The sequence below is a fragment of the Salmo salar genome, chromosome 20 (assembly GCF_965601325.2).
Source record: "Salmo salar chromosome 20, fSalSal1, whole genome shotgun sequence".
In the NCBI taxonomy this organism is placed as follows: Eukaryota; Metazoa; Chordata; class Actinopteri; order Salmoniformes; family Salmonidae; genus Salmo; species Salmo salar.
In genome coordinates, this window is record NC_138310.1 from 20,958,896 (window position 1) to 21,103,074 (window position 144,179).

Below are 144,179 nucleotides of genomic sequence, written 5' to 3' on the forward strand. Positions count from 1 at the left end.
AATTAACTGTTGTGGGAGAATACAAAATATACAGTGCATTCGGAAAGTTTTCAGACCCCTTGACTTGTTCCACATTTTGTTACGTTACATCCTTATTCTAAAATGGATTAAAAAAGAATAATATTCAACAATCTACACACAATACCCCATAATGACAAAAGCAAAAACAGGTTTTTAAAAATGTATGCAAATGTATTAAAAATAAAAAACAGAAATACCTTGCTATGAGACTCGAAATTGAGCTCAGGTGCATCCTGTTTCCATTGATCATCCTTGAGATGTTTATACAACTTGATTGGAATGCACCTGTGGTAAATTCAATTGATTGGACATGATTTGGATAGGCACACAGCTGTCTATATAAGGTCCCTCAGTTGACAGTGCATGTCAGAGCAAAAATCAAGCTATGAGGTTGAAGGAATTGTCCGTAGAGGTCAGGATTGTGTCAAGGCACAGATCTGGAGATGGGTACCAAAACATTTCTGCAGCATTGAAGGTCCCCAAGAACACAGTGGCCTCCATCATTCTTAAATGGAAGAAGTTTGGAACCACCAACACTCTTCCTAGAGCTGGCCGCCTGGCCAAACTGAGCAATCGGTGGAGAAGGGCCTTGTTCAGGGAGGTGACCAAGAACCCAATGGTCACTCTGACAGAGCTCTAGAGTTCCTCTGTGGAGATGCGAGAACCTTCCAGAAGGACAACCATCTCTGCAGCACATCACCAATCAGGCATGTATGGTAGAGTGGCCAGACGGAAGCCACTATCAGTAAAAGGCACATGACCGCACGCTTGGTGTCCAAAAAGGCACCTAAAAACTCTCTCAAACATGAGAAATAAGATTCTCTTGTCTGATGAAACCAAGATTGAACTCTTTGCTTTGAATGCCAAGCGTCACTTCTGGAGGAAACCTGGCTCCATCCCTATGGTGAAGTATGGTGGTGGCAGCATCATGCTGTGGGTGTGTTTTTCAGCGGCATGGACTGGAAGACCAGTCAGGATCGAGGCAAAGATGAACGGAGCAAAGTATAGAGATCCTTGATGAAAACCTTCTCTGGACCTCAGACTGGGGTGAATGTTCACCTTCCAACAGGACAACGACCCTAAGCACACATCCAAGACAACACAGGTGTGGCTTCGGGACAAGTCTCTGAATGTCTTTGAGTGGCCAAGCCAGAGCCCGAACTTGAAACCGATCGAACATCTCTGGAGAGACCTGAAAATAGCTGTGCAGCAACGCTCCCCATTCAACCTGACAAAGCTTGAGAGGATCTGCAGAGAAGAATGGGAGCGTCATACCCAAGAAGACTCGCGACTGTAATCGATGCCAAAGGTGCTTCAACAAAGTACTGAGTAAAGGGTCTGAATACTTATGTAAATGTTATTTTTATACTTTTATGTAATAAATGAGCAAAAATGTCTAATCCTGTTTTTGCTTTGTCGTTATTGTGTGGGGGGGGACAACAATTTAATCAATTTTAGATTAAGGCTGTAACCAAAATGTGGAAAAGGTCAAGCAGTGTATATACTTTCCAAAGGCACTGTACAACCATCCATTATAGATCTTGTGCTGTTGGTAGATGGGTTTGTTGTTCAGCTGTGATATTTTTCTCTTTAAACACTTCGCCCTTCAAGAAGAGGAACAAGGATTCCCACTGCTCTGAATCAGAACTAGTACAGACCACTGCTGAAGATGGCATGTGTAAGTCCACACAGGACATTTTCAATTTGCAAAATAACCCAACAAAAGCTTTATCTATAGTCATCTTATGTAAAAGTATTTATAATTTCAAAACCTCATCAGTGTAAGCTATTTTGAGTTGAGACTGATAGGTGTTAGCGTACATTACAACATATCATTTCTAAATCAAAGTGCATGTCAACTCCCTCTTCTGTAGTGCCCAGCATAGTACCATATGCACTGCCAGAGGATCTCCCCTCCATTTTTCAACAGAAGTCTTGCCAACATCCACTCAAAAGACCTGTGCAAGCCCTTCAAATAGTTCTCAAATACCAAGTAACTCAAGACAATTTATTGGCCAACTTATTAAACATCATTCATTGCATTAAATTGATGGCTTTTCTGCCTTGTGCTCCCCCGTTAACAAATCAGATTTCAAAATAACTGGCTTTTTAATGTTCGCAGTGATCGCCACATTAACTATAGTGGTGTTTGTATAGCTAGCTCTTCTAAACAAGGTCTGATCCAGATGGAATCCTGACACTGGCGTGCCCTCTGAACTGAGTGGCTGTAGGCCTGCAGGGCTGAGGCTCAGCTCTCTCTGCCCTCCTGTCCCAATACATTTTCTCTCTTCTGAAATATCTGCCACTGTCAGCAGGCAGCCAGCAGGGGAAAACTGTTGAGAGCTTTGTCTCCCTCACTGCTAAAACACTGAATTCTTATCTATTGCAGCATATTCAACCTTTTGTTTTAACCTATTATACATGTAGTCCCCGTTAATAATTTCAAACAGTTATAACATGAAAGGTAATATAAAAAGTCAACCTATGACACACTAAAAGACATCAGCTGGTTGCCGCTATAGATAGCTAGGTTATGCCGGTTTTTTAATGGTATCACCGCCTGCCTTGGGTAATGATGTAAGATGCCTGCTTACCATCACTTATCCAGGTGCCAGAGACAATCAAGACAATATGCTTATAAGAGTCTGAACTACATAATCACTCACATACAAAGATGATTATCATTCACTAAGGTCAGCGCAGATAGTGTATAAAAACAAAACACTTTATTACAATTAGGCTGAAAAAAATCAAATAAACTACTTTACAAGTACAAATGTTTTCCATTGTTATTTACATTTTTTTTTTTTTTTTACATCAATACAAAATGACATTTGAGAAAACAAGATACTTCATGTTTACAGTGTTTGGAACGTGCATTATTTTCCATAGAATATCTGAAAAAGCCACATCCAGATTGTATTTCATTTGTGTATTGAGTGGTTTGTTTAACTGTGATACAATCACTATTGGGGCAGTTTGACATGGCAAGCTCAAATGAGCTAACTTTTAAGGACACCTCTTTCAATGTTAAATTGGTACACTGAAAAAGGTTATGTGAATGTGTTTGTATGGATACAACTCTGCAATCACTAATGGCTCAGGGCTTTGTGTGATTTACATGTTTCACAATAAGCATGAGGACTGAAATCCTCACTTATCCTTCTGGTAGGCAATGCACCTGTAGTACTGATATTTAGCTACATTACTTGATCATGATATGATTGGTATGTTCTATATCTATAAACAACTAGGAAATTGCAGACATAAAAGGTAAGCATTAGGACACCAAGGAGGGCAGGAACAATGTATGAATATACAAAACATTCAAATGAACATTCCCCCAAATTAGTGATGCACCAGCCCATAGGCTCCAGCCACATAGTAACATTAATATATTCATCAATATAAAATGCATGAATATGCTTTTCAGATCTTTATTAAATGTTGGTGCAGGGGGAGGTTGCCTCCAGGGGAGACCTTCTGAAACAGTGGACAGTTACAGAACTGATGTAGAAAATTAACACTCTTGAAGACATGCCATTCCTTTAGCCAGGTTAGATTCAACACAGCCACCTCAGTCAGGACTTCACCGCTCTGCCAAAGTGAAAGGATCTCTTCATGTCATTGTAAGTGCATTTACACTGATGATATGGGCTCTTTGGCCTAGCTGAAAGGGGAGCACTAACTATTTCTGTGGGCTACTAGCTGCTGCCCCCGCTGGGCTTGGCCTGGTTCTTTCCTCTCATGGCCCCTCCGCGAGCCTGGCCCTTGGCTGGCTGCTGCAGCACAGGGGACTCGGCTGCAGCAGGCGCTTGGGCCTGCTGGGCCGGGCTGTGAGGAGAGGTGGTCTGGATCTGAGGCGAGGCGACTGCAGTCACCACCTGCTGCTGGAGAAGCTTCTGCTGAACCACCTGGGATGTGCCTGATGGAATCATCTGGACCTGGGGCTGGGCTGAGGACGCAGGCTGGGTCAAGGGCACCGTCTGGGGGTGGATCTGGTACAACACAACAAGAGGGTGACATTAGACAGACGACAACGTTACCAGAATATACTGCCCTCTTGGTAGCTTTATTCACCATCATAACATTTCACAAGAGTTTAAAGGGAATGACCGAAATGCCAAAACGCATGAAAGCATTGTGCAATTTAAGCAAGCTGACTTGTATTTGAGTCACATGCAAGGAAGACGTGAAAGGTCATGACGCACAGTAAGCAAAACCTGTTACTTCTCATTCTTTATGCCTCATAAGAATCCTGTATAATTCTGCCCTTCTGTTGGGGCATAGTGCTCTTACCTGCTGTGGAGATGATACGATCTGCTGGATGTTGGCCACAGTGGATTGCCCCTGCACTATCTGGGGGAGCTTAGCCACCTAATATGCAAGGGAAAACAGTTAGCATTCCTCCCACCTCTGGATAATAGCCCTCTATACATGCATGACCCAGAACCTAAAGGCTAGTGGGTTGAAGTATCTGAGTAGTAGATGAGTGCATACCTGCATTTGCTGGGCCCCAGTGGGTTTTCCAGCCTGGGCGATGGAGGTAGTGAAGAACTGGGTCTTGATGCCAGGTTGGAGCTGGGTGGTGGCAGCATAGGTGACCTTCTGCTGCTGCTGGGCGGCCTGGGGACCCTGCACTGTCACCTGCTGGGTGCCCAACTGAGGGAGAGGACATAGAGCAGAACAAGGTTCACAACAAGATCCTTCTGACAAAAATGCATGGCAACTATTGACAGACTGGGTTGTAGTTTCATAAGTGTCACTTTCAGTTCAGATTAGAAGCGCACCTCTGACCAACCCATACCCTTATGGTAACAACAAGAGAACACTTAAATATGTGTGTGGCTGTGTAGACTGCGGTGGTTCTGTTTGTCCCTTGAGCCGCACCTTCTGCTGCACAGTGGCCGGTCCTTGCTGTGGCTCCACTGCTTTCTGCACGGCTGCCTGCTGCTTCTTCATCTGGTGCAGCTGCTGCACCTGCATCTGGGGGAACGGGGGCGGCAACACCGGCCCACCTACAGGAGCAGAAGAGAGACATAGTGACTCAGGGACAGGACAACAACCAACAGAGGGAGTGTGGGGGTATGTGTTTTTGTCCTAAGAGAAAAAGATTGAGTGCTTCAGTCTAATCAGTTGCTGAGAATAGGAGGGCTTCCCCACCTGTTTTCTGGGCCTGGCCAATGGCCACACTGATACCAGCCACAGAGACGGGCAGTGTGGTGACGCCAGCGGAGGAGACCACAGCTGGCACAGAGACTACGGGGGGCTTGGTGAGGGTCACCTGGGCCATCTGCCCTGGCTGGGCCTGGATCTGACCCTGGGTGGGCACCCGCGTCTGGGGTGGCAAAGACTGTTCTAAACACTGTTTCAATGGATCATTAATTCATCACGGTTACTTCTGGTAGATCATTATTCAAAATGGACACGTCTCAGCAGTGACATTGTGTGGCATTTACCAGTCTGAAAATAATAAAGATCAGCACAACAGTGGTACTAATCCCCTAGACCAGGCTACATACTGTAGAAAACAAACAAGAGCAGGGGATAAAGTTGGTCCTCACCAGTCTGGCCAGCTGCAGGTTGGCTACAGTAGAACCAGCCAGCACGGCCCCGGCTCTGGGAGCAGCAGCTACAGCAGCTAGCTGTGGGTTGGCCTGGGCTGCCTGGGGGTTAGCCAGCTGGACCTGGGAGGCCTGCTGGCCTGCCTGCTGCTGGCCCTGGGCTGCTGCCACTGCCACCTGCTGCTGGGACATCTGCATCTTCTGCTTGTGCATCTTCAGCAGCTCCTACAGTCAGAGAAAGAGTTAAAGTCAAGTTATATCTCAAGTGCTTTAACATCTTAGTATCTGGAATATAGTGCAGTGTGGTTCGCTGACTGTGATGCATTTTGCAATCGTGAATCCAATTTATGTGCATTCACATAGACTTGCAAAGTGTTAAACTTGCACTGCTTTGAGAAGGGGACTGAGCATCAGTAGCAGCTAATGCCAGGAGGCCATGCAGTGAATGAAGGGCTTCTTTATAGAGCACAGTACCTGGGGTTTTCCCACAGCCTTGATGCCTTGTGGAGAGGAAGCCTGCTGTTGTTGCTGCTGGAGCTGCTGCTGGCGGAGCATGTGGAGGTGGGCCTGAGTGATGGGCTTCCCCTGGGGCAGCTGCATGCCTGTGGCTGGGGACAAAGAGAGGGAGAGGAGTCGGATCACAAAACCAGGGGACAGGGCACTTTAATGATGTTGTTTTGTTGGATGTTTCCCTATGTTCTTTGAAGGGTTACTTTAAAGTTGGTGATAAAGGGCTATGAATTGATTGTTTGTATGTGTTCAGTGTGAATAATGTGTCCAGTACCTGGTGTGACCTGAGTGACCAGGGAGCGGGTCTGAGACTGCACTGGGGTCAGAGTGGTGGACACCACCGCAGAGGCGGTCACTGGGGTAATGGCCCTGACACCCTGCTGACCCGTAGCTATGGCGATCACCTCACCAGGGGTGGCAGCGGCAGGTACGGCTCTCTGCTGGGAGTGGACCACCTGGGCTCCTGCTGCACCGGCAGGCTGGAGGGGGGACAAGAGCACAGGGCCTCATGTCGGACCATTCACTCTGTCAGCAAGACTGAATATTTCTCAAACAATGGTGATTGTGTGTTATAATACAGACACTTGAAAGATTCCCTAGGAGTTGAGGGAAACAATAACAGGGTTAATACATAGTGACTTACAGACAGGGTGCCTGGTATGACTTGACCTGGTGATGCCAGCCGTTTGTTGGCCTGGAACGGACTTGGAGGAACTCCAGCCACTGTGTTCACAATCACGTTCCCCGCTACGGTGCCTGAAAGGGACAAAAAGGAAAGTATTTAAGAAATGACTATTTCATTACAGACCAAATGTTTTGTAATGATCAATGACAGTGCCATGAAAACCCACCAGTTTGAATGGTCGTCCCCCCAGCAGCATTCTTAATGGATCCAGCCTGAAAAACACAAGCAACGTTCTCGTAAAAACTAAATAAATCTATATAGACAGCTCTTGGTCTGACATTGAAAATTGTCTGGTTTTCCCCATTCTCACCAGGACAGCGGTGTTGGGTACAGCGGTAGCTCCAGTCACTGCAGGGGCCTGGGGGACTCCCGGGGCCTGGGCTTGGCCTACAGCGGGAGCCCCAGCCTGGGGTTGGGCAGCACCGGCCACGGCCTGGGGGACTCCAGCCTGCTGAGCTAGCTGCTGAGTCCTCTGCTGCTCTGCTAGGGCCTGGCAGGACAGACAGACAGATAGGAATGTTGAAAATCAGAGTGCGAGCACTGTCACACTGCATACTGCAAACTTAGCCATTAATCCAAAACCAGAGAGAACATACAGTAACAGTACACACCTTCTTCTCCTTGGCAATCCTCTCAGCACGTTGTGATGCCACCTGAATGGGAGGGAGGGGCTTGTCGTAGCCAATCCCACTTTCTGCCAGGACGGAGGCATGTTTGGGGTTCTTCTGGAATGGGTTCATCCCCAGACTTTGAAGACGAAGCAAACATTCCATAGAGTTAATTGATAGTTGCACACTAAGCATGTTTATCAAGAGGCTGATAAAACATACATTACATCATGCTACAGAGGAATGGTCATGTTGAGTGCTTACAGGGGTTTGATGGGGGGACTCCTCTTGCTGGCGATGATCTTCATGAGCTCAAAGCGGCTGTTGTAGAGCTGGATGTGTGTAGCGTTGTCATCCTGGGTGTAGATCTGACAGGTCCGCAGCGGCCGGCTGTTCTTAGACTGGTGAAGGAGAAAGGAGGGAAACTGGCCAATCAAGAGAGCTCTGTGAATCCAACAATATGACCACTGTAAAACACAAGAGTAGGGCAATGTACCTTGTATATGCTCTTAGTTTTCTTCTTGGGGTTCGCCTCATACACCAACTAAAACGAGTAACAAAAACGGTATGGGTTAATTATCTGAATACTCAAAACAACATAATGTCCAGCTGCCATTCAGGACTTTCGTAGTCATGGCTGCTCACCTTGCCCTCCTCCCGGGGGATGATGACGTTCTCGTAGCGGTTGCGACACTGCTTGGGCGAGCGGTAGATCCGGCTGCAGGAGTTGACCACGTCGCTGACCAGGTCCCAGTTGGGCGTGTGGGCCGGAGACATGATGGTTAGGTTCAGAGGGAGCTCCAGGAGCTGCTTCAAAGCCTGCCGCGGACAGAGAGAGAGGGGACACTTACTTCACTAACGGAACACATCATACTAATTTAACTACAACACATTTCACCACAATTACAAATATCTTAGCTTCTCAGTATATTTTAGTTCACCTCATCTGAGAGTACCTAGCAAACATACATTATGACAGACATTTCCACCAGGGGTAAAACAAGCCATTTCAGTAGCAGCCTGCTCAGTACCTGTAGCAGGGCCCAGTCTTCACTGATGAGCCACTCTGGGTTGTCCTGTCCGGCCTCCATGGCAGGTTTGACCAGCGAGGGCAGAGGCTTGGCGAAGGGCGCCTGCTGCTTCAGGGAGAAGTTCTTCTTTTGGTCCTTGCCCTCGCGGCGGACCTTGAGCATGCTGGCCTTCTCAAAGAGGGAGCGAGGAGGAATCACCGTCTCCCCATGAGCCTTCTTCTTCTTCCTGCCTGCTGCGGAGCACAAGCACATGGCTTAGGACAGAGCTCACAAGTGCATCACTACACACACAATGTACCATACTGTTATAGAAATACAAAGCCTTACCCGAGGGGTCCATCTTGAGTCTCTTGTGCTCCTTGCGGATGTAGACAGGAGGCAGTTTGGACTCCGGCATGGGAGCAGAGTCGTACATCAGACAGATGACAGAGTCGATATAGATGTCGTTGTCATCCTGCGGTGGGGTAGGTGGAGTCCACAGCTGCAACCAGAACCACAGGTTAACATACAGCTGACAGGCTCATTGGTCATATGAGGCTTCACTATGACATAGCTCAGGTACTGTCATGTCTTGCTCGTTCTGAAAAGTCTGTTTTTTTAAATTATGTGTGTATTGTTATTGTATTGCTAGATATTGCTGCGTTGTTAGAGCTAGAAACATACACATTTCAATGCACCTGCGATAACATCTGCAAAACTGTGAACGTGACCGATACACTTTGATTTGATGTAGACATTATGCGACTGACTTACCGGCATGATTTCCGTTTGGCCATCTTCTCCATCAAACACATACTCCTGTTGAAACAGAGACAAGAGCTAAGCTCCCATTACCACGTAGTTACAATGGAAACTTACTACAGGCTCTGTTCTCTTATCTCAACACCGTGACCACCAGATGAGAGAGTGAAAACCTACCATGTTGTAAGCATCCTCTCTGGTGTAGGTGAACAGGTTCTCCTCGTCCTCAATGATCATCCTCTCTGAGTCTTCAGCCTTCAGTTTCTGGAGGTGCTGCATCTCCCAGCCTCTCTTTGCACACAACAGTCGCTCCTGAAATTCACATTAGTCATGAAATAATTATCAAAGTTGTTTTTAATTGTGGTCTGGTGCTACTTTGAGAATGCAAGGTCTTACGAGCTAGTAGTACCTCTGGATGTCTGAGAGAACTGTTTAAAGTCTTACCTTGGCAACATGTTCGTCTTCACTGACATGAAGATACTCCAGGTATTGCAGGGCATATTTTTCTATCGGCGTTAGCTGATGGAGTATAAGATTAAGACCATCCAGCTGTAGTTAAAACTGATGTGCTAGCTCCCTGGTATGTAGTCTACAACATACTGTAAGAAGGCACTTAATGACAGTTTATCACCTGGTCCATGACAGCACTGAGCTCCTCCAGCTGAGAGGGCTCTTCTTTGATCTGTGCCTCTTTCTCCAGGTCCTCCTCCTGACCCCCCTCCTCCTGCATCTCTGGTGGTGCGGCGTCCAGGCTGATGCTGTGGAGGGCCTGGATGTAGGGCCTGGCCACGCGGGGAGAGATTGCCTCAGAGGGAGACGGCTCCTGGTGCAGAACCACAAACTCCTCAACCTTCTCTCCAGAGCCGGCCTCCACCTCAAACAGGTCCTGGATGGTCCGCTGGACAGAGACACAGCGTATGAAATAATACAGTATGGGTTTTAGTCAGAGTGGGGCTGGGGTCTGGTTGGTGTGAGGGTAAAATATCCTACCTGTGTGAGTGGGGCTGGGGTCTGGTTGGTGTGAGGGTAAAAGATCCTACACGTGTGAGTGGGGCTGGGGTCTGGTTGGTGTGAGGGTAAAAGATCCTACCTGTGTGAGTGGGGCTGGGGTCTGGTTGGTGTGAGGGTAAAAGATTCTACCTGTGTGGGGCTGGGGTCTGGTTGGTGTGAGGGTAAAAGATCCTACCTGTGTGAGTGGGGCTGGGGTCTGGTTGGTGTGAGGGTAAAAGATTCTACCTGTGTGGGGCTGGGGTCTGGTTGGTGTGAGGGTAAAAGATCCTACCTGTGTGAGGAATGCCAGGGTGTAGTCAGTCCCCTGAGCAGCCACCTCTCTAATCAGATCCTTGGTGCCGTTCTTCAGCAGCTTCTCTTCAATGGAGTTCCCACTCTCCAGTCTGGGATACAAAACACCAAATGACCAACCTCAAACTGACTAACATTCCAGTTAGTCATCCTGATATGGTATGTAGAGTTACAGTTGAAGTCGGAAGTTTACACTTAGGTGAGTCATTAAAACTAGCTTTTCAACCACTCCACACATTTCTTGTTAACAAACAGTTTTGGCAAATCGGTTAGGACATCTACTTTGTGCATGACACAAGTAATTTTTCAAACAATTGTTTACAGACAGATTATTTCACTTATAATTCAATGCATCACAATTCCAGTGGGTCAGAAGTTTACAAACACTTAGCTGACTGTGCCTTTAAAAAGCTTGGAAAATTCCAGAAAATTATGTCATGGCTTTAGAAGCTTCTGATAGGCTAATTGACATCATTTGAGTCTATTGGAGGTGTACCTGTGGATGTATTTCAAGGCCTACCTTCAAACACGGTGCCTCTTTGCTTGACATCATGGGAAAATCAAAAGAAATCAGCCCAGACCTCAGAAAGAAAATTGTAGACCTCCACAAGTCTGGCTCATCCTTGGGAGCAATTTCCAAACGCCTGAAGAGGTACCACGTTCATCTGTACAAACAATAGTACACAAGTATAAACACCATGGGACCACGCAGCTGTCATACCGCTCAGGAAGGAGACGCGTTCTGTCTCTTAGAGATAAACGTACTTTGGTACGAAAAAATGCAAATCAATCCCAGAACAACAGCAAAAGGACCTTGTGAAGATGCTGGAGGAAACAGGTACAAAAGTATCTATATCCACAGTAAAACGAGTCCTATATTGTCATAACCTGAAAGGCCGCTCAGCAAGGAAGAAGCCACTGCTCCAAAACCGCCATAAAAAATCCAGACTACGGTTTGCAACTGCACATGGGGACAATGATCGTACTTTCTGGAGAAATGTCCTCTGGTCTGATGAAACAAAAATAGAACTGTTTGGCCATAATGACCATCGTTAAGTTTGGAGTAAAAAGGGGGAGGCTTGCAAGCCGAAGAACACCATCCCAACCGTGAAGCACGGGGGTGGCAGCATCATGTTGTGGGGGTGCTTTGCTGCAGGAGGGACTGGTGCACTTCATAAAATAGATGTCATCATGAGAAAGGAAAATTATGTGGATATATTGAAGCAACATCTCAAGGCATCAGTCAGGAAGTTAAAGCTTGGTCGCAAATGGGTCTTCCAAATGGACAATGACCCCAAGCATACTTCCAAAGTTGTGGCAAAATGGCTTAAGGACAACAAAGTCAAGGTATTGGAGTGGCCATCACAAAGCCCTGACCGCAATCCTATATAAAAGTTGTGGGCAGAACTGAAAAGGCGTGTGCGAGCAAGGAGGCCTACAAACCTGACTCAGTTACACCAGCTCTGTCAGGAGGAATGGGACAAAATTCACCCAACTTATTGTGGGAAGCTTGTGGAAGGCTACCCTAAACGTTTGACCCAAGTTAAACAATTTAAAGGCAATGTTACACTCAATTAGTATTTGGTTATGTAAACTTCTGACCCACTGGGAATGTGATGAAAGAAATAAAAGGTGAAAAGGATTATAATCTCTACTATTATTCTGACATTTTATATTCTTAAAATAAAGTGGTTATCCTAACTGACCTAAGACAGGGAATTTTTACTAGGATTAAATGTCAGCATTTGTAAAAAACTGAGTTTAAATGTATTTGGCTAAGGTGTATGTGAACTTCTGACTTCAACTGTGTGTTACCTATAGATGTGGATGTCCTTGAAGCGTCCGATCTTTTCGCACCACTCCTGGGTGCGGGCGTCCATGCTGGGGTTGAGGTCTGTGTCGTAGAATATAATGGTGTCTGCGTCGAACACGGTCCCCACGGCCGAGCAGCAGCGGTTGGTCAGGATGCTGCAGAACACCTGTCTGTTCCTGTTGAAGGTCTTCATATGCTCCTGATGGGAGGGAGATATCGTGAGAAACCGAGAGAGAGACAGATTAGTCCTAAGGAGAGGACTTCAGAGTTGTATCCTATTCCAATACTCCAATTAAGATAATGGTATAGGTAGCATTACCTCGTGACCCTGACCAATACTTGTCTAACATCTACAAAACACATGGTATAGATGGTTGGAGAGGTCTAAATCCTACAAATTATTGTATGGTTTATGATAAGAGTATATCCTGCATCAGTGACTGGTGCGCTGAAACTGAGCATTTCTCCACAACTATACTTTGTCTTTTAGACAAATGAAGACACGCTTCCTCTGCTTCAAATGTTACAAACCAAACACCTCCGGTATAGTTCACTCAGCTAACCGACAGAGAGACGAAGGAGAATTAAACAAGAGGTCGGTTAGACAAGAGGCAGACACGTCTGATTGGACAGCCAGAAAATAAAAATAGCAAGTGTAGCAGAAACAGGTTTTTCAGACGGAAAATGAAACGGCAAGTGTAGCAGAAAAGTAAAAAGTACAGCACTAAAAAAGCCCAATAGCCCCATAGGTTCTCTAGAGTTGCCACTGTGTGCTTCTCTTAAGGCCCTAGGAGGAACAGCATCCAGTAGGGAGGGAAGAGAGCGTAGTACTCTGTCCCCTTATAGTGCCAGAACACTGCACTGAATCAAGAGGTCCCAGTGTTAGACAGGGAGCAACAGAGAGAGAGGCAGGGCTGTCACTGAGTGAGTGTACTACAATTAACCCTAGTCATGCAACACAATAGAAGTCTCTGTGTGTGAACTCACTATAACACAGGCACCATAACTGGTGCAGCGGATGACTTCCTTGGTACAAAGGTGTTTTACCTGGCGTTCCTCTGTGGTCAGGCTCTCGTCCACGCGGATGTATGTGAGCTGCCGGTGGTCCAGGAAGGCCTCCAGGATGTCCAGCATCTTCACCATCTGTGTGAAGATGAGGACTCGATGATTCTCCGACCTCAGCTTCTGGAGCAGAATGGCCAGGGCCTCAAGTTTACCTTCGGTGGAGAAAAAAAATATGCACATTTTTGCGTAATTCGAACAATGTGTGCAGCCCGCACACCAAATGGACTACCTATGTTGAGCCAGGCTTATAGGAGAGCCTAGAGCCCTGGCACACAAAGCTAAATATAGTCTTCTGCTGAGCTCACCTGAGTCCATCTGCATGAGCTGCAGGTCAGGGAACTGGAGCTGGTGTCCAGAGGCCAGGCGGTGGATCTCTGTGCTGTGGGGAGCGGCAGCCTCCTGGAGCCTGCGACTGATCGACTTCTGCTCCAGGCTGTAGGGAGCTGGGGGATTGGCTGCATACAGGTGAGGGGGAGGAGCTACTGCGACAGGGACAACACATGATAACCTACAGAGAGGAGAGAGTTTTTTAATGACTTTAAGAAATACAAAAGGCTATATGAACTCAAGTAGGCTTTAACTCAATTCACTATACGCAAACTTAACTATATTTTGAACCAGGGTGATCACGTCCATCCTGAAATAAAAGTTTAATCTGACAGTGATGGGAGGTGATTGACCATCGTGGGAAGTTGGGTACCTGCTGACTAGGTGGCTGCCAGCGTCCTGGCGGTGTGCGGAGGAGAGCAGGGCAGACTGGAGGTGTGTGGTGGTGGCCACAGGGGTCCTCTGGGCCCTGAGGCAGCTGTCCCTACCCACCCACCTCCAGCCCCTGGGGCTCAGGGCAGAGTGAGGAGCCCCTGGGGTCACAGAGCAGGCTTGGAGCAGGTCAGCCCCGTACAGGACACTGCGGCCACAGCGCCGCTCGTTGGAACTGAACAGGCGGCTCAGAAGCTCCTTCAGCAGACGACTCCTCTCCTCTGACGACTCCTTGTACATGACACACAAGAACGGCATCATAGTAACATTTCATCGCTTTGGTGAGAATATGGATCATGGGACTACAGAAATATAGGTATGTGTTTTCGTTTCATTTTCTACTGTGTTCTACCAGTGCCAGTTCTACCTACCTGAGGGGCAATAGGAGCAGCAGGGGCTGGCTTGACACTCACCCCTGAGGCTGAGACTTTACAAGTAAAGGGAGAAAGACCATTACAGCACAACCACTGTCAGAATAGTGACTATAGAGTTGTAAAGCCATGACAGCAGAGACAGTGATGTAATTATTCAGGCCCTATCTGCACTATTCACAGTTGAAGGTGGATGGCTTACCTTGGTGGGTTGGGGTGGCTGGGGATGGGGTGCCAGGTGTGGAGGAGGAGTTGGAGACGGGTACAGCCTGAGGTACCGTCTGCATGAGCATGGAGCCCTGAGGCCGGAGGATCTGCTGACCCGGGGCCGACACTATCTGCAGGATGTTACCTGTACCACCACACAACCAGGCACACAGACAACACGGAAACCTTCAAACAGCTATTTAGGGTAATCACCATTTAATTTCATCACTCTCTAAGTAAAAATGTCAATACATGTAACATTGGTTATCCAACTCTAAATATTTATATGATGGGGACTTGGAATAAATTACATGGTAGAGAGAAAAGTAGCATCTTTGTTGCAAGTGATTGGAAATAAGGAGAGTATGAAATGTTGGGTGTACATTACCGAGTGTACCTTGGAGCTGCAAGGGCTGCCCCGTGGTGAGCTGTCGGAGCTGGCTGGGGGACAGGGTGAACTTGTTGCCCTGGAACTGCAGCGTGACAGGGGTCTCAGGCTGGGAGATCCGGTTCTGATTGCCTGCTATGGACGCCAGCTGAGCTATTTTCACCACATCTCCACCTTCAGGAGGGAAGACACACACACACACACACACACACACACACACACACACACACACACACACACACACACCTCTAGTCAAATAACACCACAGACCAAAAGAGGACTGCTGTCAGAAACAGTCTAGCAGTGCATCATCAAAAAGACAAAATAAAGACACGTTTGATATTTCAGTTAGTTGAAGGGTGAGGGAGACTAGACATGCAGAACCAGGGTGGGTTAATGAGTGGGACGAGCGTATGTAGCTGCACTCCACAACACCAGAACCATTGTGGTTGCTAATCTCTACCAAAACCCGAGGGGGAAAATAAAAAAAAGAACAAGTCATCTTCAGGTGCTTTTTTTAGTTAAAGCAGTGGCTTGCACTTAACTGCTTTTTCAACAACACCTACTGCAGGCATGCAATTAGACGATGCACCTTTATCCAAATGATTGCCCAAAAAGACCTGTATGCTCTTTTAAAGATACATTTTCTGGCTAGAATAGTTTTAAATGCTATAATTTCTGGAGTTGTGTGTCGAGTTCCTATTGAAAAGGTAACCGTGTGTGTTCACACTGGGTGTAGGGACTGGCCTGAGGTTAGCAGTGTGTGCGACCATTTACACATGCTTAGCAGTGCACACCTTCAGAGTCAAAATAAACCAGAAAACAACATCAACAAACAGAGGATCCAAAGATTTGGGAACCCTTCCTGCAGCTGAGCTGATAAGAGGCAAAAATATTAGTAAAATGGGAGAACCAATATTTAGGGGTGGAGGGAATATCATTTTCAAATGGTTAAAACAGTCTTGTGTGGTCTATCATGGCAGCAGACGTTGGGTTGTGGACATGCAGGTTTCAGAAGAGACTGAGGAGGCTGTTGGGGATGCTGCTGACGTGGCTGTAGTTCTCATTTTTAAAGTGCTTTTTATCTTCACTCAGTGATACGCTGCAGTAAAATAGGACAATGGAAATGCCGTAGCTGTAAACCTGAATATGTTTTCTACCTTTAAAAATATATCAAACAATACTGTTAACATGATAAAATATTGTAATACTATAATTCCACCATGACAGACTTTTTTCAATATATTTACACAGAAAGAAGTGCTATTTCTTTAAAAACCAAGACCCAAACACACATCAGCAGTGTCCCAGAGAGAGAGAGGCCTGTTGTCAGAGCAGCCCTATCTGTTGAGCTGAAAGTGGAGGGAAACGTTGGAGGGAGGGGAGGGGGCCACTTACTAGGCAACCTTGCCTGGGCCTGGGACGTTAGAACCAGCCTCTGGGGAACCAGGCTGGGCTGGATGGCATGGGTGGGGCCTAGGGATGGCCTGTGGACCTGGACAATGCCAGGCAGAGTGGGCTGGGCTGCGCCACACAGAGCCTGGCCCAGGGCCACAGTCCCCACCACATACTGGCCAGTGGCAGCGCTCCCAGAGGAGGCTACAGCAGACCCAGTGGTGCCGGTGGCAGGAGAGGTAGTCTGGGCTTTCTGAATAGCTGTCCCAACCACTGTGAAGTACAAGGGGGTTTGGAATGGGCTAACTGTTAGGAAGGGACTGAAACAACGTGTCAGTTAATTCAACAGCACAACTCGAGGGTGGTGGTCCATCAGATAGCTTTGGTTTATACCAGTCTGGGATAGATAGGTTTAGAGCAGGGATGGGCAACTGGCAGACCCACTTTTGTAAGCCCGCAGATCAATTTCCAATGATTATAATTTTTTGGTTATGGAACTCAGTCGGGTGTCTCAACTTACTGTGGAGAGTTAGAATAGTATAATACACAAAGTGCAAGTTGGAAATGGGGTTGTGAATCAGCAGTTTTTCTCTTGTTATGTCAGTCAAATAAGTAGCCCATGTCAGTAAAATGTGTAGACTTGCAGGAAATTAGCTATAAAACTACACATTTTTCTCTCCGCCACCATGGCAAAATGAGCAGAATTGCATGAAATGAGTTATAAAATTGCTTAATCTTCTCTCCGCTCCATAGCGAAATATGTAGAATTGCAGCAAACTTGTTTAAAAATGTGTAGATGTGCAGGAAATTGACTATCTCACCTTACTTTTTCTTCCTCTTCACTGTCAAGAAGGGGGCACCTAAAATATGTTGGTTGCAAAATTTCACTTTGGGTCCCCAAACAGTTAGGGCCGGCTCTAACCTCATGTGTGCACACCCGCGAGCCACGGCAGCCCCTCATGATGAGTTCCCATTTTTGATGGCCCCCACCCCCATCAAAGTTGCCCATCCCTGGAGTCAAAAGAGGATGTCAATATAATAACATATTCACCTTCGACTTCTTCAGAATACATTTGGAGTAGTAAAATCTTTTGTAGATTTTTTTCCCGAAATTACATTGATGACCCATCTTTTAAAGTTACACGTGCATAAACCAGACAATTTCAAAATGTAATGGCGGTAATGACACAATATGCAGTTAGTTTAATTAACTTCACTAAAATGCCGTTTTTAGTGTCATGACAGACTAAAATAACACATGCTTCACAAAACATTATATGGTAGCATCATGCGATTATCTGTGTGATACACACTGCAAAAATACTGTAAATAATCAATTGCAGTTATCAAAACACATTAAGATAAATGTTTGATTTACTTCATCAAGTTATTCAACTTGAAAATAGCATGAAACTTGAAAACAGTGTGAACCCATGTGCATACCAAGGTGCACCCTTGTTATAGGGGTCTATAGTGAGGTCTTACTCTGTGTGGTGGTAGTGGTGGTGACAGGGGACTTGCCCCTGGTCTGGGCTGACTGAGGGGTAGTGGTGGCTGGAGGACGCTGCTGACCCACAGTACTAGTCATGGGCACTAGACCACCCTCTGGCTTGGTACCATACTGCACTGGCTGGAACAACCTGTCAATGAAATCATAGATTCAATGAAAAGGTCAAAAGTCAAGCAACACAGCCTAGCGCTGTGAGAATTCGAAAATATACTTCATTTAGCATTTTCGTCGGAAACAGAATGTAATCATCCATGTCATGTGGTGTGTATTAGGGTTTCCATGTGATGTGAAAGGTAGCGCACAGACCTCATGGGTTTGATCTTGCAGGGCTTGGGCCTGGCCGGTGGGTCCGGGGCACTCTGGATCTCCTCGATCAGCTGACGGGTGACTTTGAGTTTGGGTAGAACCTCCTCCGTCTCGTAGCGCGTCAGTCTGTTCTCATTACTGATCAGGTCAAACAGGGACAGGTCCAGGCTCTAGAAAAAGACAAAAGGAAAGCGTGTTCTGAATCTCCTATGTAGGTGGGGACTAAGTTATCAGATAAAGACCTAGATTTAAATCAAAACCAATCTAATCAATTTCATTGTACGTCATTCAGGTGAGCAGTACTAATGAAATAGAATAATCGGAATAAAAACCCTCAGGAGTTTTTAGCTGTGTGGTACTGGCACCCTCCTAGTCCTACCGTGCGCTGGTCCTCCTGTAGGGCTCCCAGCACCAGCGAAGGGGTGTTGTACTGCAGAGAGGAACACACGTAGGAGCTGCTGGTCTCCCTGATGTTTACCAGGTCTGGGTGGTTACAGATCCTCTGCAGCTGCAGCAGCACCTGCAGCACACTTACAAAATGACCCGGCTTCAACGCCTCCTGGGCTCTAGGGGTGGACAGAGGACAAGACATTCAGAAACAGGGCAAGTGAATTTAACATCTGCGCAACCATGCTCTGTTAATAACCAAAGAATCATGCATTTCTACCGTTGAACCTGTGCTCAAATATTCAGTCTACGAGAATAGGACCAAATGCAATCAGGTTTTCCAGACATTAGGCTGAGGAACTGTGGTGTCTGGAGGCCCGACTCACCCTGGCTGAGTGAGGATATCGTCATACATGCTCCTCTGTCTGCTAGAAAGGCGACACTTGAGGATGTGTTCATACTTCTTAGGGAGCTGCTTCTCCACGTCCCTCTTACAGCGCCTCAGAATGAAGGGTTGGATCATCTGTGTGTGTGTGTGTGTGTGTGTGTGTGAGTGAGTGAGTGAGGGAGTGAGTGAGTGAGTGAGTGAGTGAGTGAGTGAGTGAGTGAGTGAGTGAGTGAGTGAGTGAGAGAGAGAGAGAGAGAGATGTCGGATCAATTGGTAACTAGGTATGAACAGCTATGCCCTGGAAAATGGGACTCATACTGACCACCGATGTTAAGCAAGATGTCTTCTTTAATGATGAAACACACACATTAGGAATGAAAGAACCCTCAGATAAACAACTTCACACCAGAACTAAACTGCCATCGATATTCATGATAACAGGGACTACTGACAACCTCCAAACACACAAGGATGAGAAAGATGAGCGTTTGGTTGTACCCCTACTGACCCTGTGTAGGCGAATGACCAGTTTGTGGCAGTAGTCCTGGTTCTGGTCTGTGCCTGGCTTGACTGGGAAGTCTGTGTAGGGTCTGGTGATGCCTGGCAGGAGGAAGTGGATCATGGTCCACAGCTCCTTCAGTGTGTTGTGTAGTGGAGTGTTGATCAGGAGGATCCTCTGCTGACTGGAACACAAACCACAATAACACATCATTAGCTTTTGTTGTTTCTTAGTCGCAAATAATTTCAAACGCATGGAAAACCACAAGGTCAAACCACATTTCAGAGTTTAGCCTTCATTTCATGCTAACTAAGCTGTCACCAAAAAGCCCTCGGCAGACCAGTCTGTGTGTGGGTGTAATCACAGAGCTAACCTAAAATAAGAGTTGCTCACCTCTTGAGAGCAAAGATGGTTTCCCAGTGTTTCTCTGACATATTCTTAATGAGCTGCACCTCATCCAGGACCAGGTGTTTCCACCTCCTTCTCAGGAAGTGGCTCTGGTCCTTCAGCAGCAGCTTGTAGGACGTCACACACACATGGAAGCTATTGGCCTCCGCCCACCACTGGAGACACAACAACACTACAAGTTATGGACAGACAAATACAAACTGGTATACAAGAGCATTTGAAATAAGCCAAAAAGAGAAGAAAATGTACATCTTTATGGCACTGTATTCATGAGAAGTGTCCATGATTTACTGTGTCACATTTGGTGCTGCTGTCCTGCCCAAAGTCTCTCTGCTGGAATGGACTCAATCTCATGGGTCTGTCTATTGAAAAAGGTCCTATTGAAACAGATCATTACTAGTTACCCTTCTCTTTGCTCTGCGTTCCTGTCTGTTGCCAAGGTAGAGGAGGATCTTGAGGCCAGGACACCAGCGTTTAAACTCCATCTCCCAGCTCAGCATCTTACACGTCCTCACCACAACTAGGTGGGGGCCCCAGATACCTACATTTAAAAAAAATGAATTAAGTCTTTATGAATGTCTACATACATGTTTACATACAGAAACATATGAGAAGCATTGAATAACCTATTTCAGCATTACGTTAGATTACCCTCTTGACAGGCCAGATGGGCCAGGTAGGCCACAATCTGCACGGTCTTGCCCAGTGCAGTCTCGTCTGCTAGGATACCGTTGAGGTGTTTCTTGTGGAGGCTGGCTAGCCAGTCCACTCCGATCTGCTGGTACTCACGCAGTGATCCGTGCAGCAGGAAAGGAGCCTGGTTGCGGACCTGAGATATATAGCAAAGGGTCATAATGATTCCCTGTTTGTACATAGTAACCCACTAACTGTCATCTTAACTGTAGATTTCAATTCTAAGCAATTTTGCCATTTCATTAATCTTGCCAAATTCCACTCATTCTCAAACTGGTTACATGACACCCAACAGTAAACCACTGGGTCAGTGTGAGGCTGAGATGTGAGGACTCACAGAAGAGGTGGTCCTGGCACTGCCCTTGGGTAGGATGAGTTCTGTGGCAGCTGCCACCTCTGCTATGTCCTTCTTAGGCTTCCCGTCAGCACCAGGGGGGCAGGCCTTGTCAGAACCTCGATACTGGTCCACACTGAGCAGAGAGTCTATCACTACAGCCTCATGGGGGCTGTCCAGAGAGGACTCCATATCTGAGATAGAACAATAACCACATCAGCACTACAGAGAGAACACCACCAGCCCACAAATCCTTTTGCTTTGAAACTAATCATCTTGGCATATCAACAATCACACGGCACCGAGCAAGACGGGTACACAGAGATGGAGTTTACATGTAGAGTTTAAGTGTACCTTCAGTCTCATCCCGGTCCTCCTCATCACTCGGTGGGGCAGGCTGGGGCCAGTCAAAGTTGTCAGCGTATGCACCAGCATACTGCTTCACCAACGCATCCAGAGGCATCTCAGCTGAGAACAGTACAAGACAGAGAGGAAAGGCTCAGCATAGACAAAACCAAAGGGGCACTTATAAACATGACATGTTTTAAAGAAAACACCATTAAATAAAGGTCATCGGGCTAAATCCATCACTGGTTCTGGTGAGAAAAAGGTGCGTCATGCTGACCATCTTTAGCCAGATCTGCCAACTCTGCCCTCTGATCAGCTGCCACCTCCATGGCTTCCTGCTCCTCTATGGTGCTCTCCTCATCCTGAACTGTAAGAGAGAACATAGCCATAGACAAGTTACAGGATAACTTGTGTTCAAACAACTGTTCAATGCAAGAGGGCACCTGTTGGCACCCACCTGCTCAAAGCCTAAATAAAATGACATCTATACTGAACACAAAAATAAATGCAACAATTTCAACAATCTGAGTTACAGTTCGTATAAGGAAATCAGCCAATGGAAATAAATTCATTAGGCCCTAATCTATGAATTTCACATGACTGGGCAGGCCGACCCACTTGGGAGCCAGGCTCACCCACTGGGAGCCAGGCCCAGCCAATCAGAATGAGTTTTTCCCCACAAAGGGGCTTTATTACAGACATAAATACTCTTCAGTTTCATCAACTGTCTGGGTGGCTGGTCTCAGACGATCCCGCGGGTGAAGAAGCCGGATGCGGAGGTCCTAGGCTGGCGTGGTTACACGTGGTCTGTGGTTGTGAAGCCGGTTGGACATACTGCCAAATTCTCTAAAACAACGTTGGAGGCGGCTTATGGTAGAGAAATTAACATTCTATTCTCTGGTAACAGCTATGTTGGATATTCCTGCAGTCAGCATGCCAATTGCACACTCCCTCAAAACTAGACACATCTGTTGCATTGTGTTGTGTGACAAAACTGCATATTTTAGAGTGCCCTTTTATTGTCCCCAGCACAAGGTGCACCTGTGTAATGATCATGCTGTTTAATCAGCTCCTTGATATGCCACACCTGTCAGGTGGAAGGATATCTTGGCAATGGAGAATTGCTCACAAACAGGGATGTAAACAAATTTGAGAGAATAAGCTTTTTGTGCGTATGGACAATTTCTGGGAACTTTTATTTCAGCTCATGAAACACTCTACATGTTGCGTTTATATTTTTGTTCAGTATATTTTGGACACATACCTTCTTCAGCCAATGAAGTGCTGGACTTTCGCTTCCTTGATGACATAGTGGGTTCCTGTGAATAAGATACATTTTAAATAAGCGTCATACCACCACCAAAAAATATTAGGTTATGTCTGGACAATTTTGATAACAAGAGCCAGTAAGTCAATGCAGCACCTACATCTTTTTCAGCTTTATCTGCTGTCGACTGAGTAGGTTTAACATCTTGTCCTGTGACACAAGGAATAACCAATATATTCAATAGACGTTATATGAAAGTTAGCTTGTAGTAAAACCATTTCAAAAGGCTCTTAAATAAACTCTCACCCTTACTCGATGCTCTCTGCAGGCTGAGCATTTTCAGTCTCTTCTCATAAATCTCAAACTGTAGTTTTATTTCCACAACCTGAGAGAAACCAAATGGAACAAATTAATTAGGATGGACAGAGTGGATCGCACTCTTGAAAATAATAAGGACAACAATGGAACAGTTTTCACATCAAGAGAAACTTACCTGCTCAATGTTGGACCAGAAGAACTCCACCTCTCTGGCAATGGTGCTAGCAATGTGACGAAGTCGCAGTTCTTCCTCTTTCTTGAACTTCGCTTCCATTTTCTTCTGCTCGTCATGGTAACGGGAACAGGTGCGAACCAGCTGGGAAATGGGGAATATGTCATATGCAGTTATGATCGTGTACTGAAATCTTAACAATGACAGTACTGGAGTAACAGTACCGCAAGAGGACTACGGCATCATACCTTCTTGGCAGCAGCCATCTTCCACCTCCTCTCCTGGGCAAAGTCAGCTGCCATCCACTGCATCTCCTCCAGTAGGTAGTCCCAGTGGGACTTGGGCCGAGAGGACTCCATGAGCTTGGGCAGCCTGCTAGCTGACCACTGGCCCTCTTTCCTCAGCTCAGAGATACGCTGGTGCACCTGGCTCTCCTGGGAGGTCAGAGGTCACATCATGAGCAGTCTGAACACTGAAGCACCTGATCAGTCTGAACACAAAAGCACCTGAAAGACTATGAAATACAGTCTGAACACAAAAGTTCTTGCACAGTCATAGGTTTTTCTGAACCAACTCCTCACCAGTTTGGTCTGCTCAGCTTGTTTGTCCTGTGAGCTCCCTTCTGATGACTGCATACCTGAGCCCTGACCAAAGCCACCCATTTTGATAGTGGAGGTGCTGTTGGGCCCGGCCAGTTTGGACTGTGTGGCAGGGGTGATGTTGGACCCAGGATGGCGGAGGGGGCCAATGGTGTGGGGGGAGGGGAGTGAGTTGGGGACATTGAGGGGGGCAGGAGATATGGAGGGGTTAGACAGGGAGTTGATCATCATTCTTTGGCCAGGTTGGTTGGACTCTGCTCCAGGACGAGCAAGAGCCACAGTCTGATCAAGGGAGGAGAGAGAGAAGGCAAACCGTTGATCTACAAACCGATGAACACAACCAAAAACATGCAATGTTTGGAAGTTATCCTTTGGACTCACCGCCTGTCCTGGCTGCAGCATGGGCTGAGGCTGCTGTAGCTGCTGAGCCTGCATCTGGAGGTGAAGGCCAGACTGCATCTGCTGCTGGAGCTGTGTGTGGGAGTTTACTGGAGCCATGATGGGGCCGGCCCCCTGCACCTTCACCTGTAGCAGGTTGGCGGCCTGGGCTGAGCTCTCCACCAGCTGTGACTGCTGAGAGAGAGCCATGGGCAGGCCTGCCATGGAGAGGGCGCCCTGTGGGAGGCGACCTGGCAGCTGGGGGGGAGGGGTGTGCAGGCTGGCAGCGTTCTGCACCGGAGGCCCTTTAGACGGGTCATAGAGCGGCTGGTTCTGCTTCTGCCCGGGGATCTGAACCGACTGTGGGTTGGGGGGCATCCCGCCTGGAGCACAGTAACCAAGTCATAGGGAAAACAAGGAAAGGAGCAGAGAGAGGGAAAGAATAACAAGGTGTGGCTGTGAGTTACTGTTAATCTGTCCATACCAATCCTGCTCTCTGTAAAATAACGGCCTGTTAAAAACACTACACTCTGCACCGGACTGAGATTCAGGTGAGCACTGAAGGGTGACAGAGGGGGACTGAGCAGTACTCAGGCCAGAGGGCATTTTGTGCCTCATTCTTAAGCCAATACATTTCAGTACTGACTGAACGTGATCATCAGATTCTAAAATGATAGTGTTTACTGCTCCATCTATGGTACCAGCGACCCAGAACGTCTCAATTGGATGTACTATGAGTCAACAGCAGTGTATTTCTTACTGTTGACGAAGGGAGAACATTCATGAAAATTATAAAGAACAATGGTTACAGAAGAAACAAATCCATGTGATCATCTACATGTCCTTCAAATAAAATACTACTTTTGTTAATGCAAAAATAAAAAAAACATTACCTTTAAAATGTTAAGAGAAGAGAATGTGATTAAAACAGCAGAACTAATCATGCATAAAGAGTTTCAGCAGAGGGACTGAGAAGAAAGGGTTCAAAATCAAATGAAAACAGAAAATATTGAAAATAAAAAACAGAGGGGAAGAAAAAAGGAACTAATGTGAGCAATCACCATCACAAAAACACCATATGTTCAGCATGCATGAAGCAAGGTCATGCCTAGCTGGAATGCTGGCATATACTTGCCTCTAGTTTTGGGGTGCACAGACCATAGCAAAGCAAAGCAAAGGAGTGAGCAGGAGGACACACATGGGATCTTGCAGACAGCAGGGCTGAGCGGAGCTGTGCACACAGACTAAGCAGCACCTGTCTCTTACCTCCCTGACCATCACTCACATCATCCCCTAGATCACATCAACACCTGGCCCTGACATACATCACGCCAACCTGTGACATGACATGACTGCACCAAGCTTCCTCCACACGGCTCCCCTCCTTCCTACTACAACTGGGGGGAAAGAGGCCAAGTCAGAACGGTATGCCATGGAAACAGATGGGGGAAACCAACAAAGGATGAGCATGATGGAACAAGAAAAGGAAACAATGGATGCTCTTGATGACTGATAACTGAATTTAGTATTGAAATGCATTGTGAATCCATGTTGACAATGCAATCACGGACAACGGAGAGGGAGGGGGGTGCAGGAGACAGAGGGATGAGAATGATGAGTAGAAAAAAGGAAGAACAAAAAAGCAATCATCGAATGAGCAAACATGCCTCACTGGAAAGATACATTTTGTTTTTTCCCAGGGTTCCTCCTTTCTCACTTTCCGTGATCCGCTTGCGAATTAGCCAAAGCTCCAACGGCACAGGAAAGTCCGTCCAAACAGACGCTCGAGAAGAACACATTTGACAATAGAAACGGATGGAGACGGATGATCAATAAAACATAAAAGTCAAATCATAAGACATGGCATCTTCCCAGAGAGGCTACTCCTTTCTTCAGACTTTTTTTCTTCTTCCCCATTTTATCCCTTGTTCTAGAGAGAGAGCGTGCTGGGAGAGCTATGCCTGAACTTCCTGAGGCCTGCTGGGGTGTCTGTCCAGCGGATGGATGAAGATCGCTTTGTTGATGCTGCTTTGAGGTTTCGTTGGAGACAATGGGACGCTGTTGGAATTCAGTTTGTCTCATAGGATTGAGGACACGTCCAGCAGCATTGAACAGAACACATAACGGCCTGGTAGTAGCACCCCTACCTTGCGCTGTCGGCATAAGCTGCTGGAGTGGAACGCCAGGTGATCCTAAAACACCAGGATGCTGGAAAATCATTCCATGGCGACCAACTTCAATCCGGGACCTCTTAGCCTGATCTGGGATTTAAAACACACAATACCCTCATAACGGGAAAAAGACACTCGGCAAACAGCAATTACTTTCTGTACGCCATACAGACCACCTCTCCTTCCTCGGGTTAAGACTTCTACACACAGCGCTAGAAGATGCCAAATATCTAAAAGCAGAAGCAATTTGAGGTAAGAAAACAAAACAAGAAAAACTAACAAAAAGAACGAAAAGGGGGAGGAAACAAACCAACAAAAAGGCCACGGGAGTGTGCTGTCCTTGCCCTACCTGCGTGTGCCATTGCCTGTTGCCTCTTAAAGGCATCCATGTCCCCTGGGTTTGTCATGCTGCCAGATGCTCCCAGGTGCACCTGAGGAGACATATCCAAGGGTTAACAAGAGCTTGGATACAAGAGATCAAAAAGGGTCTTCCAAGAGATAAAAAAGGAAACATTTAAAAGAGACAACAATAAATCCGTTCCATCCGCTCTGTTTAGAGGTTGCAGTCATTTGGTGCCCCATCACCGTTCTTCACCTGGAACTGCTGCTGGGAAGAGAATGCTGCTGAAACATTGGGTGGAAGCTGTGTAGCTATGGCAACTGGTGTCCCCGCCTGTCCATCCTTTCCAGTGACAACCTTGACCTGGGAGTAGCACAGAGATTTGAACTAGATTCATGTAGCCTAAACACAGGATAACAAGTCGAGGGGTTCTGAATATAGGACTTTAAGACACAATACAACAAGATATCAATCAATTCTGTAACAGTACCTCGTCATTGATGACCTCAGACTGCTCCTCCTCTTCCGATTCCTCCTCAAGGTCCAGGTCGTTCTGCCTCAGGTAAGTGAAAAGCGGGACGCAGGGCTTCTTCTTGAAAGCCAAATAGTCCATCATGTTCCCCTGGAGGTGCTGGAGGAAGAACAGTTCAATCAGGTAGTCTTTGAAGACCTCCTTCAGACCCTCCATCTTCTTAGTGTGTTGCTCCAGACACTGCTTCCTCAGCTGAGCCACTTCTGGGTTGGAGGGTGCAATCTCCTCCAGCTTTTTGGGTATCTGTTTCTTGATGGAGCCCATGCTCATGCCGGTAGGCGTGAGGGGGAGATTGGGGATGCCTTGGGGAGGGTTAGTGAGGGAAGGGCTGGAAGGAGGAATGGTGGAAGGCATACTGAAAGACGCTGTGGCAGCTGTCCCCACTCCAGCTACCACACCCAGAGTCTTCTCAAATATCATGGGCCGCGCCAGCTGCCCCTGGATAATACTGCTGATTTGAGGTGGCAAGTTGGAAGTGGTGATGTGGCCTGGGCTCCCCAGTATGGGCAGAGCAGTGCCACTGACCACAGGACTCTGAGGTCCGAGGTGGTGGATGGTGCCTCCAGTCTGTGAATGGGGCTGTGACAGCCTGCGTTCCCGCACAGAGCCTGGTGCCCCTGGGGAGGACAGCTGCAACTGCACCTGCCCAGTTGTGGTTGGAGCCAGCTGTGTCAACCCTGTCCCCTCTTGGTAAACAAAGTGCCCACTTCCAGATGGACTGATTTGTCTCACAAGCATGCCAGTATCAACAAAACGTGTTGGGCTCTGTCCACACACACTCAGTCCTGTTCCGGGTGCCCCAGGTCGCTGGAGGGGTACTGGGTTGTGCTGGGTGGGACTTTGGGGCTGCATGGATTGGGGCAGGGGTGAGGTGACTTGGATATAGGAGGACGGGGCATGCTCAAACCTCCATTGCGGAGCTGTGTGTTGGAAGCCGGGAGAGCCTGGGTTCTGGAGGGGGAGCGGGGTGAGGGTGATCTGTTGGTTGCCCGTCACCATTTGACTGACATTTTGTAAGGTGATGTTCATGTTCTGGCCTGTGACAGGGCTGCGGCTCATGATTATCTGGTAGTTGGGTGACTGGGGGGCTGAAGGGCTGGCTGCAGATGCAAACGTGGTCACAGGTGATTGTGGGTGGTTGGCTGTTGCCTGCTGTTGAGTAACTGCCATGGTCTGCTGCTGCTGGTCTTCTGCTTCAGATCCAGTGATGGACTTGGATCTCTGAAGTTGCCGTTGCATATGCTGTTGTCCACTCCCATGGTGCATTGCGTAACACTTGCTTTATGGGAAACAATACCTGCAGCGGGTAGACATTATCATCAAATCATTTAGCCAATATTGGTTTCATATTTTAATGGTCAAAACTATGCAAATATGTATCATTCAATCAAACATTGACATATTCTTGTATCAATGTCAACCATTAATCATTCTGTACATAATAACTGTAGCTATTTGACGCTGTAACATTACTTTTCATTTTGACAGCTGTCACAAAGATCAGTGAATGGCTTGGCAAAGGTAGCCTTTCATGAATGAGTTCCATCATGCAAGCTAGCTAGCTATATTTGACGTGTTTTATTTGGTAAAGAAATAAAGGAAGACATCCTCTGACAGACGCAGATGAGCATCTAGTTAGCTTACTAACCATGTTGTTTGCAGAATTTAAGACAATGTAACAATACTATTTGAGTTTGCTAACGTTAGCTAGCTAGGTAATAATAGCTGCCGAGCTATTTCATGTTATGTAGCTAACTAGTTCACGCCACCTTCATAGCCAACAGCATAATAAACAACTAGGCTGCCTGTCTTTTCAAATGAGCTGTAGCTACAGTAGTTAGCTAAACTATGCTTATGTTGTTGCACGGCCTTGTCCTAACTCATATGTGATAGCGCTAACTATAATACTACAGTCGAGCATTATATTAGCCAAATATGCAACGTTGACCATGCATTAATGAAATGTGTATTTACGTTGTTTACAAAAAGCTTTTGAGTCAACTAGCTAAATGTCCAAATACTTGGCACGCGTAAGGCCGATATTCCGCTCCTTCCCTCGGATAGCGTGCTACTAGCTCGCGCTAGCTAATACGTTAGTCGATGGGTAAATAGACGGAACTAGCTACTTACAGCAAATACAACTCACGCTGTAGTGTCATCAACCAAAAAGTATTATTTCAAAATAAAGAAAAAATGTATGAAATGTAAATACTGCTATACGGAAATATTACATTTAATGTTTTGGACATATTTCATTCTGAAACATGGCGGTGGCCACCTTACATTTTCAAGGATCGCGCTATCGAGGATCCTTGGGCCGTCGCCACCCTAAACCTTAACCCCTAACCTCAGACTAACATTTACCATAATCCTTAACCCTAACTCTTACCTTAACCCAGGGATCATCAACTCGATTCAAGAAAGGGACGATATTTTCTTGAGCGGCTGGTCGGGGCGGAACATAATTACAATTTTGTAGATTGCAATTGACCGCAAGGAGCACAAACATACATCATATTTAAAGCCGTGCTTGCATGTGTATATCATCATCTGTCTCTCTATTATGTGTGGGAATACTTGGGAACAGATTTGCACAATTAAAATCACATGGGGGGGGGGGGGGGGGGGGGGGCAAATAAAACCGCATTTGTTGGGGTACCCTGCCTTGGTGTGCCCTGCCACTTCAATGGAGTGACGTCAGGTTGACTGTCCCGAGGATCCCTTATAGAAGTTTTAATCTATTCTTTGAAGAACCGGAAGCAGTTCCGTTTCAAAGGAACTGACCGACCCTACCGAGGCTGATTGACAAGAATTTAAACCAATCAACAGTTTTAAATAAAATACGACCCTCTTTGCACATCAGAGAATACAGGCACAGAGTTTCTTAGTACAGGCGCTTTCTAGTACCTCTATGGGTGCTTATTCTAAGGTTATTCAAAAAAACCTAGCTATAGCCAATTGAGTATCTGTAATGCTACTTTAAAATATTGAGTGTTTATATTCTTTATTCCTTAAAACCAAGTGTGAAACCCTTCTATGAGTCACACAATAATACTTAGTCATGAGCTAGGACTAGTCAAAATATAGTATATTTTGTCTATCAAAACATGCCTCCTCTATACTGTAGATCTGCATTTGGTCAAATGTTCTGTGGAGCAGCTGGCGTGTGTAGGCTCGAGGACAACAGAAACATCCCACATAATGTAACATATATTTTAATCACACTTACACAATATTCTCATATGAAACTGATTTTGGCAGCTTGGTTTTGGTGAACAAGAATAACACAGTCAAATAATTAGTCAATATATTTACAAGGACATTTAATATTCAAAAGGTGCCTAGTCAAAAAGTAATTCTGAAAGCTGATACCATTTTCACTGAATATAAAAACAGAAATAGGTCAATTCAAATGTATAGCCACAAGGCAGTCATAAAAAACTAAATATTAAAACCAACCACTCCACACAAATCCCCCAGATTTATACAAAATCTTACTAAAAATATAAAATACAGGACAGCTTTTCTGTACTGAACTTTAACCTATTTCAGCCATTTATTTTCCTCATCCACAAGCCTATACATTACTGATCATTCACTAATATTTGTGCAAAAACAGACAAAAGCATGCAGCTCGATTTGGTGCTCGCTGAGTAAAATGACCATCTTGCTGGGCACACTGGGAAAGAGTGGCTTGAAGATTTGACACTCTTAACAGAAGATTAAGATCTCTACAATACTGTAATGACATTCTCGGACAAGTTCATAACAGTTTATGAATAAGTCTATCATAAATGTATTTGTGCTCCAGTGGCTTGTCAAAAACACACATTGCTAAAAGCAGTAAAAAAAAAAGACTAATCCTTTTTAAAAATAATCTGCTACAAATTGGCAATACTTGGTCTTCACTTTCTCTTACACAACTTTCCAACTCCCGAAAATGATGCATATTTTTGCCTCCAGTTTAAAGTGGCATTTTGTAACTTTTTGGGCGAAGACCAAATTCATTCTATGTGCTATAGAGCTGTCTGACGTTGTCATTGAAAGCAAGTCTAATACGCCGTAGATCTGTTCTATGTGTGCTATTTCTATGCATCCCGTTCTTAATTGTTGGTTTTGTACACCAGCCTCAAACAGCTGAAAATACAATATTTTGGGTTATGGAAAATATATTTCACAGTGGTTTAAATGGTACAATGATTCTCTACACTATACTTGCTTGTTTTATCACATAAACTGAAATGGTGGAGCGATTTCTGCATAGTGCATCTTTAAATATAACACCGGCTGGTACCAAAGATCTTTACCGAATGCACTTCTATTATTGAGTGCCACCTGCTGTACATTAAATTACACTCTCAAACATCTATTACTCTCAAACAACTATTTCAAGTAAAACCAGCTAATTTGAGATGAAAAGAATAACTTTGTCCAGTGAGGCCTGATAAATCCAGTAGATTAACAGTAACATACTACTGGCATAACATACTGTAGCATGAAACACAACCACAACACACACTGCTCTCAGAGTGGAGTCAGAGAGAACCAACCCCACTCTTCTGGTACTAAAAATGTTTCGTGCTAGGCTGTGGGTTGAGAGCAGCTATATCAGTGGTCTTGTTACTGAGCATGTTCAGTTCAAAGTGCTTTTGTGTGTCAACAGTCCAAGGAGCTCCATCTTCACTGAGGACAGAGGGACATCAGAGGGACATCAGAGGGACATCAGAGGTCTGGAGGTGCTATAACCAAGCTCAGAGGTTCAGCTAATATTGTAGCTATAGTCCAAAAGCCTTAAGCTCAATCACACTGTACAGTCTGCAGAGCAGAGAGGAGGCGTCTCTCAATACACTGTTTACCTGACACCAAAACAAAGGGAGAAACACAGTGAGAGACATTCCTAATTTATATCTTCAAATAGATGTGTGTGTGTGTGTGTGTGTATCTATAAGCTACTTACATTTACTTATGTTGTCAATGTCTGCCTGCTCTGTGATGGTAAGGGACAGGCCCTCCATGAGCAGAAGGGCTTTATGGTATCTCTGGATGGGCGCCTGGCCACGGTGGAACATCTCATCTAAGGCTGCTGACTGCACCTGGAAAATAGCAACACACACACAGCTACTAGCATTGCTCTTACAATATTATAACCACATCATAAATACTGCAGTAAAAGTAATGTCGTAAAATGATATTTACTCTATCTACTATCCATCGCATATCATACAATATGCATGTCCAATGATTATGTTACACAATACTGAAGACCACTAGACAGTGAAAGAATGGGAGCACATAGAGAGCACAGAAATGTACAGTACTGTGCAGTGAGAGAGAGGAGGCCTTACCATGGTCACGGTGTGACTGTAGATGAGTTTCTCTGCAGTGATGTTGCTCATGTGGTCCATCAGTCTCTGCTTGTTGAGGAGGAAGCTCTGCAGGCGGGCGTTGAGGGACCGACAGGACGTCACACTGCTCTTATACAGCTCATTCATCTTCTTCATCACTATATACAGGAGAAATTACTTTAATTTAATACACTTTATAAAGCATGATCATTAACCTCCTACAGTCTAAACTCTGTCTAAGCCGGGGATTCAAAAGGAAGTTTGTTCTGAGGTGTCTGTCCTATATCTGAGAATTCTAGGACACTATACATTTTTTGGGGGACATGTATTTATTAACCCTTTATTTTTGGCACTAAACTATTTCCATATATACTTCCATATTTTTTTTAAACTGGTACCAAGGGACCTTCAGACGAGTCTTGTGAGCGTCCTAGGGCAAAACAACTGACGTACGTGTTCGGGAGAGACTCACCATTCCAGAGGGGTCATATTAGTGTGTAGCCCAAATTGTTCGGACACTACAGACAGAAGTTGAAAGATCGGCAGTACCGATTTCAGAAGAATCCCAAGATGCTTGTGGGGGTCGTAGAGCAAAACACCATCGTGTTCGTGAGAGTCTCATCTTTCCAATAGTCTGTAGGCCAAACTGTTTGAATGCTACAGACGTTTTCGTGAGAAGACCGATTTTCGGGATGTCTCATGATCTGACAAACACCGTTCTAGCTCTGCAGATGTGGAAGTGCAACATCTGCGGATTCAGTGGATTGAGACGCATCCAATGCAAAAAACCAGATATCTCTTGCTTAAACTGACCGATTTTGATGGGGATTTTTTATTATTATGCTAATTAGATTTCGACAGGGCCACGGGGAAATCGACTCTAGGGATTAAGAGGATTTAATGGCCATTTTTTCTGCACACATCAATTAGAAGAGGAAAATGTGGTGCCATGTCTCACCTTGCTTGACTGTAGAGGAGGGGAAGAGTCTGCCTTCTCTGATGTCCTCCATAGCAGTGTGTAATGCAGACGAAAGATATTCTGCAGCCTTCATGTACAGCACCAACTGCTCTGCATAGCTGCGATAAACACATTGAGAATACCAACGTTAACTTACACAAAAAGATTATTCCACAAAATTAAATAAATACATCTTCAAGTACTAAAAATACATCATTACGCTGTGATTTAAAAAAAAAAATAGGTCAAATTTAAAGCTCAGGGTATCAATAACAGAGATGCATCCCCTCACCCCCACTCCCGACTTAGAAGACTGATCTGATCAGCCACCAGGCTTTGCTGCAGGAAGGACACATCAAGAGCGTCCTCGCTGGTCTCACTCTCAAGTCCAGTGTCTTTAGAACTGGCTATCTCCATGACACAGTGGACAAAGGCAAGAGTGAAGCGCAGGTTTCTCAGGCCATCCGTATGCCACTGCTGTGAAGGAGAGACACAAAGGATAGCATTTTGTCAACAGTCTAGTTTCTGGCAATGTGAAAACTGTGCATCTATGAACAATAACTCAGTGATGAATCCATTCATGTACAGAGATCTAATATATTATGAAGGAGTGTTTATGTGTTTACCCCCATCAGTGTCTCCTCTGGGAGCTCTGGAGGGTCAAAATCTATGGCCCTGTCTGGGCTGGCTGTCATGGGGTGGGTTAAATGCTGGTAGTTAGGTACATCTCTATGGGTTCCTCTGCTGATTGACCAGGATGGGCTGACATAGCTGGGGGAACCCACTGCTAAGAAGAAATATTAAATATGAAAAAGTTATTTAATAGCATTTCTCCCTCTCTGCACATCCCATTACATAGACCCTGATACCATGCTGGGATTCTGAATGTCTAATCAGACTCTACTGATCTAGTATGAGAACCAAATAAGAAACCCTTCTAAGGTAGTTGTAGATCCCTATATACCTGAGAACGTCCTGGTGGGATTTGGTGGGGTCCCGGCGTTTCCTCTGGATGGAGATCCCCCAGTGAACACGACTGAGGTGGGACTGCCTGAGGCTGAGGTTCCTGCAACCCTCAGAGCACCACTAGTTGGAGCTGTAGGAACACATCAGGGGGGAAATGGTGTCTACTGGCTGAACTGGCATGGACATTGATCATGAACCTCCAATGCAAATGTATGGTCATACACCCACTGATTTGCAGTCAGGAACATTATCAAACATTTACTTTTCTTTTCAAGCCTCACATGGGTTATAGATAAGGCTTGTCCTGGATAGATTAAGACCGTACCTAATATATGAAAAGAGTGGGCAGTAGCACAATTACATAAAGCCTAACCCATGGCCAATAACAGGCTTTCATAATTAGAAACAAACAATACATTTTTCCACAGCTCAAAATCCAATCCCCTTGGCTGTCCTGGTACCTGTGGTGTCCATGGACCTCTCAGTGTAAAGGCTCTCGTTACTTCCTCCATCCAGCAGCTGAGCTCCAAAAGCAGCCTTCAGCAGCATGTCAGACAGACGGCCTGCACTCAGAGACCTGGAGATAGGACACACACACACACAGATACCTTCAGAGGGCCTCAGCAGACACGTTTAATCATTAATCAATCATACCTTAAGATAGAGCCCACTACCACACTTATGGATATCAGATAACCAGTATCTGCAGAGCTGGTTTTAACCTTTTGAAGGGACCCTTCCTCTTCCCTGTGGCCCTGCTGATGTGGCTCAGGTCTGATACTGTCCGTGTGCGGGTGGGAATGATGGGCAAATCCTCAAAGCTGTTGGGCCGGGGGAATTCATGTGGAGGCGTGGCCTAAGTAGGAATCAGGAAAATAACAACATGAGAATGTTGTATTATAGAGTAACTACTTCACTCATGAGCTTGCAGAAGAGACCACTAAATGTGACATTGTTTAGTGGATGACCTGAGGGCTCTGTTGTCCTGTCCAGGTGCTGAAGAGACCAGTCTGCTCTGGGGTCTCTGGGATAGTGCCCACTGGGGGAAGAGAAATGAAGAAGGACATGTTACGGCGAAAATTGTAGTAATGGAGGTCTGAGGGGGATTCCTACTGTACCTTGTGGAGAAGGCTGGTAGGGTCTGGCCCCTCCAGCTGACAGCCTGCGGTGGCTGAGCACTGCCCCCCCGGGGCCTGACGGGAGAAGAAGGGAGGCTCCAGTCTTCCTACTCCCTGGGGAACTGCCACTACTACTATCAACACAGCACAGGGTGGCCCTGAAACAGATGTGTAACATGTCATCAACAATTTCCAGAATACACCCCCATGGTAGAAATGCCCCACAGAGAGAAGAGAGAGATAGAAAGAGAGCGAGAGACAGAGAGTGAGAGAGATTGACAGAGACAAGAGAAAGTGATAGAGATATGTACCTGGTTGAGCCATGCAGGCCAGCAGGGTGTAGGTTTTGTTCTATGCGCTGGTAGTTGTGGATCTGTGTTGGGACAGGAATGGGCACAGACTGACTGTAGTTACTCCCATTGAACTCTGCAGGCCTGCTGCACAGACAAAAAGGGAGGGGAGAGAGGAAAAGGATGAGTACACCTCAGTGATTTTGAGGGATTGAACACAGCGGGGGTTTGAAGGGAAACAAACACATTAAATGCCTGTAAAAGCACTACTTGTTCCCTCATAGATTTTTATCTCTATTAAGTTAGGACAGGTCCATTCTCCCTTTCTCTCACGATGTTTGTAGTATGACAAACACTAAAGGATGTTATAATTTGATACCTATCAGTTAAACAGGAATGTGCTTTATACTAAATGAGGGTGAGATGGACAAATGCTGTGAAACTTCTAATAGACCAGGTTTACTCCCCATCTGTCCCCCTCAGTCAGCCCTGCTCTTACCTAACAGGATTAGGGGGACAGAGGGGTGAAGAGGGGGGTGGTGTCCTGCCTAGACTCCCAAGTACCCCAGCAGCCAGCAGAGAGCTCCTTAATCATCAAGACAAAGGTACAGGAATCAGTCAGTGTTACCCACTATCTACCTGCTGCTACAAGGACCTCTCATAACCATCTCCATTGTACAGGTTTCTACAGTAGGACTATACATTTCCTGATATTAAATACAACAGAGATATATCATTCTCCTGTACTCAACTTACCCACTGTACAACATGCTGCCCTGGATAGGTGACCCATCTCCCATGTCACATGTGATCTCACCTAGAGGTAACAAAACAGGATCTAGGGACATATCAGTCACATGCATTTACCGCATTAATCAAACCCATATCAAGAACACAATGCTGGTAAAGTCAGAGCTAGAGAGATAAAGACAGACAGATAGAGAGAAAGAGAGAGATACAGTGAGATACGGTGTCTTACTGGGGAACTGGGCAGGCACCATGACAAAGTCGTCCGTCTCAGAGGAGGTGTTCCTGCTGTAGTGGAGGACTGTGTCCCGGGAAGGGGTGGGCTCGGCCTTGGGCTGGAGTCTCTGCAGCACCGCATCGGAATGCTGAAGGGGAAAATATCTAATATTAGACCCTAGGTGACTGGTATTGGTAGCAGATCATTTCCCCTTCACATTATAAAGCATTGGGCTGAGCACTTGGAAAAGTGCTATATAAATCCTATTCATCATCGTTATCACTCCCCAGAGAGGAGGGGGGACTCACTTGAGGGGAGGAGGCCAGGTGGAAGGTGGAGGAGCTGCTAGAGGAGCTGGCAGACCCAGAGCTGGGGTAGGAGGGCATGGGCACCGGAGAGGCTGGAATGATGAAGGACACGGACACTGTGGTACTAATCCCAACTACACACTGGGGGTCATGCCATGGCTTTGGTACTCTTTATTTAGGTACTAAATAACTTGAGTTGTACATTAGAATTCATTAATAATTCACAGCTGTCTAAAATGCAGTTCTAATCCACACAGCAATTTGCCTGTATGGCCTATAGGGATACTCACATTTCTTTGTGGATGAACTTGACTCCAGGAAAGAGTGATGGAAAAACTCATCTGTGTGGGTAAACAATGCCAAATAAATTGAAATAAGACTGACGTTGCATGGACTGATTGCAGTTCCATTCCAGTGAAAAAGGCATCACATCAGACAGGGCCACAGTGTCTCCCGACCCCTCCTGTCTCAGCCTCCAGTATTTATGCTGCAATAGTTTGTGTCGGGGGGCTAGGGTCAGTCTGTTATATCTGGAGTACATCTCCTGTCTTATCCGGTGTCCTGTGTGAATTTAAGTATGCTCCCTCTAATTTTCTCTCCCTTTCTCTCTCTGTCTTTCTCTCTCTGTCTTTCTCTCTCTGTCTGTTCTCTCGGAGGACCTGAGCCCTAGGACCATGCCTCAGGACTACCTGGCCTGATGAATCCTTGCTGTCCCCAGTCCACCTGGTCATGCTGCTGCTCCAGTTTCAACTGTTCTGCCTGCGGCTGTGGAACCCTGACCTGTTCACCTGACGTGCTCCTCTCTCTCTCTACCGCACCTGCTGTCTCTAACTCTGAATGATCGGCTATGAAAAGCCAACTGACATTTACTCCTGAGGTGCTGACCTGTTGCACCCTCTACAACCACTGTGATTATTATTATCTGACCCTGCTGGTCATCTATGAACGTTTGAACATCTTGGCCATGTTCTGTTATAATCTCCACCCGGCACAGCCAGAAGAGGACTGGCCACCCCTCAGAGCCTGGTTCCTCTCTAGGCTTCTTCCTAGGTTCTGGCCTTTCTAGGGAGTTTTTCCTAGCCACCGTGCTTCTACATCTGCATTGCTCGCTGTTTGGGGTTTTAGGCTGGGTTTCTGTACAGCACTTTGTGATATCGGCTGACAAAAAGGGCTTTATAAATACATTTGATGTGCAAATGTTAGTGAGTGAGAGAGTGAGTGAGTCTAACCAAAGTCCATGCGCTCCTTATGGTTCCTTTGCAGCAGGCCCAGGAGCAGGTGTCTCAGGTGGACTGACGTCTCCCGTGGAATGCTGGGAGAAACACAGGTTTACAGGTTTCACTTTGAAAACATTTCTTTAATGACCTTAAGACAAAACAAGCTGCGTGTTCAACAAGGACAGAGTAATATCACACATTGGACTGTTTTGTGTTTGTATGTATTGACTATTTAGAAGATTATGTTTTGAGTGAGTTGATTTAAGCAATAAGGCCCGAGGGGTGTGGTATATGGCCATATACCACAAACCCCTGACATGCCTTATTGCTATTATAAACGGGTTACCAATGTAATCAAAGCAGTAAAAATAAATGTTTTGTCGTACCCATGGTATACGGTCTAGTATATTAACGCAGTCAGCCAATCAGCATTCAGGGCTCGAACCACCCAGTTTCTAACGCATAGTGGAACACACCTTCCATGTCATGCATTATTTTCCAGAGAACGCATAGCCCTCATTGATTATCCCTTACTAAGTAATGTATCGGGTTGTTATGACACCCTGAGCTGTAATGTGGTGTGTGGTTGTGTTTTCCTAGCACTAAGAGCAAGACTGTGAGGTATGATACTGTCTGAGTGTGGCCGTGTGCCTGTGTTTATGTTTGAGTGACTCAGGGCATTTTGACACCCTGACCCTTACAAAAAAAGATTGCAGTTTTTAAACTGCAGTAAAAGTGCAGTAACTGCAGTCGACTGTGGTATTTTGGACGCAGTATTTGCCGCATACTGCAGTTAGACTGCATTCTGACAGCAATCTTTTTTTTGTAAGGGGAGCCATGGTGTGTGTGTGTGTGTGTGATATATCTGGGTCATGTGGAAAGTGATAGCGGTGCAGTAGCAGGCAGCTAACAGCTGTTATAAATAGTGAAAAGCAAATACTAAACCCTGTAACCCACACAAACATCCCCATCTTTATCAGAGACAGAGTTCTACTAAACTGGTATTCCCCTGAGTAACACAAATACACAAGCTCAAAGTAAAAGATTAAAATATAACAAATGCCTATGGCTGTTTTGTACTTCAAAGGGGATGGATAGGGGGATAATATTTGTGACCCTGAATAAGAGATACACAATTCTACTGCTGCACCATTCAGACCATCTTGACCGGTTGCATCACTGCTTAGTATGGCAACTACACAGACCTCAATCGCATGGCACTACAGAGGATGGTGCGGACAGCCCAGTAAATTACTAGGGCCGAGCTCCCTGCCATCCAGGACCTCTATATCAGGCAGTGTGAAAGGAAGGCCCGGAAAACCATTAGACTCCAGCCACCCAAACCATAGACTGTTCTCTCTGCTTCCACATGGCAAGCGGTACCGGACTGACTCTATGCACACTCTACACACACTTAATTTTCCCACACACACAACACCCACACACATTCATACTGACTCTACACACACTCACATAAAATCATCATATACGCTGCTGTTACTCTGTTTATCATATATCCTGATGCATAGTCAGTCACCTTACCCCTATACATTTCTACCTCTCTCTTCCGTATCCCTGCACATTGTAAATATGGTTTTGGCACCAACCCTGGATCTTATCCTGTATGTAGCTTACTTTGTTGTGTTCTTCTTCTTTCTATCTCTCGTGTGTTTTTGTTCTACTTGACTTTTTAAAAATAGAACTACTGATACTGATAACTGCATTGTTTGGAAAGAGCATGCAAGAAATGCATTTCACTGTACTTGTGTATGTGCCAATAAAACGTGAAACTTGAGTGTATAAGAATCTGTAGGGGTGGCAATAATTTTGACATCTATAAAAGAAACACCAAAAAAACAGGTGTTAAATAAAATCTCTTTCTCTGAGAAATTGTATTAAGCGCCTATCAGAGTCCAAAACATGTACATGTACGTACAACAGTGTTCTAGCATATTGAACCATTGGCTTTCATACGTTACGGATTCTCAGCGTGGCTCAAGCAATTTCTCCAACTGTCAACACTTTCAAATGAATAGAGGACATGTACGCGGAGCCGTGTTGGTTGGGAATTTTGGCGAGGTGTGTGTTTGGACTGTGCATCCCCCGCGGATGGTGGTCTGAGAGCCGAGTAGCTATGTGTCACAATGGGATGCTGGACTATGGACTCTACGTCGGTGGACTCTGAATTACACTTTAGTATGAAATAATATAATTGTCCTATTTTTTGGAGCATACAATATAGCTCGTTGTTTGAATTATTTATTTTATACAGTCTTTTTTGCTCATCTTTATCAAGGGGTCTAATCATTTTGGAGGTGACTGTACATTATAGGGTTACCTAAAGTAAGCTGTCAGTAAGCTGATTAGACACATCTGCCTGTTTATGCTATCCTCACACCTAATCCTGTGTGTGTGTGTGTGTGTGTGTGTGTGTGTGTGTGTGTGTGTGTGTGTGTGTGTGTGTCTCGATTCTCAGAGCAGAGGCCTGCAGGTCTCACTACTAACCTGGGCTGGAGGTCCCTGTTTCTCTCATAGAAGAGACGCAGCTCCTGGGGGCTACTGGCCTGCATGACGAACACACAACACAGGGCACACACACACATCCTGTCTGTAACTGTCTGTTACAGCTGGAATACACACCAACCTGTTCACTTACAATCACTTTTTTTATGAAACTTTTAATGCTTTTCCGCAAAATGAAATGAATGAAAAACAATTAGCAATAAAGAAAATTGCCTTTAAGAAATCAACTGTGATTTTACACTTCAGATCAGAGGACATACAAGTTGTCATTTCTTTAGTTATCTTTTGTAGTTGGTTGTACACCGGATGTTTAGGACTTGTCAACTAAAACCAGGTTACATGGACAGTCTAAGTGAACACTACACCATTACATGATCACCCTGCCACTGACCCTGTCTGCTCTGAACTCACTGGCCTGTCCTGGCATGCTTCTCTCTGGGTAATTGCTATTCAAATAATTTAATGCAGGAATAGCCCTATACCAAGTACAAAGGTTCAAATCTTCGAATTTCAGACAGCTTCAACCTAAAGCTAAATCATTACTGACTTCCTAATAAACAGGCAGATCACTTAGCCTTTCAAGGAAACATGAACATAAGTCAAACTATTTTCGCTTGGCAAACTTGCTGACAGCTCTCTAGAACTCTCTCAAAACATGATTCAGCACAGCATCAATCAACCCTAACCACGTATGCCACAGTCCACTGCATAGAGTGGCCTCCTAGATGGTAGGATGATAAACCCCCTGCCTGCCTGGCTGTTGTGAAACAATGTTTACCCTGGTCTCAGCCATTTCCTCATCCACCTGGCAGCTTGGCTGTTTGTAAACAGGGATCTTTCGGAACAAGTGGACACACTGTTCAGACCCCCAGGAGTAACATAACAGCAGGGAACACATAGAGAAGCACTCAGTGTGCGTGTGAACATGCTGTTTATTACAGGCTCGTGATGTGTTGTCGTACTTTATACGAACAGCTGTCTTTCATATGATCTATGGTCAGTTCTTTCATAATATAACATGAACCACGGTAGTCAGCCTGTTTCGAAAGGCATTAGAAATCGTAAAAGACCTATTAGAAGTTTCTTATGCAAGAGCATTGAGGTTTTAGAAAACATTTTAGATTAGCATGAGTAAGTCGTGTAACTAAAAAAAGAAATGATACGTTTCCTAACATTCTTGTTTCCTAAAATTGTGAGTGTGTGTGTTTATCACTCACCTGAAACGGAGCTTTCCCAGTTAAACACTGGTATACTATGGTTCCTATGCTCCACAGATCGGCCTTGGCATCATAGTTCTGGGACATGATCACCTCCGGGGCCTGAGCACAGACAGACACAGCACAGTGGGTTAGGGTCACATGTACAGTATTTGACCATAAGGTGGGTTAGGATGTATACGTGTATGGGCAATAGGAGTTTCTCACCATATACATTGGGGAGCCACACAGGGTGGCTGCCATAGTGTTACACTGGAGGTGACGTGCAAAGCCAAAATCAGCTGGAGAGAGGGCAAAATCATCAGCCAAAAACACATCTCAAAACACATGTTTTCACTTATTTTCATTCTCTAAAGCCACGATGAGAAATGTTTTTCTTTCAGAAGGGAAATTTGGAGGCTAAATGCTGGACTCTTTCCAAGTGAATGATTTAAGAGAGCTGTATCCTTTACGTAGCTGTATCCTTTAAGTGGCAATATGACAACTAACCGTCATTGATCAACAAACAAATCACTTCCCAACCTCCCATCCACACCCTGCAGCAAAAACTGTTCAGCTTCTCTTTTGTGTACTTAATGTACAGTATATTACCCAAAACACAAACCTATCTTGATGCAGGTGTTGTTGGGGCTGGACTTGCGTCCCTCGGGGTGACAGAGAAGGATGTTCTGAGGTTTGAGGTCTCTGTGGAGGATGCCCTTTTCTTTCAGCACCTTCATGGCCCCAGCTATCTGCTGGAGGAAGATCCGGATGGTGTCCTCACTCAGAGTAGCCTTAGCTGCAGTCACGTGAGAGGCCAAACAGGAGAACATACATGGGAAATAAAGTTAATAGGACAAGGGTCATGGGATTTGACAGTCGTACGGCTACTAATATATAGCTAGCTATAGGAACTTCTTCCAAAATGTGTAAGGGACAGGAATAACTAACTGACACCCTAATCCCTCAAACACCTCGGCTGTATTTTTAGCGTCTGTGTTTTTCCACCCTAGGAGAGGAGATAAGTCAGCGACAGATGGATGAGGTCATGTTGGTACTACAGGAGCCTTGCAAGGCGTGTCTGATGTGCCAACCTAATGACAAGGGCGAGCAGGCACAGGAGATGCTGGCAAATGTCTTGTCTACAAAACAGGACACGCTTGCATGATAGCAAAATCAGGCCAAAACAGGCCTTCGATCTTTAAATAGACTTATCGACACATGGTAAATTTAGTCAATGAGACATCTGTATGCCCTCGATCTAGTCACTGTTTCTAAAGGGGAGAGAGTGTAATAGGAGGAGATTGGCTGTTGATATTCTGCTAAGAGTATGAGAGGAGAGAATGTTTTATTCTGTGGATTTATGATGGTGTCAGTGGGAGGATTATTGTCAATTTTGGCTGTGAGAGAGCAGGCAAAATAGGGAGGTATTTTCATTGCTCAATATTGTTATGTTACTCTAGGTCTGTGTGTGAAGGAGAGATATTTTCAGTGGCCTTGTGTTTCTTTAGTGGGTGTAGGGAAACATTCATTTTGGTGTTAATCACAAAAAATCCTGTTCTGTATGTTGGGCTTAATTTGGGCCAAGCTCTTTAAGTATTTGTTGTACAGGCCTAGGCATTGTGTCAGCATGTAACCCACATCTAAATCATATGTCACATTGTTTTGCCGAAAGATGATTATGGTTCTACTTTTCATGATCTTTCAAAATAAAAGGATTACAAGTACTCAACAAAGTCCACAATGAAGTCCTCAACAAAGTCTCTGGCAGATTTTATTACTATAACAACAATAGCTTATCACAATAACCTGCAACCAAATCTTTGTTTGTTTGGTCTTTGTTTGACCCTGTTTCACACTAGCCAATGGTGTTTGGTTCTTCACTCTAAGCAATACACATGGGTATCAATAGAGGCATCTGAAACACCTACAGTACAATCACAATGAAGGTGTTAGAATGCTTAAGATGTTAAGATGCACCAATTCCTTTTGAAGTTCAAACATGAGTTAAGAGGAGAGACATATTTGTCAAAGCGCTGTTTGTGAGGTGACAGTATACTCACAGTGGAGGTATTCTGCCAAGTCTCCTCCATTGCAGTACTGGGAGCAGAAAATAATGGAAAATGTCATTAGATATAATTGAATTGCTTCTTTCTACAACCACTATTAATCCACATATACAGTAGCCTATTCATAAAGCAAACCAGACTTCATCTTACCTCCATGACCAGATACACACACCCAGCCATTTCCTGTTAGAGAAAACATAAAAATCACTGATTGTGGTGACATAATATATCCATATAGATTTTTAAGATAGCAAACGTTGACTAAAACTGTGTATGTTCAAAATACATTTACCCGGCAACAATGGAAATAACCCCTACAGCCTTTGCAATATATAATTATAAATTTTGTTCTGTTCGTTTCCCCCCCCCAAGGCAAATTAATTCCATCCATGGTTGTTTTAAATTAGACATGTACTGCAGTCCCAAGTGGGTTTGAATAATGCATAAATGTAGAGACTATCCCATAAGAATCAAACGACACCACTTCATAATTTAGAGTGGGCTGGTTCCCATTTGGCGGATCATGCAGGGTTGAGCTGGCAGCAAAGAAGGTGAGAGGGTTAGGCTGTCAGTCCAAGCTGACTGCTATTGAATGGATTATAAGGGTGTGACTGGGAGGGGAATGAAGAAGTGGATTCAGGTTTCACTAGAATTTATAAGGTTTTAGTAGATACCAGTATCCTTTATCCCCACTGAGTACAGACATCAATTCAACATCTATTCCATGTTGGTTCAACATAATTTCATTGAAATGACATGGAAACAACGTTGGTTCAACCAGTGTGTGCCCAGTGGGTCTTTTAATAATTAAACAAATATTGCTCAGTTACTCAAAGCAAATTGTCACATTTAGAGATACTATTACATTGTATCAAATGTCACCCAAACAAAATGGAACTGAGATAAAATGGGCTTGAGTAAAAGTTAGATACATGACAGCTAGCGACATTACAGTAGGACAAAAGCCCTTCCTTTCATGTCTCCATATCACCTAGCAGGTGTCAGGTCTCTAATCATTAGTCATTAAGTTGCTGAAGACTGTTCCTGGGGAGATTTCTGCTGACTGAGCTCCTTGTCTGTTGTCTTAAGCCATTATTTAGCTTGCAGGCCGGCTGCACCCTGCCATCTGTTTAAGACCAGTGAACCCAAACACATCAGCAAACCATCTAATGTCTGTCTGGTGACGGGATCATTTTACAACCACATAGGGCCTTTAAGGGAGGACTGCCAAATACAGCTGCAGCTGGTGCCCCATACAATACCTGAGATGGGAACATTGAGATACTCACCTACACGCAAATTTGATAAGTTCATTCATTAACCAGGATGCCAACTGACAGCAATGGATATGTTATAACAATGTATCAGATTAGATGTCTCACCTTTACTGGGATTGGATTGGCTAGTAAAGAAATCTATAGATTGATTGTTCTGGTCCAACAGCTTCAGCAACGGCTCTTCTTCTAAGGCCAGCTGCCACTTGGGAAAAGAAAGTCTCACCTACTGTAGGGTACTGTAGCACTCAGCCATAAACCATAAACTGGTCTACACGTGAAAGTTTGGAAAGTTGTTCTTCTGCTTCACATGAGAATATTCTTACAGAAACCTCTAGGCCCCTCAAACTCAACTCTGGACCTCAAAGCCAGTCCTGTGTTTTTTTCATTGTTCCCCTCTAATCAGGGACTGATTTAGACCTGGGAAACCAGGTGTGTGCAATTAATTATCAGGTAGAACAGAAAACCATCAGGCTCTGGATCTCGTAGGGCAGGGATCATCAACTAGATTCAGCCGCGGGACGATTCTTTCTTGAGTGGATGGTCGGGGGTGGAATATAATTACAAATAATTTGTAGATTGCAAATTGACCGCATGAAGCGCAAACAGATACAATATTTCAAACCTTGCTTACATTTGTATACGATCCTTTCTCTCTATTATGCATGGGAATACGTGGGAATAGATGATTTCCTGGTGTTTTTACAATCTTTTATGTCCAAGAATAAATATATTATATATAATAATACTAATTTGTAGACTGCAAATTGACTGCAAAAAGTCTAAACATATATAATATTTGACTAAAACAATAATTTCAAACCTTGTTTACATTTGTATATGATCACATGCATCTCTCTATTATGAGTGGGAATACTTGGGAACAGATTTCCAAAATTAAAATCACTTGGAGCTGATTTCCTGATGTTTTTATAGTCTTTTATATCCAACAATGAATTATTATTATTATTTTTGCTCAGGGAACATGGGAGGACAAATTGGCCCACTGGCCTCCAGTTGGGGAACCATGTTGCAGGGTAAGAGTTGAATAGCCCTGCTCTAGGCCAAAAGTACTCTCTGGATCTTGTAGTTTATGTGGATGTAGGGTATAAGGGGGTAAGGAGCCCCCCTAAGAACAATTTCTAATTGCTGACACAAAAAGCAACGTTTTCAAAAAAATGGTATGTGGATCAAGGTCATGCTAAGGCGAATAAACTATAAAGGGAAATAAATGGCTACAGTTGAGACATTTTTTTGTTATTTCATGAAATGTTGTTTTTAGAAAAGGGGCATATTTTTTAAGTCCCGGGGTAACTCGGGGTGCCAGTTACCCGAGTAGAAGATTATGGCATAGGGTTTCACACAAGTGTGTTAAAATCCATTTAATCAGTTTTATTTAGAAATGTCTTTAATAAGTAATACTTAAAAGCTAAGTCTAGTTGTGTAATTGTAATTATTAAAATAAAATATGGCGGGGGGGGGGGGGGGGGGGTGTTGTTGTACATGTCACCATTAATATCTGCACTATGAGGAGATTTGATGTACCGTAATTTCCAGACCAGTAAGCGCACCTGAATATAAGCCGTACCCACTGAATTAAAAAAATATATATTATTTTGAACATAAATAAGCCGCACATGTCTATAAGCCGCAGGTGCCTACCGGTACATTGAAACAAATTAACTTTACACAGGCTTTAACGAAACATGGCTTGTAACAAAAATAAATAGGCTTTAACGAAACACGGCTTGTAACAACAACAAAAAATTAGCAGTAAGCATTAGTTGTCTTTTTGCACTTCCTCACGCTGCTGTTTCCAACGTCTTATCATCGACTCATTAAGACCAAGCTCCCGTGCAGCAGCTCTATTTCCTTTTCCAACAGCCAGATCAATCGCCATCAACTTGAAAGCTGCATCATATGCATTTCTCCGTGTCTTTGCCATGATGAGGGTGACAAAATGACTACCGTAATCAGAATGATGGGAAGTTTGAGAGCGCTCGATTTAATCTAAACAGTAAACAAAAAAGTTGTTTGACCTTAACCCGTTCGTCAATTTCATTGGTCTAATGAAAGCTTCATGCCGCCAAAAAACTGAGCACGTCACAGAATGTGTTTTTTTGGAGAAAAAAAAAATTGAAAGCAGGAAAAATCCATATATTAGCCGCGTCATTGTTTAAGCAGCGAGGTTCAAAGCCTGGGAAAAAAGTTGCGGCTTATAGTCCGGAATTTACGGTAGTCCCTCTTTTTAACTCACCTGCAAATTAATTTCCTTTGTTCTTTCTTTGTTGTTCCTTTTCCATACAATCCATTGTGTACAATTGCACTAAATATTATTTGAATAATGCAGGATTTTAAATCCCAGCAGTCTTTAAAATGACATTCAGGAGCAAAAAGTTTTCAACAGCTGTTTTTAACCTGTTGGGGATAGGGGGCAGTATTTGCACGGCCGGATAAAAAACGTACCCGATTTAATCTGGTTACTACTCCTGCCCAGTAACTAGAATATGCATATAATATAAGTTTGATTTGGATAGAAAACACCCTAAAGTTTCTAAAACTGTTTGAATGGTGTCTGTGAGTATAACAGAACTCATTTGGCAGGCCAAAACCTGAGAAGATTCCAAACAGGAAGCGCTCTCTCTGACTATTTCTTGGCCTTCTTGATCATCTCTATCCAAAACAGGGGATCTCTGGCATAACGTGACATTTTCTAACCCTCCCATAGGCTCTCAGAAGGCGCCAGAATGTTGAATGGTGACTTTGCAGGCCATGGCTGAAAAACAGTAGCGCATTTGGATAGTGGTCGATCTGAGAACAATGAGACTGGGGCGCGTGCACGAGCCGACACCATGTTTTTATTTTTTCGTCTTTGAACGAAAACAGGGTTTCCCGGTCGGAATATTATCGCTTTTTTACGAGAAAAATCGCATAAAAATTGATTTTAAACAGCGTTTGACATGCTTCGAAGTACGGTAATGGAATATTTTGCATTTTTTTGTCACGAAACGCGCCGGGCGCGTCACCCTTCTTTACCCTTCGGATAGTGTCTTGAACGCACAAACAAAACGCCGCTATTTGGATATAACTATGGATTATTTGGAACCAAACCAACATTTGTTATTGAAGTAGAAGTCCTGGGAGTGCATTCTGACGAAGAACAGCAAAGGTAATCCAATTTTTCTTATAGTAAATCTGAGTTTGGTGAGTACCACACTTGGTGGGTGTCAAAATAGCTAGCCGTGATGGCCAGGCTATCTACTCAGAATATTGCAAAATGTGCTTTCACCGAAAAGCTATTTTAAAATCGGACACCGCGATTGCATAAAGGAGTTCTGTATCTATAATTCTTAAAATAATTGTTATGTTTTTTGTGAACGTTTATCGTGAGTAATTTAGTAAATTCACCGGAAGTGTTCGGTGGGAATGCTAGTCACATGCTAGTCACATGCTAATGTAAAAAGCTGGTTTTTGATATAAATATGAACTTGATTGAACAAAACATGCATGTATTGTATAACATAATGTCCTAGGAGTGTCATCTGATGAAGATCATCAAAGGTTAGTGCTGCATTTGAAATCGGACAGTGTGGTTAGATTAACGAGAGTCTTGTCTTTAAAATTGTGTAAAATAGTCATATGTTTGAGAAATTGAAGTAATAGCATTTCTAAGGTATTTGAATATCGCGCCACGGGATTCCACTGGCTGTTGAGTAGGTGGGGCGTCCCACTGGCGCAGAGAGGTTAATATAATATTGGAATGGAATATAACATTAAATAACTTTGGAGTGTAACATTGATGTGGCAACTCTCTTATGCTCTGCTATTGCATGATTCTAATCTCTACGTAGGTCACAAAAAAAGCTATCCCCAGTAAAATTGGAGCACAACTCACTAGCCCACCTACTACACTGCTCACACCTACAGTAATCCAGTCCCCACCTGTGACTGAAAACAGGGGGAGAGATGCTAATTTAAAAGCTTTCTCTTAAAAACGTGCCTAGCGATCCAGCAGTATGACATAAAATGCTGTGTAAAATAGCTAAAAGGCTATAAAGTAACATTAACTGTAAAGCTATTAGCCACTAGTGGAAACATTTACAACTGCAATTAAGTTACGTTATCTTTTATAATGTATTTTACCTCAGACGATCTGGTAGGAAGGTTGCAAGCTTGCCCCAACACACTCATCCAACATATTAATACTATTAATACTTTACTAAAAAAGTAAATACATTTTTCTCTCTAAACAAGGGGATTATTTATCTTAAGGCTTTCCTACTTGTATATTTAAAAAATTTGGTGACATCTTGTGGTCTTTATGTGAAATACAGGGGGGGGGGGGGGGGGGGGGGGGCAGTTACCCCAGGGGGCTAGTCACCCCCTAGTACCCTACGTGTTATCTTTGTCAGTACTCAACATACACGCCTATCAACAGAGTATGAGCGAATGAGATGCAATGAGATGCACATCGAATGTCAACAATTGCGCACGTGAAAGCAGGTTTAGGAAAAGCTGTTAGTCAGCTTATTGTGTAGAACTAGAACAGTGTGTGATGATACCGACATGTACAGGTAGGCTACATGTGTGTCAATAATACATAATGATGTTGAAAATCGACACATACCTGGAAGTCAAGTAGTCCAACGATATTCTCATGTTTCAGTTCCTGTGTATAGAGAGGAACAACAATTGATTGGTTCATTTGCCTAGGTCTGGACTTAGAGTAATTGCATCAAGTTTCGTCGTCAAATTCTTACCTTTAATATTTTAATCTCTTTTCCTAAGAGGGAATGGGATTTTGCCAAGTTCTTCTTGTTAATACATTTCACAGCTACTTCCAAGTCATGTCTCTTAAAAAGGCAAAGGCAGAAGATGAACGGCTATACTATCCACGCATGCCATACAATCTCTCAATAAAAAAAGGTATATAGGACTTATCTCACCCTGTTTATAACATATGTATAATAGCATACAAATTACCTCCTTATGTCTCCCTTTGAACACCACGGCAAAGGCACCATGTCCAATCAGGTCTTTCCTGTTGAACTCGAATTTCCCAATAGTCTCCATACTGTTCTATAACAATAACAACAGGTGCTGTGTATATCCAGGTGGAATCAGGATGTTGAGGTTACCACCGGAACAATTTGGAAGTCGTCACCGTTCAACTCCAGACAGCAAGAGAGGTGTCTAGATCCTTCAAGTCTCTCCCCGATTAAAAACACTAACACTTCTTGAATCATGACGGTTTCATTTAAAATATCAATATCCTATATTCGAAGTTGTTGTCACCATTATGCCTTTATATAAAAACCTACAAAATGACAGATCTCATATAGAACAGACTGAAAACTGTTTACAACAGAGAAGAGTCAATTTTCCCTCGTAAGTTGGATATTATCTCCAAAGTAGTCTTTATGAATTCTCAAAACGTAAGTTGTCTTTACACAGACAGATAAGTCACCTTTATCCAGACACTGTAGGCTATACTGGTTCCATTTGTTACGAGTCTTCACCTATCACGAACAAACGATCCCACTGTAGTTATTCATATCCCTGGGTGTGAGCATGCGCAATAGGAGTTGTAGCAGTGTTCGCCTTGTCAGAAACATGAGTGCCACGGGCGCGCAATATGGCCACAGGTTACTTAACCTGACGCAACGCAATATCAGAGCACTATTTGTATGTCATTTTCACACATGAAATAATGCCTTGTCTACCACATCCTTTTCTTTATTTTAGCATTGCCACTTCTTAGGCCTACTGCAGTTTCAATACTTCCAATAGATAGCGCAGGTGAGACGGTATTATTTCCTACATACAGTAGGAAGGATACTGGGGACTGTTGAGGGAGGAATTACATACAATAAGTTTTCATGTTTGTCTTTTTATTCAACAAACTTGAACACAGAAAGTACCTTAGAAAACAAGCAAAAGACAGGCCATAAGATGATGGTCTGTTCTGAAATACTGAAAAAAGACTAGTCATAGGAAGTGTTTTTAAATGATTTCATACAGCAAATCCTATTGCAGGAGACTAAGTGTTGGTACAGTGTCAGAACCATCAACATCTCATCAGACATTTCTCTCCAATCTCACAGTGAAACTCAACAAAAGACAATTTGATGGACTCAATTCAAAGTCCCACTCTTGTGTTTGTGAAAGACATGAATATGCTAGCCTATAACTATGTATCCTCTACTCAAAGATAAAGCATAAAACATATAATGATCTACGTAATTTGAAAAGTTAAATGGAACACTGATAAAAAAATTCACAGAATTGTGTCTAACACAATTAATAATTCTCTATTTTTCAAAAAAGCATGAAATACTGCAGCTTACAGAGACATGAGGTACATTATGAAATACCATTGTCAACTCATCTTCATCGTAAGACGAAACAACACACAAAAAAAACATCAAAAGAAAGACAGGTATCAAACATTGTGAGTATTTCGAGTGACTTTGCTCTGGTGCTTTGCAAAAATTTTAAGAATCACAAAATCCATAAATAAATACATTAAACTGTGTTTTTTCTTCTTCATTTGATTACACTTTTTACATTAGTGAAAGTATTCTTCCTTGTATCAACTATCCCTACGCTAAGGCACATGTTTATTTGGGGCTAGATTTAATGTTCTGCACTTTCTGGAAATTAAATATTTCAAACAGAAAATAATTGTAATGTATTATTTTCATTGGTTCAACACATCATGCTTAGTGTGCCATGCAGCCAGGAGCCTGTGATAATCATGTATTAGAATAACCATTCTGAACCAGAACAAACCGATTACCAGGCTGCTATTAGCCTCTTTGTCATAACCATAATACACACTGAAAGTAACTATAACACTCAAAAAAGTAAAAACTACACTATGTTTACATATCACAAAATATACCAATGCAAAACATTGGACAGCCTCTGGTCAAATTGATCATTATTCATGAAAAATACTTGGGTAGAAACATTTCAAGACATTATACACAATATGGTGGACAAAAACTATCTAAAACAGTTCATGGCATGCTTTAAATCCTCAAGGTTAAGAGCCATTATAATCTCACTCTGTTCCCTAACCATGGGTCCCCTCAGAATTCCCTTCCCTAAATGGATCTGGCCAGCTCTCTTTTATAAGAGAAAGGCACAGTCTGAGTCTGTTTGTCATCAGGGGTAGATTACAGTATGTTCCATTTGAGGTTACAGCTTTACATCAAATCATTGTATAGTGGAGGAGTAAGGGAGCGGGAGGCTGTGGGCTATGGAAGCTAAGCTCAGAGATGCCTGTAAGAATGGATACTCACTGTCATTGTGTATAGAGATCTGAATGAAGACGCATGACATCCTGACTATGCAGCTGAACCACAGCATACCCCCTTATCTAAGGCTTTTCCTTTTGAGTCATATATCACATATAACAGTGGACAATAGCACAATGCTTTAGCCAGTGTCTGTCAATGAATCTACACTAGTCAACCCCTGGTTGGCATGGCATCCTATTTCCGCCCTTACTCGAAGTGATGCCCTCCAGTTTTAGACAGCAGAGAGGTCGATCCGATTGGCTGAGTTGGTGCTTTTGTCCCATGTGTTCATCTTTGTGGGGTTCGCCCCTCCCCTGTTTCCATTCATCTACAAGAGAAAAAGGAGAGCACACACTTGATCTCACATTCAAAGTTATAAGTTGAATTCACTTCTTTCTTCTTAGCCAATTAGACCCCTCTATCTTGGTACTCACAACGTCAGAATTGAAGGGTTTCACATTGATGTTGCGAATGGAGCTGCTGGTTAGAGACCACACCTTGGTTTTGTGCTTAAAGGCAGCTCTGACCTACCGCAAAACAGCACAACCATGAGTAGGACCAATAACAGATGCAATGTTTCATAAACCTCCCCAGACATATTAGAAACAAAAGAAACTATATCAACACTATAACAACATGAGAGGTGTGCCTTACCTCAGAGTTGAGAAGACAATGGAACAGGAAGATAAAGAATCCCTTTAGAGAGAAAAATCCACATGATTGTAGTCAATTACTGTAAATAAAGGCTATTGATAAAGACTATTGATATTTTATGAAATGTATTAGATTGCATAATGGCACATTTACAGTACGCTACTTACCTGTAATGAGTTGAAAACAGAAAACATGTACTGGAACATCAGTGCGTGATCGTTGATGGCCAGTACCCCAAAGATCCAGGAGATGCCCAGAATAGGAAGGAGCACAGCCACTGCCTTTGCAGTCAGCCTATACACACAGAGAGACACAGACACACTAAATGTCAGCTATCTATAGTGTATTAATGTCAGTCTGACTGAGTCAGAGTTTGGATAGCGTCATCACCGTGATGGTTTCATGATGACTCACTTGACTGCGTTGGCATCGCCATGAACCTTGTAATTCTCTGAACTAATACGAGAGATGATCCTCGTTACAGATATAAGAATCACAATATTCACCTAAGTAAGAGAGAAAACAACACATATCAGTTAATGTCTAAATATCACTTTCATGAACAAAAAGCTTGAGCTCCAGTGATTAATTAGCTGTAAATTGTAAAGTAAAGAACGGAAATAAACAAACAGTTAGTGGTGATTTCTTCAGTTCTCTTACCACAATGACAAACAGTGCTGGTGCCACAAACGCCCAAATAGCCCCATTCTTCAAGGACAGCCAACAGCTGAGGGAGAAAAGAGAGAGATAACAAGTTTGGTCGACATCTCTCACATTATACTTCCCATCTCCGTTTACTCTGTAAACTACTTATACATAAATATGCCTAGATACATATCTCTTAATTCATGGCAGTTTTATGGCACCAGTATTGATATTTTAACTATATCCAATGGCACAGAGTGCTGCCAAGTGGTTTTGAATGTCCAGGTTGGAGTGTGTTGACTCAGTGACTTACTTCCCAACCTCTCCATAGCTGTCCAAGGCTGATGTCATAGAGACCACACATATCACCAGTGGAGACCCTGGGAGAAGAGAGGCCATGTTAGTTACAAGATAAAAAGATATCACACACATCATGACATCTCTAACATTTCATTGTTTAGTATATGCTTCCTTATACAGTATTGACTTCAGTCTAATGTTTTCTAAATCAGATTTGGCAAGGAGTATGAGATGAAAGTTAGCAAGACCGACAGTGGAGGACACCGGATGTTTTTCCATTCCCACCAACATGGTTCTAGTCTTGGTCATGCTTTCATCTGTTTTAATGAGTTGCTAAGTCCACAGAGATTTACAGACTTCCCCAGCTAAGAACAATTAAACTGTTACGCTAAAGGAGGAAATGAAGAATAAAGGGTCAGGAGCCTGATTTCACTGCTAACAACAGGAGCTGTAAATTACAAAATGGCAGTGTTTAAAAAAAAAATTAGGCTGGACACATCTACACTACTTAATTTGCTGTTGGCCACAAATCGCAGCATTACTTCGGCCAACAACATAGGACATTATAAAAATGGGAACTTATTTCTAATAATCACTCCAGCATGTGAAGGAGGCGCAGTGTTCCCAGACAGCTAAAAGAAACGCACTTACACACGCACACACATTCTCCTGTCTGTCTGTCCACTCTGGCTAACAGAGACCCGGGAAGTCTGAAGGCCAAACTAGAGGTCTGCTAAAACCAGACCTTAAAGGTCAACATTTTAATTGTGGGAAACATTGTTCATGATTAGTCTTTTGAAGCAAAGCATATTATTGCATGTAGCTGCAGGTGTACATGGAAAACCGATTGATCCAGTTTGAGATTAATAAAAACATGTGGATCATTAAGACATTTGTGCCTAAAAAGGACCATTAATACAGTTACAATACGTACCCCAGCCAATCCCATAGTAGTAGAAATGCTTGCTGCCCTCTGAGCCGAAAACCTTGATGACCATGCTGTAGAGGTGCAGGCCCTCCACCAGCATCCAGGCAAATGCACTCAGGAAGAAGAAGTGGAGCAGCACAGCCATCACCTTACAGGGCAGCTGGGAGAGGAGAGGGGTTAAAGGTTAAAACTAGGGCACATCATTATCTCTGTCGGCACGCTCTGCCTCCTCTTCTTTATCATCACCATCATCATCATCATACAGTAAGTGCAAATCACTTCCTGGTTCAAGCCAATGATATCCTCTGACTGTGGTTATGAGGTGCTTACCGTGCCTGGGTCAAAGCGGAAGCTGATGAGCAGCAGGATCTGGGCCACCAGGATGGCAAAGGACAGGTTGGCATGGATGTGGTAGCGTTGGTTACGGATAGTGCTCACTGACCTGCAAGGCCAGACACAAATAAAAACATTGAATATTACAAGAAATGTATAAAATAACTTTGATATAACATTTAATCATAATGGGGCGAATACCACTGATAAAGAGCATGTGTGACACACAGCACATGTGAGGTGCTTTGATACGTTTATTTTGATTGAGTCAGTGAACAATAAAGATGGAGGGATACTCACGACAAGATTGCAAATGTCACCAGTGTGATGGTCAGACAGAAGATAGATATGGAGCAGCCAATGTAACTGATGGTTGATAACGCCACCTGGTGGGCCTTGGTTAGCTGTGCAAAGGTGAGAATCATCACAATTCAGTAAAACATTCCAGACACAAGTTTGATGTTTAGATTCATGTTCGGGCTGATTCATTTCAAAAGGATACAGACCAGAATATATTGCATTGAACACATTACTAGAGAACGAATGTAAAGCTGAACTGAGAACAGCATTAAACCAAAGTAGTGATTCTCTAGTAGGGACACAGTGTTTGAACTGAGCTGAGTTTCACTATGAACCAACACTGCCCTCTGTGGGATATTTATGGTAAGTAGCCAAGTTTGTGGTCATACACACATCCTTAAAAACGTAGGTGTTGGGCTAATAAAGAATACTTGTGAAGAACAGGAAAGCCTGCACACTGTTTATGCTCCCAATTCACCGCTTTATTGACAACGTTTCGATCCGAAACAGATCTTTTTCAGGTCAAAAAGACGGAGCTCTGTTATACACATTTCACCTCACATGACCATTACGCACATGATGGACGGTGTGGAAACAATTCAACTTTTGTGCATAGTCAATCATAATTAATCACAGAGGTACATATGGTCATAAGGGATTATATACATACAAATAGGTCCGAGTTAAAAGCTAGGAAAAGGTAAAAAAATATTACATTGGAAACTTTTGGAATACCATTACGCGCAGGATGCGCGGTGGCCGTAGATATAATTACAGTGACCTATTTCAAAACAACTTGTGTACCTCTAATAATTTGATATCAATGAGATGGGCACATGTAGTAGTTACAGAAAATCTAATACATGCATATGTACAAAATTAACAAGTGGAGACCTGCATGGCAAGACAAATCAACGTAACATATCCGTGTAATAAATGGTCTGATATCAAACTCTTGGTTCAGGCCTTCAGGAGACATGGTGGACAAACGCTGAATCCAATACAATTATATTCACATTGGTAGATTATCAGTATCTCCCCCTTCCTAAGAGCCTTAACATGTTCGATAACAATGTATCCCAGAGAGCTGATGTTGTGACTAGCCTTCATGAAATGCGCAGCCCTGAAATGTGCAGTCCTGGTATTACTCCTGTGTTCTGCTATCCTTGTTTTCAGAGCTCGTAGAATTTTTCATACATAGCATAGACCCCAATTTTTGTACACTTGATCAGGTATACCATTTTTTTTTGTAGAACACGTAATGATTCCTTTGCCCTGATGGGGTGATTGAATGTTGTGCATTTGTTCGTAAAGTTACAATGGGTACATCCGCCACATCTGTATTTACCGTCTGACACATTGTCTAGGAAGGTGCTACGTGGCACTGGTGGAAGATCAGACCTCACCACCATTTGACTGTTGGGGGCACGTCTGAAGACTACCTGCGGGTCAGTGATCATGATGTGAGAGTGTTTTTTTAATGATATAGTCAAACTGTTTGGGGGGGGGGGGGGGGTGAGGCTGTCATTCTGGGACATAGTAACCGCCCCGTGCGTCATGCAGCCATTCCTCTGGGTAACCCTGTTGTCTGAAATGCTCATCCAGACAGTGCGCTTGTTTGTCATAGTCATTCTGTGTACAAAAGGTCCTGCGTATGCGAATGTATTGGCTGATAGAGAGGCTCCTTTTCAAGGAAACAGGGACCTCGTGTCCGTCGGAATCCTGTATAGGTCCGTGGTAAAATCACCCCCCTAAAACCCAGTGTGGTGTCACTTCCTACATATGTAGCGATTCTATGGACATGATTAACTCCCTTAAGAAAATTTACAATATTGATGGGGGGATGGTAATGGTTTGCTTTGATTTTGTCACACCCTGATCTGTTTCACCTGTCTTGTGCTTGTCTTCACCGCCCTCCAGCTGTCGCCCATTTTCCCCATTATCCCCTGTGCATTTATACCAGTGCTTTCTGTTTGTCTGTTGCCAGTTCACCTTGTCTCGTCAAGCCTACCAGCGGTTTTCCCGTACTCCTATTTTTCCACTCTAGTCCCTGTTTTCTAGTTTTCCAGGTTTTGACCATTCTGCCTGCTCTGAGCCTGCCCGCCGTTCTGTACCTTGTGACACTGCCCTGGATTATTGACCTCTGCCTACCCTGAGCCTGCTTGCCGTTCTGTACCTTTTGGACTCTGCTCTGGATTACTGACCTCTGCCTGCCTTTGACCTGTCGTGTGCCTGCTCCCTGTTTTTGTAATACATTTTAATAAACTGTCTACATCTGGGTCTTATCCTGAGGTCTGATAATACGAACTGGCCATGACTGACCCAGCAGACTCGGACCAGCTCTGCAACACCATCTCCTCCCAAGGAACCACCATTGGGAGACATGAGGAGTTACACCGAGGTCTTCTGGACAGATTCCAGACATTGGCAGAACACCATGACTGTGCCTTGAATACATTGCTGGAGCAATTCCAGCGGATTATCTGTTAGGCCGCCGGCCATAACAGTAGCCTCACAGCCCCACAGTAACACTGATGTCAGCAGTGCTTCTCTCCAGGGCACCCCGGCTTCCCGAGAACCCCACTTATCTCCTCCGGAACGCTTCGCTGGAGGGTCAGGAACCTGTCGGGCATTTCTCTCCCAGTGTTCCTTTATCTTCGAGCTGCAGCCCTTGTCCTTCCCCTCGGCCTGCTCAAAGATAGTGTATCTCATAACGCTAATGTCTGGGAGGGCTCTCGCCTAGGCTACTGCGGTGTGGGAACCACAATCTGCCATGTGTTTCAGTTTGGAGGAGTTCGTGGCTGAGGTGAAAAAGGTTTTCGATTCCTCGTTGTCCGGGAGAGAGGCTGCCCGGAAGTTACTCAAGCTTCGCCAAGACTCCCTACAGTGTGGTGGCCTATGCAGTTGATATCTGCACATTGGCTGCCTGGAACCCGGAATCCCTGTTCGACACATTCCTTCATGGATTATCGGATGAGGTTAAGGACGAGCTCGCAGCCCGGGAGCTGCCTACGGATCTCAATTTGCTGATCGCCTTGACCATCCGGATCGATGGGCGGCTATGGGAACGTAGGAGGGAGAGGTCTGATTCCGGTCCCAATCGCTCGCCAAAGGATCCCACCTTGCCTCCGAGGTTCTCCGGAAGTCTCCAGCGTCTATGTCCCTGAGAGGATCCGAGTTCCCCCGAGAGTCTCCGAGGTCTGCCGACTCTCCTTTTTCGGAGCAGATACAACTTGGCAGCGCTAGGCTGTCACGAGCCGACCGCTTACGCAGACTTACCACCCAGAGTTGTCTGTATTGCGGAACTGCCGGTCATTATGTGTCTACCAGTCCTTTAAAGAGGCCAGGCTCATCAGTAGGTATGAGTACTCTGGTGGGCCATACAGAGAGTTTTTCTTCTCCCCTTACTTGCACCCCTTTTCATGTCATTCTGCTGTGGGGCAACCAGTCTAAATCTCTCCGGGTTCTCGTTGACTCTGGGGCCGACAAGAGTTTCATGGATGCCACCCACACAGCCCCTCTCCAGTCCCCTGGACGTTAGAGCACTGGATGGGCGCTCTATAGGCAGGGTTACCGACAATACTACTCTTATCTACCGGCGTGTGTCCGGGAACCACAGTGTGTCTATACAGTTTATGCTCATCAAGTCTCCTCAGGTTTCCGTGGTATTGGGGTTTTCTTGGCTCCAGCGCCACAATCCCCTTATAAACTGGATTGCTGGTACTATCGTGGCCTGGAGCCCGTTCTGCTACGCCCATTGCCTGAAGTTCTCCCGGGCACTACACCACCCCGGGGATGGCTGGATTCACTGTCGGGTCTGGAGACCAAGGCTATGGAGCCATACATCAAGGACTCCCTGGCTGCAGGGGGTATCCATCCTTCTGCCTCCCCCACCGGCGCAGCGCTCTTCTATGTGGAGAAGAAGGACAAAACTCTATGCCTGTGCATCAACTACTGGGCCTCAATGACGTCACGGTTAAGAACCGCTATCCGCTACCACTCATCTCCTCGCCTTCGAGCCGCTCCAGGGGGCCACTATCTTCTAAGTTAGACCTGCGGAACGCCTACAACCTGGTACGGATACGGGAAGGTCACGAGTGGAAGACAGCCTTCATCACTGTTAGCGGACACTATGAATACCTGGTGATGCCATTCGGTTTGACCAATGCTCCTGCTGTGTTCCAGGCCCTGGTTAATGACGTTCTCCGGGATATGTTGAACCGGTTCGTCTACTTCGACGACATGCTCAGACACTGGGCTCTCACCCTTCGAGTGCTCCATGGATTATCAGCCCCCGCTCTTCCCAGAGGAGGTCAACATACCCTCTGCCCAGATGTTCGTCCGCCACTGTCGGCTTACCTGGAAGAGAGCTCGGTCCGCTCTTCTCAAGACCACCTCCAGGTATCGTTGACAGGTGGATCACCACCGGACGCCGGCTCCCCTTCTTTTGTCTCTGGCAGAGGGTATTGCTGTCTACTCAGGATCTGCCCCTTTGGGTAGAGTCCTGCAAACTTTATCAGCCCTTTCCCCATTTCCAAGTTTCTTAGCCCCTTTGCCGGCACCCTCCGTATACATCCCACGTTTCATGATCAAGATTAAACCTCTGTCTCACAGCCCTACGTCTCCTCTTTTCAGGCCCACCCCTCCACCACCTCATCTCCTGAGTGTTTGACCTCGGGGTTGGGGATTCTAGTACCTGGTTGACTGGTAGGGTTATGGTCCAGAGGAGAGGCGCTGAGTCCCCGCTAGGAACATCCTGGACCCAGCCCTCATCGCTGACTTCCACTGCCGGCACCCCGATCAACCAGGTATGTACCCGGGTAGGATGCCACACCCTGATCTGTTTCACCTGTCTTGTGCTTGTCTCCACCCCCTCTCCAGGTGTCGCCCATTTTCCGATGTGCATTTATACCTGTGTTTTCTATTTGTCTGTTGCAGTTCACCTTGTCTCGTCAAGCCTACCAGCATTTTTTCCCGTAGTCCCGTTTTTCTCTCTAGTCCCTGTTTTGACCATTCTGCCTGCCCTGACCCTGCCGTTCTCTACCTTGTGACACTACCCTGGATTACAGACCTCTGCCTGCCCTGACCCTGAGCCTGTCGTTCTGTACCTTGTGACACTGCCCTGGATTATTGACCTCTGCCTGCCCTGAGCCTGCTTGCCGTTCTGTACATTTTGGACTCTGCTCTGGATTAGTGACCTTACTTGACCTGTCGTTTGCCTGCCACCTGTTTTTGTAATGCACTTTTACTTTGAACTGTCTGCATCTGGGTTTTATCCTGAGGTCTTCCCTGTGGCTCAGTTGGTAGAGCATGGTGTTTGCAACGTCAGCATGGTGTGTGCAACGCCAGGGTTGTGGGTTCGATTCCCACAGGGGGCCAGTACAAAAAAATATATATATATATATATAAAAAAAAGGAATGAAATTAAATGTATGCATTCACTACTGTAAGTCGCTCTGGATAAGAGCGTCTGCTAAATGACTAAAATGTAAATGTAAGGTCTGACAGATGTTGAATCCCTTCATACAAACATCACCCATCTCATTTATATCAAATAATTATTAGAGGTACACAAGTTGTTTTCGAAATAGGTCAATGTAATTATACTGAAGAGAAAAATAAATGCAACATTCAACAATTTCAAAGATTTCACAGTTCATATAAGGAAATCAGTCAATTGAAATAAAATCATTAATCTATGGGTTTCACATGACTGGACACCCCCGCGGGTGATGAAGCCAGATGTGGAGGTCCTGGGCTGGCGTGGTTACACGTCTTGAGGCCAGCTGGATGTACTGCCAAATTCTCAAAAATTACATTGGAGGCGGCTTATGGTAGAGAAATTAACATACAATTCTCTGGCAACAGCTCTGGTGGACATTCCTGCAGTCAGCATGCCAATTGCACACTCCCTCAACTTGAGACATCTGTGGCATTTTGTTGCGACAACTTTTTAGTGGCCTTTTACTGTCCCCAGCACTTGGTGCACCTCTGTAATGATCATGCTGTTTAATCAGCTACTTGATATGCCACACCTGTCAGGTGGATGCATTCTTAGCACAGGATAAATGTTCACTAATAGGGATGTAAACATGTGTGGACAAAATCTGAGAGAAATACGTTTTTTTTTGTGCGTATGTAACATTTCTGGGATCTTTCATTTCCGCTCAGGAAACATGGGACCAACACTTTACAAATTGCGTTTCCATTTTTGTTCAGTATAGATCTACAGCCAACGCGTGTCCTGGATGTAAGGGTCATATGGGAGTGTATTCCAACAGTTTCCAACGTAATCTTTTTATTTTACTGTTGCCTAGATTTTGTATGTACAGTATACAATCCTTTATGTCCATATGTACCTCTGTGATGAATTATGATTGACTATGATTGACTTATGAATTATGATTGCGCAAAAGTGAATTGAATTGTTTCCACACCCACCATGCGTCGTGTGTGTATATGGTCATGTGAGGTGAAATGTGTATATTTTGGGATGTGAGAACTCGAAGATCCGTTTCGGATCGAAACGTTGTAAAAAAAATCAAATAAACTGTGTGCAGGCCTTCCTGTTCTTTACATGTTCATGGTAAGTGACATAGTTACATTTAAAAATAAACGTCAGACACTCAGAATATCCTGAGCGGCGCAGTGGTCTAAGGCACTGCATCTCAGTGCAAGAGGTGTCACTACAGTCCCTGGTTCGAATCCAGGCTGAATCACATCCGACCATGATTGGGAGTCCCATAGTTGGTGTACAATTGGCCCAGTGTTGGCCGGTGTAGGTTGTCATTGTAAATTAGAATTTGTTCTTAACTGACTTGCCTAGTTAAATAATACAAAAAATCTTGCTCCTGATCATGCCACTCTTTTGGATGTCATTTTATTGCTTTTATTGCATGGCTAGCCTCCGTGGCAGGAAGTTACTTCAATTTGTCTGACCTCCTCAGTGCTTAGTGTCCTGTCCAACCCCCCTGGCCAGTGCCAGTCCCAGTGCCAGCCAGTAGAGTGGTGTGATGTCGAGTGCTGGGCTTTAACAGGGATCAGTGACCCTCATTACTAGTGTTCTCACTGGAGGACCTCTATGCTGGACTGGAATGGGTAACACTCTGTCCCCATTTTAAAGCTGCTGTGGCATGGTAAAGAGAATACCCCTGACCTGAGTCTGAATGAGGTCCACTCTCAAACTATGCTGCTGCACATATGTCTTGTCCTTGACAATTGTATATCAAGGATGATTCCCCTTTTCTCTTCCTCGGTGTGTGTGTGTGTGTGTGTGTGTGTGTCTAGTTACAGGTAACTGCCAAAATAATGGAAACGCTTGAGTAAATGAGGGATACAAAGTACTGTATATTGAAAGTAGGGGCTTCCACAGTGGTGTGGTTCCTGAGTTAATTAAGAAATTAACTAATGGGATAACAATGCCCCCATCCACAGGGCACGAGTGATCACGGAATGGTTTGATGAGCATGAAAGTGATGTAAACTAAATGCCATGGCCGTCTCAGTCACCAGATCTCAACACTTATGGGAGATTCTGGAGCAGCGCCCGAGCCAGCTTTTACCACCACCATCAACAAAATTATGGAATTTCTAAATTATGGAATTTCTCGAGGAGGAATGGTGTGGCATCCCTCCAATATAGTTCCATAAACTTGTAGAATCTATGCCAAGGTGCATTGACGCTGTTCTGGCTCATGGTGGCCCAACGCCCTATCAAGACACTTTATGTTGGTGTTTCCCTTATTTTGTCAGTTACATGTATATGACTGTGTGTGTGTTGTACGGCATGTTGCTGTTTTTTTTTTAGCTGATGTTATTTCCAGACATTGAGGTTTGATTCTCCATTAACTGCAGCGTGTGCCTTGTCATTTGGACAGTGGAGCAGTCACAGCCTTCCAGAATAGGGATGTGTGGGATGTTCCCATCCAGCTAAGGGATAAGGCTGCTGCCCACTAATTAGAGAGGGACTTGAGGAAAGTATAGCATCAAGGAGACGACTGCTTCAATACATTACTGAGCAACGCAACAAAAAGGACGGTTATCCTTTTCTATTTTGGGAATCTATTCAAGATGGATGGTCGGTCACCACACTCACAGGGTGAATATTGCTGGCCTTTTGATAACAGAGGAGGGTTATTGTCTCTGGCCTCTATTGCCTGGATTACCATTTAGGATAATACAATGCACTAATGGTGATGAACTGTGAAGTGATCTGGACTGTGTTCCAATAAAAGTTTGGAGTACAGGTTTATGAAGAAAGGGAGATTGTGGCCTTCATGGCATGATATTGACATTAGAGGTCGACCGATTAATCGGAATGGGTGATTAATTAGGGCCGATTTCAAGTTTTCATAACATTCTGTAATCGGTATTTTTGGACACCGATTTGCCGATTTCTTTTATTATTATTATTATTATTTTTTAAACATTTTTATACACCTTTATTTAACTAGGTAAGTCATTTAAGAACACATTTTTATTTTCAATAACAGCCTAGGAACGGTGGGTTAACTGCCTTGTTCAGGGGCAGAACGACAGATTTTTACCTTGTCAGCTCAGGGATTCGTTTTTGTAACCTTCCGGTTACTAGTCCAACGATCTAACCACCTGCCTTACATTGCACTCCACGAGGAGCCTGCGTGGCAGGCTGACTACCTGTTACGCGAGGGCAACAAGAAGCCAAGGTAAGTTGCTAGCTAGCATTAAACTTATCTTATAAAAAACAATCAATCTTAACATAATCACTAGTTAACTACACATGGTTGATGATATTACTAGTTTATCTAGCGTGTCCTGCGTTGCATATAATCGATGCGGTGCCTGTTAATTTCTCATTGAATCACAGCCTACTTTGACAAACGGGTGATGATTTAACAAGCGCATTTGCGAAAAAAGCACTGTCGTTGCACCAATGTACCTAACCATAAACATCAATGCCTTTCTTTAAAATCAATACACAAGTATATATTTTTAAACCTGCATATTTAGTTAATATTGCCTGCTAACATGAATTTCTTATAACTAGGGAAATTGTGTCACTTCTCTTGCGTTCCGTGCAAGCAGTCAGGGTATATGCAGCAGTTTGGGCAGCTGGGCTCATTGCGAACTGTGTGAAGTCCATTTATTCCTAACAAAGGCTGTAATTAATTATGACATAACATTGAAGGTTGTACAATGTAACAACAATATTTAGACTTAGGGATGCCATCCGTTAGATAAAATACGGAACGGTTCCGTATTTCACTGAAAGAATAAACGTTTTGTTTTCGAAATGATAGTTTCCGGATTCGACCATTTTAATGACCAAAGACTCGTATTTCTGTGTGTTATTATGTTATAATTAAGTCTATGATTTGATAGAGCAGTCTGACTGAGCGATGGTAGGCACCAGCAGGCTCGTAAGCATTCATTCAAACAGCACTTTCGTGCGTTTGCCAGCAGCTCTTCGCAATGCTTCAAGCATTGTGCTGTTTATGACTTCAAGCCTATCAACTTCCAAGATTAGGCTGGTGTAACCGATGTGAAATGGCTAGCTAGTTAGCGGGGTGCGCGCTAATAGTGTTTAAAACGTCACTCGCTCTGAGACTTGGAGTAGTTGTTCCCCTTGCTCTGCATGGGTAACGCTGCTTCGAGGGTGGCTGTTGTCGATGTGTTCCTGGTTCGAGCCCAGGTAGGAGTGAGGAGAGGGACGGAAGCTATACTGTTACACTGGCAATACTAAAGTGCCTATAAGAACATCCAATAGTCAAAGGTATATGAAATACAAATCGTATAGAGAGAAATAGTCCTATAATAACTACAACCTAAAACTTCTTACCTGGGAATATTGAAGACTCATGTTAAAAGAAACCACCAGCTTTCATATGTTCTCATGTTCTGAGCAAGGAAGTTAAATGTTAGCTTTTTTACATGGCACATATTGCACTTTTACTTTCTTCTCCAACACTTTGTTTTTGCATTATGTAAACCAAATTGAACATGTTTCATTATTTATTTGAGGCTAAATTGATTTTATTGACGTATTATATTAAGTTAAAATAAGTGTTCATTCAGTATTGTTGTAACTGTCATTATTACAACAAGAAAAAAAAGAAAAAGAAAATCGGCCGATTAATCGGCATCGGGGGTTTGGCCCTCCAATAATCGGTATCGGCGGTGAAAAATCATAATCGGTTGACCTCTAATTGACATGTAGTTGGTTAAGAAGTGTGTATACATCTATTGCAAAGAGGGAAGTATACTCTCACCGGACACTTTATTAGGTACCTAAGAGGTGTCAAAAACGTTTGTTGCGCATTGGTATCAAGGGACCTAACATGTGGCAGGAAAACATTCCCCACACCAGTACACCAATGCCACCAGCCTGTACCAGGCCGGATAGGTCCATGGACTCGTGCTGCTTACGCCAAATCCTGACTCTGTCATCATCATGATGCAACAGAAACCGGGATTCTTCGGACCAGGCAATGTTTTCCCACTCCTCAATTGTCCAGTGTTAGGGATCGTGTAAACACTAGAGCCACTTCTTTTGAGTTTTTAGCTGATAGGAGTGGAACCTGGTGTGATCGTCTGCTGCAATAGCCCATCCGTGACAAGGATCGACAAGTTGTGCGTTCCAAGATGCCGTTCTGAACACCAGTGTTGTACCGGAGCCGTTATTTGTCTGCCTGTTAGCTTGCATGATTCTTGCCATTCTTCTTCGACCTCTCTCATGAACGAGATGTTTTTGCCCACCTGGACTGCCACTGGCTGGATATTTTTTGTTTGTAGCACCATTCTCGGGAAAACCCTAGACACTGTCATGCGTAAAAATCCCAGGAGGGCAGCCATTTCTGAGATACTGGATCTGGAGCGCCTGGCACCGACGATCATGCAAAGTCCCTTAGGTCACTCGTTTTGCCCATTCTAACGTTCAATCGAATAGTAACTGAATGCCTCGATGCCTGTCTGCCTGCTTTATATAGCAAGCCACGGACACGTGACTCACTGTCTGTTGGAGCGACCCATTTTTCGTGAACGGGGTTGTGTACCTAATAAACTGGCCGGTGAGTGTAGTTTGAGAATCCCTGAGCCAAACAGACTGTGGGAATAGATGGTCTTTGAGGCATGGACCATTGCCTCATGTCGAGACCCAAAGAAACCACACCTAATCATGGTAGTCTGCAGCAATGCCCTATTAAATCACTACTGAAAACAACGTTGTTAATTAGGTATGCTGAAAATTCTAGCAGAACCAGGACCTCTGGATGGGGAGAAGTTACTGTGTGGTGAACCACAGACCCCTGTGCAAATATACTCACATATATCACTGGTGCACTGATGGATAAACAAGAACTAAAAGGCACACACACACACACACACACACACACACACACACACACACACACACACACACACACACACACACACACACACACACACACACACACACACACACACACACACACACACACACACACACACAGCAAGGTTCTGCACGGGACTGCGTGTTGTGGAGGAGAGGAAAGGAAAGGGGATCTTACCTCCATGGGAACCACCTGCATGAGAATGGCGAAGTTGGTGAGATGGTTACACAGACACACCGAGTAGGACATGTTCCCTCCGGACCGCACACAGCCCTCATTGGACCAAACACCCACCTTTGAACTGATGGAGGACAGACAGACAGACAGACAGACAGACAGACAGACAGACAGACAGACAGACAGACAGACAGACAGACAGACAGACAGACAGACAGACAGACAGACAGACAGACAGACAGACAGACAGACAGACAGACAGACAGACAGACAGACAGACAGACAGAGGAGACAGTCAGTCAGAGAGAGGACAGACACAGGAGACAGCCAGTCAGGCAGAGGAAGGAGACACACACAGAGACACATAGACACAGGAGTTGAGACAGAGAGATTGTCAGACACATATGCAAACACACACATAAACATGCCTGTCAAAATAGCAGGGATAAATCTACAATGGCACATACTCCCTAAACCGGATAATATTCTAGGTAAAACGATTATGTGGGAGGCCCTTTAACACATACGTTTTGCAGAATTCAATTTTTAATAGGGCTGTCAAATATTTCTTTTTTTTTCATGAACCACAGAAGGAAGGGGACAGGAAGCATAATGAGTCCAAGTAAAACAGTCACAATTCACAATGATTTATAGCATTTAAACAGCCAAAACATTGGCTTATCAGATGGAAGTGTTTTTACTGAAGGTTGCTACACTCCCTCCCTCAATATATACTGTACCAAATGTATTGATGCTATGTATCAAGGATGTAATGTATATGATGATGATGTTTTGAGAAAAATTTGTTCTAGACATATTTCAGTGTGCATATGTAAACCCAACCTGTAGTCGAGGAAGGCACAGTAGAGAAACACCTTGTTGCTTTGGTTCAAGGCTTGACCCTGCTGATCCCTGTTCTGAAAAAAGAAAACAATGTCCTAATTTCAAAGTTACAGCTCTACTTCACAAACCTCTATTGTGAGATGGGCATGTGTGACATTTTGATATTCTTTGGCATTTGTATCTTGTCACAATCAAATCCCAAAGAAGACCTAATTTTATATTTCTGAACAGAATTCAGTTGAAGAACCACAAGTTTAGGTCTCCTTTGAAAAATAGGTTGTTTTACCTCAAGGAGACAACCTGGTAAAATAAATATTAAATTGAAAACAATTGACTTGATTGTATTACTGAGTTGGTGTGATGGCCAACACTGGCTTTTGTTATCTCCCATAAACCAGAGCAACCTGTTTGGAAAGTGCATGTTACTGTAATCATCATGAGAGGGGCATGGGATCCTTTGGAAGCTTTGGAAATGAGCAGCTCTCTCGAAGACGGCTTCCATGGCTCCAGTTGGCTCTCTCTTCATAAAATAAGCTTAACAACACTATTAGAGCTGGCTCGATGCGCTCCAAAAATAGCAATCTCTTTTGAAATCGGAAGAATGAACCACCTTTTTTCTTTCTGTTTTGTGAAATCAAATAACAATGTCCCCTTCACTGGTGTTGAGAGACCAATAAACATCTGAAGAAGACATCAGCTTAACAAGCTAGAGCAGAGGTGTCAAACTCATTTTGCTCCGGGGGCTGCATTATCATATCAACACAGTTTAGATTTGGTTTTAGCCATTTTAAAGTACAGTTGAAGTCGGAAGTTTACATACACCTTAGCAAAATACATTTAACTCAGTTTTTCACAATTCCTGATATTTAATCCTAGTAAAAGTTCCCTTTCTTAGCTCAGTTAGGATCACCACTTTATTTTAAGAATGTGAAATGTCAGAAAAATAGTAGAGAGAATTATTTATTTCAGCTTTTATTTCTTTCATCACATTCCCAGTGGGTCAGAAGTTTACATACACTCAATTAGTATTTGGTAGTGTTGCCTTTAAAATGTTTAACTTGGATCAAACATTTCGGGTAGCCTTCCACAAGCTTACCACAATAAGTTGGGTGAATTTTGGCCCATTCCTCCTGACAGAGCAGGTGTAACTGAGTCAGGTTTGTAGGCCTCCTTGCTCGCACACACTTTTTCAGTTCTGACCATAAATTTTCTATGGGACTGAGGTCAGGGCTTTGTGATGGCCACTCCAATACCTCGACTCTGTTGTCCTTAAGCCATTTTGCCACATTTTTAGAAGTATGCTTGGGTTCATTGTCCATTTGGAAGACCCATTTGCGACCAAGCTTTAACCTCCTGACTGATGTCTTGAGATGTTGCTTCAATATATCCACATAATTTCCCTTTCTCATGATGCCATCTATTTTGTGAAGTGCACCAGTCCCTCCTGCAGCAAAGCACCCCCACAACATGATGCTGCCACCCCCATGCTTCACGGTTGGGATGGTGTTCTTCGGCTTGCAAGCCTCCCCCTTTTTCCTCCAAACATAACAATGGTCCTTATGGCCAAACAGTTCAATTTTGTTTCATCAGACCAGAGGACATTTCTCCAAAAAGTACAATTTTTGTCCCCATGTGCAGTTGCAAACCGTAGTCTGGCTTTTTTATGCCGGTTTTGGAGCAGTGGCTTCTTCCTTGCTGAGTGACCTTTCAGGTTATGTCAATATAGGACTCGTTTTACTGTGGATATAGATACTTTTGTACCGGTTTCCTCCAGCCTCTTCACAAGGTCCTTTTCTGTTGTTCTGGGATTGATTTGCACTTTTCGCACCAAAGTATGTTCATCTCTAGGAGACAGAACGTGTCTCCTTCCTGAGCGGTATGACGGCTGCGTGGTCCCATGGTGTTTATACTTGCGTACTATTGTTTGTACAGATGAACGTGGTACCTTCAGGCATTTGGAAATTGCTCCCAAGGATGAACCAGACTTGTGGAGGTCTACAATTGTTTTCTGAGGTCTTGGCTGATTTCTTTTGATTTGACCATTGTGTCAAGCAAAGAGGCACTGAGTTTGAAGGTAGGCCTTGAAATACATCCACATGTACACCTCCAATTGATTCAAATGATGTCAATTAGCCCATCAGAATCTTCTAAAGCCATGACATAATTTTCTGGAATTTTCCAAGCTGTTTAAAGGCACAGTCAACTTAGTGTATGCAAACTTCTGACCCACTGTTAACAAGAGTGTTTGAAAAACGAGTTTTAATGACTCCAACCTAAGTGTATGTAAACTTCCGACTTCAACTGTATATTGAGTTTGTTTCCCCCAATATTGTTTTTAAATAAAAATCAATACACACACACATACATATATCTATATTCATACAAACAAATATATATATATATATATATATAATATATAATATATATATATATATATACACAGTGCCTTCAGAAAGTATTCATACCCCTTGACTTATTCCACATTTTGTTGTGTTACAGCCTGAATTCAAAATTGATTAAAACACATGTTTCTCATCCGTCTACATACAATACCCCATTATGACGAAGTGAAAACATGTTTTTAGACATTTTTGCAAATTTATTGAAAATGAAATACAGAAATATCTATAAAATATTCACACACCTGAGTCAATACTTTGTAGAAGCACCTTGGCAGCGATTACAGCTATGTGTCTTTCTGAGTAAGTCTCTGAGATTTCCACACCTGGATTGTGCAACATTTGCCCATTATTATTTTCTAAATTCTTCAAGCTCTGTCACATTGGTTGTTGATCATTGCTGGACAACCATTTTAAGTGCTTGCCATAGATTTTCAAGTGGATTCAAGTCAAAACTGTCACTGGCCACTTAGGAACATTAACTGACTTCGTGGTAACTCCCATGTAGATTTGGCCTTGTGTTTTAGGTTATTGTCCTGCTGAAACGTGAATTAATCTCCCAGTGTCTGGTGGAAAGCAGACTGAACCAGGTTTTCCTCTAGGTTTTTGCCTGTGCTTGGCTCCATTCCTTTCTTTTTTATCCTAAAATAAAAAATTTAATCAATTTAAAATTCAAGCTGTAACACAACAAAATGTGGAAAAAGTAAAGGGGTGTGAATACTTTTTGAAGGCACTATACAGTATATATATATAAACACCCTCTAGGATTTTGCCTGTGCTTGGCTCCATTCCATTTCTTTTTTTATCCTGAAAAACTCCCATCTTTAACGATTACAAGCATACCTATAACTTGATCCAGCCACCACTATGCTTGAAAATATCGAGAGTGGTAGTCATTAATGTGTTGTATTGGATTTGCCCCAAACATAACACTTTGTATTCAGGACAAAAAGTGAATTGCTTTGCCACATTCTTTGCAGTATTACTTTAGTGCACTGTTGCAAACAGGATGCATGTTTTGGAATATATTTTGTTCTGTACAGACTTCCTTCTTTTCACTCTGTCAATTAGGTTAGTATTATGGAGTAACTACAATGTTGTTGATCCATCCTCAGGTTTCTCCTATCACAGCCATGAAACGGTAACTGTTTTGAAGTCACCATTGGCCCCATGGTGAAATCCCTGAGCGGCTTTCTTCCTCTCCGGCAACTGAGTTCGGAAGGACACCTGTATCTTTGTAGTGACTGGTGTATTTATACACCATCCAAAGTGTAATTAATAAGTTCACCATGCTCAAAGGGATATTCAATGTCTGCTTTTTTTTTTATACCCATCTACCAATAGGTGCCCTGCTTTGCGAGGCATTGGAAAACCTCCCTGATGTTCGTGGTTGAATCTGTTTGAAATTCACTGCTTTACTGAGGGACCTTACAGATAATTGTATGTGTGGGGTACAGAGATAAGGTAGTCATTCAAAAATCATGTTAAACACTTTAATTGCACACAGAGCAACATATTATGTGACTTGTTAAGCAGATTTTTACTCCTGAACTTATTTAGGCTTGCCATAACAAAGGGGTTGAGTACTTATTGATTCAAGACATTTCAGATTTTCATTGTTAATCAATTTGTAAAACATTCCAAAAAAACAGAATTCCACTTTGACATTATGGGGTATTGTGTGTACGGCCGGTCACATAAAATCTCAATTTAATCAATTTACCTGAACCACCCAGGCCGTATTGGACACCCTGACGGGTTTGACACCCCCGAGCTAGATCATAACAAAGGCTCAACCCCGCAGCAAAGGTGATTATTACATTGTGTGAGACTCCTTACTGTCATTTTATTTGATTATAACTCACTTTTTACATATAATTCCTTTAATCAGTCCCCAGAGACAGTGAGCTAATGGTTGAAGGAATGTGGTAATTAGGGCCTGGCTATGGTTTCAGGTTCACCCTAACGCTCCATCCAATCTTTCCTCAACACAAAACAAAGTATTCCTAGGCTGGCATTGTGTAACATCTATAGCAGACCCACCTCTCCTTATTCCCTGGGCCTTAATGGAGAAATTAGATCAGAGTGTTGAGATGAACTGTCTCTATTCCCTTCTGGAAAAAGTGAGTGAGCGGGAGAGTGAATCTGACAGTGAGGCACGATGCCTTGTGCATGTGTCTGTTTCCTGGCCCTACCATACACTCTCTGCTTCATATTACCTTATAATGTTAGCTATGGGCCAAACTCTTGCCTTCATAGTATATATATTTTGTGTGTGATTTTCGCTTAACTCACACAATAGCTAAATGCTCTTGTGCTGTCTGTACTTAGATCACCCTGTGTAGAGCAGTGTGCTGCTCACCTGAACATTGTGCTTTATGTACAGAAAGGACTCGTGTGTAGGACTGTGTGCTCCATAGACAGGCCTTGAAAGCAGCACACATGCAGCCCATCAGCATGGGAAACGTCTGTCTTTGACGAGGTGCGAGAGACCCTCTGGGAGAGTTTATAGGGCCCTGTGGGGTTTAATAACTCACTGGTTCTTGGTGGGTGTAAATAGAAGCAGATGGGAGGGTGAGGTACAACTAGGATCCATTCACAGTCCAGGAAGAGAAAGAACTAGTCCCTCTGCCATCAGGCATTCCTTTACTCTGGAACATTTGTTCTCTTCTATCGCTGAAACATTGATGCTATTATGTTAGAGAGAAGACTAGGGGACAAATTTTCCACATTGAGTGATTACGGAGAGGCAAAATGTTACAAGCTCTGACATGGACCAGACCCACGTTGAAAAGCACACTGACGAAACGGACAGTCACAGATGGGAGATGTGGTATTATCCAGTCACAATGTCTCTGTGGCGACACAGTGGTTGTTGTTCTGACATGTCCGTTGGGTGTTTCTGAGCCCATATCTGGGGAGAGCGAGAGTAGAGAGAGTGATGTGGAGTTGAGTCTCTCCTCAGTGTTAGAATGCAGAAAGAGAGCGAGAGAGAGCGAGAGATGTCATCTGGTCTGTGTGTGTGTGTGTGTGTGTGTGTGTGTGTGTGTGTGTGTGTGTGTGTGTGTGTGTGTGTGTGTGTGCTGTGTGTGTGTGTGCCTGTGTGTGCTGTGCGTGTGTGTGTCTGTGTGTGTGTGTGTGTGTGTGTGTGTGTGTGTGTGTGTGTGTGTGTGTGTGTGTGTGTGTGTGTATGTGTGTGTGTGCCGGGTGTGTGTGTGTGTGTGTGTGTGTCTGTGTGTCTGTGTGTGTGTCTGTGTGTGTGTGTGTGTGTCTGTGTGTGTGTGTGTGTGTCTGTGCGCCTGCCACTGCTCCCTCGTCTTCCTGGTGCCCTGCAGCCTCACCGTCTTCCAGGATAGAGAGCTCCGCTCCATCAATGTATTAACAACAGAGGGCTAGCAAAATTAGCCTTGGAAATCACTTCAAACCTCATCTGAGGAAGAGAAAGAGAGTCGAGGAGAGAGAAAGACAGAGACAGAGACTGAAAGGCAGATTGAGGGAAAGAAGAAGAGAATGAGACTGCCAGAGGGAGGTAGAGAATAAGTGACAGAGTGAGAGTGAGAGTGAGAGAAAGGGAGTAAGAGATACAGATAGTAGTAAACTACTGTAGTTCCCCTCTCTCTTTCCTCAGAGATCATTAAATGAGTAGCGAAGAAAGCAGTTTGTCTCAACTGGTCTGTCAACCCACTAGGCCTACATCACAAACAATGAGAGACCAGTAACATCCATCTAATAATTGAATCAGGGCATACAATAGAGTATGGATCGAGAATCCTGCAGCTCAGTAAAGAGTATAGTTAATGGTTATGCAACTCTTTAGGGGTGAACGGGGTATTTTTCAGCTGCCATGACATCATGACAACACGCCTATCATGTGGCAGCGTGTTGCATAACAACATTTGGGGGAGATTCGTAGGGAGTATTATGCTTCAGGGATGAGTGGCATATGCTGGTGATTAACGAATAGCCCTCCTCCCCGCATCTGTCGTCATGGTGAAAGAATGGCCTTCCACGTCTGCCCTGCCAACAGGATAAATACCGGCTACATTCTGATATGTCTATTCTGGTCATATGAACAAATGTTGTGCTTTAGCTAGTTAATGTCAATGCAAAGCTTGACGTCTTTGAAGACAATCTCACAATGTCCATGGACAGAATGACGAGGTAAAAATACAAACTCACACATAACATCTGCATATAAGCCCCCTACATGACATACCCACCAAACTCTTCGAGCTCCTCTCTGCACTGCGGCATCTTTCAGACCTCCCATGATTGCCAGAGCTGGATGTCAAGCCCTCTCTGTGGTTGAACTAACCTCCCCAACCACTGACAGGACACGCCTTCTCAAATCCAAAGACATCAGACTATTCCAGGCCAAAATGAATACTAGCTTTTGACAGCTGGTTCTAAGACAGAAGAAATAAAGCGCAAAAAGAGAGGGAAGGGCGGATGGATGGTGGCTCACTCTCATGTGGACCTCTTGTAGGCTTCAATGCAGTGATTCTGACACATTGATACAGGAATACTGTATATACTGTACAGCAACCATGACACTACCAATCCATCAAAACTAAGCCCAACACCACCATATGTTCTCTAACGTACAGACAAATAGCAGACTGACACACAAACTCTCTCGACACACTGTCCAGCTTTACCACACTAACCCACATTCTCTGGGCTGGCATTGCTAGTCTGGAGTAAGACTTGTTTCAAATGCAATGCAGTCTAAATAAATATTGTGGACAATACATTTACAGCCATTTTTATCTCAATATCAAATAATTTCTGAGTAACGATTAAGTACCTTACTGTGATTGTTTTAAATTAAAATGGTCACAAGCAAAGATCAATTTCTCAAGAAATAATTTTGCGAGGACTGTCTGGGAGTGATCTGAGTGGGGCGGAGAAATCTAAAACTAGCCGTTGTCGGCAGAGAGGTTTGAAACTCTCTTTCTTATTGGTCTATTAACTAATTGTGTCACCAGGCAGGCCAAAGCTCCATCCCACAAAAACAGGCTGAAATTTCAGGCGGTCTTATCAAACAGCTCTTACACTATAAGGACAACATCATTTTCAAAATGTTCACAGGTATTATTCCAAAATCATAGTGGGGAAATATATATAAAACACAGAAAAATCACGTTTTTGACAGCACTGAACCTTGAAATTCGTGTCTTATGTAAAACACAATTAATAAAAATAAAGTCACCCATATCTTTTCAATTTCCCCACGTTTCGACATAGCAATCTAATTGAGGGCATGGAGAGAGACAGGGTGTAATTTAGAATTACTCTGAGGTGTGTGGTGTGGGACAGATACAATCTTCAGCCACTGAAAACTAGTCTAAACGCACAACCGTCTGCAGAGACAATGAGAGGCTTGAAACTCAAACTACATCAGCTACACCACTACACCAAAAAAACGTGAATGAACTTCCTTTGTTGCCTTAGTATTTTAATAAACAGGAGACTTCAGGTAGAGCTAAACCCGGTGTCTGGTTCCACTATATAACATGTAGAAAGTGCAAACATATGCATATCCCCATGGCAACACTTACTGTAGTTAAAATTAGCCACAAAAGGAAACACTTTATTGCTCTATGTCTGGGACAGGCACACAGAGGTGCAGTGAAACACTATCCAGTCCAGCAGGCACAATGGACCAAAGCACTCAGCACAGCAGGTTAGGATCACAGCAGAGCTTTAGTCACACATCACTGACTTGGGATCTGTTATGATATTATTTCAGACTGGGATCCACTTTTAATTGGTGGGTCTGAGCTAACCCCAGGACAGTTTGGGCTTAATAAACCGGCTAATATTGCTATGATATGAAGCTCCATGGTGTCAGACACACCAACTAATTTAGAGGATGTGGAGGAACGGTTAGTGCCATCCGGGATCCTTGGGCTGTCCCTACCCTAAACCCTAACCCTTACTCTAACCATAACCTTAACCATTTTAAATGTCAACTTCAATGTGGTAGGGATGTCCCAAGGAGCCCGGATAGCAAGGACCGTGGAGGAAACATCTGAGCATAGCTTCACAACACAACAGGCCCAGAGCAGAGTGAGGTCATGATGTCAGGGGAAATGTAAGGCTTGCAGCTGTGGTCTGAGTTGAGCCTCCAAGGTATACACACAAAACAACTATGTAAGTATTGATAAGTATGAAGAAAAGTGAAGCCAATTAAATGCTGGAAGTTGCCATTTTGTTTTGATAGAGCAGAAGGCCAAGATCTGGAAGTCTAACAAGCTCACTCTAGTTATATTGCAATATCCTTGATTGCAAAATAATATGGCATTTTGTTGAAATTATATGCTGGCCTTGCTGGGATAAAACAATCACACTACACCAAGTTTATTCTGAGATATAGGTCTTTTCATTGAGTTCTGTTAATATGGGAGAATGTTACTTAAAGGAAAGATTCAGACATTTTCAATGTTATATAGTTTTTGTCCATCTCTGAGCGATGTTCTATCGATTCCCCGGGCCATTTCATGTGTTGCATCATGCAAAACTCGTCATACTGGTTGTATTTCTGCCTGCTTGAATGGCAATAGCTTAGATACACATGAAAACATGAAATTACCCCGGTAATCGATAGAACATCCCACAGAGATGCACAAAATCTATATAACATTGAAAATGGGTGAATCTTTCCTTGAAATATGCACCACACCGTCACTTTATCTTTTGCACCAGGAAATTAAAAGGAAGTTCCATTTGAGTAACTTTGGGAAAGGGGAACAGCGCAAGGGGGGGAGAGAGAGAGAAAATAGGGCGCGGGAAAGAGAGACCCTCAATGCAAAGCTCCTGGCAAGAGGAGGATAGCAATCGCCAGACCTCCATCTGCGATTGATCAGCGAGCTGGCCCAAATGTGTAAGCAAGTCTGTGTTCGAGGGAGAGAAAGAGAGAGTGAGTGAGAGAAAGGGAAAGAGAAAGAGAGAGAGAAAGAAAGAAAGAAAAAAGAGAGAGAGAGAGAAAGAAAGAAAGAATGAAGAAAAGGAGAGAGAGAGAGAGAGAAAGAAAGAGAGACTCACCCACAGGGTTTGGGTTGGATGTGTACTGGGAGTTATAAAAACTTGCAATAAAGACTGCTTGTGGCAAAGACGACTGATACCATCTTTGGCTTACTTGTTTAAAAAATATTGGTTATCAGGGTTCTTAAAAAAGGTTTCGGTGGGTTTATTTTCCCAGTTCTTGATTAGTAATTAATTCCACCCTTATTTGGAAGCTCCTGAAAGTCTACTAGACTTGCAATCACTAGCCTGCTCTCCCCTCCAAACACTCTCTCACCCTCACACCCCTTTTTTTTATTAAGCAGACATACAGCAGATGGATAAAAATGTGATCAATTACAGGGAAAAAGCAAGATCTATAAAATGAAGTCAATATGACACCGAGCATTCATACTAGCTCTTTCATTCCAGCACCTGATAAAAGTGGCTGCTGCAGTACAGTATGAATGTGTGGGTCAGTTCTGGGAGAGACAGACAGAGGCCACCAGCGCTCCTACACTACGTCCTCTCCATTCCTCCGCTCCCCACTGTCTCTCTCATGGAGCTGCTGCCGCCGCCACTCCAAAACACCGTTTTATTGGCCTGTAAACTCAAGTCTTGCTTGTCAAAACCTTTTTTTTAATCCTTTCAATTTTGACACTGAGCAACACCGGCATTCCGTGAAATCACACTTTCCATTTCTTCACCTCATACCATCAGTGTAATGCTTTGAGCGAAGAGGAGGAGGAGGAGTGGGGGTTTTATGTATGTATTAATGTTTAACTACAGACCCCAGTGCCCCTCTCTCCTCTCCGCTGACCCTCCCACGCCAGACCCACATCGGACAGAGCTAATAAATCACGGTTGGAGCCAAGGCCCAATCAGCAACAGCGCAGAATAGCGTGAGAAAGCTCATGGGCTTCTGGCAGACCTGATAACACCTTCGCTCCGTATCGGAGCTGCTCCCCAGAACCCTGTTGGCTGGCGTGGCGTCACCTTGGACCAGACAGATACGACACAGCCAGTTAGCTCCGGAATGAAATGACCTCGCTAGATGTTTGATGAGGCTCTGAGCTCACAGGTTATCAATCATGGATGCAAGGTCAGATTCACTGGCCATCCGCTCAGACCTGTTTGGACTCCCTTGTGAACGATGCTAATAGCCATAACACAAGGTCATTATAGATCATTACAACTGGTCAGTGACACTGTCACTGACCAGAAAACCAGTCAGTATCTGGTGTGACTACCATTTGCCTCATGCAGTGCGACACGTCTCCTTCGCAAAGAGTTGATAAGGCTGTTGATTGTTGCCTGTGGAATGTTGCCCCACAACCTCTTCAATGGTTGTGCGAAGTTGCTGGATATTGGCGGGAACTGGAACACGCTGTCTTACACGTCAATCCAGAGCATCCCAAACATGCTCAATGGGTTGGCGGGAACTGGAACACGCTGTCTTACACGTCAATCCAGAGCATCCCAAACATGCTCAATGGGTGACATGTCTGGTAAGTATGCAGGCCATGGATGAACTGGGACATTTTCAGCTTCCAGGAATTGTGTATTGACTCTTGCAACATGGGGCCGTGCATTATCACTGTAGTTCCCAACCAGGGGTACTAGGACCCCTGCGGGTACTTGGCCTATCCACAGGGGTACTTGAGAAAACTCATGAGACCATAGACTTACTTGTAAAAGGCACATGAGGGGGTACTTCAGGGGTACTCCGGGCAGAGAAAAATTCAGTTGGTGATACAGTAACCGAAAAAGGTTGGGAACCACTGCATTATCATGGTGCCGAAGACGGCGCCGAAGAGGATGGCTGATGTTTTACATGCTCCTAACCAACTTTGCTATTTTCTTAGTTTTTTTGTGTTGTTTGTAACTTATGTTGCTGCTACCGTCTCTTCTGACCGAAAATAACTTCTGGACAGCGACTACTCACCGTGAGCTGGAAGAAGCTTTTTCCTTTAACGAGTCCGACGAGAAGGATACACTGCTTTCCCGGGAACAGGCCCAAATCCCTGTCATTTGCGTGAAGAAAAGGCGGAGGAAAAGGGAGCGCAGATCGGGCTGCCTTCTGAGAATCCGTAGGCGAGTAAACTCCCACTGCCATACGTCCTACTGTCTAACGTGCAATCATTGGAAAATTAAATTGATGACCTACAATTAAGATTATCCTACCAACGGGACATTAAAAACTGTAATATCTTATGTTTCGCCGAGTCGTGACTGAACGACGACATGGATAATATAGAGCTGGCGGGATATGCACCAGCAGAACAGAGAAGCTACGTCTGGTAAGACGAGGGGTGGGGGTGTGTGTCTATTTGTCAATAACAGCTGGTGCGCGATGTCTAATATTAAAGAAGTCTTGAGGTATTGCTCGCCTGAGGTAGAGTAATTTATGATAAGCTGTAGACCACACTATCTACCAAGAGAGTTCTCATCTATATTATTCGTAGCCGTCTATTTACCACCACAGACCGATGCTGGCACTAAGACCGCACTCAACCAACTCTAGAAGGCCATAAGCAAACAAGAAAATGCTCATCCAGAAGTGACGCTTCTAGTGGCCGGGGACTTTAATGCAGGCAAACTTAAATCAGTTTTACCACATTTTTACCAGTATGTCACATATGCAACCAGAGGGAAAAAAATTATAGACCACCTTTACTCCACACACAGAGATGCATACAAAGCTCTCCCCCACCCTCCATTTGGCAAATCTGCCCATAATTCTATCCTCCTGATTCCTGCTTCCAAGCAAAAACTAAAGCAGGAAGTATCAGTGACTCACTCAATACGGAAGTGGTCAGATGACACGGATGCTACGCTCCAGGACTGTTTTGCTAGCACAGACTGGAATATGTTCCAGGACTCATCCAACGGCATTGAGGAGTACACCACCTCAGTCATCGGCTTCATCAATAAGTGCATCGACGACGTCGTCCCCACAGTGACCATACGTACATATCCCAACTAGAAGCCATGGATTATAGGCAACATCCGCATCGAGCTAAAGGCTAGAGCTGCCGCTTTCAAGGAGCGGGACACTAATCCGGACGCTTGTAAGAAATCCTGCTACGCCCTCAGACGAACCATAAAACAAGCAAAGTGTCAATACAGGATTAAGATTGAATCCTACTACACTGGCTCTGACGCTCGTCGGATGTGGCAGGGATTGAAAACTATTGCGGACTACAAAGAGAAACCCAGATGGGAGCTGCCCATTGACGAGCTACCAGACGAGCTAAATGCCTTTTGTGCTCACTTCGAGGCAAGCAACACTGAAGCATGCACAAGAAAACCAGCTGTTCTGGATGACTGTGTGATAACGCTCTCGGTAGCTGATGTGAGCAAGATCTTTAAACAGGTCAACATTCACAAAGCCGCGGGGCCAGACGGATTACCAGAACGTGTTCTCCAAGCATGCGCGGACCAACTGGCAAGTGTCTTCACTGACATTTTCAACCTCTCCCTGACCAAGTCTGTAATACCTACATGTTTCAAGCAGACCACCATAGTCCCTGTGCCCAAGGAAGCGAAGGTAACCTGCCTAAATGTTTTACCGCCCCGTAGCACCCACTGAGATAGCCATGAAGTGCATTGAAAGGCTGGTCATGGCTCACATCAACAGCATCCACCCTATACCCACTCCAATTCGCATACCCCCCCAACAGATCCACAGATGATGCAATCTCAATCGCACTCCACACTGCCCTTTCCCACCTGGACAAAAGGAACATGTGAGAATGCTGTTCATTGACTACAGCTCAGCGTTCAACACCATAGTGCCCACGAAGCTCATCACTAAGCTAAGGAACCTGGGACTAAACACCTCCCTCTGCAACTGGATCCTGGACTTCCTGACGGGCCATCCCCAGGTGGTAAGTGTAGGCAACAACAAGTCTGCCACGCTGATACTCAACACTGGGGACCCTCAGGGGTGTGTACTTAGTCCCCTCCTGTACTCCCTTTTCACCCATGACTGCGTGGCCAAACACGACTCGAAGACCATCATTAAGTTTGCTGACGACGCAACAGTGGTAGGCCTGATCACCGACAACGATGAGACAGCCTATATGGAGGAGGTCAGAGAACTGGCAGTGTGGTGCCAGGACAACAACCACACCCTCAACGTGAGAAAGACAAAGGAGCTGATCGTGGACTACAGGAAAAGGCGGGCCGAACAGGCCCCCATTAATATCGACGGGGCTGTAGTGGAACGGGTCAAGAGTTTCAAGTTCCTTGGTGTCCACATCACCAATGAACTATCATGGTCCAAACACACCAAGACAGTTGTGAAGAGGGCATGGCAAAGCCTATTCCACTTCAGGAGACTGAAAAGATTTGGCATGGGTCCCCAGATCCTCAAAGACTTTTACAGCTGCACCATCGAGAGCATCCTGACCAGTTGCATCACCGACTGGTATGGCAACTGCTCGGCATCTGACCGTAAGGCGCTACAGAGGGTAGTGCGTATGGCCCAGTACATCACTGGGGCCAAGCTTCCTGCCATCCAGGACCTATATAATAGGCGGTGTCAGAGGAAAGCCCATAAAATTGTCAGAGACTCCAGTCACCCAAGTCATAGACTGTTCTCTCTGCTACCGCACGACAAGCTGTACCGGAGCGCCAAGTCTAGGACCAAAAGGCTCCTTAACAGCTTCTACCCCCAAGCCATAAGACTGCTGAACAATTAATCAAATGACCACCGGACTATTTACATTGACACCCCTCCTTCCCCTCCATTTGTTTTGCACACTGCTGCTACTCACTGTTTATTATCTATGCATAGTCACTTCACCCCTACCTACATGTACAAATGACCTCAACTAACCTGTACCCCCGCACACTGACTCGGTACCGGTACCCCCTGTATATAGCCTTGTTATTGTTGTTTTATTGTGCTACTTTTCTATAATATTTTGGTTTATTTGGTAAATATTTTCTTAACTCTTCTTGAACTGCACTGTTGGTTAAGGGCTTGTAAGTAAGCATTTCACGGTAAGGTCTACACTTGTTTTATTTGGCGCATGTTACAAATAATGTTTGATTTGATTTGAAACATGAGGTGATGGCGGAGGATGAATGGCACGACAATGGACCTCAGGATCTCATCACGGTATCTCTGTGCATTCAAATTTACATCGATAAAATTGTGTTTGTCGTCTGTAGCTTATGCCTTCCCATACCATAACCCCACTGCCACCATGAGGCACTCTGTTCACAACATTGACATCAGCAAACCACTTGCCCACACAAAGCACTACAAAGAGATGTGATCGTATACAAATAAATGTAAGCAAGGTTTGAAATTATTATGTTTTAGTCAAATATTATACCTGTTTGGGCTTCTTGCAGTCAATTTTCAGTTTATAAATTATTTGTAATTATGTTCCAGCCCCCGACCATAAATCGGCCCGCGGCTGAATCTAGTTGATGATCCCTGTACTACAGTGTTACTAATACACAGGATCTGTTGTTACCATGGCACCATGACCAGGACGGTGAAATATGGGGGAGCTGACAGGACTATGCTGCTGCTGACACAATTACCCTGCTCAGACTTTAATAAAGTGACTAGATGTCTCTCTCTCCTCTTGCTGGCTAAAAGCGTTGGGAAAACAGAAGGATCCATCACAAATCATTAAGTTACCCCTGAGCAATGGAGGCACGCCACGGGAAGTCATTAGGGAGTGGACTTGGACAGGCAGTAAAAAGCAGAGTGAACAATGACGGGAAAGGTCTTCCACATAGTGGGTGAGCAGTTCTCCCTCTCTCCTAGTTTGGAGGGTGATAAGTATCCACCAGCTCCCAAAGACATAAAAATTCCCAAAATAGTCAGTCACTTTTGGCCTGAATCTATCCACCGGCTCACAACAGACCAGTAATAGCATATTTACTTTTTTTTCTGGTTAAGGTTACAGCCAAAAAGTGATGTGTGAGGTATGCAACTTCTAAACATAAGTCTCAGCTATTGTCTTACGTTAGGTGTTGGCACTTGGGAGTTCCCAAGTCAAAAACCAAAATCACATACTGTACAGTAATTTGCCATAAAATATTTGATGTCACTGGAGTTGAGGTCCAAACTATTCCCGTCACATGACCAATATTAATTTCTGTGAAAACCATTGCTTTATCAATACTTTATTTTGTCACCATAACAACAAGCGGTAAGGCAGTGTAAGTGAGTGTAAATAGAAACACCTTGAATCAAGATGAAAGAGTACTGAAATGCATCTCCAGCACTTAATAATAGAGGAGACTCTCCCCTCTCTCGTGGTGTCTGCTAAAATCATGTCACATGAACCTGGTCAGATCCTTGCAGCATAAACATTTATTTCCATGGGAAAATGGAGGCAAACAAAGCCCATTGCCATGGTTTCACAAAGCCGCATGGTTTTAATTTGTGCTCTTAAGAGAGACGGAAGGAAAAAAATACCTTTGATGGTGATTCACTTTAATAGCAAGTGAATATTTTCAACTGAGCAGCTCACATGGCAGGGGAAGCACATTCTCTAGAAGTGAAATGGACTGGGGCTACTTATGTTAGCTGATGGAAAAATATCACATCTTATTTTTGTAAAAAAATTATTGGATAAAATTACTATTGGATGATATCTTGTGGAGGTCATTTTGCCCTTCTCCAACTATTGAGTGTTTATGGAGAAGTGTTTGACTTGAAGTGGATGACTTAAGATCACTCTATGGATGGACTATAGAGCTCTCCATTGCATTTCTGCATTTACAGTAGGGCTAACAATCGCCATACACGTTTTCTAAGTTAACTTTCATTATGGGTTTCAAATGCCATGGGAGAGGACTAAAGAAGCTGGCAACACTTTCGCCACTAAATCCCTGCCACAAAGCAGAAAGGCAAAAAATATGTTGTTCATAAACTCAAATGGTTGTTCCTTTCAAAGTGCACAAAGCCTCCAGTTCAAATGTTGATAATCACTTTTCTTTCAGGAAGCATCATGCTTTGTTAAGGAAAATGAAGAGGTTGGGACTAATGGAAACAAAAATAAATATCCTTTGTCTTTGTGTTGGTGAGTACTGAGCTTTAGTTCTTTTCACATACTGTGAGGGAAAACAGGGGGGTATTTTTGAGTGCCTTTGGAATGATATAGATCAGGGATGGGAATTTTGATGGGGGTGGGGGCCACAAAAAGAGTGACTAACAAAACCAATGGGGGACCCCAGTTGGTAAAGCGACCATGATTACTAGGTTAGATAGCAGGCTAGACTAACTTACCAATCAAAAAAAAGTTTGCTGACATGGACTAATTGAGTGACTGTCCCCTACAGAGTCCCCCCCCCCCAAAAAAAAGAAACAATATACAAAAGGGGATACTCCTTAGCCAAAGTCACAACCTTCTTCCGATAAGGTAACAGTCCCGCAACCAGCAACTGTGATGCCCATTTCTGAAGAACCATTGCCAAACAGTTTTCCAGCACAATTTTTCAAGTCCTTCACTCATAACAGAGATGGTTTCTTATGGCCAGTAAAATGGTAATCCATCGTCATAGCTTGGTAATTCAATACACTCCTGGGCGGTGTGTGTTGGTATGTACTCTTACCAGGATGTGTGTGAGGACGATTTTGATGAGCGGAGCCCCAGACAGGTTGACGGACAGGGCAGGTGATGGCTCCACCTTCAGTGAGATGAGGAAACTGGCCACCTGGATCTTATGGTCTTTGAAATCAGCCGCCTCGTTGATCCTGAGAGAGAGGATTTGTCAATAACACCAATGAGAGGTGTTTTATGCACACGGTAGTGTCACAGAGGGCTCAGAACAGTAGCAGGAGAGTGGGACTCTGAAACATCTGTCATATCATCAATCACAGTGAAAACACAGCATTACGTCAGGAGCTTTTCGAGGTCAACAGGTAAGTGACGGTAGGTTGTAGAGGCAACACCCCTGTATCATTATACAGACGGACATTCTCACCCACTGGGGAGTGAAACAACCATTAGGAACTAACCTAATCATCAAATGTGAAGTAAATAAGTTATGCCTTCTAAAATGGTGGCATACTGACACCAATTGGAATTTCCTGAATAAACTGCTTTTCTACTTTGTAAACATGGGTGTTTATTATTGTCATCCAGTTTTACTGAGAAACTCGTTTAGAAGAAAGTATATTGTAGCAGAAGCGGACTGATCCCAAGTGCCGTATCACTTACACATAGTACTTTTAGGCTGCGTTTACACAGGCAGCACAATTGTAATCTTTTGTCACTCATTGGTCTTTTGACCAATTAGATCAGATCTTTTGCCAATAATTGGGCAAAATATCAGAATTGGGCTGCCTGTGTAAACGGTGTAAACGCAGCCTTAGATTCTGGATTTCTGCAGAGGCAGTCAAAGCTATTTGCTGTACTGAGGGCGACAACAGTCAGTCCAACTCCTTGAGCATAATAAGCTGTATTTCTAGACGCAATTATGCTATTGATGATGTCTGCCAGTAACTACATGTTTTAAATCAAACAAGATTGTTTACGCTTAGACCACCAAATTACTTTAATCAAATTCATGTAAAATATTTATTTCACAGGATTATCGTAATATGCTTCCCCTATTATTGGGAAAAGAAGTGTGTGGCCAAGTTCCTGTATGAAGTTAACGGCAGGGTGTATCAGCCAGTGGCGGTTAAGTGGTGAGATGAGAGATAGCCTGGTGGGAGGCTGATAAGGAAATGCCCCAGGCATGATCTGTTACGGACAACAGGAAACAGGGGCGCCACTCCGCCAGGGGACCACAGCGGACACACAGGAAGTGATCCTGGCTGATGCTCAGAGCACTTATTGCCATAACATCCCTTAGATCCTCTGAGATCACTTCTTCTCAATGACTGTATTTCTTAATTGCAAGGCATTCAAAGTAAACTATTTACTTTATTGCGTACTTTTCTGATTGGTCCCCAAACAGATGCTTTGACAACCTCAAGCCTCTTCTGAATGCTTGTAAATGAGAATATTATATTACTTTTTGCAGGCTCTAAACTTACTTTAAACAGTGCTGTCTACTGTACTGTGTTTGGTCAGGATAACTTTATATCACACATTTAAGTGATTCATAATTCCTACACAGAGAGCATTCCTGTTTGGTATGATCAGGGCTTTTTATGTGTCCTCCCATCCCCCTTACCTGGTCCTGAGTGGGCTGATCTCTCTGTAGTAGTTGTGCATGTTGTGGTAGAAAAGACCCACGATTGTGGTTTGGGCTGAGGTGGAAAGAGGTAGGGAGAGAGAGAGGGAGGGAGGGAGGGAGGGAGGGAGGGAGGGAGGGGAAGGGAAGGGGAGGGGAGGGGAGGGAGGGAGCGAGAGATTGGTCAAAGGTGAAACACAGACTCATAGCAGGGTTGAGAATGTGATGAGGCGTTGCTAAAATGTTCACAGTGAGGGGAACTTAATTAAGCAGCCTCGCTGCCTCAAGTTGGCACTCCCTGACTAATTGGAGAGCTGTATGCTCACACACGGGTGAGACGGAGGGGGACCACAGACCACGTGTGTGTTGGGAAATTATGCAAGTCACAGTGCCATGACTGAAACAGTACAGCAGGAGGCCTGTGCCCAACTCTTATACACTCTCACCACCACGTAAGCAATCTACAACATGGTAACTACTAGAGAGGGATCTGAAATGCTTGACGGTGAAAGTACCGTTATCATGAAATCAAATCTACCTCAATGAGTAAGAAAACAAACACTGGTGTTGAAAATACATAGTGTATGAAATAATCTGAATTCACATCACAAGTCAAGGTTTTGAATCTAATGAACTTTGAATGTAATGACTGTAATGCCCCCTACCAGACCTTTGTAGGGATCAGTTGGTGGCCAGTTTGCCTATAAAGCTTTCCTAAGGAAGAAAGAAAATAATAGAAAAAGGCATAATCTGCATCTTTTTATGAATACTTGGAAGTATCTCAGTCCAAGAGAATTCTTAAAAATCTGTAACACTTTCTCTGCACTTAATTGGCTTATAAAAGCGCCACTTGGTGCCTTTAATACAGTATGCCATGTGTCAGGACACACAACGCTACATTAACTCAATCTAGGAGTGTAAGTTGCCAGCAGTAACATTTATATTCAATTTCTGATAATGAGGTTTTAATAGATTATTAAAATGGTTTATTTAAAAGTTAGTGTAGCAACGCAGTGTGTTTGGGGGCCAGGTGGAGCCAAATGGATCTGACCCTAACACAAGTCTAACAAACACAGTTTTAATACTGCCGTAATTACTGCCAAACCAACATTCACAGCGCCGCTAACAATGGGCTAAGTAAATCAATTAGTTCACTGTGAGTGGAGGGGTTTCTTTTGAATGGAGAGTAAAGTGGATGAAAAGTATCCCTCGCTCTGTCTGTCTCTGGTGGGTCTAAAATAGTCAGTGATACATTGCCTCTCTGCATAGAAGTCATGCAGTACTGTAGCTGTAATCCTGTACTTTAAAGTCTCACAAGCAGTTTCACGGTGGCTCTCTCACACACTACCCTTGCTATGTTAAAGGTCTTTAAACCTACCATCATAATAAACTTCTGCCAATAGCAAGACCTTACTGGTTAGGCAAATGTATCTTAGCAGAAACAGAGTGCAGAAAAAATGGCCAGTATTTATTCACATTCAAGCCAATGAAGCTATGTGCTGAGGAGGAGTAAGAGCCAGACACAAAAGAAAGCTGAGCATATGCTACATTCGAGCAGTGTAATACGCACACAAAATATGAATTGCTGTGAGAGAGTGAGTATTTCAATGTATTCTATGTTTTTAGAACAAGAGTGAAATGGGATGTAGGACACTCACACTGCATGGTGAACGCCTCGCCAGGCACTGAGATGTAGTTCTTTCCTTGCATGGGGAAGCGGTAATGGGGAAGATTGTAGTTCTGTGGAATCTTCATCAGAGAGTAATCTATTGGGGTCGGGGGTTGGAAACAGAGAGAGAGGGAGCACTGTGAGTGGTTAACTAACTCCAACACCAGACCTGGAGGGGTTCTGACAGGGAGCCAAAAGCACAGTGTTATCTGGTGGTGGTGATGATTCATGGGCGGATCAAAGATTTGACTGAGCCCCTGGGAGAGAGACGACGCAGGCTTGACCACAGGAAAACAAAATAGTTGCATGGAAAGGACCATGGTTATCTAAGCTTGATCAGATCTCTATCTTCTGAGGGAAACATACTGTATGTAGCCAGTTAGTTCAAAACTCTACTTGAACTTCCTACTTAGTACAGTAACTCTCAACCCTAACTTGTTCTTTTTACAGTAAGACACCACAGTCTGTGAGTCATACAGTATAGTCAGGAGAGAGTTGCGTCGTCACGGTACTGACCTGCTACAAAGGACTTTCCTCCCAGTGAGATGAGAGATCGGGGGCTGGGGCTGGAATCCAGGCTGGACACCATCTGGACCATCACGTTGTCCACTGTCTCAATCAGCCCACTCACCACTGGGGTGGACTCCTGCTCCAAACGGTCCAATAACAACATTCACACTCATAGAGACACACTGGCAACTTACTGTATCTACTGTATCTTGAGAGTTGGTAAACTGTCACTGATAGACCATAAAACCAAGTAGTAGCATGCGTTAAGAGTCTTATCAGCTGGGACGATATTCACTGTATTACTGTAAATGCCATCTGACTTCCTTTTTGATGGTGCTCTCCACGTCCAAGTCGAACGTTTTCATGCACTAAGAACGTCTGGTTCAGCTTGCTCACATGAAAACAAGCACGCCTGTTCAGTGTGTATAGAACATTGTAACGGCAAACTCGCTCGAAATGTCTCTCTGTTCAGGAATTCCTGTGATCTCACGTGTCAGGGCGCTGAACTTGAGCCTGAATGAATGTGATCATATTCCCAGTTCACTATCATATAGCTAGTTTGCTGTAAACCCACACAGTGACTTCACAGAGATATTATGAACTCGATATATTTCATATTTCTATTTCTAATGTGTTCTTGTTCTACCTTGTGTCATTTTTAGTACTACATTGATATTGATTAGTGCATTGTTGGGTTTAGAGCTGGCAAGAAAGGCATTTCACAGTACTTATGCACGTGACATTAAAAACTTGAAACTTACTTACCTCATCTTCTCTGGCCACTTCAGAAGACAACACCTCCTCCACACTCTTCAGAAAAGCCTGGGCGGGACACAACAACACATCATGTCTGTGATCTGAAACAAACTATTACAACCTACTTTGGTGTGTGTGTGTGTTTGTGTGTGTGTGTCTTCGTGCGCGCTTGCATGTATATATCCTTGTGTTCCTGTACCCGTGTGAAGTTGTTGGCAGTGTCGTGGGGGATGGTCTTGTTGGGCAGGCTGAATGGCAGAGACTCCAGAAAGCCTAACATGGGCACGGGGTCCTGGGAGCTGTGGATCTCCTCACTCAGCTTGGTAATGATAGAATAGGACACATCTGTGACTTCCTGAGGGAACAAAACACCAGGCATTGCTCTCCACAGAAACTCTCCAAAGACCAGAATGGGACCAATATACACAGGAACACATTATGTGACCATTACCCTTAGTAAGAACTCTTTCTAGATAGAAGTCTGCTGTAAAAGACTGCTGGTCTTTTTCCAGCGTCATGCCCTACAGGGACCCATTTTGTGCTGTGTTGAACAGCTGTCTCTACTTTCTTCACTCTACGCCCACAACTGCCATTTAATAGACAGGGAGAGGTCTATTCACTTGTGTTCTCAATATCCCCTTTTCCAATTCCTCAGTCTTAAAGGGAAAAAAATGGTTACATAAGAAATGAATTGTTTGTGTTTATTGCGGTTCAACCACCAGCCTTCTACCTAATTTCCTGCGAGGCTGCTGTGTGTCTGTTCTAGTAGTAAAACCCTGAAAACGGTTTAAAATATCCACTTTCCCATGGTAAGAGGTCAATCTGTATAAATCACCAAATTTCAAATCAAGTCAAATCGTACTGGTCACATACACATGTTTAGCAGATGATATTGCGGATGTAGCAAAATGCTAATGACTAGACCCCATTGTGTTGAGAAGTTGAGAACTCACCAGTGTTTGTATCGTAGAGGAGACTTCTTTAGGAACGCTTGGTGTGGTAGGGTAAGTCAAAGTATCACCTAGTTGGAGAAATATAGTCCCATTAGCACTGCTCTTCCACCTGTCATCTATAGCAACACTAGCTAGATGCCAAATAGAACGCTTAGAGAAGTGCTGGAATTGTTCAGGCCACAAAGATTCCTGATTCCTTGGTACGTGTCTGACGATGGTGGACCTTCCCCCAGCCGGGGATAGATGAAAAGAAGTGCTGTGCTATTCTACCTGCTCTTTAGATAATCAACCGCCAGATACATCACTGAGGTACTGTACAAGCCAAAGAGATGTTAGAAGGAAGTCATGACATCATGCTGTCTGTAAATAACACATCAATTAGTGCACTTAGCAACAATAAATTACCATATATGGTTTTACATTAGAACCATCCCTTCCAACAGTCTGCTCTTCTTTAGTCCCATTCATTATCTACAGGTATAACATATTAAAACACTTTCCATAACCATAACAACCTTCTTGTTCATGTCTGTTATGTCTGAGAAAATGAAGGCTATGCCTTCATGCAACATGACCACCTGAGTCCTCCACAGTGGAGTCTAGTCATTAGACAAAAACCCAGGGAATGGGTGTCCAGACCCAAATTATTACTATTTTCCATAAGCATGACTAGTGATTCATCCATTTTTACTAGCTTATACCCATTTCACCATGCTCTGAATAACATTTCTCGGACCATACAGAGGACATTGTCCATTTCTTTTGAGTTTCAGAATAATTCTAGACCACACAAGATAAATCAAAGCAGCAATGAAAAAGGTCATTATGGTTTTAAAAAACTTCAGTCACTCAGTTTAACGTCAGTTGAGTCCTCGAATCTGAAACCAGATTTTTATGGTGTGTGAGATGTAAGTACGTGAGATGATTTTAAGATGAGGAGCATTTGTACAGTTTAATATCTTGTTGTGTATTCCATGCGTCAGTACTGTGCACGGAATGTCAATGGCAATGACCAAGATGGAAATTGCTTTTTAACCCGTCTCCTCAATAAGTCAAGGGGAAAGTGTGAACATAGTGAACATTTCACATCACGGGAAAAAAAAGTGGAACATTCCAGACTGACGGTGACATCTGACATTACCTATGGCAGCTTTGTAGTACATGAGGATCTCCTCTGGTGACAGGGCCCTCTCCCAGATGACAAACTCATCAAAGGCTCCTGTCACGTAGTGTCCATAGGACTGCTCATTTCCTGTCCCAATGACCAGGTCAGGGTAAGGGTCCCCATAGTTCATGGACACGTTGCCAGTGGGGTCGCTGGTGTTGAACGTCCCGTTGATGTAGATGTTGAGACCGTCTGTCAGGGTCCAAGTGAACAGAATGTGGGTCCAGAAGGGCCCTGAAAGGGAAGAGAGAGGAGAAATCATAATTAGGACTTCACCTTCCCTTAACCTAAAGTATTTATCTACTCTTTGTATGTGGGTATTATAGCCTACAGTATGTCACACATATTTAAATTATGTTTTTCCACTATATCCGCCCAATATGTCCCCATGTTCCACTCCAACCATTCAGTCAGCATCTACATTCTATTCCTTCAAACGTTTCCAATAGACTTCTCCAAAGAGGAAATCACATCTCCAGTTCTTCTGAGGTAAACGGACAATAAAGAGAATCCCAAAAGACAATATATTCACTGTGAACACTTCCACCAGAGGAGGCTGGTTCAGAGTGTAAAAACACAGCTATCCTATTGGGATTGGCTTAAACACAAACCAACAACTTCCCCATTCACACTTTCAATCTCTCTTTCCTTTTAGTCTCTCCTGCTCTTTTAGCTAGAAATGTTTCTGTTGCAGGTTAGGCTGGGACACATTGTGACAAGGTCTACTGAACCAGTCATGTCTCCTGGTACTGGTACAGGTCTCATAAGAGCTGGTTCAGTCATAGATCTGTTATGAGCCAAAGGCTAAACAACTGCATGGTGAAATGGTGACATATCATCATGTCAAATTATAAGAACCAGATGTTTGATATTCTGTAAGTAATAATCAAATAAATCAAAAGTACACATGAAGTCCTGACGCCTCATGTTAATAACCTTAATTAATTGTAACAAAAACAAGACGACAGAAGACATTTGAGAATGTGAGAAAAAACATTCCTCATAAAAACAATGACTGGTAAATGTTTCTTTCTTATTCAAGAACCTGCAGTGCACAGAGCGATATGATATGTTTTCCTCCAGAAATAGCAGATCTGAGATTGTAAGGGATGGAGAAATAGTTTTGCCCATGTTTATGTTATTTCAATTACTTAATTTAGAGTCCACTTGGACCTGTAAGTTTGAAATACAGCGCATTCGGAAAGTATTCAGACCCCTTCCCTTTTACCACATTTTGTTACGTTACAGCCTTATTCTAAAATTAAATAACACATTTTCCTCATCAATCTACACACAATACCCCATAATGACAAAGCAAAAGCAGGATTTTTAGGAATGTTTGCAAATGTAATAAAAATTAAAAACAGAAATACCTTATTTACATAAGTATTCAGACCCTTTGCTATGAGATTTGAAATTAAGCTCAGGTGCATCATGTTTCCATTGATCATCCTTGAGATGTTTCTACAGCTTGATTGTAGTCCACCTGTGGTAAATTCAATCGATTGGACATGATTTGGAAAGGCACACACCTGTCTATATAAGGTCCCACAGTTGACAGTGCATGTCAGAGCAAAAACAATAACAGCCATGAGGTCGAAAGAATTGTCCTTGGTAGAGTGGCCGGACGGAAGCCACTACTCCGTAAAAGGCACATGACAGCCCGCTTGGAGTTTGCCAAAAGGCACCTTAAGGACTCTCAGACCATGAGAAATAAGATTCTCTGGTCTGATGAAACCAAGATTGAACTCTTTGGCATGAATGCTAAGCGTCACGTCTGGAAGAAACCTGGCACCATCCCTAGGGTGAAGCATGCTTGTGGCAGTATCATGCTGTGGGGATGTTTTTCAGCGGCAGGGACTGGGAGACTAGTCAGGATCAAGGGAAATATGAACGGAGCAAAGTACAGAGAGATCCTTGAAAACCTGCTCCAGAGCGCTCAGGACCTCAGACTGGGGTGAAGGTTAACCTTCCAAATGGACAACGACCCTAAGCACACAGCCAAGACAATGCAGAAGTGGCTTCGGGACAAGTCTCTGAATGTTCTTGAGTGGTCCAGCCAGAGCCCGGGCTTAAACCGAATCTAACATCTCTGGAGAGACCTGAAAATAGCTGTGCTGCGACGCTCCCCATCCAACCTGACAGAGCTTGAGAGGATCTGCAGAGAAGACTGGGAGAAACTTCCCAAATACAGGTGTGACAAGCTTGTAGCGTCATACCCAAGAAGACTTGAGTCTGTAATTGCTGCCAAAGTGCTTCAACAAAGTACTGAGTAAAAGGTCTGAATACTTATGCAAATGTGATATTTACAAAAATGTGTAAAAACCCATTTTTGCTTTGGCATTATGGGGTATTGTGTGTAGATTGATGAGGGGAAAAAACTAATTAATCTATTTTTGAATAAGGCTGTAACGTAACAAATGGTGAAGTGTGGTGAAATGTGATTCATCCCTCCAGAGAACGCGTTTCCAGAGTCCAATGGCGGCGAGCTTTACACCACTCCAGCCGACGCTTGGCATTGCACATGGTGATCTTAGACTTGTGTGCGGCTGCTCAGCCATGGAAACCCATTTCATGAAGCTCTTTGTGCTGACGTTGTATCCAGAGGCAGTTTTGAACTCAGTGGTGAGTGCAACCGAGGACAGACGATTTTATGCACTACACGCTTCAGCACTCGACGGTCCTCTTCTGTGAGCTTGTGTGGCCTACCTCTTCGTGGTTGAGCCGTTGTTGCTCCTAGACGTTTCCACTTCACAATAACAGCAGTTACAGTTGACCGGGGCAGCTCTAGCAGGGCAGAAATTTGACGATCTGACTTGTTGGAAAGGTGGCATCCTATGACGGTGCCACATTTAAAGTCACTCAGTAAGGCCAGTCTACTGCCAACGTTTGTCTATAAAGATTGCATGGCTGTGTGCTCGATTTTATACACCTATCAGCAACGGGTGTGGCTGAAACAGCCGAATCCACTCATTTGAAGGGGTGTCGACATACTTTTGTATATATAGTGTACATATGCAGTATTTAGAATGCTGTTCAGTATTTACTGTAGTTACAGAACAATATGGAAATAGGCTTGCCAGTAAAAAGTAACACATTTATAGTTTTAGATAAAGAATTAATTGAGTCCATTATTGAATCCATTATTGAATCCATAAAATCTCTCTGGGACCAACAGTATCTGCTGATGATTGTATCTCCATCTACATACAATCAACCAAAACATTTACATTTATGGTTAAAAATGAAAACATTATTGAAAACCACAATACATTCCTCATGCATTCATATAATAATATGTATAAAAATCCCCCAAAATATATATTTTTTCTTCATTTTTCCTCCCACCACCCACATCGGAGGCCAGGTTTATAAAATGTGTTTTTAATTATTGTTTAGAATCATAATGAATTTGATAAACTTTTTCACCTTAACGGTTTTCCTTTTTTTAAAGGGATACTTTGGGATTTTGGCAGTGAAGTCGTTTATCTACTTACCCAGAGTCAGATTTTGTGGATACCATTTTTATGTTTCTGTGTCCAGTATGAAGGTAGTTAGAGGTAGTTTCATGAGTGTTAGCGCAATGGCTGGAAGTCTATGGGTATCTGCTAGCATTAGCGCAATGACTGGAAGTGCTAACGCAAGCTATCAACTGCACGAAGACATAAAAATGGAATCCATGAGTTCATCTGACTCTGTGGAAGTAGATAAAGGGCCTCTTTGCCAAAATCCCAAAGTATTCTTTTAAATACCTGGTATATTGATGTTAGCCCTCCACCTCTTCGAGTTGCCTCGTGTGTAGAACTCTACGTATCCAGCGTAGGCATTGGCATAGACAGAGAAGCCATTGGAGATGACTTTCCCTCCAGAGGCTATTGCAAAACGTGACTCTGCCTCCTGGTTCTTCCAAAAGAAGGAAAATGTAATCCCTGAAAAACATGAACATAGATTTATTAAAGATTTCAAAATAGGGGAAATTGTTTCAGACCACAAATCATCATGCTTATTATAATACATTTAGATCTACATTAAATGCCATAAATTAGATTTTCGTGAGTTACCGCATTAGATAGTCACTACACATCTACTGTGTAGAATGTTGGGGAGATGAGATCGAGGGAGGCAGAACTCACCCTCAGGACCACACAGAGTGGGGTCACTAATGCAGGAGTTCTGGTAGTTCCCAAAGTGGAGAAAGGTGCCGCCATTATCTCCATTCAGATAGATGCCCTTGTTGACCATCCCTTCAACTATGTCTACAGGAGGATGAAATAACAAAATTATTTTTTCTGATGAGAAAAATAGGCAGTTTTGTCTCTGAAGTAGGCTTTTTATAGTCAAACAATTAGGCAAACCAGTATCATCGATTTATGAACAGATTCTATGAACTGCACCAAATATTGGGTGTTTCCACTGCATAATGGTCTACCATTTTATGAATGGTAGCCAGCTATGACCCAAGGATTTATCTTTGATGTTCTCCTGCCTTAAATCATGTCAGCAGACAAAATGAAATCGTCCTGGTGTATTGAGGTTCAAAAGTCAAGCTCAACTTTACAGCACTCTAGAAACAGATTTGATAACCTCCATACTCAAAGCTTGTCTAATCACGATTTACATACTGCAGTCTCTGCTCTTTTTTCAGTGAAGAAAACAACTGTCTCTCCCTGACTACACACACCGTCTTACACACACACACACACACACACAGACAAATTCAACACCTTCAGGTAACAGTGTGTGACACACTCATGGCAACTATTGGGTGAGCTGGTACACAACGTACAAAACTATGGCGACTGAATAACCTTAACATGATAGATAGCACTACAGTAACACCAACAGAACAGGGTGACTGACTATACACACACATTCATTTCAGTGAGCAGTGATTTTCCTCACCTACTGTTGCAGAAATGTTAGTGTAGGCAGAGTCATTGGTATACACAGAGGAAGAGTTATGGGAGGAAGGGAGCACAGTGTGCTTGTGGATTTGGAGAGCTGGATGAAACATAGAAAACAAACAGACAAGGGAGAAAAAGGTGATTCACATACATACACATGAATAACACAAAACAACCAGAGGACACACCAGACCAGTGAGAGTCAAACACAGACACTAGGCATTGTGAGGGATGTGGTGCATGAGCAGGGATGAGATTAAGTGTGATGTTGGGCTCAGTAAACAGTGCTCAAGGAGGAACAGATCAATCATTCCCCCCTTTTTTTAGGATCAAAGCACATTTTGTGTGGAAATATTCCAAAACCGTTCTAGACCCGATGCTTCACAATTATTGTCCCATTTAGGAATGTTATTGGTGCTTCCATAGTTAAAATAATACAGTAAGGTTTTTGGAAATCAATTTAGCAAACAAAAGGCAGGTCATTCAATAGTCTTAGCATTCATCTGGAAAGTCTGCATCAAATATACCTGCGGGTGAAGGATAAGCTTTTTATCCCATTCTGTTTATTATAACACCACAGTGCTTTGATGTACATTAGCAAGGGTTAACAGGGGAGTAAGGTAACCTTCAGACTTCTTGTCTTGACTCTCTACTTTGTTTATTTGTTTTTGCAAATTTGACTGTAATTGAATTTGAGCACTGCACACAGCTGCACCTTTTAAAGCAAGGACTTGGTGGCTGCAAGACAGACAAAAAGGTGAATTGAAAGGAGGAGTGAATAACAGCTGTAGACCATGCAGACAAAGAATATAAAAGACTGGGTATTCTATTCCTGAGTATAGGTCTATGCACATACTTATATCACTTCCGTTAACATGACCTGGTCTGTTTCCAATTTGGTCCCACAGTCCATGGATCCCGTCCACCGAATCCAGCGGCCAATAGTGTGAGGCTGTGGCCAAGACCTGCAGGCCTGGACGGAGAGTTCATGGGTAAACAAAGCTCCAGATGGGACTTCTCCCTAATCATGCTATTTCAATTAGTTATGTTCCTGGCATTGCTCCGTGTGTCTTTTAGGATTAAAAATATAAACGATACAGCTCAATTGTTGATGTTTGGGTATCTCATTCAATAAACACATTTTGTATTGCTTAATAAACCACTATTACCATAAGTTACACTTATGGTAAGCCATAACCAATAATTCATCATCCCAACATTATATATATTCAGCTAAATGACCAATAATACTCATCATAGGCTGTAGGTTAATTTCAGACACAATATAGAACATCAAGCTAAGGGAATCCACATTTAACATGAAGTATAATTCGATTTACCTGGATGCTTGGATGGCTTTGGCTTTACTTCACCATTAACCTGTAAATAAATCAAATAAACTCAACATTGCAACATTGCAGTAGTCTTCCTACACATAATGGTGAAGGACATTAAAAAAAAGAACTGTTTAAATTACCCGAATCAAAGTGACAAAAGTAGTTACAAACAGAATTTCGAATAATAGTTCCATGGCTTGATTACAACTACAAATAGATTATATATATATATTATAAATATATATATATATATAATGATTATTGTTGTTTAAATCCCCAATGAACGATCGATCCAGAAAGCATAAATCATTATTCCAAGATGCTGAAAAAAAAAGCTATCTTCTTCTCTGGGTATTTATTAGTCCATGTCGCCAATAAAGAAAACTTTCTCTCAAAACTTAACATTTTGTAAAACTGCAATAAAACTAAGCGGTGGACATCATAATTATAAAGTGCGTGTCCATTCAAAATTTCCCCAAAAGTTGGTAATCCATGTCTCTCAATACAGAATAAGAAATATTGCACTATTTCAGCGACGGATTTGGGTACTTGTTGCTTGATGCGCTCTGCTGTCTGTCTATACTAGGTTTGCACTGAGTGGAGGAATTCTCCGGGCTGTTCGATTGGATGTGCGAATACAAAACGTGATGTCATTTTTTAGAGCATTGGAAACCCAAGGTGGGGCCTAGCGTGCGTAAATAGCAAATATCAAGTGCGTATCCTAATTAGAGATAATGGCGTGCGCATAGGCCTACTGTCCAAAATCAATAAAAAAATATATATAAAAACCAATAGAGATCTAATCTACAAAATTACAGATCTTTGTCCTTTTGACATGTCAGATCAAAACGGACAGTGATGCTGATGGAGAGGGATGGATGCTGACTGTATTTTAGGCTATTTATTTGGACTGTCATCTTTATGAAGGGAATAGAAAAGGCACATATTCAGGTGCACTGATGTAAGCAGGTATGAAGCCCAATCGAATTCCTTAGATAGACCTAAATTGGATTGAGTGAATTGAAAGTCGATATTCTGGCAGGCCTATCTACTGTACTCATCCCTGAATTCAAATCCATCGCTGTAGGATGCCTTCATCTAATTGTGACTCCCGTTTCATGTTCTTTATCCTTTGGGCCTGTTGTAGACTAATGGCCTGGACATAGAAATATAATTACTACAACTACAACCTAGTCTAAAATAAACTATTATTACATGTTGGAAATTGGTGGCCGGTAGATTTGGAATCACCTGCGTCCAGGTGAATCATGGCGGGAAAAGGAAAGGAGATAGAGGAGAGGAGGTCGCTCACAATCGTACACTATACAGTATGTTATTAAACATCGCCACTGTGTGGACAATAACTTGAATAACAACTGCAGTCACAGGAGTAGTGCTGGGTGCGAGCCTCCTCTGGTAGAGGAGAGGCGTATCCCATTCTGACGAGGAGAATCATGCGAATTATGTTGTCTGCCACAACCAGCTAGCAAACTAATGGTGCATTTTGGTTGAGGGCTGGTTTTGAGGAGTTGGACAACTTTTCCTTAGCTAATGATTGAAAGAGAATAAACTTTCCCCATGTCATGCCAAATCGAAATGGGTGTTTGTTGAACTCAGACCTGGCAAGCAAAGTTAGCTAGCCACTTGTACCAGAGCTAGATGCGATGGAGTTGAGAAATGCTTGCATTACTTAGCTAACGTTAGCCAGTCAAAAACGCATCGAACATAGCGATGAAGGACCGGTTGGGTGAATTAACCCCAATAAGTACATGTAGCCTACTAATATGACGTCACTGATCTAATCAGGCATTATTGTAGCCTTCTATTGTATTATTTTATATTCTCTGGGTCTTGGGAATGCAACCCTGGTTGACATCACGTGAGTCGCGTCAGCCAGGCTAATAATATGCCATGTCATTATAATATCATTGTCTTCTATGTCTTGTCAACTTATTTGCTTTTCACAGAGTACTGAGCCTCACATTTATGCGCAGTGTGCAAGAGGCTTTAACCCCTAACAATGGACTGACTGTGTCTTCACACTTTTGTCTTGACAGAGCAGAACACAAGCAGAGGAGGAGGTCACAGTTGACAGATGGATTTATGAAAGGGTTTTTCAGAAGGGCAAGTCAGTACTGTTTGTTTTCAGATGAGCTAGATGATTACTGTAAAATATTGCAAGTGTCTGTGCATTGAAATAAGACTGAAAATACTGTATGTGCATGACTCAGGTGGAAGAGGTTAGGGGCAGATTGACAAAATATCTTCTGAAGTGGATGAGGTGAGGAAGAGGCACAGCATGATCCTGTCTGCACCCAATCCAGATCAGAGTAAGTTGATCATCAATTAAAACCCTCTGTCAGTCAGGCCTCCTGAGTGGCGCAGTGGTGTGCCACTAGAGATTCTGGGTTCGAGTCCAGGCTCTGTCGCAGCCGGCCGTGACCGGGAGACCCATGGGGGGGGCGCACAATTGGCCCAGCGTCATCCGGGTTAGGGGAGGGTTTGGCGGCAGGGATGTCCTTGTCCCATCGTGCACTAGTGACTCCTGTGGCAGGCTGGGCGCAGTGCATGCTGACACGGTCGCCTGGTGTATGGTGTTTCCTCCGACACATTGGTGCGGCTGGCTTCCGGGTTAAGTGGGCATTGTGTCAAGAAGCAGTGCGGCTTGGTTGGGTTGTGTTTCGGAGGACGCACGGCTCTCGACCTTCGCCTCTCCCGAGTCCGTACGGGAGTTGCAGCGATGAGGCCAATTGGATACCACGAATTTGTGGAGAAAAAGGGGTAAATAAATAAAGTGTATTAGGCTATTCCACCACGTTCCCAACGTTCCCAAAGTGAAGGCGGTTTGAGATCTAGCTATGTTGTTGCTCCTCTCCTATTTGTCTTCAACATTTATTTTCTCTATACTACAAAAGTATGCAATTTAAAGTGTTGAATTCAAAACTTTTGCATGACTAAATATAGGCCTTGATATTTGCATGGTGACTTCTAAAGTCATAATAACAAAAATAAACAAACGTTCTTACTTCCTCTAACATCATTGTCTCCTTCAGGAAGAAACACATGACTCAATACAAATAGATGGCTCGGTGTCTGGAAGCCTGTATAGAAATCAATGCCATGGCCCAGCCTTCATAGACCTGTCTGTGGGTGGGCTTTGGCTGACCCCTCTAGCAGCAGCAGGGCCATTTTACTTGGACAAGTTACGCTGTGCTTGTTCAGAGTTGATCCACTGTGGAGACTGAATAGGCATGAGGAGCTAATCAAGGCCTGCATGGACAAAGGCCCTCAGATGACTCTATAATGCAACACAGCAGCATCAGTATTACCAGCAGAGTAACAAAGTATCAACTCTCTGCTACACAATAATATTAACTGGGAATGGCCCAAGAGGGAGTAAATATTTGTTTGCCCACATATTCAGTGATAGCTGTCTAATGGTTACTATGGGGACACACTGGTTGAATCAACATTGTTTCCACGTCATTTCAATGTAATTATGTTGAACCAACGTGGAATAGTCGTTGGAATTGACTTCTGCCCAGTGGGTGGTAGGTGTAGTTTCTTATCTATATGAAGAATAGGTTATTATTGTTATAGAAGCATTGCCAAGTGACATGATTAATGCTAATATTTTTCCAGGACAATTTTGGAAATGTGCAATAATGCATTTATTTTCTGTCGCTGATATTTCCTGAAGAGATGAAAGATGAACTTGACCGGTTGACCAATGAGATCACAAGCAATGCCAACTCTGTGAGAGTTAAGCTAAAATGGAAGTTTATCACCACCACCACGTACAGTACATTTTTAAAATGATTTTTGTTGTCATTTTGTCATTATTATGACAGGATCAAATGCCTATCCCGAATGCTGCTCGCTAGATTTAGAAAGGTAGATGTGGGGGATTTGTCTGAGGTGTTATTATAGCTACTGTAATCACTGTTCTTTCTGTTCTCTGCAGCTATGAAGCAGAGCCTGCCCAAGGATGATGTTTCTAACAGGGCCTCAGTTGATTTCCGCATTCAGAAAACCCAGGTCAGGAAACAGTCTTCCTGAGACTCATTCTTCACATTTTTGCGAATTCTTAAAGGTTGTGGTTAAGGACAGAGAGATTGTTGGAGGCTAACGTACCTGTATACCTGTATAAGTTTACCATGTCTGCCACTAGGGCTGGGTGATATGACGATATACATTGTGTAACGACAGAAAAACATCTATCGTTTCATATTATGCTTTATTGTTTATTTCGTTGTGTCTCAAATCACACTCTTTACGGCAATATTTTTTGTCAATTGGATGTCGCTTTGTGTTCTTCCACACGTGTTGTGTGGAAGGAAATTTGCAACACAAACAAACATGGAGGAGAGTGAACGTGACACAGAGACCGTACCTGAAATAGGGGCTACTTCGATCGCATGGATGTGGTTTGGGTATGAAAAGTCTGACACAGACCAGAAAACCGTCCTCTGCAAAATATGCCGCAGGCCGGTCCTGACAACAGGCACAAACACCACTAACCTCTTTTACCACCTACGCAAGAATCAAGTGAAACATTACGGAGAGAGTCTATGGATGAGACCCAAAAAAGTACGGTCGAGTGCTCAAAACAAACCCCCGACTCAGACGTTGCAAGAGGCTTTTGCCCGCGACAGCATATGGCAAAGAATCACGACGATGGAAGGAGATAACAGCTGCCGTTACAACTTACATCTGCAAAGACATGGCCCCAATTTACACGGTCGAGAAACTGAGGTTTCGTGAGTTGGTACTAACACTCGACCCAAGGTACCAAATGCAAATACCTTTTATTTGTTGAGTATAATTCAAAATGTAATAAGAAATAGGCCTTTACATGTGGTCATTTTATGTAAACTATTTATTAATTGAATTTACAGAAAATGTGTATATCGTGATATGTATCGTTATCGGGAAGTGAAATGACCTACAGTTGAAGTCAGAAGTTTACATACACCTTATCCAAATACATTTAACTCAGTTTTTCCCAATTCCTGACATTTAATCCTAGTAAAATTTCCCTGTCTTACGTCAGTTAGGATCCCATGTTATTTTAAGAATGTGAAATGTCAGAATAATAGTAGAGAGTGATTTATTTCAGCTTTTATTTCTTTCATCACATTCCCAGTGGGTCAGAAGTTTACATACACTCAATTAGTATTTGGTAGCATTGCCTTTAAATTGTTTAAATGGGTCAAATGTTTCGGGTAGCCTTCCACAAGATTACCACAATAAGTTGGGTGAATTTTGGCCCATTCCTCCTGACAGAGTTGGTGTAACTGAGTCAGGTTTGTAGGCTTCCTTGCTCGCACACACTTTTTCAGTTCTGCCCACAAATTTTCTATGGGATTTAGGTCAGGGCTTTGTGATGGCCACTCCAATACCTTGACTTTGTTGTCCTTAAGCCATTTTGACACATCTTTGGAAGTATGCGTGGGGTCAATGTCCATTTGGAAGAATAATTTGCGACCAAGCTTTAACTTCCTGCCTGATGTCTTCAATATATCTATATAATTTTCCTCCCTCATGATGCCATCTATTTTGTGAAGTGTACCAGTCCCTCCTGCAGCAAAGCACCCCCACAACATGATGCTTCCACCCCCGTGCTCCACGGTTGGGATGGTGTTCTTCAGCTTGCCAGCCTCCCCCTTTTTCCTCCAAACATAACAATGGTCATTATGGCCAAACAGTTCTATTTTTGTTTCATCAGACCAGAGAACATTTCTCCAAAAAGTACCATATTTTTCCCCATGTGCAGTTGCAAACCGTAGTCTGGCTTTTTTATGCCGGTTTTTGAGCAGTGGCTTCTTCCTTGCTGAGCGGCCTTTCAGGTTATGTCGATATAGGACTCGTTTTACTGTGGATATAGATACTTTTGTACCTGTTTCCTCCAGTCTCTTCACAAGGTCCTTTGCTGTTGTTCTGGGATTGATTTGCACTTTTCGCACCAAAGTACGTTCATCTCTAGGAGACAGAGCGCGTCTTCTTCCTGAGCGGTATAACGGCTGCGTGGTCCCATGGTGTTTATACTTGCGTACTATTGTTTGTACAGATGAACGTGGTACCTTCAGGCATTTGGAAATTGCTCCCAAGGATGAACCAGACTTGTGGAGGTCTACAATTTGTCTTCTGAAGTCTTTTGATTTTCCTATGATGTAAGAAGCACTGAGTTTGAAGGTAGGCCTTGAAATACATCCACATGTACACCTCCAATTGACTCAAATTATGTCAATTAGCCTATCAGAAGCTTCTAAAGCCATGACATCATTTTCTGGAATTTTCCAAGCTGTATAAAGGCACAGTCAACTTGGTGTATGTAAACTTCTGACCCACTGGAATTGTGATACAATTAATTATAAGTGAAATAAACAATTGTTGGAAAAATTGTCATGCACAAAGTAGATGTCCTAACCAACTTGCCAAACCTATAGTTTGTTAGCAAGAAATTTGTGGAGTGTTTGAAAAACGAGTTTTAATGACTCCACCCTAAGTGTATGTAAACTTCCGACTTCAACTGTATATCGGGGTATGAGATTCTGGCCATATCGCCCAGCCCTATCTGCCACCATATTTTGACATGGCTGTTTGACATCTCACCCTTTCAAAAGTTTGAGCCTTTATCCGCTTTACTGTTGCCAGTGGTTGAAGCTCTCTTTCCTCTATCCTCTCTTTACCTTATGTTTTCTCTAACCCCACAGCACACAGTGCTCTCCAGGAAGTTTGTGGATGTCATGACTCAGTACAACGAGACTCAAGTGTCGTTTAGGGAGAGAAGCAATTGAAGGATCCAGAGACAGCTGGAGATAAGTGAGTCACAAGCTGGGCTAGCAGCAGGGCAGACAGGAACCCGGAAAGGAAACCGACCACACCTAGCAGCTTTCTTTCCCACGAATAATAACACATAGGCTACAGTGTTCACAATTCCAATGAAACTATCATATGATTGCCTATTGCCCATCGTCAGATAGCGCAACGATTCCGGTTCCACTCTATGTTATTGTCTATTGTCATGGTATGGATAATGAGGCCATTAGACCAATCAGACTACGGCCACATAAAATATAGGATGATAGTCAAGGATTTGGCTTGAGATGCTAAAGAGACTAGCTGTAAAGAAACCATGGCAGAAACCCATGTATTGTTCATATGGAGTATTTGTCATGAATGAGAATAATTGATGACAACAAAAATAGATGTAACCTCTCCAGTCCCTTAGGATACTCCTAATGAGACTCTCTACTACTGCAGACTCCAGATGGAAGAGAAGTGTGTTAGTGTTGCCTCTACACCTGTCTATAGAGAAGCTGGTCACATGGCCAGTGGCGGGCTCATGGCTGTGCTGTATAGTAATCGTTGATCATAGGTTATATATATTCACTGGGGTGGAAGGGCTTACATGATCCCAGGTTGTTTGTAAGCCACTGTGGGTTTGATCATGTTAGGCAGTGAGGGTTGATTCCCTCTGAGGAATAGCTGCCCTAGATCATAACACTGTGGTTATGACTACAGAGATTATTCTCCCCATAGAAAAGAGAGAATACGTTTTTTGTTTTCTGCTGATGCTTTAGCACCTGTCTGGTGAAAGTATTTTCTTTCCTGGTTATAGCTGGGAGAGTGACTAGCAATGAGGAACTGGAGGACATGCTGGAGAGTGGAAACTCATCAATTTTTACATCTGATGTAAGTTCCTCCTCAATCTCCATCTTTTGTCGGATGCTACTTCCTCATCCATTATTTTCTTAGGACAAACCAGACAACTACCAATACTATCTAGTATACCAACTCAGGTGGTGGTTTGAACGTATTCCAAAACAAATAATATTCTGTTTAAATGCAACACCAATCATCCCATATGTATGTATTTGAATTAATTATACTGTCTCATTGGCTGTCGTCCTGTCTCCCAACACCTCCCTCAGATTATTTTGGACTCTCAGATCACGCGGCAGGCCTTGAATGAGATTGAGTCACGGCACCAGGATATCATCCGCCTGGAGTCCAGCATCAGGGAGCTCCATGCCATGTTCATGGACATGGCCATGCTGGTGGAGAATCAGGTATTGTAGCGTAGTACTGTAAAGCTGTCCAGAATATTATTAGTTCTGTTTTTTTGTCAAAACTATATGGAACTCATGTGGTGTTGTCTAAAAGGGGGATATGGTCAACAACATAGAGAAGAATGTCTCCAACGCAGCTGAATACATAGGCCGTGCCAAAGAGGAGACCAAAAAAGCTGTGAGATACTAGAAAAAAATCCCAGAGGGTAAGTCTCCTTTTCCCCAAACGGAAGGTCACATGGTGTATCTACTAATAATACTGTATAATACTGCTCAAGTTAGACTCTTTTAACCAATGCAATAGCTCTGAAGGGTTTGGTCAGAAGAAAAATATTATTTCAGTATCATATACTGATAAGATTTAAAATGCCAGACAGAATGTCTACATGCCATATTTACTAGGGCTGGGAATTGCCAAGAACCTCACGATATGAATATATTATCACGATAGGTGCCAATATGATATTTGTGATTCAATACTATGATTTTATTGCTCACTATATACATGTAATAATATCCTGACATGTAACTATTGATTTTTTCCCCCCATCACTAATATCTAATGTCTAAATTGAATGTCAAAACGTCTCCATGTCCCAAATCCACAGGCATTGACAGAATATTGGTTTCACTAAAATCAGTGTAGTGTTTTGGGTCATGCACTATAAACCTAATCTAACCACTTTGTTTCTGTCCTTGGCAGAAACTCTTCATCTTTGGCTTTGTTCTATTGATCCTGCTCGCTGTCATTGCACTAATCGTTGGGCTGTCTGTTGTACTAACCAATCCCCTGTATGAGCCCTGTCCTGCTATCTGTCTGAGGTAGCTACTTCTGTACATTTCATCAACATCACATTCAATACCTTTCATTTACATTTTTTAATACAATGAAGTACTGTACTTGATAGTAGTTGATGTTAGGCTTGGGCAGTATCCAGATTTTAATATTATCATACCGTCCTTCTCTTATCCTGGCATTTATGGTATTACAGGCATAGCACACAAGGATTTGCTATAAACGCAAGAAAAGCCTATTTGGCTTGTATTACCAAAATGCTAAAACAATTAGCACAAACTAATAGCAAAATCACAATAATGCTGTTAGCTAAATGCTAACGAGCGAAAACGAACAAGCTAATTGCAAAGACAGGCAAATCCAGCTCATTAAGTTAGAAATTGTGCAAATAAACAAAGTTGCGATGAATGCTTTTCTGAAGGAAGAGCAGCATGTGTAGCAGAGGGGAGAATAATGAAGGAGAACAAAAAACGCTAGTAGGAAGCACAGGGAAAAAATGAGCTCTTCCAGAGCTCATTCCAGAGCTCATTCAGAGCTCTTTGACTTCTGGCAGAAAGTAATTATAAGATATCTGATGGCAAACATTTAGTAGTGAATTGCATACAAGTGTAACTTACTTCATCACCTCATGTTCTCTGCACAACAGAGACTCGCCGATAGATATAGAATGCTATGGACTCACCAGCTCCCGCTTTCTCCAGTTGTGCTATTTATAAACACACACGTGACTGGCTCAACTGTACTGGGGAACTACGGAAACTTCATAATGCAAAATAATGTGACAGGTGATATGAAGAACGCAATCTTTATATCTTAATGTATTGCACAAGTTGACTGCAGGTGTTAACTTAAAAAGTAGCAACAAATATTCTCATTTATTGAAAAACTTTTAATAAATAGTATTGAAAAACCATCCCATGGCTTTTTCCAAATACCCCGGTATATACAGTATACATGTCACGGATCCCCCCGGTACTGCTGCTCATTCTGTTCACCAGTTCTGGAGGTCTACGTCACCGGCTTTCTAGGCTTCACTGAACGGGATTCATTATCATCAACCCCGGACTGTCTTGTCTGTTTACACACACCTGGTTCCCATTTCCCCTGATTAGTATGTTATATATGTGCCCTCTGTTCCCTCTGTCGGTTATTGTTCCCATGTCCGTTGGTGGTGTGAGTACCTATGTGTTGGTGCAGCTGTTATGCTGCGTGCTTTATATATTGTGTATTATGGGTATCGTCCCGTGTCATTCAACGAGGTTTACCCTCGCTCTTTTGTTTGGGTACAGCCCAGTGTTTTTGCATATGTGTTTGTTTTGGGTTTATTAAAAATCCTTATTGTGTATTCCTGCGCCTGTCTCCAAATCCTTTATACCAGCGTGGCAATACTGCCCAAGCCTAGTTGATGTTGAATCACAGTAATGGGTACATTTCCCAAGTTACATTACTAGTAACTACATTCAAGTAGATGACTGGTTCCATGTAAAAGTCAACTTGAGCATGCACAAATAATGTTACTCATTTCCAAATGAAACCACGTTCATTATTATGCTTTATATGTTGGAGTTCATTCTTTATTTGAAAAATGTAAAGGGGTTTCACAATTGATCAACTTCATATTAAACATCTTTAGCACCACCCCAGTATCAACATGTGAAAATGGCACGTTTCTAGGTTTTATAGTAAAAGAGATAGAGGATGATAAGTGTTTCCATTGACATCGGTGTGCATCGTGTGATTTTAACCAATTATGAGTAGGCACTAATTGCCTACTAATTGGTTGATGATGACATTGGAAACACTTATCTTCCACAATTTTTTTTACTACAAAACATCGAAATGTGCCATTTTCACATACTGTATGTTAATGTTGGGGTAGTGCTGGAGATGATGAATAAGTAGGAAGTAGGAAATTGCATGGATTTTGACCATTACAGAGTAGGTGGCCATTTCTCAAAAAAGGCTTTTCAAATTTCATATTTCATGACTTTTAGAAAGGGCTCACAGAGCTTGTTTTTCCACTCACGGCTGTCTCTCAGTATTAGTTATGAAGATGAGAATGTTATTGAAGAAATACAGACCAAATTGAAGTGTCTTGAGTTTTGTTTGCATGTTCTACAGTCTTGTAAAGATAGGGGGTGACTGGGACAGGCAATGTAACATCCATAAGGTTTTACATTTTGGGGGGTAAGAATTGCACCTTACATCAGATCATCTTGAAACTTTCTCTGTAAAGTAAAATTTCATCAAGGTTTTATATTGTCTATAATTGGGTTCTCTCTTTTTGTCAGTATCCTTTTTCAGCGTTATATCTCTAATTTTAATTTAATTTAATTTAACCTTTATTTAACCAGGAAGGGCTCATTGAAATTTAAAATCTATTTTTCAAGAGCGTCCTGGCCAAGATAGGCAGCGCCAAGTCATTACAAAAATTACAGACAAACAACATGAAAAACTACAGTAATCTAGTAAAAACCATAGAATTCACAAGAGTATAACAAAATCAAAAACAGCAAATTAAAAACATTGACATGTCAGGGAATCAGTCTCAAGATCATTCATCAGTGATTTAAAAATACCAAACGGGCCAAGTTCTTCCAGTTTAAAAGTATTTTGTAAGGCGTTCCAAGACGATGGCGCAGAGGACATAAAAGCCCTTTTACCAAATTCAGTTCGGACATTTGGAACAGTTAGCAGGATAAAGTCCCGCGAACGAAGAGAGTACCCACCACATTTCTGAACAATAGAAATGCCCAAATAAAAAGGTAGTAAACCCAAAATGGCTTTGTAAATAAAAGTATACCAGTGACTGAGCCTACGAGTGACTAGAGAAGGCCAGCCAACCCTGGTATACAAAGTGCAGTGGTGCATAAGGGTTTTGCAGTTTCAAATAAATCTCAAAGTGCCATGGTAAAGGGTGTCAATTGATCTCAAACACTGAGTGGAAGCATTCATATATAAAATATCCCCATAGTCTAGCCTCCTTCTGGCTTCAAAAGAAAAACAAGCCTTATTCCTAAAATAAAATCCTAATTTCAGCTTCAATTTTTTTTGTAAGTTGTTGAATATGCATTTTAAAAGAGGCCATCATCAATCAAAATTCCATGATATTTATGAGGTTACAACCTCAATCTCCTTGCCCTGACAGGTAGTAATAGGTGAAAGGTTCAGAGGTCTATTTCTTGCTTTAGAAAACACCATTAGTTTAGTTTTGTCAGTATTGAGGATAAGCTTCAATTGACACAAGGTATGTTGAACAGTATAAAAAGCAGTTTGCAAGTTCTGGAAAGCTTTTGTAAGAGATGAGGCACAACAGTAAACAACAGTATCATCAGCATAAAAATTAAGTTGCGCATTTTGGACATTTTTGTCTAAATTATTTATATAAATAGTGAATAAGAGAGGACCAAGCACAGAGCCTTGGGGCACACCATTAAAGACAGAAGATTTAACAGACCTAAGCCCATCAAATTGAGTGCACTGAGTTCTATCAGACAGATAGTTAACAAACCATGCAACTGCATGCTCTGAAAGACCTACACTCGACAATCTCTGCCTTAGAGATTGATGCATGATCAACAGCATGATCAACTGTATCAAAAGCCTTAGAGAGATCAAAAAAAAGTGAGACACAAAGCTGTTTTTTGTCAAGAGCTTCAGTGATATCATTTAAAACCTTCATGGCTGCTGTAATTGTGCTATGCTTCTTCCTGAAACCCGATTGGTACATTGATAAAATAGAGTTAGTAAATAAAAACTATTTTAGCTGTTCACTCACAAGGGTTTCAAGTATTTTCACCAGGGGTGACAGCTTTGAGATTGGCCTATAATTATTTAAAATAGTTGGATCTCCCCCTTTTAAAATTGGCAGGACAAATGCTGATTTCCAGATCTTTGGAATTTCATTACATTCCAGAGTTAGATTGAACAGATATGCAAGTGGTTCAGCTATGAAATCCGCTGCCAGATTTAAAAAGCAGGGATCCAAAAGATCAGGACCTGCAGGCTTTCTCTGATTTAAGGTTTTCCGGGCTTTATGTACCATCTGCACTGAGAATGGCAAAAAGCTAAAAGTTTGACCAGCTCTCACTGGTTCATCCACACAAGGTTGTACAGAGACAGAGGACACTGAATCAAACAGCCTACCAGATGATACAAAGTGCTCATTGAAACAATTCAGCATTTCTGTTTTGTCATATACAGCAACAGAGTCCTTCAAAACACATGACGTAATTCATTAGCATTGCTGTTACCAGACATAGACTTATTAGCCTTGCAAAACTTTCTAGGGTCATTCAGGTTATCAGTGGTAGCAGACATAAAATATTCAGACTTGGCCTTCCTAAGAAGAAAAGAACACTTGTTTCGTAACTGCCTAAAAACAAGCCAATCAGCATCAGAACACGATTTCCTTGCTTTAGCCCAGGCTAGATTACGGTCGTGAACAATGCAAGACAGCTCAGAAGAAAACCATGGATTATCCCTCCCTTTAACCCTGAACCTGCGGAATGGAGCATGTCTGTTTACTATTTGGAGAAAACCATCATGAAAGAATTTCCAGGCAGTTTCCACATCAGGGATAAGCTCAATCTTACTCCAGTCAAAATAAAACAAATCATGAAAGAAAGCCTGCTCATTAAAACACTTCAGATTTCTCTTAGGAATAAAATGTGGGTTAGTCTTAGGAATCTTAGTATTTCTAATAGCAACAACAGCACAATGGCCACTTAAATCATTACAAAAAACACCAACCGCAGAATATTTATGTGGAACATTTGTCAATATCAAATCAATCAGGGTAGATTTATCTGGGCATTTTAGATTTGGGCGAGTGGGTGAGTTAATCAACTGGGTAAGATTCATAGAATTACAAAACATTTTTAAATCATCAGACACCGGCATTAACCAACACCAGTTGAGATCACCAATCAAGATCATTTCACTGTAAAGAAGTTGAGACATAAGGTGTCTCAAAGAAGAAAATACATCACCGAGAGCAGAGGGGGGTCTATAACAGCCAATCACAGTTATAGAGAGACCCTTTGAAACTTCAAAATTCAAAGCAAGAAATAATATCCATAACGGTTGTGGATGTGATGGATAGTGATGTATCATATCTTAGCTTCTTAGCTATCTTGTTTTGTGATGTATTCTTCAGACTTTTATTGAAGCAATTGTTGATATCTTGAGAAATTATGTGTTCTAGCTAAGATTCTCTTGGAAAATATATGCTGAAAGGCATTTCTCCTATATGGCAGTACTGTTTCTTGTAGAACTGTGAATAGTCCTGGAGTGTTTTTTCAAATGAAGGCCAGCATCCCGGAGTCGCTTCTTCACTGTTGATGTTGAGACTGGTGTTTTGCAGGTACTATTTAATGAAGCTGCCAGTTGAGGACTTGTGAGGCGTCTGTTTCTCAAACTAGACACTCTAATGTACTTGTCCTCTTGCTCAGTTGTGCACCGGGGCCTCGCACTCTTTCTATTCTGGTTAGAGCCAGTTTGCGCTGTTCTGTGAAGGGAGTAGTACACAGCGTTGTACGAGATCTTCAGTTTCTTGGCAATTTCTCACATGGAATAGCCTTAATTTCTCAGCATAACAATAGATTGACGAGTTTCAGAAGAAAGTCTTTGTTTCTGGCCATTTTGAGCCTGTAATCGAACCCACAAATGCTGATGATCCACATACTCAACTAGTCTAAAGAAGACCAGTTTTATTGCTTCATTAATCAGAACAACAGTTTTCAGCTGTGCTAACATAATTGCAAAAGGGTTTTCTAATGATCAATTAGCCTTTTAAAATGATAAACTAAGATTAGCTAACACATCGTGCCATTGGAACGCAGGAGTGATGGTTGCTGATAATGGGCCTCTGTACGCCTATGTAGATATTCCATAAAAAATCTGCCGTTTCCAGTTACAATAGTCAATTACAACATTAACAATGTCTAAACTGTATTTCTGATCAATTTGATGTTATTTTAATGGGCAAAAAATGTGCTTTTCTTTCAAAAACAAGGACATTTGTCAGTGACCCCAAACTTATTAACGGTAGTGTATATATTTTTGAAAATAATCTTTGGGATGGTAAAACGTTTTCAAGGTCAACTTAAACAACTAAAACTGGATATAAAGATAATGGAGCTATATATATTTAAAATAAGATCAGCTTTGAGAACTAACAATCACCAAAATAAAAACTAGACTGTCCCTGACTATCTAAAATTCCCCAAATGTCATGGCATGGGGCCCCCACTTTTGAGTCACTCAGATACAATAAGAACACGTCATAAGCCATGGAAAAATGTGTGGAATTGCAGGAAATTTGCTTTAAAACTGTAGAATTTTATCTCTCTGCCCATGGCAAATTGTGTAGAATCCAAGGGATTTTATGCTATGATTTTTAAACCAAATACAATTACCCTATTGGATTTATAACCTGCCCTCGATTATGAAAAACGGTATTTCTATTATGGAACTTGTTTATTTTCCATTTACTGAGGAAACAAAAACTGTTGAAAATGCAAATTGCTGAAGAGAAAATGGAGAGAAAAGGATGTGATGTTTACTTCTGGCCTAATGAGCAATCTGCACAAAGTGCTTGACTTTTGTTTAATCAGGCAAAGAGGATTAGTGAAGGAAGTGGAGGCAGTGAACTTCTACACAAGCTAAAGTACACAAATGCCATACACCAGATGTGGTTGCCAGTTTAATGAAATGAGAAGTGATCTTATGAACTCTAAAGATTCACAGGCATAGGCTACATGATCATTGCCCAGCTCTGTCTGACCATCTATGTTTTTACATTCACAGTATGTCAATCAGATTCGTAAGACTGCACTTTGTAGATGTCCTTTGGTACAGGAACAACCTGAATCATATTTGTCTTGTGTTCAGAAAACTAAACACTTAGTTGCCACATCACGCTCACTCAATGATGCTTATTGGGTAGACTATTGTATTTTGCCATCCCATCATACCTGCTCTCTGTTCATGTGGATTTGCAATGAAATAATGAAACAAATATTGAACTCACCAAGAGCAATTCAACTAGCTGTGACAAAGTTGGGGAAGGTGCAGAGACTTGCACAAGGTCCTTCGGCTGCTAGACAAGGAGAATGTGAATGTGTCCGTGCTGTTGAGAAACTTAATAGTTTCTTTATTGTGCCTTCATTGTTATTACAGAGGAATATACTATAGGCCTACTCTTCAAAATGTTCTGATGTTTTTCTTGCCAAGGATTGAAGAGGGTGAATATCCACGCTTCAGGATTGTTTTGATCACATGGACTGGGATATGTTCTGGGTAGCGTGCGAAAATAATCTAGACGCATACATGGATACGGTGACTGAGTTCATAAGGAAGTGTATAGGAGATGTAGTACCCACTGTAACTATTAAAACCTACCCTAACCAGAAACTGTGGATAGATGGTAGCATTCGTGCGAAACTGAAAGCGCAAACCAACGCATTTAAGAATGGCAAGGCGACTGGTAATATGGCAGAATATAAACAGTGTAGTTATTCACTCCGCAAGGCAATCAAACTAGGTAAACGTCACTATAGAGAGAAATAAAGTGGAGTCGCAATTCAACGGCTCAGACACGAGACGTACAGTATTGTGCAAAAGTTTTAGGCAGGTGTGAAAAAATAATGTAAAGTAAGTAAATTAATATTTGGTGTGACCACCCTTTGCCTTCAAAGCAGCATCAATTCTGCTAGGTACACTTGCACACCGTTTTTGAAGGAACTCGGCAAGTAGGTTGGCCCAAACATCTTGGAGAACTAACCACAGTTCTTCTGTGGATTTAGGCAGCCTCCGGTGCTTCTCTCTCTTCATGTAATCCAAGACAGACTCGATGATGTTGAGATCAGAGCTCTGTGGGGGCCATACCATCACTTCCAGGACTCCTTGTTCTTCTTTACGCTAAAGATAGTTCTTAATGACTTTCATTGTATGTTTGGGGTCATTGTCATGCTGCAGGATACATTTGGGGCCAATCAGATGCATCCCTGATGGTATTGCACGCTTCTATGTCAAGGCCATCAGACTGTTAAACAGCCATCACTAACACTTTAGAGGCTGCTGCCAATAGGCATAGACTAGGAATCACTCGACACTAAGGAATGGGTCACTAGTCACTTTAATAATGTTTACATATCTGGCTTTACTCATCTCATATATATATATATATATATACTGTATTCTATACTATTCTACAGTATCTTAGTCACTTAATGTTTACGTCTGGCATTACTCATCTCATGTGTATTTATTTTTATTTTTTTTAACCTTTATTTAACTAGGCAAGTCAGTTAAGAACAAATTCTTATTTTCAATGACGGCCTAGGAACAGTGGGTTAACTGCCTTGTTCAGGGGCAGAACGTCAGCTCGGGGATTCGATCTCGCAACCTTTCGGTTACTAGTCCAACACTCTAACAGCTAGGCTATCTGCTGCCCCATATATATACTGTTATATATACTTATATTATAGTATATTATATATACTGTTTTCTATACTATTCTACGGTATCTCATTCACTTAATAATGCTTACATATCTTGCATTACTCATCTCATAGGTATATACTGTTTTTCTATACTATTCAACTGTATCTTAGTCCGTTCCGCTCTGACATCGCTCGTCCATATGTACAGTATATAGTCTTAATTCATTCCTGCTTTGTTGTGTAATTTGTTAGATATTACTTGTTAGATATTAATGCACTGTCGGAGCTAGAAGCATTTCGCTACACCTGAAATAACATCTGCTAATCACGTGTATGTGACCAATGAAATTTGATTCGATCATGTGTGAGGTCATAGTGTCAGAGCATTAAGCAGCGGTTGTGCAATGGAGACTGTCAATTGGGATTGCAGAGAGGGTCCTGCTAGAGGAAGGGTGGGAGGGCACTAAACAGAGAAAAAGAGCTGCTGTGGTTGCTAGGCAGCCGAGCAGAGGAGAGAGCATATCTTTCTGTTTTTGGGCTCTGTTCATTCCCTCACTTCCTCTCAAGAGCGCAGTACCATAGCCAGCCAGAGGTGGCAGCTTCAGCATGTGTTTTCTCCTCCTCTTCCCACTATCTCCCAATAAGGGAAGAACCCAGGACGGCACAAATAATCTCCTTTAATACCCTTCTGCGCTTGATTTCCCCATCTGGGATTGGATGGTAATGTTCTTGCTTTTGTTTGGGGTAGCCGATTGACCGTGTCCACTGTGCAGTGAGAGAGGGTTTGTCTGGTTGGGCCTTGGGGTATCCTCTTTAGAATAATGACCCATGAGGTGCCTGGGCAGAGTCCCAGTGTCAGCTTACAAAAAAAATTATGGAGAAAGACTGCAACAGAGCAGGGAGGAATGAGCAGGGGGAGGCCACAGCCAGACAGAACCTCATTTGACCTTGTCACCTTCAATCATGGCTTCTCATCAGCTGTGGGGAGATTGGCTGGCTGTGGGGGGGGGCTAAAAGGACATATGGACATATCCACTCTCTGTAATTGGAGAGAGTAAAGAGGAAGAGAGAGAAATTACAGTGATTTAAGGCAGCAACTGAGCGCCATCCTAGAAAGAGTGCTGCTGTGTACTGCACTGCCTCTGCACCCCTGCGTGCCTATGTCTGTGTGAGTAAGCGTGTGTGTGAGAGAGAGCGAGAGGGAGAGAGAGAGGGGGGCGTGTAGATGTGTGTGCTCTGCTGCACAGCCACGGTAGTGTGAGCTGAATGATGCTCTCTGGCTGTCTCTCTCCACGCTGCCTGGCTGTGCCGCTCTCTGCTGCCGCGCAGCGCTGATGAACCATTTTAAGCTGCAGCGGACACACACAGCCTGACCAACCACCCGCTTCCCTGCCACGGCCATCGTCCTGGTTCTACCACCTGCTGATGGTCTGACACAGTAGGACACTGCTGCCTCTGCACCGCTCCTACAACAGGCAAATAAAGCGACAGGACTGCTGCTCGTGAGGTACTGTCAAGCCCCCTCTGTTTTTCTCTACAGGCTGCACTGTACTGGCATTTTTTTCTACTGCTGCTGATGTTGCTGCAGAAGCACTGTTCTGCTGGGGGAATGATGATCATAACATGCCTCTGTGTCACGGCTCAGCTGCTCTGCAGTGCTCTACATGGATCTCTGCTATATCTGGGGCCAAGAAGAAGAAGGATGCAGAGTATTCCAGCAGGACCAAACAGAACGCTAGCAGTCAGAGGATGTACTGTAGAATAGCTTGAGTATGTCAGGAGAGGATCTGGAGGGATGTTCTATAAGATTCCTGTGCTCTGGAGTTGAAATGTTTGGAGGACACTAGTATTTGTGTAGTGTGGTAGTGAAGACTTTAGGGACTGTAGTGTTCGTGCTAGTAGTGTTTGGTGCTAATATGCTAGGGAAGACACATTGCGTTCGTGTGCTGGGGAAGTTGATTTGGAGACTGTGTATTAGTTGTGTTTATTTGTAGGGGACATATAGTGTGCGGATGATTTGAATGGGAAACAGTCTAAGTGTGTAGGTGGAATCAACATGGGATATGACAATTAGGGGAAAGCCTATTGGTCAGTTTTAGTGGATGATTTGGGAAATGCTTGTTTTATTTGTGGTCAATGTGTTAGTGTTCATCGCTTGTGATAAATCAGAGGATTCCTGGTATTACAGTTTGTGTTAAAGGGGTTGAATAATTAGCGGGTTGACGTTTGTCATGAATCTTGCCCAGGAGGCTGCAGAACTGGGCGATTCCCGCTACATGTTCCAGCTGCAAATATTCATGAAAACAGAAAGGTACTTTTTGGTCTTAATTTAAGGTTAGGGTTAGCATTGTGGTTAAGGTTAGGATAAGGTGTAAAATTGTGGCTGTGCCAGCTAGTGAAGACTGCAGAGCTGCCTCCAGAACAATATTCATGACAATAAATACCACCCTGCGAATAATTAAGTGGTAGGATGTGAGTGTTTCATTTGTACTTACTGAATTAGGGCACAACCGCGTTTGGTTGGTAGGTTGATCGTTAGAGGACATGGCTTTAATGGGGTGGCACTGGGGCTGGCATTGGTCCCACTGGGAACACATTGGTCCCACTGGGCACACGTCATTTCAATGAATTTATGTTGAGCCAACGTGGAATAGACGTGGGGTGTGTCTTCTCAGGGATTCATTCAGTGTCGAGCAGCACTTTTTTTTCAAGCGATAGCAGAGATGAGAGAGAAAAAGGAAAGAAGAACTGTATTTTAGTGTGTGTGTGATAGAGAGAATGTGTGTGTGTGTGTGTGTGTGAGAATGAGTTCTGTCTGCCTCCCAAGGTCGCTTCTCTGAAGAGGTCCCATAATTAGGGCTGTCACTCTCCACCAATCACCTGGGGCGTGAGAGAGTAGCCCTCCACCCCTCAGCCTCATTCATAGCTCCACCTGCCCACTTTGACAAGGAAACATGGTCATCTATCATCCCAGTTACTATCCCCGAAATGCTATCAAGCTGGTTTTCATTACAGTGCATTCGGAAAGTATTCAGACCCCTTGACTTTTCTACATTTTGTCACGTTACAGCCTTATTCTGAAATTGATTAAATAATATTTTTTTCTCATCAATTTACATTCAATACCCCATAATGACTTTTTGAAAACAGATTTTTAGACATTTTTGCAAATGCATTAAACATTTAAACAGAAATACCTTATAAGTATTCAGACCCTTTGGTATGAGACTCGAAATTGAGCTCGGGTGCATCCTGTTTCCATAAATCATCCTTGAGATGTTTCTACAACTTAATTGGAGTCCACCTGTGGTAAATTCAATTGATTGGACATGATTTGGAAAGGTAAGTACAGAGAGGTCCTTGATGAAAACCTGCTCCAGAGCACTCAGGACCTCAGATTGGGGTAAAGGTTCACCTTCCAACAGGACAACAACCCTAAGCACACAGCCAAGACAACGCAGGAGTGGCTTCGGGACAAGTCTCTGAATGTCTTTATGTGGCACAACCAGAGCCTGGACTTGAATCCGATCAAACATCTCTGAAGAGACCTGAAAATAGCTGTGTAGCAACGCTCCCTATCCAACCTGACAGAGCTTGAGAGGATCGGCAGAGAAGAATGGGAGAAACTCCCCAAATACAGGTGTGCCAAGCTTGTAGGGTCATACCCAAGAAGACTCGAGGCTGTAATCGCTGCCAAAGGTGCTTCAACAAAGACTAAAGGGTCTGAATACTTATGAAAATGTGATATTTCATTTTTATATTATTCATCATTTAGCAACTTTTTTTTTTTAAAACAGTTTTTGCTTTGTCATTATGGGATTTTGTGTCTAGATTGATGAGGGAAAAAAACACTTTAATCAGTTTCAGAATAAGGCTGTAACGTCACAAAATGTGGAAAAAGTCAAGGGGTCTGAATACTTTCCGAAGGCACTGTATGTACTGTAGTACACACTGGTAGCTGTTTGATGACAGAAAGGACTTGTGATTACCAATCTTCAAAATCAGATTACTCAAATAGAATTTTCCAGTTCCGATCACAACAAATGAGAATTTATGCCAACAACATGACATTGATTCAATGATCATTTTGTGGGAAGGGTTTTTCTAGCTTCAATCCTATTAAAATGTTTAATATGCCCCTCTTTCAGTGATGAAACGACTGCATCGCTAGAGGCACGGTGGTGCTTCCAAGCTGACTGAAATAAAATGGTTGACCCTGCCAGACCTATATCATGCAGCCTAATGCAGCCGGTGAAGCCAGCAGCGGAACAGCAGTACGTGTAGAGGTTTTGTCCTGCTTACTTCTTAGCGGTAGATGCATTATGTAAGCGTGCGAGGGTCAGTGCTCCTCCTCCACTGACGAGGATGCTGTGGTGGTGTGGTGTGCAGTAGTAACAGCTGGAGCAGTGCTGAGTGAGGCTGAGACTGATGCGGAGGCATGGGTCAGGACTGGCCCCTCAGTAGAGGAGAAAGGATGGGTTATGCAAGAGGAGCGGAGCGTGGCCCTGTGCACTAAATGCTCTCTCTGGTGACGGAGCTGAGGCTGTAGTAACAGCTGGAGCCTTCTATTACTGCTGCTGCTGTGAGGGGCTGGCCTGTACTGGCTGCAGCATGTGACCAGCGCTAGCTACCACGGTGGGAGGTATCAGTGATATGAACAGCAGGGTCTGTGTCCAGGATTACGCAACAGCATCTTCTCTGCCTGGGAAGGCAGGTCTATAAAGATGCCAGTAGTAGACGGCCCAGTGACAGTGCGTCATCATCACCCCCGTCATTGTTGCCGTGAGCCTGTCTGGTGCATAAGGCAAGCATGTGATTTTTCTCTTCCCTTCCGCCTGCTGCTGAAAAGCGATGTGTTTCAGGGCTTTTCCAAAGTATGCGAGCAGATTTAGTTGTACCGTATATTTGCAAACCCAGTTCATCCATGATTTGTAATTCCTCTCTACACACTTGATCCTAAGCTACCAGATACACAAGTGTGTGTCTGTTTGTACGTTTACACAACATATCACAGTGCACACACACACATTTGCGTTATGCTCTAGCTCCCCCGAGCATATAGCGTGTTTATTGTTCATTTTTATTTAACCTTTATTTAACTCGGCAAGTCTGTTAAGAACAAATTCTTATTTACAATGACGGCCTACCCCGGCCAAACCCTCCCCTAACCCGGACAACACTGGGCCAATTGTGCACCGCTCTATGGGACTCCCGATCATGGCCGGTTTTGATACAGACCAGGATCGAACCCGAGTCTGTAGTGACGCCACTCAGGATCCCTCATGTAAGTGGGATGTAAGTGGAAATGTTGTGCCAGCTGTAGGTCGTTGTAGACACAGGGCTGCTGGGTTTGTGTGTGTGTGTGTGTGTGTGTGTGTGTTTGTGTGTTTGCTGCAGGCTCGAGGAGAGGCGGGGAGAGCCGCTAGTAAACTACCTCAGGGATCTGGCCTGAGCCCATTCATAATTGATTTGTTTGGAGTTAATCTGGGGGTATCCACTCAGTCAGAGGGCTACACTGATTGTGCTGTTGGGACAGACAATCTGATGGATGCTCTGTAAACCTTACGTGGAGGGTCATTTGTGTGTTTTCTTTTGATTAAAGGTGATTATGCAGCTCTGTGTTATTTTACCCAGTAATCAGGGGTCCTATTCAATCAAACCTGGTCTGGAATAAGTCAAATAACATCATTATTGTATTGCTAGAATGTGTTTAGATGCATATACTAAAACAAGGTTAACAGAACAGTGTGATAGAAAAAGACAATCAAATGCATATCACTCATGTCTTCTACAAAGTCAGTATTGGGTTGAATTGTTTGGACTGGTCTGTGGTGGTGTGGTTTGGCTGCACACAGAGGCTGCTACTAATGCTGCTCTATCGCTGGCACTATGTCCCTGTCAGGCCATTGATTGTCTTAATTTCGGGCGGCAGGTAAACTAGTGGTTAGAGCGTTGGGCCAGTAACCGAAAGGTTGCTGGATTGAGTCCCCGAGCTGGTAAAAAAAGGTAAAAATCTGTTGTTCTGCCACTGAACAAGGCACTTAACCCACTGTTCCTAGGCCGTCAATGTAAATAAGACTTTGTTCTAAACTGACTTGCCTAGTTAAATAAAGGTTAAATAAAATAAAACATTTGAAATGAATGAGGAGATGGGTGGAGACGAGGCTGCCCGGGGAGTGGAGACGAGGCTGCCCGGGGTGTGGAGAAGAGACTTCCCGGGAAGGAGAGGGCTCCTGAGGCAAGGCTATGTAATGGCTGCAAGGGACCACTGTGGTGAACAAGGGTTCACTCAGAAGGAAAGCACAGGCAGCACCCACATTCTCATCTGCAACAGTAAGATATACAGTATATGAAAATCACATTTAAACTGAAGATAGGGTGACGTGACTACATCTGACTCAAAACCAACATTTTGGTAACAGCAACAGCTTCTTTGGTTCTTGTCAAAGTGCAGGTGATGTTTTTTTTTAAAGGTTGGGGTTCAGTTCCATAGAGCTTCTCTCAGTCAGCAGTGTTGGCTTTTCCCTTAACTTTCAACAGATTAGTGAAGATTGTCACAGGTTGGAGAAGTCGGGTCTGTCTGCTGGTCCGGTATGTCTGTCCAGGGCTCCAGTCACAACAGACAGGATGAATGGGACAGCCTTAGTTTGGGCAGCCTGTCAGTGTTCACTTGAGATGGCACATCACTCCAGTCCAGATCAAGGGAGGTGCATGATTACGTTGGTCTCTAGGGTCTGGCCAAAATCCAGCGGAGGCAGCGGCGATTAGAGCCAGGATTTGCATTGTAATGAAAAAGCTTATCTCTGCAGGTTCAATCTCTATCTCTGTCCCCGGCCGGCTCGGTTTGGTTTATATTCTCCCTGATCTGATCACTCTCTTCTATGGTGTACTGTGTTAGAGCAACTATGAATGAAGTGGATCTGCATTTCTCACAGCATCAAGTTAGCTTGGCATGGTTTCCTAGGCCTTTCTGATATGCATCATGTATAACAATGTCTTGTTAGATGTTGCTTCCATATGCTTAGTTTCATATGCTTACAGTTATCTACACATTAACCAGACAAGTGCTTCAAAACATTTTTGCGGGGGTCTGAATTCAGAAAGAATCTCTCAGATCCTTCTTCTGATACTTGCGGTATGAGACTATAAGATTGGCCAGTGGAATCGATTGATATACCACTGCCTGCTTCCAATGGAAACCCACAAGAACATGATACACTAGACTAGAGCAAGTAAGGACATGTGTGAGAGACATAGGATCCAGTGTATGGTATAGTTGTTTTGTCCATAGTGACATGCTGCAGCTCCTCTCAGTGTACGCTGTCCACCCTCCCCTGTCTGTCTGAGGTTAATGGGAGTAACTGGCCGCTGATTACAGCATGGTATTGGCGGGAAGCAGAGCAAACACACACTGCCAGTCTGCTGCTCGTGGCACGCTGGCTGTCTGGCTGGTTCCACAACATTTTTTAATTCTGACTAGAATTAATGGATTGCTAATGTGCTGTGGTGTTAAATGCTTTGTGTTTGTGTGGGGGAATTAATTCGTAGGCCCTGATCAAGTGGAGTTTCACACATTACGAGGAATAGCTTTTTTTCCTCACTGGGCTACTATATGATCATTCTCATTTCTTAGGGATTCATCTTAAAGTAACTGTCCAGTCAAAATCTCCCTTTTAAAAGTACATATTATATTAACTCACTCAAATAATGTTGTTGACTCTTGCTATACTCGTATGTGGATAAAAGCATAACTTGTAGAAAAAACACAAAAAACCCCACCTCAAACTTATGTCTAAAAGAGACCATTGCAAAAATGCTTGCTATTTCCTCATAGAGGATGATGTCATTATCATGAGGATGAGCTGGCCAATTAGAGGTCTACTCGTATGAATATTTTTCATGAGCAGTATATGACCACACCATTCTGTTGTTGGGGTACGCCCACACCATTCCAACACAGAAAAGCTGCTTTTTAAAATACAATTTTTGGTAAGTAAAACTATTTCACTCATATTGTCATTAATTACAGGTCATAGAAATCTGTAAACACTGGATAGTTACTTTAACCATTTGTTTGGTAGGCTCTCTTCAGGGATGCAGTGTCTGTAATGTGGAGTCTTTAGGTTGGGTATAAGCCTCCTCTCCCGTCTCCAGTCTCCATGCACAAGTCACAATGAGCAGGGGCACAGGGTCATTTCATAAAAAATCTCTAATAAGATGGATTGAATCAGCCTTGTTCTGGCTAAAATGAATTAAAAAGATAGACATGACATACAGACTCCTAAATTGAGTCATTATACCTGCTGAACTCGAGCTAAATATGACGTGTTCCTATTTCAACAAGTAAATATTTACTAACCCTGGGCATTTACAGATTTTTTTTGTTTTTAACCATGAAATCTTCATTTAATCAGAACCAGTCTTTTGATCTGACATAACAGGTTTATATTTACCAATACCATATGTTGGTGTATAGGAAATCATGTTTGTAGTATAATTGAAAAAAAATTAAGGAATTAGTGCAGGTGCAAAAATAAGTGAACCCCAAGTTGCGTTGGTTAAATCAAGTAGGTAAGTAGAATCAGGTGGGTAAATAATTTGGTACCAAATGAACCAATCAAAGGAGAGATCGTTGGGAAAGAGTTTGGGCGGGACTCTGATAAATAGAGATAAGAAACCTGGTTAGTTTGGTGTGACCCATCCATGTGAATGCAAAGCACACCATGCCGAGAGGAAAGGAGATCTCAGAGGACATCAGGACGAGGGTAGGGAGAGCACATCAGTCTTGTGAAGGCTATAAAATGATCTCAAAAAGATTTGCTCTCCATCAGCACTGTGAGGCAAAAGAATTACAAATGGAGAGCATTTAACATGACAGCAACTTGGCCTGAAAGTGGACGCCCTTCCAAAATATCCCCAAGAGCCACGAACAGTAATAAATCAGGTAAAAGCCAACCCAAACATAACATCTAGAGATTTGCAGTCCTCGGTGCACCTCAGGTAACTGCATGCTTCAACAATAAGAACACTGAATCGAAATGCCATTCATGGGAGGGTTGCTAGGAAGAAGCCTCTGCTGTCAAAAAAACCCCAAACTGCCCATCTTAACTTTGCCAGAGACCACCTGGACACACCTGAAGGTTTGTGGAAGTCCATTCTCTGGACCGATGAGTCCAATATTGACCTTTTTGGTCACAATCAACACCGCTATGTTTGGCGAAAACCCAACCACCAAAATAACCTTATCCCAACAGTCAAGCATGGTGATGGGAATGACAAAATCTCGGGCTGCTTTTCCCCCTCTGGACCTGGACGACTCTGCATCATTAAGGGAACCATGAATTCTGAGGTATACCAGGAGATTCTTGAACAGAACGTTAGGCCATCAGTGAAGGAGCTAAAGCTGGGGATGAAAATGGGTCTTCCAATAAGACAACGACCCAAAGGATTCAAGAAAATCTACCAAACAATGGCTCAGGAAAAATAAGATTGTTTTGGATTGCACAAGTCAAAGTCCTGACCTAAATCCAATCGAGATGCTGCGGCAGGACCTGAAGCAGCCAGTTCATACCAAACACCCCTCCTATAAGGAGGAGTGGGCAAAAATCCCTCAAAACAGATGTCAGAAACTGATTAGTGGCTATAAGAGACGTTTAATCCAAGTTATCACTGCTAATGGAGGTGCCACAAGCTATTGATGTCACGACTTCCGCCGGAGTTGGTCCCTCTCCTTGTTCGAGCGGCGTTCAGCGGTCGACGTCACCGGCCTTCTAGCCATCAACGATCCACTTTTCATTTTCCATTTGTTTTGTCTTTGTTTTTACACACCTGGTTCCAATTCCCCAATTACATGTTCATTATTTAACCCTCTGGTTTCCCCCATGTTTGTGTGCGTGTTTGTTTTATTGTAAGGCTGTATCTGACGGCTGGTAATTTGTTACCGGGTTTTGTATTTACACCCGTTTATTTCGTGGTACCGGTATTTTTCCAGCACCATAGTATTGTGTTTATCCTGATGTTTTCTTGAATTAAATAATTAAATACGCATCTCAGCTCTCCTGCGCCTGACTCCTTTCACCAGTTACCCACAGCCTTGACAATTGACTGAAGGGTTTTGCACATATCAAATCTGAGTTTCTGTAAAATAAACCACTTTCGTTATATATATATAATATTTTATAGCAAAATAATGACCAGCCCTATAGGGATCAGATAGTTTCAAGCAGCACTGTACATATTGATCTTGATATAGCATGTCTATGACTTAATTCATTCTGATTAAGGTATATAGGGAGACCTACCCTTCAGTCCTGGCAATCACAGTTGACAGAATCATTTTTCCTTGGTCCAGAAATACGACACTCTCACATACATCCCTTGCCTATTGCCTACACTTACAGTGAGTGAGTGCTACACTACCTTTCAACAGAAATGCACTTATGAATCATTCCTGAACATATAAATGTTCTCAACCACATTTCAGGTTTTCCATGAATGTGGCTACTGACAAGCATAAGTATCTGATGAAAAAAAACAAGTCAGTGTTGCTCAAATTTATGGAGCATTTATAGAGCAGAAATATTTCATCTCAAGGCTATTGGACAGGGGCATGTGGCGGGGTAAGAACAACCTGGGTCCAGATGTCCGTTTGTGTTACGGAGGTAGGCGAGCTGCCTCCTGCCAAAAGAAACAAACACTAATTGCCCGTTGGCCTCTGATTGGAGATGTGCAGCTGGGGACGAGTGGTAAAAATATCTCTGCCTGTTCCATTCCCATGAGCGGCAGGCAGGCATACAGCACCATTGCATTAGTATGCAGTGGCAGAGGATGGCACCGGCACAGACATTTCCGGCCATTTCCACAAATGTCAGGGCAGAGGAGGGAGCGACACCAACACTGGGGCCGGTAAATTGCCAGCAACCCCTTAGGGTGAGCTGCTCCATATGGACTGGCCTACTGAACCATCGTCCTCTATACACTGGGAGGGAATGTCACATATAAACAGCAAAGCTGCTGGTGTCATGACACGGTAGTGTTGTGTTTCTGTCCCCAGCTTGCTAAAGCCAGTCTGTGTTCCCATGATGTAAGCATTTCCCCCTCTCCCATGCAGAGATGGCCTTCCCCGGCTGGCCTTCCCCGGCTGGCCTGCCCTGGCTGAGTCGAGTTACAGCTCTTTCTCTAGTCTATGACACAGAAGCAGCATCTGGTTCCACCTGACTGAAATCATGAATAATTCAAGAGGGCATTATTATTTTTGAGCTAGCTTCACTGGCTTGGCAATAATAAGTAGTTTAGCTACTGCTATCAGCACCGCCTGCTAAGTGGTCCAACATGGAGAGAGGATGTTATTTTACCACGTCGTTGGCAACTTATACTTGTGTGGGTTTGTAAGAATTAGGTTGAGTGAGTGTTGCGGTGCTTTGTTACCTAGATATGTAGATGTTTGCTTTGCCTGGTGTTGGAATGGAGGGAATTGTATGTAAACAGTCTTGGACCATCTGTGTGTTTGTGGTTTGCTTTCCTACCTTCATATCTCTGTCCCTGAGCTCAGTATTGTACAGTATGTTTCAGTTTATGTTTTATGGACAATATCTGCATGACGTTACAAGCATGTTACAGACATGACCTAGTATTATCCATGATCAACAAATATGATTTTTTCTTAGCCTGCAGTAGGCCTACATCTCTGTAGATTATGCCTTCATGGACAATTGCTTACTATTTCTCCTTTAGTGAGCTTTTGCTTGTCTGTCTGTCTGTCTGTCTGTCTGTCTGTCTGTCTGTCTGTCTGTCTGTCTGTCTGTCTGTCTGTCTGTCTGTCTGTCTGTCTGTCTGTCTGTCTGTCTGTCTGTTTTTCTGTCTGTGTGAGTGTGTTTGCATGTATAGTCCGATCTCTTTAGAGCTGTATGTTTGCTCAAGGCAACAGATGTGCAGGTGGTCTAGTCTACACAATCCTTTGTATGCTGTAACTGGAGCCTTACTGGAGCATCAGGGGGAAAAGTGCTCATAATTAGCCCAGCATCAGCAGCAAGACAGGTTGTTTTTCCACTCAGACCACCTGCTAGTCCTGTTCTGGGTTACTCTATAACCCACTGGGCGGACACAGGGAAACTAACATGGTGAATAGTGTAGCTATATGTCAGCAACACTCAACTGTAACATCTTAGAAAACGAACAGGAACTTGGCATGAATATGAACAGCGTAGGCTATACTAAAATATGAAAATACTACATGTCATGTCTCAAAATCGATATCTACAGTATCTTACCTCTATATTGTTTTATGTCCTCCGGATTTGAGAAGATGACGAGTTCAATGGTACGCCTGTCCGGTAGCTTTAATTCTCACACAGCATCCAGCCTATCTGACGCCATGCTATTTTCCTGATTTATGACCCCAAAATGTATCTGGCTTCCATTGATTTAGTCACCCTAATTTTGACCATCCTACAAGGGTAAAAACGATAATACATTTTGAACAGATTATGATAAAGACATTAGGTTTGGACCATTGGTTTTCTTAGGGTGTTATCTATCTACCCAATTGGTCAACAGATGCGTTTTTGACTGGACACCGTAAACATTAGCAACGTTTTGTGTAAGTTGAATAGATGCTTATAGGCAGGTCATAACCTAGCTGAGGAACGCTCAACTCCGTTCTCTTATATTAAGGTGGGGGTGAGTATTGATAACTGGTCGCACAATTTGCTAGCAACAACATTGAATCACCATCAGTCGATAAAAATGTCAATTCTGAAAACATTTACTTGTACATATGTTTGTCCTGTACATCTCTGGGCCTTCCACAGGGTTCTGAAAGTCGTACTTTTAATAAAAACGTATAGAATACAACCACTGACTTTTTCCTAATTTTGTTGCTCAACTGGAGATGTTCTACAGCAGGGGGGAAACTTCTTCCATGGAGGGCCTAGTGTCTGCAAGTTTTTTGATTTGAACTTTTAATTAATCCCTAGACAACCAGGTGTGGGAAGTTACTTACTAATTAGTGACCTTAATTCATCAATGAAGTACAAGGGAGGAGCGAAAACCCGCAGACACTCTGCCCTTCGTGGAATGAGTTTGACAGCTGTGTCCTACAGTATGTAAACTGAGATTCAATTGGTACAAGCGCAGTTGCGCAACACAAAGGAGGAAAAAGTCAGTAGTATTTTATTAAAATGATGAATTTGAACATCCTGTGGAAGGATCACAGTTACAAAGGTACAGGTAAGCGGTTTCAGATTATATATATATATATATATATATATATATATATATATATATATATATATATATATATATATATTTTTTTTTTTACAAGTATCAACTGATGGTGACTAAATGTTGTTGCTAGTAAATCGCGCGACCAGTTATTAATATTAAACTTCGCCTCAAAATAAGAGAATGGAGTTGAGCGTTCCTCAGCTAGTCAAAACCATTTCAGGTCATTGATAATGACTCGCTGAAATAATTCAGATGACCATGACAGAATTTTAAACTTATCTCATGTTTACTCCACAGTTGAGAAAGGAAGTTGTGCCCCTCCACTTCCCAGATGTAGCGCCCCAGTGTCCGCGGGGGGATAGACTACATCTTCTAGAGGACAACAATAGAGCCCTGAAACTGAAGCCTGGGGCTTTCAACCAACACAAGCTACAGCATATACTGCTGGTGAGTCATTGCCTCTCTATCTCTATCTGTCTGAGGCTGTAGTGATGGATATTATTTTCAGTGGCAAGAGGCTGCTGTCTTCTTGGCAAGGTAAGGCAGTCACCCATAGCAGTCAGAAGTTGTATTTTCCCCCTTTGTTTCCTGCTCTGGACTGTGAACCTGTGAACCATAAATAATTGTTCCTACAGCTAGACTGCTAATTCTGCTAAAGATTTAAATAAGTTGACTGTCTGTTCATTTGTCTGTTTGGAGTAGTAGGCTGACGAATTAATTGGGGACAGTTTGAATAGTTACTGGTGATGTCACTGCTGCTGATGGACAAAGCTTTAAGATGTTGTGGCTCCAGACCCAACCTCTGAAGCCTAATAAAAATCTATGCAAAAACTATTCTCATGAAAGTGAAGGCTAAGATCTGTTTGGAAGCCACAGTCTACTACTCTCCTTATTTAGCCAACAGTTTCCAGCCCTGACAAGTGGAAGCTGCAGTAGCCGATTACACTAGCCATATGCTACTGGCCTGGTATGCAGCAGGGCAATGGCATTGGGACTAAACAGGTTATTGGAGGGAGGGGAGGGGGGCAAGCATGTAATGTATCCTCCAGTCCTCAGGCTGATCCCAAGCTGTGTCTTCACAGCGGAGACTGCATGTAATTCCCCAGGCTTCCCCTGATGTCTTCATGTTGTTTAATATGAATGAGCTACATCGATTAGCTTTCAGGGCACTGCTTGTGTTGAGGGGATGGGGATTAGCTGTGTGTGTGTGTGTGTGTGTGTGTGTGTGTGTGTGTGTGTGTGTGTGTGTGTGTGTGTGTGTGTGTGTGTGTGTGTGTGTGTGTGTGCGTGCACGTGTGTGTGATTTTATAACTTGCTGTACTGTTACTTTAAAATCTTGAACGATAGCTAGATTGGTATGTACAACCGTTTCTTGTCAGTGGATGTTTGTACTATCCGTTTGATTTCTCTGTTTGTAAGATTCCATCAATTGCGTGTGCTGAATGGAAATAGAGAAAAGGTCTAACAGCTTTCAAGGTTATTCACAAACTTGAATAGTGTTGAGATATAATGAGATATTGTTGTGGCTTTCAGTCTGACAGCTACAGTCTAAGGGTGTGAGGTCGGGGGGTCTGTGTGTTGTTTGCAAAGACAGGAAGGTGTTAAATTGTATTTTTCAATTCTCAGCTATGTGATACTTAGCCTTCAAAGAAATAGTCTGTCTTTTCACCATTCTTCTGTCAGCTATTTAATCCCACTGCCGAATCAAACTGAATTATTTTGAACACATTCTCGGCCCTAGACTCATGTAATATTCAGTTGAAACCTCATTCTCCTAGAGCCTCTAACTAGCAATGTAGATTTGGCCAATGTTATAAAACATGACTTTTACCCACAAGATATAGTGCTAGAGAAAGCTGTCCAGCAGGCTATTAGCCGCCAGCCAGGTGTTGTCTTCATTTGTTCTGTGATTTGTCCTGTTTCGGTGACATGGTTAGACTAGCTCTGGTCACACAAACCCCTGCCCCCTCTACCTGGAAGTTGCTAGGAAACGAGTGCTTCTGAAGTCAACATACATCCTATAATTTCATTAAGCTGTTGTTTTACATTTCTCAGTCAACAGAGAAATGGGATGGGAGGAACGGGAAAGAGACAAGGGGAGGAATGTTAGTCCCCTGAAGTGAGAGAACTGCAGATTATGGTTTCTGAAATGATTGTCGTGGCATCGGTAATTACTGATACTGGATGCTCCCATGGAAGACTGAGTGAAGTGGTAATGAAAAACTAACAGAGCGTGTGGTACTTCTGTAGCAAGCCCCATTAGCCTCCAACTCTGTTATCTTCTAATGGAGATACAATCAGCAAAGCCGCAGACTCATGTTAGCAAAGGTATCACTTTTCATGTACATGGATGTCTGCTAACATTAACATGTGACCACCACAAAACATTCCTGTCATGTTTAATGCTAGCTCGATAAGGAAGGATGTCTTGTGTATATTACATTTTTTGACAATAAACAAAAACGTACATAGACAAAAACAATAGACATTTACATACATACATTTCCACCAACATTAATGACATCACACTTGCTTACACCCACATGTTCCCACCGTATTCACACCCAATGTTATTTTTAATGCTTGTAAGACTGCCCCATAAGATTTCAAATTGTGTTATGTTTGTCTGTAGCCAGATTTTTTTCAATATTTAAATAAAGGATTTGATTCTTCCATTCTCTTAATGTTTGAGTATCCAACGTTTATCTTCCTGTCACGTCCTGACCAGTGAGAAGGGTCATTTTGCCATAGTAGTATGGTCAGGTTGTGGCAGGGGGGTTGTTTTGTGTGTTTTGGGGTGGGTTTGTTTCTAGGGGAATTTGTTCTAGTTTTCTGTTTCGATGTTTCATTTTCCTTGTGTGGCCGAGTATGGTTTCCAATTAGAGGCAGGTGTCTTTCGTTGTCTCTGATTGGAAGCCATACTTAGGCAGCCTGTTTTTCTTTGGGCTTTCTGGATGTTTATTTTCTGTTTAGTTATTGTACCTGACGGAACTGTTGGTCGCGTTTGTTATTTTGTTGTGTCAAGTGCATTCATTAAAATCTAAAGATGAGCACTATACACGCTGCGCCTTGGTCTAATCCTTTCGACGCCTGTGACACTTCCAGTATTTAAGTAATAGCTTCTTTAATATTGTCCAACCCATTGCAATGTCTTGAAATAGACAAATGAAAGAATGTCTTTGGTGGGGTAATTGGTATTACTGAAAATAAATATAAAACATTTGAGAGCCATGTCATTCTAAAGAGATTTATTCTACCTGTTAGATTTATGGGGAGATTGTTTAATTTAGTTAGATATGCTTTCATGTTGTTGAGTAATGGGAGAAAGTTATCTTTACATGTTTGTCACTTATTAAGCATCCTGTGTATTTCATCTTTTTTTGTGGTCCACTTAAAGGATTTCTGTAGATCAAGTGTCAAACTCATTCCTTCCACGGAGGGCCAAGTGTCTATGGGTTTTCGCTCCACCCTTGTACTTGATTGAGGAATTAAAGTCACTAATTACTAAGGAACTCCCCTCACCTGGTTGTCTAAGTCTTAATTGAAAAGTAAAAAATAAAACTTGCGGACGCTTAGCCCTCCATGGTATGAGGTTGACACCCCTGCTGTAGATCATGAGTAATTATTTGTGTTTTTCCCATTGCCATCACATTCATTTTATATCCTGAGATAAGAGAGTATTCACAAAATATTTTTAACAAGGGGGGCATTGGGTTTTCTATTTTAGACGCTTGACGCGCTGCAAGCGCTCATTGGTTTTTATGAGCATACTAACCCACATGGGTGATTGAAAGATGAACGAAAGACACACTCCAGTCCAGTTGGTGGCGGTAATGCAAGTTAAAGTTGGTTGCCAACTGCTATATAAAATCCACAGATGAAGAAGAAGGAGGATGACCTAGGAGAGATTCATTTAAAAAACTAACTAAAACCTTAATCAAAGAAAACAAACTAAAACGTGGTCAAAGGACCACATTTGGGAAACCCTGAACTAGCTAGGTAGGTAGCTGTTTAGCTTTCAAGCATATTCACTAATTTGTTTTTTAAATAGTTAACAAGCTAGTTAGCTACTACATGTTCTTGACAAACTGTCAACAGAGTAGCTGGCAAGCAACAAGATATACCAAATAATAGTCTAAAAACCACTTCAGGATAAATAAATCAGATTTGACCGTTCAGACACAAGTTGCATGGCCAGGAATCAGATTTGTACCTAACTTCAAACCATCTACAAAGGTGGTTGGAAATGTGGCTCGAAAGATCTGATTTGAATCGGATAAGATTTGAATCGGATATGCCACAAATTGGATTTGAGTCACAACTGGCATTGTGAACGAGGCATAAGAGCATGTCAGTCTCACAGTAATCACACTACTACTACTGCTCACAATCATGTTCATCATCAACCTCTGAATAACTCCCCATGATAAAGCAACAGTTAGGAATGCAAAGGAAGGAGGACTCCTGTCTAAAAGGCATCCTGTTGTATACAGTGGTTGTGAATATATATTTTAGAATAGGAGAACAGAGGATGGTGAAAGCGCTGACACCACTGCTCTGCTCAAGCAGTGACGCAGCCTGAAGGTGTGTGTGTTTCTGCTCTTCCTGTTCCACGCTCCTCTGCATTTATTCCCTCTGATCTCTCTTTATTGCGGCATCAGAACTCGAACAAACACACACAGGAATATTCAGATGGGGTTAGGGTGATGATGCTACACAATCCTCACAAAAACTGTGTGTGTGATGCAGCAGGGCAGGCTGCTGTACTGGGGGGCTGCCTCCCCATGCCCATGTTTACTAGAGTAGTAATTAAATTAGAGCGGCGTGGCGCCCACACTACAGGCCTCCACCGCTGCCGTAATTCAATTAGCCTTCTTATTAACGCTCTGGAGCAGCCGGCCAACCCAGCCGACCTGGGACCCGGGACTATGCTGCTGCTCTGAGTCTGAAGATAAACACACCATTTACTCCTTAGTACTCCTCACTGACTCTAGAACCTTTACATTCACAACATTTGTTTTCACTCTAGAATGTTCAAAATACTGACTGCTTTGTATTTAGAACTGTGTCTTTGTATTCATTAATGCTTTGTGCTGTACTGGGCAGTATTAGCTAGTACTTTATGACTTTGGTTGGAACAAGGCCCATTCTTGTGTTGTAACAGGTTAAGTGCATTGCAGGAGTTGACATGTGTGCCATACTTGTACTGTACAGGGAGATAAAAGGAGAGGTTGGAGTTGAGCCAGATAAAGAAAACACACATGTACACACACACTCACACACACACACAGCTAGTGCAAGAGTCTTTACCAGATTACATTGAAGATGCTGAGATAACACTCCCCCAGGATCAGGTTCAGTTCGGTTGTGAAAGCCAACTGACATTTACTCCTGAGGTGCTGAACTGTTGCACCCTCTACAACCACTGTGATTATTATTTGACCCTGCTGATCTTCTATGAACGTTTGAACATCTTGAAGAACGATCTGGCCTTAATGGCCATGTAGTCTTATAATCTCAACCCGGCACAGCGAGAAGTGGGCTGGCCACCCCTCAGAGCCTGGTTCCGCTCTAGGTTTCTTCCTAGGTTCCTGCCTTTGTAGGGTGTTTTTCTAGCCACCATGCGTCTATATCTGCATTGCTTGCTCTTTAGGGCTGGGTTTCTGTATAAGCACTTTGTGACAACTGCTGATGTAAAAAGGGCTTTATAAATATATTTGAGTTAATTCCAGCCTGCTAATACTACAACACTGTCATGACCATACACCCGAATCATTAGTTATCTGATAAAACATATAATACTATATATGTGGTACAATCAGTGGACGTATCAACGGTTCATGTAAAAATCTTTGGCTTTTATTTACCTTGTGTGTGTGTGTGTGTATTTGTTCTAGAGAGAGTGGACAAAGTCACCACAGTGCCCATATAACTGGGTGGTAGAGTTAAAGCTCTGCTAAATTTCTCAATCACTGTATTGAGGTTATTAAAATTCCAATCTGCTGGAGGCTCCCTTTCTCGCCTTCTCAGAATGAATGTGCCCTTTTAATAATGTAACTGGTTTTAACAAGATCGTATAACGTTCATCTAACTTTCATAAGCCTGTTAGCCCAGTGACGAATTCATGCCATGGCATCCGAGGCTATTACGGTGCCACAGAGAAGAGCAATGAGTAAACGTGAGAAGCCCCTATGGAGGCTGGAGAGTTGTACTGTACATACTGAAGCGGTTTCAGGGCTTGTGTTGTGGATATGTGCCTGCGAGGTTTCTTTGTTTTTGGCTGCCAGGACCATGGACAGCAATGCAAAGTATTCCCCAGAGGCAGGACCACGGACAGCTCAGGGGAAACTTCTAGCCAAATTGATATATCAGGAACACTGCCAAAGCCTGATGATGATGATGATGATAATAATAATAAACAGGTTTAACCCTTTACTCGGACTGGTGTTGTGTGGCTGTATGTGTAAAACCCGCCTTACAAAGAACCCGGTACCGAAAACCCTACATTGGTGGAGAATGCGGGCAAGGCAGTGAGGATAATCACTCACCAATTTTTAAAATCGCTTGTTATTGAAGGAACAAAGGGAGTGTCAACTGCAGATCAATATGGACATGCAGAAGTTACCTGCTGAAATCACTGTGGTGAAAATTGCTCAACAGACCGCTGGTTTACCCATGATGGCCACTCGGTATCTGCAGAAAATGATGCCAAATGATGACGTTGAGACTTTCCTAAAGACATTTGAACGCACAGAAGAATGAGCGGCATGGCCACAGATAAAGTGGGCAGGAATACTGGCTCCTTTTCTTTGTGGGGAAGCACAACAGGCGTGATCTGATCTGGAAGCAACAGAAGCCAATGACTATGACACACTGAAGAAGGAAATATTAGCACGGTTGGGAGTCACTGTCTCTTTGAGGGCACAGTGGTTCCATACTTGGACGTATAAACCCGAGAAGGCACCCAGGTCACAGATGTTTGACCTGGTCCACCTAGCCAAAAAATGTCTGAAGCCTGCGACCCTCAGTACTGGGGCCATCGTGGAAAGAATAGTGATTGACCACTACATCCGGGGCTTACCTTACAAGCTAAAGAAGGTTGTCAGCCAGGGCAGTCCCATCACAGCGGACGGAGTGGTGGACCTCGTTGAGAGATGTTGAGCAACTGACGAACTGCTCAAACCCAGCCGTCTGGACAGAACCACCCAGGAAAAGGGAGGCCTCAAAGAAGGAGGAAGAAAGACATCCCAACTACAGACTCCCCAGGTTTGGAAAGAAAGAATCCAAAGGGCAGAGGGGGAACGTGGGCACCCGGACCATGTTTTCCAACCTGAAGCAAAGATGAGGAATAGAGGGGTTGATACCGACACCCGGGAGTGCTACCACTGTGGTGAAATAAGACACACCGCATGGAACTGTCCCAAGAAGGAGGAACCCATGAAGGTTGACATTTCCAATCTACACCACTGCCATGTCATTTCTGCCCATGTCCAAGCCCACCGCCACCCACCGCACCTGTCGGGTACAGGTCCAAGGGAAAGAAGTAGATGCTCTTGTAGACTCCGGGAGCATGGTCTCCCTCATCATGCCTTCACTACTAACCCAGCTGAGGAAGGACTGCCACTCCAACCATGGACATCACCTGTGTACATAGGGACACCAAAATGTGTCCAACTGCAGATGTAGAGAGGTAACCTACTGTAGGGTTGATTGAAAATCTGCCATATCCCGTGCAAGTGGGTCACGACTGTTCATATTTTCAAGAATTGTGGAAAAGACTACAGGACAAAAGATGGCTGTGCCAGTAATAGGACATGCCAGGTACCATTGACATTTTCCAGTGAAAAGAAAATGAAACCGCTACCAAAGAGAACTCCCTGTCCTATGAAAGGAAAATTAACAAATTGGTACTTACCTGCCCGACTTCCATAGCCGACATTCGAGTTCTCCTGGGAGAAGAAGGGGAAGGAAACGACGAAGAGACAGGAAACCCAGAAGGGATAAATGGAAGAGGAGGAACAGGAAGAGCAGGGCAAGGGGCCTGGAAATTCCTCCTGAGTTAACACAGTATAGGGGAAAGTTTGGTACTGCTCAGCTGGAAGACCCCACACTACAGAACGCAAGACAGAATGTCAAGGTAGTAGATGGTATATCTATAAGTCCTGCTAATGTACTCACTTTTCCTAATTTTTCCATGATAAATAATCTCTTATACCAGGTCACGAAGTCGAATGACGTCACAGTGGAGCAGCTGTTGGTTCCAACCCTGTTTCGGCAAACAGTGCTGTGCTGGGCCCATAGCCATTTGTTGGGAGGACATATAAAGAGAGAAAAAACACAACAGGTGTTACAATGTTTCTTCTGGCCGGGGGTGCAGTTTTATGCAGGTATGCAGTTTTGGTAAGGTATTGCCACGGGTGTCCTGACTGTCAGAGAACCTCATCCCTTCCTGAAATCCAATAATCCCGTTGCCAGTGATAGACACGCCATTCGATAGAATTGCTATGGATTTAATTGGACCATTACCACGGTCTGCGAAAGGCTTTCAACATATATTGGTTGTGGTAGATTATGCCACTAGGTATCCCGAGGCCATTCCCCTGCGTAGTGCTAACACCAAGAGCATCGCCAGAGAGCTGCTACAGATGCTCTCCCAGGTACCCTGAGAAATCCTGATGGACCAAGGTACGGTGTTCATGTCCAAGGTGATGAAAGATTTATGTAAATTGCTTCAAATCAAACAACTGCACACTTCTGTATATCACCCCCAGGCCGATGGCCTAGTCGAGAGATTTAATAGAACCCTGAAATCCATGCTCAGACAGATCATGGAGCGGGATGGGCGAAACTGGGATCAGCTGCTGCCATTTTGTAAATGTTTGCCATAAGAGAGCAGGCGTCCACTGGTATTTCACCATTTGAGCTATTGTTTGCCCACAGGCCCAGGGGATTGTTAGATGTGACAAAGGAGAACTGGGAACAACAAACCAGTCCCCACAACACTGTCATAGAACACAGAAGAAATGAGAGAACGCATAAACAGTGCAATGCCCATTGTGAAGGAACATTTACAGCAGGCCCAAGAAGCCCAGAGTCGAGTGTATAATCGTCCTGCTCAACCCCGAGAGTTCGCCCCCAGGGGAACGGGTTATGGAGTTAGTACTCACAACTGAATGTAAATTCCTGGCCACATGACAGGGTCCCTTTTGAGGTGTTATAGAAAATGGGGCCTGTGAACTACCTCATCCGTCAGCCAGGGAGAAGGAAGCCAGAACAGGTGTTTCATGTTAACCTGTTAAAAAAGTGGGTGAGTCAAGAAGCACTGTGGGGGGAACAAACATATAGACTTCAGTATTTTCGGGCCACTTCCTGCTGGAAAAGGTTGCCCTCAAAGATGTATCGCCTTCCCAGACCTAGGAGTTACGTGAGTTGGTTGTGAAAAATAAAATGTGATTTCAACAAGGATTAAACTCCCAAAGACAAAGCTTGGAGGATCATCCACTGGTTGCAAAGTGTTTACTGTTGTTTGTTTTGGGTTTTGGATATCAAGAACTGCAAAGCCTGATAATAATATACAGGTTTAATCCTTTACTTGGACTGGTATTGTGTGGCTGTATGTGTAAAATCTGTCTTACAAAGAACCCGGCACCAAAAACGCTACAATATGTTTAGCCTGCTGAGAGGGCGGGAGTTGGGGAGAGAGGGAGAGATTAGCCTCGTGGTAGGCCTAACTGATAGCATTCCACTGAACACTCACCCTCTCCTCTGCCTCATCTATACTGAACAAAAATATAAACGTGACATGCAACAATTTGAAAGATTTTTAAACTTATTATACACTGCTCAAAAAAATAAAGGGAACACTAAAATAACACATCCTAGATCTGAATGAATGAAATAATCTTATTAAATACTTTTTTCTTTACATAGTTGAATGTGCTGACAACAAAATCACACAAAAATAATCAATGGAAATCCAATTTATCAACCCATGGAGGTCTGGATTTGGAGTCACACTCAAAATTAAAGTGAAAAACCACACTACAGGCTGATCCAACTTTGATGTAATGTCCTTAAAACAAGTCAAAATGAGGCTCAGTAGTGTGTGTGGCCTCCATGTGCCTGTATGACCTCCCTACAACGCCTGGGCATGCTCCTGATGAGGTGGCGGATGGTCTCCTGAGGGATCTCCTCCCAGACCTGGACTAAAGCATCCGCCAACTCCTGGACAGTCTGTGGTGCAACGTGGCGTTGGTGGATGGAGCGAGACATGATGTCCCAGATGTGCTCAATTGGATTCAGGTCTGGGGAACGGGCGGGCCAGTCCATAGCATCAATGCCTTCCTCTTGCAGGAACTGCTGACACACTCCAGCCACATGAGGTCTAGCATTGTCTTGCATTAGGAGGAACCCAGGGCCAACCGCACCAGCATATGGTGTCACAAGGGGTCTGAGGATCTCATCTCGGTACCTAATGGCAGTCAGGCTACCTCTGGCGAGCACATGGAGGGCTGTGCGGCCCCCCAAAGAAATGCCACCCCACACCATGACTGACCCACCGCCAAACCGGTCATGCTGGAGGATGTTGCAGACAGCAGAACGTTCTCCACGGCGTCTCCAGACTCTGTCACGTCTGTCACATGTGCTCAGTGTGAACCTGCATTCATCTGTGAAGAGCACAGTGGCGAATTTGCCAATCTTGGTGTTCTCTGGCAAATGCCAAATGTCCTGCACGGTGTTGGGCTGTAAGCACAACCCCCACCTGTGGACGTTGGGCCCTCATACCACCCTCATGGAGTCTGTTTCTGACCGTTTGAGCAGACACATGCACATGTGTGGCCTGCTGGAGGTCATTTTGCAGGGCTCTGGCAGTGCTCCTCCTGCTCCTCCTTGCACAAAGGTGGAGGTAGCGGTCCTGCTGCAGGGTTGTTGCCCTCCTACGGCCTCCTCCACGTCTCCTGATGTACTGGCCTGTCTCCTGGTAGCGCCTCCATGCTCTGGACACTACGCTGATAGACACAGCAAACCTTCTTGCCACAACTCGCATTGATGTTCCATCCTGGATGAGCTGCACTACCTGAGCCACTTGTGTGGGTTGTAGACTCCGTCTCATGCTACCACTAGAGTGAAAGCACCGCCAGCATTCAAAAGTGACCAAAACATCAGCCAGGAAGCATAGGAACTGAGAAGTTGTCTGTGGTCCCCACCTGCAGAACCACTCCTTTATTGGGGGTGTCTTGCTAATTGCCTATAATTTCCACCTGTTGTCTATTCCATTTGCACAACAGCATGTGAAATTTATTGTCAATCAGTGTTGCTTCCAAAGTGGACAGTTTGATTTCACAGAAGTGTGATTGACTTGGAGTTACATTGTGTTGTTTAAGTGTTCCCTTTATTTTTTTGAGCAGTATACTTTACCTACCCACTGGGGAGCCGTGCCCAGCCAATCAGAATTAGTTTTTCCCCACAAAAGGGCTTGATTATTACATTTTACATTTTTAGTCATTTAGCAGACGCTCTTATCCAGAGCGACTTACAGTAGTGAATGCATACATTTCATACAATTTCATACATTTTTTTGGTTTTGTTTTTTCTGTGCTGGCCCCCCGTGGGAATCGAACCCACAACCCTGGCGTTGCAAACACCATGCTCTACCAACTGAGCTACAGGGAAGGCACATTGACAGAAATACTTCTCAGCACCCTACCCCTTCCTCAGATGATTCCGCAGGTGAAGAAACCGGATGTGGAGGTCCTGGGCTGGCATGGTTACACGGTAGAGAAATTAACATTAAATTCTCTGGCAACAGCTCTGGTGGACATTCCTACAGTCAGCATGCCAATTGCACGCTCCCTCAAAACTTGACACATCTGTGGTATTGTGTTGTGACAAAATTGCACATTTTTTAAGTGGCCTTTTATTGTCCCCAGGACAAGGTGCACCTGTGTAATTATCATGCTGTTTAATCAGCTTCTTGATATGCCACACTTGTCAGGTGGATGGATTATCTTGGCAAATGAGAAATGCTCACTAATAGGGATGTAAACAAATTTGTGCACAAAACTTGACAGAAATGAACTTTTTGTGTGCGTATGTCAAATTTTGGCGATATTTTAATTTTTTTTTTATTTCAGCTCATTAAACATGGGACCAACACTTTACATGTTCAGCAGAATTTTTTTTCAGTCAGTGTATAATGCACATGTGTTACACAGGGATCAACCCTGAAAAGTCTTGCTTAAGCATGGCAAGAGGGCCTATCATGTTAGACTTTACCTATTTGTGGCTGGTTTTTACACATCTAGATTGGTGGTAGAGCATCAGTGTGGGTTGAATGGAGCTGGGGCCAATGTAGGGGCAGGATAAATAAAAGCGCTCCTGGGTGATTTAGCCTACTGCATGCCTCATCCTCCCAGCCTCTGCTGGAGTAATGTGACCTTCATAAGCAGATTCAAATATGTAGCAGGCGTGCATTGATTTTTGGACCAGTCACTAAGATTTATGGACTCAGCCAGTACATAAATATTGATACTTGCTCTCTCAAAGAAGATCTGACACTGTGTGTGTGTGTGTGTGTGTGTGTGTGTGTGTATGTGTGTGTGTGTGTGTGTGTGTGTGTGTGTGTGTGTGCGTACACATTTTATTATACTTGTGGGTACCAGAAGTCCTCACAAGAATAGTAAACAAACTCAAATTCAGAGAAGTGAGGACATTTTGCTTGTCCACTTGTAAAAAGGATATTTTCGTCTTAGGGGTTAGGGTTAGGAGTTTGGTTTAGGTTTAAGGGTTTGGGAAAAAAGGATTTTGAATGGGAATCAATTGTTGGTCCCCAAAGTCCTCCAAAGTATATTAAGACATAGACGTGAAAGTGTACTGGACTTTCTTAAGACAGAAAAAAGTAGGAGCCACAGCAGTCACCTCATAAAAACAACTACTGGTATGAAATGAGAATGCTGTTGGTAACCTAAATGGGCTTCTGTAGCAGCAAAATGGGTAATTCCCATTAAGTGACGTCGATTACATTTTTTTGTGTGTTTGATGGCTTTAAAATACAGCGATGACTTCAATATATTTTTCTTGGTTTTCCTATGTCAAGTCCTCAACATGTAACCTTTTCTCTCCTTATGTATGCACATACATGTAGTGTAGCATCACTATACAGTATTAAATGCAAACTCTTTCTCTCTCTCTCACACACTCCCTTACTCGAGACACCCTACACAATTCTCTATCGCCAGCAGACAGAACACAACGTCACAGTTAGATTGCTTTTCCAAATCTGTAACATCTAATTTAACGCCATCAGAAGGTGGGATGGGTTCAATCTAGCGTTCCTTAATTAGATTGCTGTCTGTGTGGAGGGAAAGGGCGAAGATGGCTGCTAGCGTTTCTCCTTGGGAGAGAGAGGAGCTGACTATAAGAAGAGTCACTCCAGGTATCAGAGGTGTTGTGCTGACTGTGGCTCTGCTCACAGACTGTGAGAAAGGTAGAAGAGTTGACTTTTGTTCCAGTGTGTGGCTCACCAAGCCATTCACTCAGAGCCTTTAAGATGAACCGTTCACCTGACTGTTACCAGTCTTACTGCTCTACTTGTTTATTTCACTGTTGTTTGAGAGAGGTTGTGGGGAGCTGGCCCATTGTTTTTGTTCCTAAGCTCTTGAAGTTGTGACAGTGAGGCTTTTCTCTCTGCAGTTTCTAGACAGCAATGGGTTCTGGACGTTTTCCTTTGTGACGTTTGCTCTTTGGAGACTGCAGAGGAAAAGCGTGAAGACCGAGTGGTCCTGACAGGCAGACTCAGGATGACTCAGAATGCTGATATCTTTTCGTCCCAGGAATTCACCAAGAAAAGATTGTTTTCTGGGTCATTTGCTTCGATTCCACCCCCCCTCCCCCTCTGTCCTCTCCTGCTGAAACTCAGCTAATGGCTTAGATGTCACACTGCTTTCCAGTGAAATGATCTCTGAGCATGAAAGTGTGGGTGGTTGTGTCTGTGTGTGGTTGTGTCTGTGTGTGATTGTGTGGTTGTGTCTGTGTCTGTGTGTGATTGGGTGTGTGTGGGGTTGGGTCATGTGTGTGTGTGTGTGCAAATTATAGAGTGAATGACCATGTAAATCTACATTCAAAAGAAACGTCAAAGAAACAATCATGCTTTTTCCCAGAACAGTGTCTCAGTTGGCACAACACAGAGCTGAGCAGTAAGAGAACTAAGTGAAATAGAATGACAAACTTGCAGAGCCAGGAATTGTGTTTGCTTGTACTTTTGTTATTTCTTTCTCTCTCTGTCTATCTCTCTCTGAAACACAGAGGGATGAGTCACTCTAAATTGAATTGCTGGTTGAGAGGCCTGGCTCTAGCTTTGAGTGACAATGGGGAGTTACAGAAAAGACATGCAGTAGCAAGACAAAGGGATAGTTAAAATCAGACAATATGAAAAACAAGTACATTTCCAGAAAACCTGACCAGAAGGTTGAAACACCTTTTTGACCAGAAGGTTGAAACACCTTTTTGACCAGAAGGTTGAAACACCTTTTTGACCAGAAGGTTGAAATACCTTTTTTGACCAGAAGGTTGAAACACCTTTTTAACCCATTATCTTCCATTATCTCCCATTATCGCAGTGATACAATAAGACAGAGGTTCCCAAACTAGGGGTTGCATGGGGTCGCCTGATATAAAAATGGTGTCGTGGGAGAATTTCCAAAATCCTCCCAAAAATAATTATAAATAATATATGGTTTTTGTATCTCAAAATCATTGTAATGTGGTCAACCTTAAAAATGTTAATCAATGTTTAAAAAAATAAATAAAAATCAACAACAGAGTGCACTTATATCGTGGGAAAAGGCAGCACTTGACCATTGCGCTTGAATCAGGGTATTCCCTTTGAGTCAGCTGTCATGTGACCGAAATGTTGCAGACAATGCATTCACGGGTCACTACAGAGGAGTTTTTGTTCCTGACTCAAAGGGAATACCCTGCCGTCTCCCTCAGAGTATTAAAACTCATGGTACCCTTCGCCAGGTCATATCTGTGTGTAGCTGGATTCAGCAGTGCTCTCATCTGCATTAAAACCAAATATCGATCCAGTTTGGATATGACAGCAGAGATGAGGTGCACACTGTTGTCCACGCCCTCTGACTTTGAGAAGCTCTGACGCGACATGCATCAAGCACACCCATCTCATTAGTGGTGGTGAGATAATTGTGCTTTCAAGATAACTGGGAACTCGGAAAGAAAACAAGGTCCAATCATGACAACAGTGATCTTCAGGTCGGAAAGTCAGAGCTTTAGAAAGAAGCCAGAATTCCCGACTTGGAATTCCGTGTTGGGTGACAGTTCAAAACGGTCGGAAGTCTGAGAATTCCGAGTTCCCAATCATTTTGAATGCGGCATTAGAGACATATCAGACTAATTTGCAATTGACTGTCATAGCCCCACATTAAAAGTATGTGATCGTGAGTTGAGAAGGCAGTCAGAAATACTGTTGGAATGTTTGCAATTGACTGCCATATCCCCCCCAAAAGTAAACATTGGCTGTTAATTACATAATTTTTTTCACATGGTTGGGGTCGTGAGAATTTTCAGATATCAAAATGGTGTCGTGGACTAAAAAA

General features: G+C 43.3%; 5 protein-coding genes and 1 non-coding gene across 27 annotated transcripts in view; 2 read left to right on the forward strand and 4 right to left on the reverse strand.

Moving 5' to 3' along the window:
* Positions 1 to 2,725: 2,725 nt before the first annotated feature.
* On the reverse strand, positions 2,726 to 29,665 carry LOC106579917 (E1A-binding protein p400). 16 transcript variants are annotated; one of them, XM_014160290.3, is made up of 53 exons: positions 29,500 to 29,665; positions 27,069 to 28,407; positions 26,834 to 26,941; positions 26,588 to 26,669; positions 26,215 to 26,328; positions 24,071 to 24,450; positions 23,672 to 23,971; positions 23,339 to 23,524; positions 23,094 to 23,234; positions 22,907 to 22,985; positions 22,761 to 22,810; positions 22,598 to 22,652; positions 21,611 to 21,700; positions 21,340 to 21,453; positions 20,989 to 21,179; positions 20,610 to 20,787; positions 20,363 to 20,499; positions 19,944 to 20,113; positions 19,560 to 19,734; positions 19,050 to 19,186; positions 18,656 to 18,842; positions 18,277 to 18,446; positions 17,946 to 18,100; positions 16,464 to 16,733; positions 15,066 to 15,239; positions 14,673 to 14,822; positions 14,471 to 14,526; positions 14,041 to 14,330; positions 13,646 to 13,848; positions 13,323 to 13,492; positions 12,278 to 12,474; positions 10,443 to 10,554; positions 9,792 to 10,058; positions 9,605 to 9,679; positions 9,338 to 9,472; positions 9,173 to 9,217; positions 8,747 to 8,900; positions 8,420 to 8,652; positions 8,034 to 8,207; positions 7,885 to 7,932; positions 7,653 to 7,789; positions 7,392 to 7,527; positions 7,091 to 7,270; positions 6,947 to 6,992; positions 6,739 to 6,851; positions 6,370 to 6,574; positions 6,060 to 6,193; positions 5,586 to 5,810; positions 5,185 to 5,386; positions 4,912 to 5,039; positions 4,522 to 4,683; positions 4,321 to 4,398; positions 2,726 to 4,019 (listed from the first exon to the last, which is right to left on the reverse strand). In XM_014160290.3, the coding sequence occupies exons 2-53, from the start codon at positions 28,374 to 28,376 to the stop codon at positions 3,726 to 3,728; spliced, it is 9,300 nt and encodes a 3,099-aa protein (XP_014015765.3). In that variant the 5' UTR covers positions 28,377 to 28,407; positions 29,500 to 29,665; the 3' UTR covers positions 2,726 to 3,725. The 16 variants fall into 16 exon arrangements, 15 of the variants coding, with proteins under 15 accessions (XP_014015765.3, XP_014015767.3, XP_014015771.3 ...); XM_014160292.3 differs by lacking the exon at positions 29,500 to 29,665 and adding an exon at positions 29,394 to 29,441; XM_014160296.3 differs by lacking the exon at positions 29,500 to 29,665 and adding an exon at positions 29,241 to 29,427 and having other exon boundaries at positions 22,913 to 22,985.
* Positions 13,041 to 13,170, reverse strand: LOC123729365 (small nucleolar RNA SNORA49). The gene has a single exon (XR_006761151.1). It is a non-coding gene; the product is annotated as a small nucleolar RNA SNORA49 (small nucleolar RNA).
* A 644-nt stretch (positions 29,666 to 30,309) lies between the features above and the next one.
* On the reverse strand, positions 30,310 to 50,900 carry ulk1a (unc-51 like autophagy activating kinase 1a). Of its 6 annotated transcripts, none has more exons than XM_014160283.3 (27): positions 50,322 to 50,900; positions 50,099 to 50,191; positions 49,966 to 50,007; positions 44,215 to 44,247; positions 44,059 to 44,095; positions 42,621 to 42,794; positions 42,224 to 42,297; positions 42,017 to 42,118; positions 40,782 to 40,840; positions 38,289 to 38,371; positions 37,350 to 37,400; positions 37,060 to 37,151; positions 36,767 to 36,899; positions 36,544 to 36,625; positions 36,287 to 36,373; positions 35,809 to 35,931; positions 35,498 to 35,655; positions 35,348 to 35,418; positions 35,102 to 35,235; positions 34,841 to 34,956; positions 34,378 to 34,509; positions 34,040 to 34,200; positions 33,706 to 33,890; positions 33,414 to 33,532; positions 32,456 to 32,613; positions 32,068 to 32,203; positions 30,310 to 31,966 (listed from the first exon to the last, which is right to left on the reverse strand). In XM_014160283.3, the coding sequence occupies exons 1-27, from the start codon at positions 50,409 to 50,411 to the stop codon at positions 31,908 to 31,910; spliced, it is 2,784 nt and encodes a 927-aa protein (XP_014015758.1). In that variant the 5' UTR covers positions 50,412 to 50,900; the 3' UTR covers positions 30,310 to 31,907. The 6 variants fall into 6 exon arrangements, with proteins under 6 accessions (XP_014015758.1, XP_014015757.1, XP_014015756.1 ...); XM_014160282.3 differs by having other exon boundaries at positions 34,040 to 34,197; positions 35,809 to 35,934; XM_014160281.3 differs by having other exon boundaries at positions 35,809 to 35,934.
* A 312-nt stretch (positions 50,901 to 51,212) lies between these two features.
* Positions 51,213 to 98,622, reverse strand: LOC106579914 (adhesion G-protein coupled receptor D1). Of its 2 annotated transcripts, XM_014160277.3 has the most exons (26): positions 98,164 to 98,622; positions 98,027 to 98,066; positions 97,543 to 97,659; positions 96,685 to 96,783; positions 95,916 to 96,038; positions 95,535 to 95,711; positions 91,759 to 92,016; positions 90,618 to 90,685; positions 89,864 to 90,019; positions 89,674 to 89,730; positions 88,915 to 89,044; positions 88,388 to 88,495; positions 86,730 to 86,805; positions 85,158 to 85,299; positions 68,167 to 68,240; positions 67,324 to 67,447; positions 55,803 to 55,906; positions 55,500 to 55,611; positions 55,176 to 55,329; positions 54,255 to 54,321; positions 53,957 to 54,023; positions 53,711 to 53,802; positions 53,464 to 53,590; positions 53,297 to 53,338; positions 53,077 to 53,169; positions 51,213 to 52,970 (listed from the first exon to the last, which is right to left on the reverse strand). In XM_014160277.3, the coding sequence occupies exons 1-26, from the start codon at positions 98,215 to 98,217 to the stop codon at positions 52,875 to 52,877; spliced, it is 2,757 nt and encodes a 918-aa protein (XP_014015752.2). In that variant the 5' UTR covers positions 98,218 to 98,622; the 3' UTR covers positions 51,213 to 52,874. The 2 variants fall into 2 exon arrangements, with proteins under 2 accessions (XP_014015752.2, XP_014015753.2); XM_014160278.3 differs by lacking the exon at positions 96,685 to 96,783.
* A 2,028-nt stretch (positions 98,623 to 100,650) lies between these two features.
* Positions 100,651 to 108,222, forward strand: LOC106579915 (syntaxin-2). Its single transcript, XM_082966287.1, is given in 6 exon segments — positions 100,651 to 100,804; positions 101,988 to 102,061; positions 104,740 to 104,848; positions 105,648 to 105,721; positions 105,961 to 106,098; positions 106,193 to 108,222. Coding segments are annotated over 5 exon segments (489 nt in total). The 5' UTR covers positions 100,651 to 100,804; positions 101,988 to 101,989; the 3' UTR covers positions 106,289 to 108,222.
* A 20,644-nt stretch (positions 108,223 to 128,866) lies between these two features.
* The window catches only part of LOC106579913 (RIMS-binding protein 2), a 116,894-nt gene continuing 101,581 nt past the window's right edge, over positions 128,867 to 144,179 (forward strand). Inside the window, exon 1 of the mRNA XM_082966285.1 lies at positions 128,867 to 129,012. The gene's annotated coding sequence lies outside the window, so the exon portion shown is untranslated. The remainder of the gene's footprint in view (positions 129,013 to 144,179) is intronic.

Bases quoted from the DNA above. Each gene is read 5' to 3' on its own strand.
- LOC106579914 (XM_014160277.3), bottom strand. From the start codon at position 98,217: ATGGAACTATTATTCGAAATTCTGTTTGTAACTACTTTTGTCACTTTG. The intron at 89,731-89,863 runs GTACAGGAACAC...TGTCCCGCCCAG, and splicing joins CTGCCAACAACTTCACACGG to GCTTTTCTGAAGAGTGTGGA. The intron at 54,024-54,254 runs GTAAGTCACTGA...TTTCTCCCTCAG, and splicing joins AGCTATGGAGAGGTTGGGAA to CTGTTGGCTGTCCTTGAAGA.
- LOC106579917 (XM_014160290.3), bottom strand. From the start codon at position 28,376: ATGCACCATGGGAGTGGACAACAGCATATGCAACGGCAACTTCAGAGA. The intron at 20,788-20,988 runs GTGAGTCCTCAC...TATATATCTCAG, and splicing joins GTGCCAGGACCACCTCTTCT to GTCCGCAACCAGGCTCCTTT. The intron at 5,811-6,059 runs GTACTGTGCTCT...CTCTGACTGTAG, and splicing joins AGGCTGTGGGAAAACCCCAG to GAGCTGCTGAAGATGCACAA.
- ulk1a (XM_014160281.3), bottom strand. From the start codon at position 50,411: ATGGAGACTATTGGGAAATTCGAGTTCAACAGGAAAGACCTGATTGGA. The intron at 35,935-36,286 runs GTAAGAGCAGGG...TTGTCTGTGCAG, and splicing joins TGTCCCCCTAATCCTGTTAG to CAGGCCTGCAGAGTTCAATG. The intron at 34,957-35,101 runs GTTAAAACCAGC...TCCTATCTCCAG, and splicing joins AGGAAGGGTCCCTTCAAAAG to GTCTCTGAGTGCAGGCCGTC.